General features: G+C 42.4%; 1 protein-coding gene and 1 non-coding gene across 2 annotated transcripts; both read right to left on the bottom strand.

Annotated features, from left to right (window-relative positions):
- Nucleotides 1–2,995: 2,995 nt before the first annotated feature.
- CLVS2 (clavesin 2) lies at nucleotides 2,996–96,410 on the bottom strand. The gene is made up of 5 exons (XM_060238807.1): nucleotides 95,358–96,410; nucleotides 81,646–81,820; nucleotides 12,560–12,670; nucleotides 10,015–10,235; nucleotides 2,996–4,042 (listed from the first exon to the last, which is right to left on the bottom strand). Exons 1-5 carry the CDS (start codon nucleotides 95,744–95,746, stop codon nucleotides 3,955–3,957), a joined length of 984 nt encoding a protein of 327 aa, XP_060094790.1. The 5' UTR covers nucleotides 95,747–96,410; the 3' UTR covers nucleotides 2,996–3,954.
- On the bottom strand, nucleotides 61,071–61,137 carry TRNAL-GAG (transfer RNA leucine (anticodon GAG)). The gene has a single exon. It is a non-coding gene; the product is annotated as a tRNA-Leu (tRNA).
- Nucleotides 96,411–121,896: the final 25,486 nt, after the last annotated feature.

Here is a 121,896-nt window from a genome sequence, read left to right as displayed (position 1 = left end):
AAATTGTAACTCTACAATTTTACAGTACATAATAGGATCCAGTCTTCCACAAACATCCTTATACCATGCAAGAAGTGCCATACAGTGCTGTGCAGGAACCTTATAAAATTGGGGAGATTTGTGTAGAAATTCCAAATATTTGTCTAAACCACCCCTTGTCCACTGAATCAGAGTCCCATCTGACAGCAGACATTATGTGATCTTTTAACTGTCAAAGGAACTAAGGTTTTATTTGTAACAAACACTGCTGTATTATACACGGCTGCTTCCTTCTTATTGAATTCAGTCACAATTAAGCTGCCTAACTGAATGTGCCATTGCACCCTGATCCAGGCCTTTTCATATATTACTTTTTAAAGTGTACACCTGAGATTTTTAAGGTACACACCCTGCTCCAAGCCTTTTCATACATTATGTTTTAAAGTGTAAACTGAAGTTTTTAAAGTACATATTTTTAAACTGTAAAGTGTAAATGTGACAAACATGTATTTGAAAATGTGTGCATTATACAAGGATAGAAGTTAGAATGTTGTGATTGGCTGTGGCTTCCATGCTTGGTGCTGTATTCTAATAGCCCCTCAAAAATACTTTTAAATGATTACTTTGTGTAGCCTTTTTTTAGCCTTTAGAGCAGATCAGCTTTGGTCTTGTCAATTCTAAGCCTTTTTGTTGTTGTTGTTGCTCCCACTCTGTAGGTCTGTATGCTTAATACACATGCTGTTTAGAATCATAGAGTTGGAAGGGAACTCTCGGGTCATCTAGTCCAACCCCCTGCACAATGCAGGAAACTCACAAACACCTCCCCCTCAATTCACAGGATCTTCATTGCTGTCAGATGGCCATCTAGCCTCTGTTTAAAAACCCCCAAGGAAGGAGAGCCCACCACCTCCTGAGGAAGCGTGTTCTATTGAGGAATCGCTCTAACGGTCAGGAAGTTCTTCCTAATGTTTAGATGAAAACTCTTTTGATTTAATTTCAACCCACTGGTTCTAGTCCTACCTTCCGGGGAAAACAATTCCACAGCATCCTGTATATGACAGCCCTTCAAGTACTTGAAGATGGTGATCATATCATCTCTCAGCCTCCTCCTCTCCAGGCTAAACAGCCCCAACTCCTTCAACCTTTCCTCATAGGACTTGGTCTCCTTACCCCTCACCATCTTTGTCGCTCTCCTCTGGACCCATTCCAGCTTGTCTAGATCCTTATTAAAATGTGGTGCCCAAAACTGAACTCAATACTCCAGGTGAGGTCTTACCAGAGCAGAGTAAAGCAATACCATCACATCACGTGATCTGGACATGATACTTCTGTTGATACAGCCCTAAATTGCATTTGCCTTTTTAGCCACCACATCACACTGTTGACTCATGTTCAGCATATGATCCACTAAGACCCCTAGATTCTTTTCGCACATACTACTGCTAAGACAAGTCTCCCCCATCCTATAACCATGCATTGGATTTTTCCTACCTAAATGCAGAACTTTATATTTATCCCTGTTAAAATTCATTTTATTGATTTTAGCCCCGTTTTCCAGCCTGTCAAGGTCATCCTGTATCCTGTTTCTGTCTTCTTTTGTGTTTGCAACCCCTCCCAATTTTGTATTATCTGCAAATTTAATAAGCATTCCCTCTATTCCTTCATCCAAATCATTTATAAAGATGTTGAACAAAATAGGTCCCAGGACAGATCCTTGTCACTCCTCTCCAAGCGGATGAGGAACCATTCACAAGCACTCTTTGGGTGCGATCTGTCAACCAGTTACAGATCCAACTAACAGTAACAGGATCCAAACCACATTTTACCAACTTGTCAACAAGGATAGTATGTGGAACCTTATCAAAAGCCTTACTGAAATCAAGATAAAGTATGTCTACAGCATTCCCCTGATCCAGCAAGATAGTCACTTTCTCAAAAAAAGAGATCAGGTTAGTCTGACATGACTTGTTTTACAAAGGCCTGAATCCATGGAACTGGATCCAAAGGTAACCTTCTACTCATAGGAAAGGGCACCTTTGGATCACAATCATTAATGGGATCCACTTCAATTCTACTACAATTTGGATTGCTTTAATAATGCAACCAAGCATTGCTGCAGCTTGTGAAGAATATAACTGCTTTTGAGAGGGAACATATAAACAAAGCAAACAGGAACACAATTAAATAAGAATCTCTAAATGGTTCACATAAGATGGTCTAGCATACACTACAGCTTTGCATCAATTTAACAGGAGCTAGCAATTAAAAGTAATGATACTAGGCATGCTTATGATGACTGGATAGGTCAATGTCTGACATGCTGAAACAGTACAGGCAGAATGTACTAGAATTCCCTTTTTCAAGAACCATCAGTTGTTGATCTATGAATTATGCAGTGTCAATAGAAACAAACAACTCAACCCATTCCTTAGAACTGGAGACCTCTGAAGCTTTTCTGTGGGATCACAAATTTACCCATGGTCAAGCTGGATTCTAGGCATCTTAAATATCCACTAATTAATTCTAATATATTTCTTCAGAACCCTTAAGAGTTTAGCAGTAATGTTTTGGTTTACTGTCACCTAGAGATTTTCTTTCTTGTCCAAATGGAACATAAAATTCTGATGAAAGAGGTCTAAATTGTTGTTGGGCACATTGTTGTCCTGATGTATGGTGAAAATATACATGCATATCAGCAAACATCAAAGATGAAAATATATTCCCTAAACTATAATTGACCATGTTTGGTCAAAAGTAGGAACAATTTGGTCTTTGAGGTAAAAATGTATTTTTGTTCTAATATGGCACATGTTTCATCTACACAATTACATCACAAAACAAAAAGTGGCATTGACATGATATTGTACAACACCTTACTTATAACAGTTCAGTCTTGTGCAAAGTAAAATGCGTACGTGAAATGTTTCACTGTGTTAACAATGACATTGTCTCAATATACAATCTATAATAAACTCTAAGCACACCAAATAGGCATGATCTGTTTTTTTTTTAAATAATAAATCCTTGATTAAATATACTTATCTACCAATGACACTTTATATGTAGAGACTGGTAAAAATATATAGATATGTATTCAGGCTTCAGTTTTGTAAAGTTTAGGAGTTGAATTTCAACCTGTTGCTAGGATCCCAAAAGCTAAGCAATACCATGTACCCTCCTCTTGAGGAGGCAAGTTCTAAAGCATTCTTACAAGTGGACCCAAATAAAGGATGATCTTCTGAGGTCCATATTATGTTCAGGACACAAATGGTTCTTAAAACCCAGATTTCGTGTGAAAATATTAAAAAAAAATCAGATGCCTTGTAAACCCCAATAACAAAAAAATGGAGCATAGCTCTTTTTCTAAGATTCCTCTTTCTGCCCTTAAAATTCAAATCATATCCTAATATCAGCAATAAACCACAGCATTATCTGTCAAATACAATCTTATAGACAGGAAATAACACACCACTTACAATGAGGTCTACAGGATCCTATATTCCCTTCTTAAATGAGAACTGTAGAAAGAAAACAACATAGTCCATATGAAAGCTATAATATGGCTTTGTATAAAAAGAATGCAATTTACTTAGGTTTGATTTTTTTTTTGTCTGAGTGTTTTTGTCCTTTTACAGTGCATTCAACTGGCATATTTTAGTAGCCACTATCTCTGTTTTCTTGTACTATATCCCTATCATTAATTACAAATGCAGAAAGGAGGAGGAGACTATTTACACACAGGTTGGCACTTACAGAATATATTATTGATATTTTCTTTTTTTCATTTTTTCCACCCTGTTTTCCAGCCGAGGGCACCCATGTTCCAGGCTGACTGGCAAAACCTGCTGCCTCATTACATTATGCTACATTAACATGAAAAATAGGATTCCAGCTGGTACATTCTCTCCCAATGGTTCGCTTGTTGCTGAAAGGCAATACCTTCCACCCCAATTCATGTTCCATGCTCAGACATTGTTAGTCAAGTGAAAGCAAAGGCTGCATGTTTTCTTCCTCATTTTTATCCATGCGCTTTAACACTCCAGGATCCACAACTGACTGAGACCTGAAAAGGCATTTTTTAAAAAACTGCATGAGATGGATTGCATTAACAAAAATCAATGTAGGTTTCAGATTTTTTTTTTAAATAGTGGCCTGTAGCCAAAATATATTCTCTGAGAAAATGATGGATAAATTACTATTAAAAAACCCGCTCATACACAAAATTGGTTAGAACCATTAACTTATAAAAAGTTATTCACACAGCTAAGGAAGATTTCTTATTCCAAGATAACATAATGAGATAAGTCCTACATATATATTAGACAAAAACTTGTTAGATCATTCACAGATCACCTGTTCTGTATGGAACTAATCTCTATTCACCAGAGAGATCAACCTTAGATGATGATGAATAATTAGATTTGTTAATCACCCCATCCTGACTCACACCAAGCTCTGGGTGATATACAACAAATATATCATAAAAACAATATACAGATTTAAAAACTAACACAACAAATTAGACTTAAAGTTTTTCAAAATGTCCCAAATGGTGTCCTATGAGTTTTTTGTTCACATTCTGGACTACCAGGGTATTATACTGGGAAGGAAGAGAAACTTACAAAGTGTCTGGGGCAGAGAGTAGGAAGGTGCAAGCCAATGACAAACTATTGCTACCCTCAGCCAAAGGCCTGGTAGAGCATCTCTGCCTTACAGGCCCTGCGGAATTGCATGAAGTCCTGCAGGGCCCTGATGTCATTTGACAGAGAGTTCCACCAGGTTGGGGCCAGAACTGAAAAGGCCCTGGGCCTGGTGGAAGACAGCTGGATCACCAGTAAGTTGTTATCAGTGAAGTGTAATGCTCTTCCAGGGACATGTTGGAGGAGACAACCCCACAGATATGTTGGTTCCAGACCACTCAAGGCTTTAAAGGTCAAAACCAGAACCTTGAACCTGAGTCAGTACTCCACCAGAAGCCAGTGCAGCTGCTGCAGCACTGGTTGGATATATGTCATCCATGGTGTTACTGTCAGCACTTGCACTGCTGTGTTCTGAACCCACTGGAGTTTCTGGGTCAGTCTCAAGGGAATGCCAGTGTTGAGCCAGTTACAGTAGTCTAATCTGGAGATGACCATGCATGGATTACTGTGTCCAGCTCAGGGCATGACAAAAAAAGAGCCAGTTGCCAAGCTTGGCAAAGATGAACAAATGCTAGTTTGGAAATATCCATGACCTGGGCCTCCACTGAAAGGGAGGTATCCAGAGTCATGCCCAGACTCTTGACAGATGGTGCCAGTATCAGTGGTGCCCCATGAAGGGCCGGAAGCCTGCACTCTAACCTCAGTCCCACCCACCCGCAGCCACAGAACCTCTTTGATGGATTCAGTTTCAGCCTCCTTTTCTTAGCCATCCCACCACAGCCTCTAAACCCTCAGCCAGATTTTGCAGGACAGTGGCTGACTGGCCACTCAACAACAGATGCCATATTGATGACACCCAAGTCTGAAATTCCTTACCAGCTAGGCGAGTGGCTGCATAAAGATGTTAAAGACATCAGGGAGAGGAGTGCCCCCTGGAGAACCCCACATAACAAGGGCACCTAGAGGACACATCCTCGCACTGTGAAAAAAGCCATTGAAGGCTACTCCATGAACTCCCATGTTGATGAGGTGGTGAGTCAAAAGCTTGTAATTAACTGTGTAGAACACTGATGTGAGGTTGAACAACAACAGCAGCACTGACTCGCCTCAATCCAGCTGTCTATAAAGATTGGCCGAGGTCAGACGCACATAAACTGGCGAGATGGGCATGGATGAAAGTCAGATGCATGTCAGATTTTATGCGGTTGTCCAAACATCAGCATCTGGCAATGGTCGTTGGCTCATTCGTGTCCCGAACTGCCACAACTGAGATGTGGACTTTTTTGATAGTACATTAAATCCGGAATAATAATGCTTCTGACGACTCCTGTACGTACTTTCTATGTTTGAACGCTCCATTATAGCCGACTCGTCACAAGCGCACATCCGCTTCCCTACGAGAGCCCACTCCAAATGATATCATTGTGCCAGCAATTGTTGACTCAGCCTTCCAACATTCTAAGGTGAGTAAAATATGTACCCAGCTTGCTGGGGGGGAAAGTGTAATGACCAGGGAAGGCAATGGCAAACCACTTCGTAAAAGGTCTGCCATGAAAACTTTGTGAAAGCAGCATCACCCCAGAGTCGAAAACGACTGGTGCTTGCACAGGGGACCTTTCCTAAATGCGGGGAGAGGCAGATTTTGCTGTCTCCCTGCCAGGGAGGAAGATGACCCACCTTTGCCGTCTCCCCGCCAGGTGGAGAGACAGCAAAGAGTGTTGCCTTGCTCCCCCCCCCCCCATTTAAACACCACGGCGGGATGTTTAAATGGGGGAGGAAGATCCACCACCTTTGCTGTCTCCCCGCCAGGCGGAGAGACAGCAAAGAGAGTTGCCATGCTCCCCCCCATTTAAACACCACGTTGGGGTGTTTAAATGGGGGGGAGGAAGATCACCCACCTTTGCTGTCTCCCCGCCAGGCAGAGAGACAGCAAAGAGAACTCCTGTGCTTCCCCTTCCTTTTTTGGTGTTTAAATGGGGGGGGGCAAGATCACCCACCTTTTCTGGCACTTTTTTTTTTAAAGCCAAGCACGATATCCCATGGTACTGCGCTTGTGTGAGTGTGGAATGCCATCTCAAAAAATGAGGTCCGGCTGAGACCTCTGATCAACCAACGACGGGACCAATGCTGCTTAGAACTGAAGGATGGAGGGATGTCTGATCAGGAAATTCGTTGTAAAAAAGCTGCGGGGTATAATAGCGACGAGTTAGGAATGGATTTAATGGTGAGTGTGACCACGGCCATTGTCTGTCAGGGTGAATAGCACAGTGGAAGCCAAACTGGGATAGATCTAGGGTGGAAGCCAAACTGGGATGGATCTAAAACCAATGTGTCATCCAGGAAACCCTGGAGCTGCTCAGCTACTGCTCTGATACCTTACCCAGAAACAGCAGATTTGAAACTAGGCAGTAATTGGCTGGATCTAAAGGATCCCAATTTTTTTTTTCAAGAGTTGTACAACCACAGCCTCCTTGGATGAAACAATCTGCCCCAGGATGAAACAGGAATCAGTTAAGGACCTCCAGTGTTGCCATGGATCAATAACTTTCTCTCAGCTCACTTCAATCTTTAACATATCCATTTTGGAGACAGAAAAAAAATTGCAGATTGAAATTACATGAAGTGAATTAACCCTGCATACATTAATAGAGTATGATATCAGCACAAATAATTTCATTCACAATTAAATTGCAAAAATATTGGTGTCAATAATAATATGCTAACTTTACTTACACTGACAAATTGTGGAGGTTAATAAAGAGAACCGTTTGTATGGAAAGCCACAGAAACAACAGAGGGAAATTTAGGGTTTATTTCATGACTATTTAGGATTTAAGATTTTACCTACTTCCTAGGGATGTGATTGGGGTTTAGGTACATTGGGACTCTAGGTACACTGGTCCAAGCCACTGTCCACATCATTGCAATCGAAGTTGTTCTACAGGATTAGGTTGTAGGCTTTGTGTGTGTCTGCTGCTAGTATAGCAGGAATTGGAGAATGGATGGAGAGTTAACTGTTTTGGCAGAACTGGCTGGTTTTTTAAATCTTGTATATTGTTTTTATGTGCTTACAGTCTGTTTTTGCTTTCTTAGTTGCCTTGAACCTAAGGGACATAAAGGCGGATATAGACATTTTAAATAAATACACAAATAAAATAAAATTCATGGAGTACTGTTATGACCCTATGAAGACAATTGTGTATGAAGAAAAATAGCAAATGGCAATCTTATTAGGTTAAACAAACCCATCTATATCAATCAGGCTTAAAAAACCACCCTCATCTGAATTCTTAGGGAACTATCTTTAGTTTATTTGCTAGAATAATCTTCATTTGTCAGGACTAGCTATTAGCTGAAATTCTCCATTTATTCAGAAGAAAAGGGCTCCAATTTCATATGAATATGAACAATGAGCTATAAGCTTGCTGGCTGTGGAATATTTTCAACACACCATCTGGCTAACAGTATTCTGGCATTGGCATGACATACTAGTGGAGGTACTGTTGGTCTTTTGAAGCACAGCATTAATGGGTAGCCCAAATGGTGTTCCCCAAAGGCATGAAGCAGAGCAATTTTCAGCTCACACAATATATTTGCTAGCTTTTCTGATAAACTTTATTGATAGTCAAGGTTGTAGGCAAAAGCTTAATTCACTGGAACCCTGAAACAAGTTGTCTGTAGACATTCTATGAACTGTAATTTAAAAATTGATGTTCCCTCTTCTGACATTTCACTGGAAGTGAGAAAAGCAGATGCAAACTATGGATTTTACTATATTCCTGTTCTATGAATCAAGTTTGATAATGGAGCAGTTCCAACCATCTTCCAAGGAATCTTTATCTAAAAAGATTTTGTCCAATCTAAATATCTCTTCCTCCAATGGAAAAGCCACTTATGTTGGAGAAAGGCTTCAAATTTTTCTCAGTGAGGTGCTAGGATACAGGAAAGATTCACTCCAATAACATTATAGGTCATGTCACCTCACTTAAAACATTATTATTGGCTGGAATGTCTTAATTACATTAGAGAGTTGTCATAAACCCAGCCATCAACAGCTGCCATTCAGTCCAGGAGATCCTCTATATTTACTTTCTGCTTTTTTTTAATTTTATTTATATCCTGCCCCCCCCCCCCCCGCCGAAGCAGGCTCAGGGCGGCTAACAGGACATGGTATATACCATGATATTATATAAAACAATTATAAAATACAGTTAATAAATACATTTAAAAAACAGTTACATAAAATTTAAAACTACAATAAATTAAGGTGCTATATTCAATAGGTATATTCCGATGGCTAGATGTCGCTTTCAGGGTTCCTTATAAGCTTGCAGAAAGAGGGTGGTTTTGCAAGCCCTGCGGAACTGATTAAAGTCCTGCAGGGCTCGCACTTCCTCCGGTAGTTGATTCCACCAGTGGGGGGCCATTATAGAGAAGGCCTGCTCCCTCGTTACTTTCAGTTTGGCCTCCTTTGGTCCAGGGATCCTTAAAAGACTTTGGGAGCTAGATCTTAGTGCTCTCTGGGGAACATGTGGAGAGAGGCGGTCCCTAAGGTAGGCGGGTCCTCGGCCATATAGGGCTTTAAAGGTGATAACCAGCACCTTGTAGCGAACTCGGAATATAATTGGAAGCCAGTGCAGTTCCTTCAGCCCAGGCCGCACGTGTTCCCACCGAGGTAGTCCCAGTAGCAGCCTGGTTGCCGCATTCTGCACTAGCTGCAACTTCTGAGTTCGATACAGGGGCAGCCCCATGTAGAGGGCATTACAGTAGTCTAATCTCGAGGTGACCGTTGCACAGATCACTGTTGCTAGGTCGCTACATTCTAGGAAGTGGGCCAACTGTCTCGCCCTTCTAAGATGGAAGAAGGTGGATTTAGCAGTGGCTGCTATCTGTGCCTCCATCGTCAGGGAGGGCTCCAGTAGCACTCCCAAGCTCCTGACCCTGCACACTGGTATCAGTGACGCACCGTCAAAGGCCGGTAGGGAGATCTCCCCTCCAATCCCGCAGCGACCCACGTAAAGGACCTCTGTCTTTGCTGGGTTCAGCTTCAGCCCACTCAGCCTGACCCAATCTGCCACAGCCTGCAATGCCCGGTCCAAATTTATAGGGGTGTCAGCAGTCCGGCCGCCCATCAATAGATAAAGCTGAGTGTCATCAGCGTACTGATGGCAACCCAGCCCATGTCTCCGGGCAATCTGGGCAAGGGGGCGCATAAAGATATTAAACAACATTGGGGAGAGAACTGCCCTCTGAGGCACCCCACAATTAAGTAGGTGTCTCCGGGACATCTCTCCTCCAACCGCCACCCTTTGTCCCCGACCTTCGAGGAAAGCCACTGTAAGGCTAACCCCCGGATTCCTGCGTCGGCGAGGTGGCGGGACTGTAAGTAACTTACCTCTTCATGGATTTGGGAGACAGATCCTTTTCTACTTCTTTTGCTGAAGTATTGTAGGAATCCACACTGTATTCACTGTCGTCATCATATTCATGATCTAGTAGCGTTCTTGCCCATGTTCCCATGTCATAGGGGGGCAGCATCCCGCCAAATTCAGAAGGCAGAATCTCAGGATGGATCAGCTGGTGTAGGCTGTTTAGATTATTCCCGTGGAGAAATATCTGTTAAAAGAAGCCAAAATTTGACAACCCATTGTCTACAGCAAGGCTAGCAGGATGTGCAGCAATAAACTTTTGGGGGGGTTGGGGGGACTGAAGTCCAACTACATGACACCAACACAGGGTCAACATCTTTTTCATGAAAGGTGTTCCATCTGTACTTCACAGTTATTAAATAAATAAGTGCCCAGGAAATCCCCTTCAGTCAGTTGGTACATGAGAGATTAAAAGGACAGACCCTGCCATAGTTATCTGCCAGCACTTTGGTGGATCTTCCTCACCTTCCCCTTTTTCCTGAAGCCTCATGTGACCTCCAAAAAGCCAGATCTGGTGATTAAGGAATGCTTATGAACAAAATGCCATGGCACATAGCAGGCTGCAGTGAGTAAGAGGAATTATGTTGATGTGAAATCACCATGTGCCTTTTGTGCAAGAAGAGAATTTGTTCTGCTCAGTTTAATTCATTAGCATTAGGGGGGCTTGCACTTTGCCAGACTGCCCCTTCTATTGCAGCCTGACCCCCAGCACTGCCTTTTCACTGGTCACAGTGAGATGGCAGGTGAAGAGGAATATAGGGAACAGCCTACCAATTGAACACCTTTGGTTTTCAATTGGTAGGCTCAATTTCCAGATGTGGGATCAAAAGAACTATGTAACAACTTGCACACATCAAAGGAGTTCTCACTTTGTGTTTCTTACACTGTGGCTCACTCCCTTTTTAAAACAGATAGGACTTTCAAAAGGAGATGGCTAGATGGATTCAGAGGAAGGGCTTGCTATTTAAAACAGAAAACTTATTTTAAAAATCCCATCAAATGTACACAGGTTCATGTCTATGTCAAGAGTAATTCCATGGATCCTTGCCTGGGTGAGTGTATAATATCTCTGTATATACATTATGCAGAAAAGCTAGACAAAAGGTGATAATTTGTGGTAGTTTTAGGACTAGTTCCATGATTATTAGAAGTCATACATATTTGACAAAAAATTCACATCTGGATGACTTCCAATATCTCTTTTACTGGAATAAATTTTATACATTCTGAAATATTTTTGGTAGATTTTAAAGACAAAATACAAATAAATCCAGCAAGATGGTTTTTAATTGAATAAAAAGAATTTTAAAAATTATAGTTTCATAAGTGTACTGAAACCTCCCCAGGCTTATTTTCCAGATTAAATTGGGGTGCGGGGGGAAGGAATCAAACCTGAAACTGAGGAACACTACATTGTTTTTGAAGAGATAGGAAAAAATAAAAATAATAGAATGCCTTTGAGAACACAGCTTTTCTTAAGTTTCAGAACTCTAAAACAAAACACTTTGCTGAGTGAGCTCTGTACTGCACAGCACACCACAGACATTACATATCCTTCCTTCACCAAATTCCAGTCATTATAACTACAGCAATGCACGTTAATTCAAGTGCATCTCACAGTTGCTCCTAGACAGAGGATTAATCATGCTCTGATCTAGCAAATGAATGCATGGCTTAAGCACATGTAGCAAAACTTATTTCATTTTTTCCCTTCCAAAACAGCAAGGGAAAGCCCTGAGTAATTGGTTCCATTGACCACTGTGTCCATTTCCCTAGTGTTCAACCAAAATCTACCCACTTCCAACATAAGCTTTTAGACCCAGCCTTGCCCTCAAGAACACCAATGAGCAAGTCTTTTCCCTCTTTTGAGTGACAGTCCTTCAGGTTTCTGATGAATGCTATAATGTCTTACCCTCATTCCTTTCTCCAAGCTAAACATAAAGTTTTCCTAATCTCCCTCACAGGATTTTTCCACACCCATGCCTATCTTCACTGCTATTCTCTGAACTTGTTTGTAGACATTCTTCTTCTTTAGACCAGCATTTCCCCACATATAGGTCAGGTCCCACAAAAGAGTCATGAAGTCTGTGGAAATGGGTTGCAGGTTCTTGTGGGCTTATGCTGGCTCTACCCTTCTCCTTGTTGCCTGATGCCTGGCCAAACTCATGTTGAGGGTACAACCACATGTGACACTGTCCCCAGGTTCACCCCACGGATGTGCTGCCTTTTTCTATTGCTGGAGAAAAGCCATTTAAGAGTACTGAGGGGGCCTGATTCTGGTTGAGATGGAGGGAGAAGCAGCTCTGCCTTCTTGGTTATAAAAATCCTGACCCCTCTCAAATCATTACCAAACCCTCTTTACAAAGGATTGGCATCTTGTACGACAAAAAACCAAACAAACATACTTTGAGGTGTGAATGACTATGTTTCACATAATACTAGAAATATTCTTATTTTTCATCATGATTAATCATTTTTCAAAACCAGAGAAATAAAGTAGAGGAAAAATACCCTTTTCCTTGTCTTTTCCTTTAGAAAAGGTCGTATAACTGTGTAGAGGGCATGGATGTACCACGGCTGATTAACAAAATGAATTCCTCCAAAGCGAGCTGGAAAACTGTCCTAGGAAAGGATATAAAAAACAGAAGCAATTAGTTGAACTGGCTTCTTTCATTCGTTATATTTATAACTTGCTCTCCATCCAAAGAATGCAGGGTTGTGCACATAAAGTTCTCTACTTTATCATCTCATTAACCTGGGATATAGATTTACTTGAGAGATTACAACATGCAATTGTGACTGAGCAATTATTTGAATTCAGGTCTCCTCAATACATGTCTTTGTATCACTGCCATTGTGCCAGTAGACATTTTGCGTGTCAGCAACATTCTCAATGCTAAAAGGCATCCATTTGTTAATTTAAACTAAGAAGGAAAAAACAATAACACACATTTTTAAAGTAATGTGCAACCCACAAAATTTTGGTCCGCCTTCTAGGACAGCAGTATCTAAGGCATCTGATTTCCTGAGGGTGCTTCAAGAATTCTAATATATAGATGGCATTTTTGTGTTCCACACCATGACATTTATTTCCATTTTAGTCTGCAATTTTCCATCATAAGACATTTGCCCCTTCCTTAAGCTTCTATTCACTTTCTTTCTACTTTACATTTCACAACAATTTGTACCATTCCTCTCCTTTATGTTACACATTATTTCCTCCCATTTTTCAAACACCTAAAAAAATCCAAGAAAGGAAAAAGATCAGTTCACTTTGCAGGTTAATATGTACCCTCTATTTATTATGAATGATGTCTAGCCTGTATACAGAAATTTTCCACAAGAAACTTAAGGGGGGGAAGCTGTTCCACTGAGATGCTTTCTGAACTGTTTTTGGCCATTTCTCCATATACAATTACTAAAGAAATATGAAAGAATGAAAATTTAACTGTTGCCATGTTTATCTAAGATTTATATCCCGCCCTTCCCATCAGGTGGCTCAGTGACTTACCTGGCCAGTGGTCTCCCGATATCCTGAGAAACCCAGGGCTTTTTTCTGGGGAAATATGGTGGAATGGAGTTCTGGAACCTCTTAATGGAAACAAAATTCTCAAAAAATGTTTAAAAGTTCACGAGGGGCACCCACATGTTTCTCCTTCATTTCCCTTGAGAGTTCCAACATCTCTTTTTTCCAGAAAAAAAGCCCTGGGGAGACCAGAAGTTATGTTGGCCATTTTCAGGCCTATTTCCAGTTGGGGGGTGACACTCTTGGTTTTGGGGGGGGGGAACTCTATGCTAAATTCAGCTTCAAACCATAGAGTTTTGCCCAAAATCCAGAATGTTGCCACTGGGGGTGAGATTTCCCCCTGACAGCCAGCTGGCCTGCAGCGGGCAAGAGCCTGCAGATGCAGGCATTCCCCTGCTTCCACCAGAGGGATGGCAACCCTAACAAACCAATTTGGGAAGCAATAATTGACTCTACTGCACTAGGGGGCACCTCAGACAATTTGTTAGGAATCTAACAAATAGAATCCTAGAATCTCAGCTTTTGTATCACAATGTAAGTTACTAGTCCTCGTAGCTAGAAAGAAAACCTTGAAATTTTATCTAATCTGCAAACACTGTCCCTTGCTGTCTGCTGCATTCTATCTCTTTGGGTCAATCAACATTTCTCTTTCACTGCCTCAGAAAACCTATCCTCAGAATTTAGACATACTAAGCAAAAGCAGGGTTTCTGCTACTTGTACAGGCCTGCGCTTCTACAGTTTGTACACAGAGACTGTGCAAACAGTGTAATAAATATATCTAGTAAAGGGATAAGGTTTGCTGCTACCCTCCTTCCAAATTATGTCAGATACAACCAATAACAATGGGAGAGGCCACTGCCACCAGTCCAGTGCCAGCCAGTGGCTTCCTCCTTCCTCACTCTTTTCTTTCCCGGTGGGTGGGTGGGCTGAGGTGACATGCCAAGCTTCATTGTGCACATGGCAGTGGAAGAAGCGGAGCATGGCTGGACCTTCCTCCTTCCCTCCAACAGCTTCTCCTCCCTCCCCTGCTGGAGGGAAGGGAGTGCTTGCAGTACAGGGAGAGCATCTGGGGCTCACCTCTCCACATGGGGGACTCCCCCCTCTAGGCAGATCTCCCCATAAACAGTCATTGCCACGCAGGGTTAGTGATTCTGGTGCGTCTTGAGTGTTTGCCATGAACTGGAAAATGGGTGCATTTTGTTGACTTTGAAAACAAAAGAGTGGTTTGGCACTGGCAGCTGGGTGGATGGGCCAGAGCCAGGGTTTGGCAAAGGATGAGAAAGAAAAATAAATAGTTATTCACAGGAGTGTTCAGATGAGGTGGCAGTGGGGTGGTTTTTTGGGGGGGGGGCATAGTGAAGATGGCAGAATACGGGTTAGTTTTTCTCCCACCACTGTGTGGGTCTCAGCCCTAGGGTGATCAATGTACTTTTTCAGCTGAAGTCAGGTGCCTGATTCGCGCTGTTGATTCTGAACATGAAAGAAGGTAACATTTATCTACCTTAATTAATGAGGATTGTGGAGGCTGGAGGTAGGAGCAATCATGTGGCTCTTCTGAAGCAGTTGGGGGAGGAGGATTAGTGTGGGACCCTGTAATGCAGACAAAACCCGCTCTCTGAAAATGTTTGCCCTTTATGTAGGTGCTTTGCTGTGATCCCACCCTGCCCCTGTATAATCCTCTTGTCCATTTCCTCTGCTTCCTACAAATAGGATTTTTAAAAATTATATTTACTAATGATCAAAAGTCATCTTAAATGCAAAACACAGTTGAAAGGGTTTCTTTTGGGTTCTATGGAAATGTGAAAATGGATGAAGCCTATTATCTAGTCTTCATTCCCAACCCAGACAAAGCCTGAATGAACGTGACATCAGGCAATCTATATGTGATGTCAAGGGGTGTGGCCTTATATGCTAATAGGTTCCCACTGTGCTTTTTCTACAAAAAAAGCCCTGAGTATTGGATCTTGGAGTCCACATGTTCCACCAAAAGTGTAATGATGGGCCTTCTCCTTTTCTGCTGACAACTGTGACTTCAAAAACCAGATTCCCCATGATGGCAGGGATTCTGGTAGCATACCTGAACTGTTTCATTCTCTGGGAGGACTCGACAAGTCCATGCTCCAAGAACCATAACATCAATTAATGGCTTTTATATTTATGAAGAAATAATAGTTCAGTAGACTGGCACCTGCATCAAATGTAGAAGACTCCAGGTTTAATCCCTAGCTTCCCAATGTTAAAGGGTCATGGTTTGGAGGTGTTGGGAAATACTTAGCCTCTTACTAAGAATCTAGAGACCTGCACCTAGTCAGAGAAGGCTATACTGACCTCAGTGGACCAATGATTTGACTATATGGCAACTGTATATGTTCATTTAATTAAGATGGTGGCCTAACATATCTTGGGTCAACCAGCTGAGGCTGCTACTCATTCTAGTGCATTAAAATAAGTATTGGGGCTATCCTTAGAGCCTCTCTAGCTCATCCTCATTAGAGATGGCCTGAAGTTCCACAAATCTGGAAAAAAAATGTATTTGGTACCTGTGAACGGGGTGGGGGGAGATTAGAAGCCAAACACATGACTGTTGATGAATCTGGAATGTGCTGCTGAGCACTGAATATCTACTATGTTAGCTAATGTGTCATTTCATGTTGTAAGAATCACAGGTGTTTGGCCATCAGTCTCAGCAAGGCATTATTTATCAAGCACACATGCCTAATTCTGGAATTATGGAAATCTACTTTCTGATGCTACTAGAGCCTGTGAGGTAATTCTTCATCATCAAGCTCTATTTTTGCAGTTACACCATACCAGCCCAGGTAAATATGTCACACATGTAATGTTTATTCAAAACTTTTACAGGCATGCTTGTCTGTCTTTTCTAGGATTGCCAGTCCCCAGGTCTGGGCAGGGGATCCCCCAGTTCTGCAGGCTCCTCCCCACCACCCACCAGCTGGCCCCAACAACCATTATGTGCCTTTCTACCTTGGAAGGCTTAGAAGAAGCTTGGAAATGCCTTGTGTGTTTGGAAGATGTGTGTGCCTTTAAATCTTAGCTAGAGGAAGCTGTATGGGGGCAGAGCTAGCAGGCAGAGCAACATGAGTCTTCCTGGTGAGTATATGAAGCTGTGAGAAAGGAAGGAGCCCATTCCTCCATTTGCTTTGCATTAATTTCAGAAGTCATTCACACAGTAAAATAAATAGTAAAGGGCAGGGCTCATTTCCAAGAGAAACACACAGAAACAATGTTCTGGGAGAGAAGTTACAAATTATTTATTTATTTATTACCTTACAAAGCCACGCACATGGTGAAGTTCTCTGAGTCTCTCTCTTCAGATCTGCTGTTGCAGACTGCTGGAGCTTCACACATTACAGTATCAGCTAGCACATTTGAAATCTGGCCCCACCCCCTCCACCCTATAAGGACAGAGATTGAGTCCACATCTTTGGATGGGGGAGAGGGGACTTCACCTGTATTGCAAGGCAAGGCCCGAGCTCACTTGCTCTGCTTTGCCTTGGTGCACTGGCCTTGGGAGAAGGGCTCCTCCATTGAAAGAGCGGGCATCCACGAAGCGGTGTGGAGGAGGGGGAGGGGTGTGTGTGCCCTCTGCTGACATTGCAAGACAAGCCCCAGGCTGCTTGGTCTGCTCTACCTTGGTGCACTCGCCTTGGGAGGAGAAGAAGTGGGCTGCTCCATAAGAAGCAAGTGCACCAAGGCAGAGCAGAGCAAGCAGTCTGGGGCTTGCCTTGCAAAGAATGGGCATCGGCAGGGGCGGTGTGGTGGAGGGGAAGGGGATGGATGCCTTTCTGCTTACATTGCAAGACAAGCCCCAGGCTGCTTGCTCTGTCTAGGTGCAGTCTCCTGCTGCACCAAAGGAGAGGACAGAGGGCTTCCCCCTCCCCTTTTTGGGAGGAAGTGGACTGCCCTTTCTCTTCAAGAAATAGGTCTCTCTCCCTCCCTAAAAGAGGCAGTCTCCAGGTCTTTCCTGGAGATTTCCCCACAAATCAATTCAGTTCCTTAGAGGAGAAGATGGTGGGCTCCCTCCCCCCCCCCCCCCCCCCGCTTTATAAAGGAAGTGGGCTGCCCTGTCTGTCCAAGAGAGATTATGGGAAGGGCATATAGTGCCCTTCTGTCTATCATAAAGTACCCAGAGCTTACAAGGCAGCTGCTGAAACAATGTGAAATGGTAACACAGAAACAATAGAAGGAGCACGGGGCGGCTTAGAAGGATGAACCAGTAGGAGAAAAAGGCAGACTAAGGAAGCCCAGTCTTGAGACTGGCAAAATAAAATTACAGAAACGAGAACAAAATCAATGTAAGGCCTTTTACTGGATCAATCAAATTAGCGCAAAATAAAATTAACCATAAAAAAAAATTGCGTAAGCCAGAAAGAAGAAGAGGACTGTAGATTTATATGCCGCCCATCTCTCTGAATCAAAGTCTTAGAGAAGCTTACAATCTATCTTCTTCCCCCACAATAGACACCTTGTGAGGTAGGTGGGGCTGAGAGAGCTCTTACAGCAGCTGCGCTTTCAAGGACAACTCCTACAAGAGCTATGGCTGATCCAAGGCCATTCCAGCAGCTGCAAATGGAGAAATGGGGAATCAAACCTGGTTCTCCCAGATAAGAGTCTGCACACTTAAGTGGCAAGTCCCAGTCCGAGAAACCAGCCTTAACTTTCTGGACTCCTAAAAGACTCCCCAAAACAGGGTTGTTTTCAATAGCTGTTGCAAATTTAACAGCCAAATAATCTCTCTGCGATGTAGGTCACAAAAGTGTTGAGTGCAGTGAGAAGCCTCTCTCAGTCCCCCCCCCCCAACCTCTCCTTTCTTTCTCTATCTCCCCTGCCTTTTGTCCCCCATCTTCCCCCCCCCCTCAAAAGTAACTTGACAGGCCATGCATGCTCTCTGGCTGACATACATCCTTTGTGTTCTCAAAGGAATTCCTCCCCCCCCCCTCCACAGGAGGCAGTCAGTAGGTGGCCAAGGCCAAAACCTCCCTCCCTACAAGCTGCCTCGTCTCTCCTTCCTTCATCTTTTCTCTCTCTCTATTCCCACCTCTCTCCCTCTTTCCTCCCATCTGTCTCTCTCCCTCCTCTCCTCTATTTGTCTCAAAATGTGGGAGCTATTGCTTGTCAAATTCATCTCTCTGTAAAGAGTTTGTAATGGTGGCTGCTGAATGAATACAATGGAGCCAGGCTGTTTGTGAAAGGTGAGCTGCTTTTGCTTTTCCAGTGACTGCTTCTGGATCTTGTATGTCAGAATAGGATCTCAGGAACAGACATGGTTCAAAAACTTCAGGAAAGTTTGAAGAGTGAGATGCTTTTTGTAGCTCAGGCAATTTTTCTCCAGATTGCTAACTGGGAAATACCTGGAGATTTTGTGGTGGAGCTTGAGCAGTGAGTGTTGCCTTCTGACACACTTCCAGTGATGTCAGGGGGTGTGCCATATGCAAATAAGTTATGCTAATGAGTTCCTGGAAAGCTTTTTCTATGACATGACCCTGGTAAAGGGTAAACTAGAACCTTTAGTTTCCCAGTACATAAGAACATAAGAGAAGCCATGTTGGATCAGGCCAACGGCCCATCAAGTCCAACACTCTGTGTCACACAGTGGCAACAATTTTTATATACACACATACACTGTGGCTAATAGCCACTGATGGACCTGTGCTCCATATTTTTATCTAAACCCTTCTTGAAGGTGGCTATACTTGTAGCCGCCACCACCTCCTGTGGCAGTGAATTCCACATGTTAATCACCCTTTGGGTGAAGAAGTACTTCCTTTTATCCATTTTAACCTGTCTGCTCAGCAATTTCATTGAATGCCCACGAGTTCTTGTATTGTGAGAAAGGGAGAAAAGTACTTCTTTCTCTACTTTCTCCATCCCATGCATTATCTTGTAAACCTCTATCATGTATTAGTATTAGTCTGAAGAACTTGGTTGAATTACATCAGATGGTTACATTCAACAATTCTCGTGAATAAATTGCCCCAGTGAGATCACAAAAGTGTGGGCTTGCAAAACTGTTTGTCTGCTTTGTGTGTGTGTGTGTGTTCAGTTTCATTTAGTGGAAGTGCAGCTGCTGGGGGACAAGGAAATGATGACTGTATTCAGGGGGACATCTGTTTTTTTATTTATTTATTTTAGGGGATGGGAAAGTCTCCTGGTTCCAACCCCAAAATCCCCAGATATTTTATGAGTTGGACTTGGCAACCATACTCTCTTCACTTTGTTCTAGCTAATCCTCTAAGGGGCCAAAATGAATATGGTCTATTGGTCATAAGATATATCCACCAATTGTATATGTATAACTATTGTCTCTGTATGTACAAAATTCCAAGAGTCTGATATTTGGACAGTTTTAACCTATTTTACCTTTTACTAAGGTAAAGGTAGTCCCCTGTGCAAGCACCTGTCATTTCCGACTGTGGGGTGACGTCACATCACAACGTTTTCATTGCAAACATTTTTACAGGGTGGTTTGCCATTGCCTTCCCCAGTCATCTACACTTTACCCACAGCAAGCAGGGTACTCATTTTACTGACCTCAGAAGGATAGAAGGCTGAATCAACCTTGAGTCAGCTACTTGAACCCAGCTTCTTCCAAGATCGATCTCAGGTCATGAGCAGAGTTTGGATTGCAATACTGCAGTTTACCACTCTGCACCACGGGGCTCTTTTTACTAAGGTATACACCATAATAAATATTTGTATTTCTGGCCCTCAGAAATCACAGCTATATCTTGGGTTGAGTTCCTTCTCTCTTTTTTCTGGTTTTTGTCTAGCTAATTCCACACCATCATTCCCAGTCATGGGATAAAGTGGTCAGCTCTGGGGCTTTATTACTTCTTGGACTCTTCACCTTATTTCATATTCACATTTCTTTCATTCCACTGAAAATATTTCTGCTTGCTTAGCAATGGGTGTTGGGTCAATAAGAGTCCTCCCCCTGTTACTAGAAATGCTGGGGGGCTCCCCTTTTTGATGGGGGAATTAGCAAGAGGTAGACCTAGGTAGAGCCAATTAGAGCAGGGATATTTCCACCAATAATATGAAGGTCCAGTATCAGAAGGAAGACTTCAGAGTTACAATAAATTTAAAATGTTTACTAGAAAAATATGTAGAAAATACAATCATACATACAATCAATACAATACACACAATCAAGAAAATAGAGGTGAGAGAGGGAATTTTAGGGATTGTTGAAGAGGGCAATATTACCTGTTCCAGATGTACAGACATCCGTTTAGCAGGAAAAATATAGACATGCATGACCAGCGTGACATGCCTAAGAGACATGAGTGACATATAGTGCTCATAGTCAGCAGTCCTTTTTACTTTTTATTTCTGTGCCCGCACACCAGCTCCCCCTTTTTCTTGTTGTAATCTCAATGTAATCAGTGTAGTCAGAACAAGTCTAGGCATGTTTCTCTGGCCGTTTGCAGAGAGTGGCTTCGCTTGACCTGTTTTCTGACAAGCAGCTTCCATTTTGGGTCAGGAACTGGGGACCCCACTACTTGTGAGGTGCTCCCAATAAAGGCAGCACCTCCTGGCTACACCACGCTGAAGATCAGTTCTGAGCCCATGACTTCCAGTGGCCTTTGGGAGTTCCTTTTTATGGGTTCTCATCTCCACACTCCTGGTGAGCATGTGTGCCTGTACAGTGCCATCTAGTCACAGCTGACTTATGTTGACCCCAGAAAGGGGCATTCAAGGCAACTGAGAAGCAGAGGTGGTTTGTCATTGAATTCCTCTGCAAAGTTTTCCTTGGTGGTCTCGCTTTCATGGCAGAGTAAGGATTCAGCTGTTGGTTTACCATATACTAACCTGACATTCTAACCATTGTACTGCATTTGCATTTTATGTACCACACAGATAGAAACTATCATTACCAGTGTTACCTCTAAGCTGTGTTAGTGTGAGCTAGCTCACAGTTTTTTAGCCTCTGGTTCACACATTTTTGACTTAGCTCAGAAAAAATGGCCCCAGAGCAAGCTAACACATGTAGCAGCTCACAGCTTTAATGCCAGTAGCTCACGTAGTAGAATTTTTGCTCACAAGACTCCACAGTTTAGAGGGAGCATTGATCATTACCATTGTAAGTGGTTGTTTTCCATGTTACATATTCCATCTGATACATGTATAAGCTTCGTTTAAAAGTAATTAGACCAGCCCCATAGCCAGGATTTGAAGAATTGGGAGACCCTGATTTTTTTCAGGGGGCACATAGTGGCCCCAACCTCCATGGCCTTTTCTCCGGCCACTGCTGAGGAGGAAAGCTGCCAGCTTGCTGCCATATAGCCTCCCCCCTCCCCACAGCTGCCCCAAGGTTATCCCTTTCCATCCCTCTTCCAGCAGCTCTGGTGTGAAGCCACTCAGAGGTTTAGATATGTGCTGCACGGTCTCCTGCCCTTATCTGTAGCATGATCCAGCTAGGCAAGCCCAGCGGGACAAGGGGGGGGGGGGTGGAAGGCACCACCAAGTTGCAACTGACTTCTGGGGCTACAAGACCTCCAATTCGGATTTCTTCCTGTCGGAGGGCGAGCAGAGGCTGCCCAAGCACAGCTCCCACCCTCGCTCAGGTGGCCAGTGAGACCAGGCCAAAAAACCCCTGCAGGCGAACATTACCTGTCCACTGATCCCCAGCCCCGGACTGCAGCCGGGACCTCCACTTGTGTGCACCAGCCTACCTTACTCTGCCCTGTCTGCAATGGAGCCATCCGCCCCCTACCCCCGCAGCCCCACTTGAGGGCCAGAATGGCCTCTTCTTGCAGGCGCCCTCTAGCCCAACGTCAGCCCAACGTGGAGCTTAACTTTCAGTCCTGGGTGCTGAAAGTGCCCCATTGTTTCTGCTTGCTGAGGGGTCAGAGATTTCTTCCAGCCCCTAAGTAAGCAGAAGCAACAGGGAGCTTAACTTTCAGTCCTGGGGGGCTGAAAGTGCCCCATTGTTTCTGCTTGCTGAGGGGTGAGAGATTTCTTCCAGCCCCTAAGCAAGCAGAAGCAACAGGGAGCTTAACTTTCAGTCCTGGGCTCCGAAAGTGCCCTGTTGTTTCTGCTTGCTGAGGGGTCAGAGATTTCTTCCAGCCCCTAAGCAATCAGAAGCAACAGGGAGCTTAACTTTCAGTCCTGGGCGCTGAAAGTGCTCAGTTGTTTCTGCTTGTAATTCCAGGTGATCTCCAGCCCCCACTTCAGGTTGACAGCCCTAGTTCATCTGGAGGAAATGGTGCCTTTGGAGGGTGGAGTACATTGCCTTATACCTTTCTGAGGTCCCTTATTTTTTTCAAAAACCACTCACCCACCCTAGGCTCTGTTCCCCTCCTGCCCCCCCCAAAACCCCCCTCAAGGTTCCCAGAGTGCTCTACAATGGCAGCTAGACCCAGAGCAACTCATAGAGTGCTCTGCTGAAGCAGCTAGGCCCAGTACGGCTCCCACAGAGCTCTGCCATGGCAGCCTCTCCTGGAGTCTGCCACCACCGCAGCCTGGCACAGAAATGCTCCTGGTATCTGCTGCTGTGGTAGGGTTGCCATGTGCACTGAGAAAGTATCTGGGAACTTTGGGGGTGGAGCTGGGAGACTTTGGGGGTGGAGCCAGGAGACTTTCCCATTCCCTAAAGTAAAATATAGCACTATTTAAAATAAATAAAATACAGCACTTCTCCTGAATAGTCTTCATTTCCTTGCCCCCAGCAGCTGCACTTCCACTCTCACAAAGCAGCCAAAATAAACACAGTTAGCACATACACTTTTGTGATCTTACTAGGGTAATTTACTCACCAGAGTTTCTGAATGTAGCCATCTGCTATATTTCAACCAACTTCTTTAGACTAACAGGAAAATAAAGCAGAGCAGTCTTGGGGAGGGGGGAGTTTTCCTCCAAACAAACAGAGAGACTCTGCTTGCTTCTCTTCTTTCTCACATGCTTCACAGACTCATTGGGAAGACTCACATGGCTCTTCCTACTCACCCTCCCCATTCAGCTTTCTGCTTGCTCAGATTTAAAGGCACACAGTCCAAAACACAGACAGTTTGCAGGCTTCTTTTAAACCTGCACAGATTTAAAGGCACATGGTAGCTGTTGGCACAGAACTTCCCCCTGCCAGCCAGCAGGCTGGTGGTGGGAAGGAGCTTGTAAAACTGGGGGATCTTCCACAGGTACCTGAGAGTTGGCAAGCCTATGCTGCGGCAGCCAGGGCCTAAATAGCTGTCTGTGGTAGACCCATCATTTGGTCTTGTCTACAAAATGTTGAGATTGAAAAAATACACCTCATAATTGCTGAGAAAAATGAAACTCTGAAATACGAGAGAGACCATAGAGCAAAATGTTGAAGAATAAATACAGAAGATTAACAAGTGTATTTTGGCTTCAGCTTTCCTGAATAAATTGTGTACACAACTAAAGTACACAGAGGGGCCACTAATGTATCTATTAAATATTGTTACTATGTCAACATTACCCATCCTTGTATATTACGGGTAGTACACATGTACATTTTTTTATTTCTGATTGCAACTGGAGGCCATGCATTTATTTATATATTATACATATTTTCAATCTGGCTTTGACTAAAACAGCTTTGCAGTGCATGCTACAAACCTCCAAGGACTGCACTCCCCTCACTTCCTCAGGAAGCCCGTTCTATAAAGTGGAAGCCACTATTGAAAAGGAATAGACTATACTATACTAGTTGCTCATTTAGCAACTTTAAACAGAGGGATGAACTCAAGATGGCAACCAGAGGACTGTAGTATTACTCAGAGCAGCAAGGAAGATCTGCATATGTTGTTCCATGCATTTAGCCTATGTGCATGTAGGATCCAAAGTCACAACTTTCAAGTTTTCTCAGTGGTTGACTATTTAAATATAACTGCTTTCCCAAGCAGTCAATGGTTAACCAACCATAGGATGCTCTGAATAAAAGATTTGACCTCTTCTAAAATTGCAAGAGGGAGGCCTCTAGAAGCTGGCTCCAAAGGCAAGGTACTGCTATAGAGAAGGCTCTTTCAATTGTCTGCTTGGACTTTACCTCATGAGAAAAATAGATTATCAATAATGCCTGCAAGTTCTATCTCAGCTGGTGATGACAAGGTGTTATATTCTGCCAAGGACTTCCACAAATGGAAGGAGGGGTGACTTTTTGCTAATTCTTTTTTTCAGGGCTTTATTTGTGGAAAAGCCTAGCAGGAACTTATTTGCATATTAGTCATACCCCCTGACATCGCCATTGTTTCACACAGGGCTTTTTAAAGAAAAAGCCCAGCAGGGGACTCATTTGCCTATTAGGCCACACCCCCTGGCACCAAGCCAGCCGGAACTGCATTCCTGTGTGTTCCTGTTAAAAAAAAACCTTTTTAAAATTATAATTTGTTTATTAAAGAGTGAAGTAAAATACAATACTTAGTATACATTATATTACATATACATTACTTAGTAAAGCACAAATAAAGACAATTATCATTAAGTTTCTGTTGAATCAAGGATTGTCACTACAGGGTATCTGTTAATTTTGAACTTATCCATCAAATAATTTTTAAAAAGGAAAAGTGAATGGAGTTCAAGCCAGTTTTAAAATTTCATCAGCTACCTAATGGTAAAGATATAAGATATGTGAACCAATTAAAGGTGTTTTCTGTAAGTTCCTTTCTGGGTCAGCAGAAGCATCTAGCCATAATGACCATTTGGCCATAATGCTAGTAGAGATAACCTGTCTATCTTGTTGTGCAACCCAGTCTGAGGTCTTGTCTAGCAAAAAATAATCCCATACCTTTTGGTACCACTGATGGGGAGATTCTGTGATTTCCAGTTTGAAGCAAGAACATGTTTTGCTGCTGCCAAAAGGGTGGAAATGAGGTCGCTAGTATTTCGAAAAATCCTAGTTCTTGACCATAAATCCAAAAGGATTGAAGTTGGATCTTTAGGGTTATAACGTGTTGTTATGAAGTGAATTTGTGATATGATTTCACTTCAAAATTAACTAACCTTGCTACATGACCACCAACAATAGTAAAAAGAGCCCTTTGCCCTTCATAGTTTCCAGCATGACAGCAACATAAGTGGATTAATATATGAGAATTCTGATGGGGTGAGATGTCATCAAACATTTTACTACCTGTTGTTGAACAGGTAAGGAACACGAGGTATAGCTTGCTAAGGACCAAATCTTATCCCACTGATGAGTAGTAAAATTAATACCCAGATCTTTTTGCCATGCTACTTGATGCAGTGTTAAAGGAGGTTCTGTTTCCAGCATTAAAGCTTTATAAAGTGCCAAGATTAAGCCTTTTAAGCAAAGAGATTTATAGTTCATGCTGCGTTCCAAACTCATAAGAGGTCTATAAAGACTGTTCCATAAATCAGAAGAGTGAAACAAATGGGAAATTTGAAGATATTCAAAACAAGGTGGACTGGATTCACATAATTGTTCCAAATCTACTTTCTCTCTGGGTGTTTCCGCACTTACGTTTTACTGGCGCGAAGACCCTCCTCACGCCGGCGGATCTGCAGTGATTTCGCACTAGAAGCGCCGGCGCAGCCCATTGCGCCGGCTACTTCCGTCGCTAAGCCAGCGCAAACGGAAACCGCCAAGAAGCAGGAAAACGTTTGCGCTGGCTTAGCGACGGAAGTAGCCGGCTCTTTGGGCTGCGCCGGCGCTTCTAGTGCGAAATCACTGCAGATCCGCCGGCGTGAGGAGGGTCTTCGCGCCAGTAAAACGTAAGTGCGAAAACACCCTCTGAGTCATCTGTTAGAGGATATATCTATAAAATACATCAGATTAGCGGAGCACCAGAGAGGGAGTGCCTGAGGTGACAATCCCAGTGGAAACCATGACTACCCAAGAAAGGTAGCCAAAGGAGATGTTGCAGGAGCCATTTTATCTCTAGATCTGTCCCTTATTCAAAAGGTTGTTTCCAGAAAGGGGTGTATATTAGAAGAAGAAGAATTGCAGATTTATACCCCGCCCTTCTCCCTGAATCAGAGACTCAGAGAGGTTTACAATCTCCTATATCTCCATCCCCCACAACAGACACCCTGTGAGGTGGGTGGGGCTGAGAGGGCTCTCACAGCAGCTGCCCTTCAAGGACAACCTCTGCCAGAGCTATGGCTGACCCAAGGCCATTCCAGCAGGTGCAAGTGGAGGAGTGGGGAATCAAACCTGGTTCTCCCAGATAAGAGTCCGCACACTTAACCACTACACCAAACTGGCTCTCGAGAGTCTGTGATTATGAGGTATCCATAATGAATGTTGAAAGGAATGAGAAGTTAGATAGCCTTCTACAATTGTTTTCCAGTCTGTTTAAAAGGAAGAATTGTAATTTTTTTGCTGATTCCCCCTGCTGCTGCAGAGTTAAAAACTCTTCTCTCATGTTGCTCCAGTGGGCATTTTGGGCTGCAGCAAAAGGGGAAGGTCGGAAAGTCATATTCTACTGACAGAAATGCCTTCCATCAGCAGAAATTTCCAGTGGATCCAAGCCAAGGAAATAGCTGGTTCAAACACATCATCTACACAGCCACCAGTAGCTGTGTACGACTGGTTGTCCATGACAACAGCTGGATCAAGAACCAAGCATGCAACACAAAGAGAATTACACCAAAGTGTTCCTTGAAGGGCTCTGCTCACACAAACTCCATTAAATGATTGTCATCTGTGCCACCAGCATACTTACAGGGTGAAGCTGTAATTCCAGAATAAGCACTGTAATCTTTTCACTGAACAGTCAAGAGCCTTTGAGAAAAAAAGCATATTCTTAGCAGCTGCAGGCAGCCACCATCAGCGAGGCCATCTGACAAGCTGAAATACAATAAAAATTGCTCTGCCTTGATGCAAATAGACACCACTTATGATGATGTGCCATTGACAGAGGATGCAGGTGGTGAGGCAGCCTGGAGATTATGTCACAAAAAGTCACTCTCACACCTCCGCACAGACAGAAAGACAAAAGAAGCAAACAGTCAAATACTTCAATGAGTCAATAACAGGTGCAAGTATAGGTCACAGCAGGAGAAAAATGCTGAGCAAAGGCCAGAGTGCAAGTGCTATGCTTAAGGCAATATTGGCAGACGATCTATAATTTAGAGGAATGGGTTTATAGCAATGAACGGTTTCATCCTCATCTCTTCACATGTAAGGAAATGGACTGTTCTACATTAAGATTATGATTATTACTATTAGCCATCCACTGATTTTAGCTTAAATTTAAGACAACACAGTGAGAACTATGTTAGTTTGATATGTCCTGTCTTAAAGGAACAGCAGAAACTGAGAGAGCATGGAAAAGACAACAACCACAGAACAAAGGAACAAAAACCTGTGGCTAATTATGAAATCCAGGACTTTTTAGAGTTCCTGCTGGGCTTTTTCTACAAAAAAAGAAGCCCTGATGAAATCAAATGATTAACCTGTGGAATTCACTGGCACAGGAGGTGGTGGCGGCTACAAGCATAGCCAGCTTCAAGAGGAGGTTAGATAAAAATATGGAGCAGAGGTCCATCAGTGGCTATTAGCCACAGTGTGTGTGTGTATATACATACATACATACATACGCATATATATATATATATAAAATTTTTGGCCACTGTGTGATACAGAGTGTTGGACTGGATGGGCCATTGGCCTAATCCAACATGGCTTCTCTTATGTTCAAATATTGCATTTTTCCAGAGTTGCACTATGAATATTGCTGCTGAATGTTCTAAGCCATCTGAATCCAACGAGGAATTTTGTATGAAACCCAACTTGAAAAATAAGCTGGCTGCCTGTTGTAGGGCTATAGCAAGATAAGCAATATGCCATAGCGGATTATTTGAATCTTCTTTTATGGGAACTACCAATTAAGTCAGCATTGGACAACTGCAGTAATGCCAGAACTGTGAGTCATCTTGGCAGAAAACACAAAACTATTAAAGCCTGAAGAGGACTTTGCTACAAGATATTGGACTCTATATATTGGATATGACTTTTCGTACATGAATGGACTAATAATTTTGGACACTTTATAATTATTATTTATTGCACAAAATGATTAAAAAGGTGTTTGTATATTATATATAATTTGTTCATTTGATTTCATAATTAGTAATGTTTTTTGTTCTTTGGTTGCTATCTTCAAGGAAAGCATCATCCACTGATTTTAACTTAAATTTAAAGCAACACAGTGAGGACTGTGTAAGTCTGAGATGTCCCGTCTTCAAGGAAAATACACCTTTGTTTGAGCAAGTCTCTCCAGCACTGATAGCTCCAATATTCTTAATTTCTAACACTTGTACAGTAATCCTATGCAGAGTTATTCCTGTCTCAATCCACTGGTAGGGTTGCCAGGTCCAATTCAAGAAATATCTGGGGACTTTGGGGGTGGAGCCAGGAGCAAGGTTGTGACAAGCATAATTGAACTCCAAAGGGAGTTCTGACCATCGCATTTAAATGCCTTCCCTCCATTGGAAATAATAAAGGATAGAGGCACCTTCTTTTTGGGGCCATAAAATTGGACTCCCTGTCCAATTTTTTTTAAAACTTGTAGGGTGTTTTGAAGAGAGGTACTGGATGTAATGTTGAAAATTTGGTGCATCTATCTAAAAAAACCAAAAAACAGCACCCCCAGGGCCCCAGATACCCACAGATCAAGTCTCTATTATACCCTATGGGAACTGGTCTCCATAGGAAATAATGGAGTGCCCAGCAGACCTCCCCCTCACCCTACTTTCTGATGACCCTGAAGCAGGGGAGGGGAAGGGCCTCCAAACTGGGGGATCCCCTGCTCCCAACTGGGGATTGGCAACCCTATCCACTCAGTGGCTTTAGAATGGAGTAACTCTCTAGGATTGCACAGTAGGTCTTAAATATGTAATTCCTCTCCACATCCTGTTGAGTCTCCTCCTAGAACAGGAGTGGAGAAACTGTTAGTTAGGAGCCACATGTGGCTCTTTCATACATATTTTGTGGCTCTCGAAGCCCCCACTACCCCTTCGGCAAGCTTGAAAGAGGCATTTCTCTTTAAATCACTTCTCCAAGCCAAGCCAGTTGGTGGCTTGGAGAATGCATTTAAAGTTGAAGTTGCTTTTTTTCCACCTCTCCTCCCCCATCTGTTTTCCTTCCTTCCTTCTTTCAGACACCTGGTGTTTATTCTATGTGGCTCTTATGTTAAGCAAGTTTGGCCATCCTTGAACAAGAGCCTCTCAAGATTGATGACAGTATTTAAGGCACTACACTGGTGATCCTGAAAGGATAACCCTGGGAATCTGAGACTCCAAATCATCCAAAAGAGGACATCCCAACAGAGACACAGATTTTAACAGCAGATTTTGACTGCAGTTATTTTCTATCTGCAGATGCATGTCTTAATTAAAAATGCACAGAGCATTGTCCCACAAGACATAAATTTACAAGTTTACGAGCTTTACATCAGTAAACATTCAAAAAGTTATGCACTATCGATCAGATAGGTTTTAATGGTTATTCTGGAACTGTTATCACCTGCTGTTTAAATACATAATTACAGAGTTCAGTCGCTGTTCCAATTTACTGTCTAAATGCCTGATAAATAATTTAAAAAATGCAGAGCATATAGCACATCACTTATTCAAGAGAAATAACCCCCTATTGTGGAAACGTATTGAAAGCTTTCAGGAATGGGGATGGAAGGCCGTCTGCAAGTACATTTGCACCTTGGCTTTTGAATCGTTGTAATCTATTCCACCAGTAGCTTCAGCAGCAGTGCATTTATTTCTCTACTGTATGTTCTATCTGCTCAGTTTTTAGTCATTTTTGAATCAGATAAGAACAGCATAGATGTGATATATTTTTCTATTGAAATAATCTACTAGTTTTTGAGAGAGTAGAAGCAAACTTTATCCTGGGATAGTCTAGATAGTGATTAATCACTTAATTGTGCTTTAATTTCTTAGAGTACTTTCATCCAAAATCTAATGGCAGTTCTTGAGTTATTGCTTGGTTTTGCAAACATCTGTCACAAATCAGCCACATAGACCACATGTAGTCATGCTACTGTAATGCCCACAAATTTAGATAAGTTTATCAGCAAAAAAAGCTATTGATTGAAGGGTAGAAATGGTCAATTTATAAATGGAAAACGTTAATTTTAGCACTTGCTAAATATATGAAGCTGTCTTTTTCCTTTTATGGCCATTGATCCATCTAGTTCACTACAGCTATCCTGACTGGCAGAACCCTCAAGCAGGGATTTTTAAGGCCATCTATTGAGATGCTAGAGGCTTAACCTGGAAATGACTGCCTGAAAACACATGCTTTACCACTGAACCATAACACCTTCCTTGTTTTTATTATTGTCTTCCATGAAAGCAAGTTACACCAATACTAGGAATAAGACCAGTTGTGGAGAAAAATACAACAGGCTTTAAAGAGGCTCTGGGCAAGTGCCCCCCTTGCTGTCTTTCCACCCACCCAAATGAAGGCATTCACTCCTCTCCCGCAACTCCAAGGGAGCTGATATCTGCCATCTGGACAGCAGTTGTGATTCTGAGTGATCTCCAACCTGCACCTGGAGGCTGACAACAGTGGTTCCACAGGAGGAGATGGCTGGTTTGGAGAGTGGAGTCTATGGTACCTGTCTGAGGTCCCACGCCTCCTCAAACCCACCCTCTCCAGGCTCCACCCCTCAAATTTCCAGGATTTACCAACCTGGAGTTCACAACTGCTAAGTCATACTGGCTGCCATATCAGGGCTACTGCTGAACAGAAGCAATCAGCCAGGTCTAGTTAAGTCATGCCAGCCAGGTAGCATCAAGTCACCCAGAGGGTGCTACCAGGTCTAGAACATAAGAACATAAGAGAAGCCATGTTGGATTAGGCCAATGGCCCATCCAGTTCAACACTCTGTGTCACACAGTGGCCAAATATACACACACACACACATATATATACATACATACCCTGTGGCTAACAGCCACTGATAGACCTCTTCTCCATATTTTTATCCAATCCCCTCTTAAAGCCGGCTATGCTTGTAGCCGCCATCACCTCCTGTGGCAGTGAATTCCACATGTTAATCACCCTTTGGGTGAAAAAGTACTTCCTTTTATCCATTTTAACCTGACTGCTCAGCAATTTCATTGAATGCCCACGAGTTCTTGTATTGTGAGAAAGGGAAAAAAGTACTTTCTCTACTTTCTCCATCCCATGTATAATCTTGTAAACCTCTATCATGTCACCCCGCAGTCGATGTTTCTCCAAGCTAAAGATCCCCAAGCGTTTTAACCTTTCTTCATAAGGAAAGTGTTCCAAACTTTTAATCATTCTAGTTGCCCTTTTCTGCACTTTTTCCAATGCTATAATGCTATAGGGTAGCCAACCTCCAGGTGGAGCCTGAAGATCTCCTGGGATCACAACTGAACTCCAGACAACAGATCTCTCTCCCCATCCTGGAGAAAATAACTGCTTTGGAGGTGGACTGGATGCCACTCTATTCACCTGAAGTCATTCCCTTTACTGACATAATCTGGTTGCCTAGCAACAGCCTCTGGCTAGGGGCAAGGCTGGGGGGAGGAGGGAGAGAGGGAGTGACAGGAAAGAGCCATAGCATGTGAGGAAATGCTCCCAGTGGGGCCAGGCCTTGCCACCTAGTTGCATTATGGCAGTGTGGTTCCTTGGCTATTTCTGAGGCCTTTGGCTCCATGTGCTGGGAGGCCATCTGTGTGGGTTGTTGATAGGATGGCAGATGACTGTTGTGGATGATGCTTTTTGTGAGACCAGTTGACAGAGTGGACACAGAAAAGAATTGGAGATGTGTCTGTCTCTGAAGTAAGACTGCTTTGGTAGGTTGTTCAGCATTTCTGGCCTGCAGTAGGTGGGACAGGGGAGTCAGCCAGTTGGAGGCCAGAGATGCTGAGTGAGCCATGATGGGCCAATTATTTGTTGAGTGCATCAAATGCACTCGTTAGCCAATAGGAAACTTTGGTGCCTTTACATAAAAAAAACTAGACCCCTCTACGGTTGCCAATCCCCAGGTGGGGACAGGGGATCCCCCGGTTTGGAGGTCCTCCCCCCACTTCAGGGTCATCAGAAAGCGGGGAGTGGGGGGATGCCTGCTGGGCATTTCATTATTCCCTATGGAGACCAATTCCCATAGGGTATAATGGAGAATTGATCTGCAAGTACCTGGGGCCCTGAGGGTTCTTTTCTTTTTTTTAAGGTAGATGCACCAAATTTTCAGCATCACATCCAGTACCTCTCTTCAAAATACCCTACCAGGGGGTCCAATTCTATGAGCCCCAAAAGAAGGTGCCCCTATCCTTTATTATTTCCAATGGAGGGAAGGCATTTAAAAGGTGTGCTGTCCCTTTAAATGTGATGGCCAGAACTCCCTTTGGAGTTCAATTATGCTTGTCACAACCTTGCTCCTGGCTCCATTTCAATATCTCCTGGCTCCACCCTCAAAGTCCCCAGGTATTTCTTGAATTGGATCTGGCAACCCTAGTCCTTCCCAAAGCCCCAGATACTCACAGATGGATTCTTCATTATACCCTATGGGAATTGGTCTCCATAGGGTATAATGGAGTGCCCAGTGGACATTTCTTCTCCTGGGTTTCTGATAACCCTGAAGTGGGGGGAGGGGCCTCTTAACCAGCTAATCCCCCACCACCAACTGGGGACTGGCAACCTTACTCACACTGTATGTTTAGTGCAGGAAACAACTTATTAAGCCTAGTGTAGCTTCACTAAACAAAACGCAGTGTGTCTTAGTGTGGTTTTTCCTCTATCAGGCCAAGAAGAAGGCAGAATTGGAAGACAGAGAGGCAAGGATAAGCCTGTTTGTGCTTAACCCAAATTAATAGACCTTGTTGTTCCTATATGGACATGCCAGAACGTGACTGCACAAATCACTTGTATTGCATATCTTGCAGGACGGCCCCTCATAAATGTCAGCAAGTGTTATTTATTGAATTGGCAGGTTGAACTGGACCTCCCACATCCCAAACACTGGCAGTTTAGAACAAAATCAGAATTTTAGGATGGCCTGAAACCTAGAGTAAAAATTGGATTTCAACTATATTTCATGGACCTCATATTCTGATCTTACTTCTATAGGTTTCATAATACCTTACAAACACAATTTGTTCAAGGAATACACTAGTTTCCACTATACCATGATCACTGTGTGGTGTATTTCTATTTTAAAAGCTTTTCCTGTGTTAATGCAGACATACTAGTAAAATGTAGGGGGAAATCTATAGCTGTCAAATAAAATGCAAGTGAGTGAAAGCACATTGAAAAATTTTACTGGCAGAGAAAAACAAAGTTGAATGTCATATATGTACAGGTCACCCACCCCTTTCATCAAATTAAATAGTTTGCAAAAGATGTTCCTTGAAGTGGTATCAAGTTAAGCTGATTGTCAACAGAGGCTGAATATATACTAAAGAAAAATCTTTGTCAGGGTTTTGCAATTCAAAAACAGGGAAGGAAATCTCATTCAGCTCTTAGAGCTTGCGTTTTCCTGTCTGAAATATATAGACAGAGCCATATAAAAACAATATCACTATTTTAAAAGCATTTTTAAAAGGGATGCTAAGAGATTAATATACCTTTATATATGTAAAACACAAAGTTTAAAGCATTCCTGATATTTGAGCTTGAGAGATGAAACATCAGGCTGTGGTCATATTATATACATATATTCCACATAATAATTCTTCTGTTATACTTACATAAAGATTTTCCTCAGTGCTACACAAAGCAGTAAAAATTATTGAGACACTTTATATCATTGAAATGTGAATGGAAGCAAAAGAAAATCCATTATTTCTGCTGAGGGAAAAAGAATTTATTGGGTCTTTCAAAGCCAAGTTTTCTAGTTGGATGGATGAATATCAGGGGAAAGCAATAACATATAGAGGCATTGTCCAAAAACTTGGGATTAAACTAGAGGACAAACACTTAAGAAATTTTATAACCCTTAACTAGGGAGAGCACTTTTTAAAGGCTTCACCTGATCTATGCACATTGCCTGAGGTTTCTACTGTCTCTGCATCTGTGTTCATCTTTTCAGGCACTAACTCTAAATATTCTTTTCTATATGAAACATGGGAATCACCACAGCCCAACAGCCATGTATCGGTCCTGCCTGTTTTATTTATTTATTTAATTCCATTTATAACCCACCCTCCCTGCCAAGGCAGGCTCAGGGCAGCAAACAAGGTCAATAGGCATAAACTAAAACATTAAAACCAATAAAACATTTAAACCATTTTCAGTAGAGTTGCCAACAAGCCTGAAAACAACTACCCGACCACCCCATTTCCAGAAAACAAGGGTGGGACTTGTTTTTTCATCCCATCTGGTTTCCGAGATCTGCAGTACCTCTTTTTTATATATATTGTGATCGTGATTTCTGCAGTGAAACTGAACATAGGGAGGCCCCTGCACACAAAAGCTTGGATTTGACACAGCATTTCCATGGGTGGAAGGATTGCTGCTTGTCAAGACTGGCCTCCCCACTGCAGTCTCACATGCTATTCCTGGTGGACAGGCAATGTGCTGTGCTAGATCTAAAACACATTTTTATATATACATAATGATTGCAGATCTCTATGTGCAGACTGGTCTTTTTTCAAGCAGGAACACACAGGAACACAGTTCTGGTTGGCTTGGTGTCAAGGGGTGTGGCCTAATATACAAGTGAGTTCCTGCTGGGCTTTTTTAAAAAAACAAACAAACAAAAACCCTGTGTGCAGACATTCAGGGATAAAGCCAGAGGGCATGATTCCACCCTTTTCCATGCATGTCCAGTATGTACACATCTAAACAACACAACAAGGCTACTGGTTAAGCAAAGCAAGATGCATTTGTCTAACTGCCTCAAGGAGGTGGAAAGTGCCGCAGCTGACTTATGGGGTTTTCAAGGTAAGAGAGAAACAGAGGTGGCTTGCCACTGCCTGCCTCTGCATAGTAACCTTGAACTTCCTTGGTGGTTTGCTATCCAAGTAGTCATCAGGGCACTGCTGTTTAGCTTCAGAGATCTGAGGAAACTGGACTAGCCAGGGTCATCCACGTCAGGGCAACAGCCTTAACAGCCTGTCTCAATTACAGTACATTGTAGGATGCTGATCCACAGCAATAACTGGGAATAGAAAACTGCCCCAGGCACAAGGATTTTTTTCTGCCACTAGCACATCATTGTAAATCTATTTGAAATGAATTCTCAGTATTTCTTCTCTCTCCCAAACAAATATTTGGACTCAGTTGGAACAGGACTCTTTACATGAACAGACAACCTACAGGAACATGTTGAATGCTGCTACCACTTATAGTTTGAAAACAAATTAAGCCAAGCCTTTATATCATTCATTCAGTTCCTTCAGATTTCACTTGCTTATTTTAGAAACCAATATACCTGAAAGACTAATGTTGCCTCGCAAGCAAAATAGATGCGTGGGAAATAAAAATTGTGCTGCTATTCTGTAACTGCAAAGCTGCTGTGCTGCTAAAAACAAAAAGCTTGCCTGCTGAATTTGTTGGCTATGAAAAAAATGAGTTCTCTTCTAATGGTGCTTTCTACCCCAAAGTGTAAATTAGACAATTTAATGGCTGGATTGTGCTGAATCACTGTTTTGAAGGCATCCACTCACTAATTCACTAATTCAAGCATTAAAGGGAATTGACAACAAAACAAATTAATTAAAATCCTGTGCGTCCCAAAGTACACACCCAGAAAATACTGTCTCCTGGTTGACATTCCATCCAGCCCATCAATGAACTTCTGTAGAATGATAATTGTTTGTGTTGTATGTTTAGGGTTGCCAAGTCCAATTAAAGAAAAATCTGGGGACTTTGGGGGCGGAGCCAGGAGACTTTGGGGTGGAGCCAGGAGACATTGGGGGTGGAGCCAGGAACAAGGATGTGACAAGCATAATTGAACTCCAAAGGAGTTCTGGCCATCACATTTAAAGGGACGGCACACCTTTTCAATGCTTTCCTTCCATAGGAAATAATGAAGGATAGGGGCACCATCTTTTGGGGCTCATAGAATTGGACCCCCTGGTCCAATCTTCTTGAAACTTGGGGGGTATTTTGGGGAGAGGCACTAGATATTATACTAAAAAATTGGTGCCTCTACGTCAAAAAATAGCCCCCCCAGAGCCCCCAATACCCACAGATCAATTCCCTATTATTCCCTATGGGAATCGTTCTCCATAGGGAATAATAGAGTGCCCAGTAGACATTTCCCTTTCCCCCCCACGCTTTCTAAAGCGGGGGAGGGCCTCCAAACCAGGGAATCCCCTGCCCCCTCCCTCTCTCTCACACACAAATACTTACCAGATTGGAGAACTCTACTTGCTGTGAAAACGAAAGGAAAAAAAAGGGAGGGGCTGTTCTCCGAAGCTCTTCCTGCTTCCTGCCCAGCCTTAAAGGAGTCACACATTTTACAAACGGCTCAGGATCTCAACAATATGAAGCCTGCAGGTATGTTCTCCCCCCCCCTCCACCCCCCCACCCCCCACCCCCGCTTCCCGATTTCTGGGGGGCGGGAGATTAGGCTGCGAACCCAGAAGTCCCCCGCCAGAGCGGGGGGGGGGGGGTTGGGAAGCCTATGTATGTTTGCAGGCCCAGGGCTTAGTAAGACAAGGTCTTATGGAAAGACACAAAAACATACCAATAACATTTTGGAATAAACACAGGCCACGGTATTGATTGATTACAAATCAAAGGGGATTGGCAAAATGGGGGGGGGACGTTTACTGGAAATCAAGCGACCTGCCAGCTGATTGATAAATGTCTCACAGCCCACCTGCTGGGGAAAACCTGGGAGTGACAAATACAAGTGGTATCACAAGGGTGACTGCTGCTGAGTGGTACTATTTTTATAATTATTTGACACCTGGGGTGAGTCTGGACCTGAGTTGGGCATACTGCGTGATGGCTCAAACCCTATACGGGAGTCCCCAAAGTGGGAGGTGAACATGTAGGCCCTTCTCCCCTCCCCTAAAGGATCTGCCCAGATGCACAAAACTACCCAGCTGTGATGGATAAAGTATACATCCACAGATACTCAGAAAAAAGGGGAGGGTGGGTATCCAAGAAAAACCATGCTGCCAGAACCACCAAGCAGCCAGTTTAAATAATTCTGGGCAGGCTCTACATCATCCCTGCATACAGCCCATGAAATCTTCCTGTGCTCAACCAGTCCAGTCCCTAGATGACATGGTAGCCTGAGGCTCCTGCCTTTGTTGACCATTAGAGAAAGGGCAGGAAAGCCTTCTCCAGACCCCTCCTAAGGCCGCGGTGCAACCCAGTGCCTTCAGGTAAGCCTTGGCCATGTTTGCATCAAATGTATTCAGATCTTTCAGTCATTCTGTAGAGATGCAGATTTCCAAATAGAGGAAACCTTGCTAAAGTGCCTGTTTTGGAAGTTCAGCCAGGAGGCAATAAAAATACGGACTATGGGTTTGACAGAATGTGGGTAATTCTTACGACAATGTGAAAAAGCGTGCTTCCAATTTTAATTCTGAAAAAAGAACCCTTACATATCAGAAGTTGGGGAAGCACTGATTAATTGGTAGCAGGAAATCCATGTAGTGACTCTACCTTGCTCCTTGATCTCTCAGGCACACCTGAAGGGTTAACAGGGAACCAGGTACAGCGAACTTTGTTCATGCCCATGGAGAAATGTTAATCTCTGTAAATACGATAGTCTAGTCTTTGCTTTCGAGCACGTCCCATGTCTTGACCGAAACAGTTTCGCATTCCTCAGCTATTTCACTCCAGACAATGTCTCGTGACTATTTTGTGTAACTCAATAAAAGGCTAGACAAGAGTCCAGCAAGGTGGCTCCTGCTATGACCTGAAGACTGACTGCTTGACTCGTGGTGCCCGAACAGTGACCACACCCTACTCACTCCGTCTGGAACAGACTTTGGTGCACCTTTTTCATTCCTTCGGGAATCCCCTTCAGGGTAAGTATGGGGGCTTCGCTTTCTCAAAGACAGAAAGCACACGCCAGGGAATTGACCTATTTCCTTAGAAAGTTGAGGCAGGCTAGTTCTGAATCTAAAGTTCAGGGCCTGGTAAAAGAAATCGGGCAGCAATGTCCTTGGTACCTGGAGAGCGGGTCCCTCAGGGTATCTGACTGGCAGAGAATTGGCACAGATCTTCATGCTGAACCACAAGCTCCAGTGGAAATCTTGCAATTGTGGTTCTACTGTTATCATGCTGTTGGTACCTATGGTCCCGGCACTCTTTCCCCCTCTCAACTTAGCACTCAGCCACCTCCCTCCTATTCTAATGTTCAGTTGCATCCTCCTGCTGCCACTCTTCCTGTCCCTCTGGCAGATACTGGATAGAAGGAACAAAAACCTGTGGAAAGTGCCTTTCAAATAAAGGTACAACAGGAACAGGACAAGGGTGCGTTGACAGGGGAAGAGCTGGCTGACTTTTTATCGGTATGCCCAGTAACATATGCACAGAATGCGGACGGGCAACAGGTTGTTAACTATACTGTGTTGCCTTACTCTGTTTTGAGTGAAATTGGAAAGGCTATCAGAGATAGGGGTAACCGATGTGCAGAGTCTTTTAGAAGGACTCTCTAATGTATACACTATGATTTCTCAAGATTGGAAAAATATGATGAGGATGATGTTAACTCCAGGACAGTTTGTAGTATGGGACAGTGAATATCATAATTTGGCTGATGTTCAAGGGCATGGCTCCAATGGGGCTTATACTGCTGAACAACTCTATGGATCCGGACAGTTCAGCAGTATTGAAGCGCAAGCTGTGCTCCTGTTGCAACCCTTGCTATTGTATCAAAATGCGCTTTATGGGCCTTTGCCAAGGTACCTACAGAAGGGTGGCCAGCCCATAGTTTTGCAACTGTCTGTCAAAAGCCACAAGAACCCTATTTAGACCTTATCAACCATCTTCAGGCAGCAATCAGAAGACAGGTTGATAATCCTGATGCAGCAGGAGAATTGATGATGAAATTGGCCAAGGAAAATGCTAATTTGGGTTCAGAAAGAGTCCCGTGGTGCAGAGTGTTAAAGCTGCAGTATTGCACTCTTAAGCTATGCTCACAGCCTGAGTTCAATCCCGGTGGAAGCTGGGTTCAGGTAGCTGCCCCAAGGTTACTCAGCCTTCCATCCTTCTGAGGTTGGTCAAATGAGCACCCAGTTTGCTGGGGGGAAAGTGTAAAAAGACGCACTTTCACTTTGCAACTGCGCTCAGCGCAACAGGCTGAAATTGCTGCTATAAAAATGGCCTTTCAACTCTATTTACAAAGGCCTTTCAACTTAATAGTTAACACCTTATATGCATTTAATTTGATTCAACAACTTCCTGGTGCATATATCACCCCCCAAATTGACTCTAATCTGTTAGCTCAATTCTTAACCTTACAGTCTTTAATTTCTTGCAATACGCCACCCTTTTTTTATTGCTCATATTCGAAGCCATTCTAATCTTCCTGGTGTGATTGCTCAGGGCAATGCATACGCTGATGGCTCTAAAAGGTGTTACCTCTCTATTTACTGATCCCTTTCTCAGTCACAGTTATTTTCACCTAAACACCAAAGCACTTGCCAAACAGTTCTCATTACCTTTTGATCAGGCCAGTGCCCCATCCAGTCCAGCACTCTGTGTCACACAGTGGCCAAAATATATGTTTGTATATACAAATATACACACACACCCATATATATACATACTGTGGCTAAAAGCAACTGATGGACCTCTGCTCCATATTTTTATCCAAACTGGCTATGCTTGTAGCTGCCACCACCTCCTGTGGCAGTGAATTCCACATGTTAATCACCCTTTGGGTGAAGAAGTACTTCCTTTTATCCATTTTAACATGACTGCTCAGCAATTTCATTGAATGCCCACGAGTTCTTGTGTTGTGAGAAAGGGAGAAAAGTACTTCTTTACTTTTGCCATCCCATGCATAATCTTGAAGACCTCTTATCATGTCACCCCACAGTCGATGTTTCTCCAAGCCAAAGAGCCCCAAGTGTTTTAACCTTTCTTCATAGGGAAAGTGTTTCCTAACAAGCTTTGGCAAATGGATATTACCCATATAGCTTCCTTGAAACCCTGGTATTGTGTCCATGTTTGCATAGACATGTACTCTGGATATCTTTGGGCTACTGCCCACCGTGGTGAAGCCACCAAACATGTTGTGGCTCACCTTACTTCTGCCTTTGCGGTAATGGGTCGTCCGCAACTGTTGAAAACTGATAACGCCCCAGCATACAGTTCTTCTGAATTTGTTGATTTTTGTACACAATGGAACATTCAAATCTGGCATGGCATTCCGTATAATTCCACGGGTCAAGCTATTGTGGAACACGCTAATCAGACATTGAAAACCACTCTTCAAAAACAATTAAAAGGAGTGAAAATGAGGGTTCCTATCCAAATGTAGGTTCAGGAACAATTTAGTTTGGTTTTATTAACTTGGGATAGTCTGGTTCCCCTTATTACCTGGGGGCGCAGGCATGCTGCTGAGTTCTCTCTTTCAGGTCCTTTGTGGGTTCTCGCACGCTGTGTTCACCCGGCTAAAGATGGCATGGCATCAGGGTCTCCCAAATCCGATTCCCAATTTCAATCTCAGCCTCAAAAGGGAGATGGTGAAACCCACACACCCAGACGGCTCGTGATATTACATGGGGGGATGTGAAGCGTCTAACTAATCAAGCGCAAAAAACGTTGGAAGAAGCTGGGCGAGAGACATCCCCGGAGAACTTGGTGGGTGCTGTTTTTGCATAGCTATCAATGAACTCCATTACTGTTCTTTGTTGTTCATGTTTATGTATTTTGTCTCCTGTCAAGGCAATTTGTTTTGGAGATCATCTTCAGTTTAATATTTGGGAACGCTTAGCTAACATTAACGTCTGGAAGGAAAACTTTCTCCAGTAGAACACAGCACTTGATCCCAAAAGATTCTACAAACCCTAACATTAACAACGTTTCGCATTTTTGTTTGACACAACACACTGATTTACATATGTTATTAGGAACCTAATTCCCGTTTGTGAGGCTCCAGGAACTGTAGGAAACTATACAGTTCTTGATAAATTTTTAAATGAATCCCAGATCTCTTATGCAACTTTACCCAACTGGGGCATTCCCACCTATAAGCTTCCAGCGGATGCCCTAACTCTATGTACCCCATATGTAGCTTACCATGAAAATCTTACTTGTGCACAGATGGTAAATTGCTCCCAGCATAAGCCATTGCACGGTTGCCTGCAAACAGGTGCCCCCTTGTGGAAATGTAATGCAACAGTTAATGTAACCAGTAATTATGGTCATATTCCCTTACCCCCTAGGTGGTTTTTCTCTTGCGGCCGTTGAACTTTTAGTTATATTCCTGCTAATATATCTCTTTCTGTAAGTTGTTTAAGTCACCTTGATGTGGTGTTGCCTCAAAGATCCTGGCTTATGGAACCCTCTGCCTCACACATTCGCAGGGAAACTGTCCCCTTAGACTCTACCTGTGATTCATCTGATATGGCATTATTATATCAGGCTGAATATGTGGCCCTCGCTGCTTTGCTTGTAGGTGTCCCCGACCTTGCCACCCACAACTCTCGTAACATAAATGCACTTGCTTCTGTAATTGCTAAAGCATTGAACCATACCTCTGCTGCTGACCGCTCTCAATGCAGAACAGCGACAGCTTCGTCATGCTATTTTAGACTATCGAGCTGCAATTGATTATTTGTTGTTGTTACATCATCAAGGCTGTGAAGTTGTACAGCAGATGTGCTGTTTTAATTTGTCTGACAATAGTCATGTTATCGAAAATGAAATATAAGCCCTCAAACAACTGACACAGCAAATCAAGCAAGACGTCCTCCCTTCCTGGTAGAACAGCTTATGGTCCTGGCTTCCCTCAGGAGCCTGGCTCTGAACTCTTTGCGTGTATGGAGTATTAGTTTTGGTCATATTGATTTTATGTTGCTGTTTAATCCAGTGTGTACCCTCCTTATTGCAACAGTGTCTTTCTATTTTTCGCACTGTTCCCACAAATCCTATTTCCTGACAACAATTGCCATATGTATATAAAGCTCTTGCACAGATGGACCATTAGCTTAAAAAACAATAAAGGGTGGGATGTAGTGGCTCTACCTTGCTCCTTGATCTTTCAGGCACACCTGAAGGGTTAATAGGGAATCAGGTACAGTGAACTTTGTTCATGCCCATGGAGAAATGTTAATCTCTGTAAATATGATAGTCTAGTCTCTGCTTCGAGCACGTCCCATGTCTTGACCGAAGCAGTTTCTCATTCCTAGCTATTTCACTTCAGACAATGTCTCGTGACTATTTTGTGTAATGCAATAAAAGGCTGGACAAGAGTCCAGCAAGGTGGCTCCTGCTACGACCTGAAGACTGACTGCTTGACTCGTTCATTGCTACAAATCCATTTTACATTTCCTACTTCTAACTATTCAGGAGCTAGAGAAAATAATTATATTATTATTACCTTACCTTTTGTGAAGCAATAAACATTCTTTTTGGTTTTGAATTTAAAACCGTCTGGTGCCTATTTTTATGCTTCTGACAGGATTTCTGTGATTGTGGCTGAGGGACTGGAGGAAAGCTGACAGGGGGAAAATTCTTAGTGGTCACCCTCTGAAGCTGACCTTGACCAGTTCCTCCCACCTGCCCTGAGTCCATTCATGAGAAGGGCAGGCTAGAAATCAAATAAATCAAATCAGTTATTTCTACAAGCCAAGGTGATTAAACTGTCCTTTTTGTACCATTTTTCTTTTCCTTTTATCACAGGGAAAAACTTACAAGGTAGAGATATATAAAATGACAAGGAAAATTGGAACATATAATATACGATATGTTTTTTTAAAACTAAGTAAATCTATAAACAGAAAATAACTCAAGATGCTGGTCACAATCTTAAAAGCCTGTCATGACTTGACCCATCAGATCTGTGGACAACATCTCTCTCTACATCCAACTGTAATCGCTCTCATCAAGTTTTGACTGGTGCCTTCAAAGACAACAAACATAAACACCAAAAAGCCTACACTGATGAGAAGCTTCTATCCTAAAAATGTCTAACAAAATCTGATAGGAAAGAACTTCAATTCTTTTAATCCATCCAATTCTTTAATGGCCAAGGAAGGGCTACTAAAGATACATTTTATTTTAATAGATCTTATTTTATCTTCATGGTTTATATACATCATTTTTAAAACGCATATATACTACCGCAGGGCCTTTATTTGTAGAAAAAGTCCAACAGGGTATTAGGCTACACCCCAACATCACCATTGTTTCACACAGGGCTTTTTTATTGAAAAAAACCCAGTGTGGACTAATTTGCATGTTAGACCACACCCCTAACACCAAGCCAGCCAGAACTATGTTCCTGTGCATTCCTGCTCAAAAAAAGCCCTGCACTACCAGAACCTTCAGGAATGGTATGGGCTACAAACCTCTGTACAGTTAATATTAAAAAAAGCAGTTGTCCTCCTACAGTCTTGAGCAAAGAGCCAATTTGGTGTAGTAGTAAGAGCAGCAGACTCTAATCTGAAGAACTGGGTTTGATTCCCCACTCCTCCACATGAAGCCAGCTGGGTGACCTTGGGTCAGTCACAGTGCTCTCAGAGCTCTCTCATCTCCACTTACCTCACAGGATATCTGTTGTGAAAGAGGAAGGGAAGGAGATTCCGAGGTAGTGGAGGGTGGAGTATAAAACTAATACTTCTTCTTTATGTCAAGAATGATATTTCTGAGTTTTAGTATGCATTTAGTGTTCATACTTCCCCCCTCCTTCTTCCCTCTTTTCTGAATAAAGATCTCTCTTCAAAGCTCCCCCACCTGTGGACTCTCAAGGATGCAGGATATGCAAGTAATCTTCCTATTGTAAAATAGAAGTACCTCCCCCGAGTTCCCATACATATCAGCAAGTCAGGAATGTGTGGGAACCGAGAGATGTTATAGTATCCAAATGATTAGTTGATAGTATGCTTTGAACCTTCTATGCAAGTCATATCTGTATGTTATGTTTTGAAGTTATCTGAACTTTGTCTTTGAAGTAGCCTTTAAGATGCCATGCTATGTAACATTCTGTATCATTTCCAAGGTATTGTTCCTTGGGCAAGTATTGGATTATCAATTTTAAAAAAAAAACTTAAAACATTAGCACGTTGGTCTTAACGGTGCTTTCTTTGTATTTCTCCCATGGGACGCAGGGAACTGGGCAAAGGAAGCTCTGGCTCTTTCCCTCCCTCCCCAGGGGGCCAGGAGGAGAGGAGCCTCAGCAAATGGAGAAAATTGAGGTTTTGCTCTGTAGCTTCTGTGCGATTGAGTAAGCATTGCAAAGCAAGCTGAGATGCAGAAGGAAGCAGACAAGAGCTAGTTGCTCAGGGGCCTGATAGGTGCCCTCTGGGGGCCTGATTCGGCCCCCGGGCAGCATGTTTGACACCCCTGCCTTAGAGAATCGATACAAGGCGCATAGTCTATTTTTTCAGGCTTAAAATATATTTTCCCCAACACATTTTGTCATCATTTTACAATAAATCTACCTTTTAAAATCCACCCTTTGTCCAAGGAACTCAGAGTGGTGTACCTGAGGTTTTTTCCTGACAACAACCTTGTGAAGTAGGTAAGGCTGAGACAGTGACTGACCCAAGTTCACTATGGCAAAGTGGGGATTTCAAAACTATTCTCTCTAGTCTCACAATAAAACCACACCACTAAATGATTCTGTTTAACAAGTGAGTATATATATTACATACAGACACAAAGGAAAATAAAGCCTCTTGGAACTTTATCTTTAATCCTAATATTTACTGAGCAACTGACATAAAATAGCAAAACAAAACAAATAAGAAACAATTTTTTTCAATATTTTTTCTCTGATTTCCAAAATACATGTAAAAAGGAAAAAATGTACCTATTAGTACTTTTCTTCTGCTATTTAAAAATGCTTTCTCTTCCAGAACAACTCTTCTTCTCAGCTACAGTTGTTAGTGATCTCCCACTTTTACAACTGGCAGAGATCAGCTCCCCTGGAGAAGATGGATGCTTTGAAGGACTCTATGGCACTGCACCCTCCTGAGGCCCCTTCCCCCTCCAAAACCCATCCTCTCTCAGATCCACCCTCAAAGTCTCCAGGTACTATACCCTATGTATGGGGATCGGTCTCCATAGGGAATAATGAAGCATAATTGAGCTCTGAAGGGAGTTCTGGCGATCACATTTAAAGAGACTGCACACCTTTAAATGCCTTCCCTCAACTGGAAATAATGAAGGATAGGGGCACCTTCTTTTGGGGCTCATAGAATTGGATCACCCTGGTCCAATCTTTTTGAATCTTGGTGGGTATTTTGAAGAGAGGTAGTGGATGCTATGCTGCAAATTTGGTGCCTCTATCTCAAAAAACAGCCCCCTCCAGAGCCCCAGATACCCACAGATCAATTTTCCACTATACCCTACGGGGATCGGTCTCCATATGGAATAATGAAGTGCCCAGCAGACATTTTACTCCCCCATTCCTGCTTTCTGATGACCCTAAAGCAGGGGGAGGGCCTCCAAACCGAGGGATCCTCTGCCCCCACCTGGGGATTGAGCAACCTAAACAAAAGTCACACAGAAAATAGAACTGGAGAATAAGCGAACGCTCCATGTATCATACAGTATTCATACATATGCAGTATTCATTTTCCCAGTATACAATACAGTAAAATGATTTTATTGTATTGTATAATGGGAAAATGAATACTGTGTAGTTAAAATAGTGTTTGGAAAATGTGCATGTATAATTAAGGCTATATGGATTTGTGTTCCATATAACAGAGGGGGCCGGATTCCTAAGCAGAGGTTAAAAAAAGGTTGGATGTTGAAATGATATAACTAGTGTATGGCTTGTGATGTAATGTTATGATTTATAGTAGGAGCATGCTGTAGCTGAGATAAGCAATTGAGCGAAACAGGAAGTAAGACCGATATCGCCTGTCGCACTACTGCTGATTCTCATTTGGAATATTGGTGTTGGAAAATTTGCTGAATTTGTATAGTGATTGTTTCCACATGTATAGGAAGCTAATTTGCTCAAAGAATAAATCAAAACAAATGGTGATTTAAAGTGCTTTATTGGATGGTATAACTTTAAGAGAGAAAGTTTACTCAAGAGCCGCTGATACATGGAGCGTTTGCTTAACTGGGGATTGGAAATGCTACACAGACCTAACAACCCTATCTACCTCAAAGAAAATAATCTGCCCCTCTGCATCATTTCCCTCCCACCACTCATCCAAGAGATACTCTAACATTCTGAAATAATTCATTGCAATATCTTTCTGGTTCCATAAGACCACTGAGTTAATGAGAACTGTTTAATGCAGGGGTGTTGAAATAATTTGTTATGAGGGCCGGATCTGACATAAGTGGGACCCTGTTGGGCCAGGCCATGTGTGTATCTATTTAAGAGTAGGTAGCAGAGATATAAACTTTATAAAGGGCACAGACAAACCCAATGATTTTTTAAAAACTTAGAATAAAACATGCTTAAAACATTAGCACAGTCTTAAACGTGCTTTCTTTGTATTTCTCCCATGGGATCCAGGAAACTGGGCAAAGGAAGCTCTGGCTCTTTCGCTCCCTCCCTGGCAGACCAGAAGGGTGAAGAGCCTCAGCCAATGGAAGGAAGAGAAGCTTGGCTCAGTAGCTCTGCTGTGTGATTAAGAGAGCCTGGCAAAGCAAGCTATCCTTCCCCCCCTTCCTCCCCAAGGGAGGAGCCTCAGCCAGTACAAAAGATAGCAAGAGCTGATAGCAGCAAATTAGAGCATGCGTGGATCCATGTTGTAAAGAGTTGAGCTGTGGCCCCATGTAATGTCGGGAGAAAGAGGCTGAGGAAGAACTAACTATTGAAACCGTGAGGAGTCCTTTTAAAAGCAGTTCCTTATTCTCTCCACACTATCATGAGTGGAACACTAAGAAATTAAAAGACTTCACCCACATCTTCATTAAGTTCTATTTTAAGAGGCTATCATTCTTTGTGACTGGAGAGACTTGTGGGAAAAATTTCAAGCATGTTCAGTGTTCCTTAGTTCTGTTTTTGTTTAACTTCACTGAAAACGCATATTTATACATTTTGCATGAATGTTTTATTGCTTCCGGTGGTTATCATATTGCTTATTGGTAGAAAAGATAGAGGCTTTGCTCTGTAACTCCTGTGTGATTGAGCAATTCTGGCAAAGTAAGCTGAGATGCAGAAAGAAGCAAGAGAGACTGAGAAGAAAGCAGATGACAGCCAGTTGCTCAGGGGGCTGATAGGAGCCCTCTGGGGGCCTGATTCGGTCCCTGGGCCGCATGTTTGACATCCCTGGTTTAGTGTTTTCTCCATGTCGTGGAGAAAAAATCTGGGAGAATTTCAAATGTTCTGAGGTTGACTTTCTTCAAGTCCTATGAAAAAAAGGTTGAAGGAACTGGGGATGTTTAGTCTGGAGAGGAGGCAACTGAGAGGTGATATGATCACCATCTTCAAGTACTTGAAGGGCTGTCATATAGAGGATGGAGTGGAATTGTTTTCTGTGGCCCCAGAAGGTAGGACCAGAGCCAATGGGTTGAAATTAAATCAAAAGAGTTTCCGGCTCAATATTAGGAAGAACTTCCTGACCGTTAGAGCAATTCCTCAGTGGAACAGGCTTCCTCGGGAGGTGTGGGCTCTCCTTCCTTGGAGGTTTTTAAACAGAGATTAGATGGCCATCTGACAGCAATGAAGATCCTGTGAATTTAGGGGGAGGTATTAATTGTGCAGAGGGTTGGACTAGATGACCCTGGAGGTTCCGTCCATCTCTATGATTCTAAGAGGTTTGTTTACTACACTGTATTTTTGTTGTACCCTTGTTCTCCTATTGAATTCATCTCTTTTTATCTCTTTCTCCTTTCCTTCACACAGCTTCATGGGAAATGTAATCCTGAGAGTCAGACTCAGGGCTGGTGCTCAGGTTTTTGGTGCCCTTTATTTATTTATTTATTTATTTATTCGAGATTTATATCCCGCCCTTCCCACGAATGGCTCAGCTCAACCCTTGGTGAGCTGCCCACTAGCGCCCCCCCCACCAATTTAAAAAACAGAGGATTGTAGGAGAAATGAACTTGAAACTATTTACATTTTTAATTTGCAGGTTTTTATTTTAAATTTTAATTTTTTAAAAAAATGTGAGATTAAGCAATAAAAATTGTAAGAATACTACTTCACCTTTTAGCTAGAGGTGCTAGGGACAAGGCCTTCACATGACCATTTCTACTTGATCCTTTTAGTTGGAGGTGCCAGTGACAAGACCTTGTGCATGCAAGAAAGATGCTCTACCATTGAGCTATGACGCCCATCTCATGGCTCTGTTAGGAAGGATGAGTACAGCATACAACTTCAACAGAAGCCAGTTTTTAGAAACTGCAATTGGCTCTTCTTCAGCTTTTACAACTGGTTAATTTATCCCTGCCAGACTCTGAGGAGCGCACTGCGCAGGCACCGTCCACTTTTGCATTTCCCAGGTCTATAACAGACCCAGAGAACGCAAACCAGCCAGGCAATGTCTGTGCTCCATGGAGCCGGCTTTCCATTAGGGAAGACAAGCTCCAAGGAGCACACACACTGCGTATGAGGAGAGGGGGTGCCTGGTGGTGACCCCTAGGCCTGGTGGCACCCTCGGCGGCTGCTTACTTGGCCTACTCCCAAGCACCAGCCATGGTCAGACTGTAGAATTCTAAGTAGTCACACTTTTGAAGACAAACTAGGAAAGAGTGTTAAATCACAGATACACAACAAATACTACATTTTTCTGAAAGAAGAAAAAGTGATGAAATGTGGGGTGAAGGCAACACTGCTCCCAGGAATGGAAGAAAACTTGTAGCAGTCTTAGCAGACCGGACACTGGAGGTGATCTGTGCAGGACTTGATGAAGAGGGAGATCTAGGCATCCTTGGGCATGACTCAGGAGTGAGAACAGAAAATAGCAAAGGCCCATTGAACTTTATGCAAGTTTGAGAAATTATAGAAACACTAATTAATAATATATTCAAGTATGGAAGAGCAGCATGTTCTTAAAAGATTTCCTATTAAGTAATTTTTAGTTTAATTAATTAACAGGCTTACTTGAAAATGCTCAGTGATGTGTGAAGGCCAATTAGATATAATAACATAAAAAGGAAAATGAAACAGGGATAGATTTTTAAACACTGGGTGTTTAGTTTTCAAGTGCATTAATAACACAGACAAGAATGTCTCTTTTTTTCCAGTCTCAATGAAAATTAGGGGAACTGTGCAAGATCTTACTCAAAGCACAAACCAGTGGGCTTGCTCCTGTATATGAGGACAAGGATCTGGAGCTGCTCACACTCAGGTTCTAGTCTTCACTGGTCCTGTGGATTATATTCTAGAAGGTTTAGGCATTTGTGTGTGCAGGCACCATCTCAGCTGATTTATGGTGATCCCGTAGTGCAGGGGTGTCAAACTCATTTGTTATGAGGGCCAGATCGGACATAAATGCGACCTTGTTGGGCTGGGCCATGTGTGTCATAAAATGAAATGTCAGGTAGCAAAGATATAAATTTTATAAAGCATACAGACAAACACAAAGATTTTTTTAAAAAAAACTTAAAACTTTATCACTTATTGGTCATAAAGGTGCTTTCTTTGTATCTCTCCTGTGTGATCCAGGGAACTGGGCAAAGGAAGCTCTGGCTCTTTCCTTCCTTCCCCAGGGGACCAGGAGGGGAGGAGCCTCAGCCAATAGAAGGAAGAGAGGCTTGGCTCAATAGCTCTGCTGTGCAATTGAGAAAGCCTGGCAAAGTATATCCCTCCCCCTCTCCTGATATACTATTTCTTTTAATGCTAGTGTTACTCAAACTGGATCCAAAGAAGGGGAAATTAGCTTTAAAAGGGTTCCAGAAAAAGAATATCACAAGACCTTATAAGTCTGTATATATCATGGTAAATCTCAGTAGGGGTACCCCAAAATAAAATTATGAAGAAAAGAGAGTAAGAGAGTGATTATAAACAAAAGCAGATAGCTTTGTTGTATACAAAATTTAAAAAGAGTAAAAGTGTGAAGAATCTATAATAAGCACCTGAGAAATGAATCCCTAAACAATCACACATGCACAAACACACACACACATGAACACACAAACACCAGCAAGAGGGTGCATTTATAAGAGGTGGAAGGGAGAAAATTGGGAAGTTTATGGAAGGGACATACAACCCTACATCCAGGGTTTGAAGTCTGGAGAGGTCCAAGAGCAGCTGCAGCTGAGATCCAAAGAGCAGAGCATCATGGAAGAAAAGGGAGGGAAAAGTCTGCAGATCGTAGCAGGGGTTCTCAGAAGTGAACCAGAGTTCTGACCAGCAGAGATCTGGAGCAGGGATCTGAGGAACAAGTTGCTAGAGCCTGGGGCCTTCTTTTGCAGGCAGAAGATCCCCAGGGCAGTTGGGGTTCAGCCATCCTGGTTTGGGGTTGGATCAAGATAAAACGTTTGAATTTCAGTGGCTGGTTTAAAGATACCTGATGTCCAACTAGGGTTGCCAAGTCCAATTCAAGAAATATCTGGGGACTTTGGGAGTGGAGCCAGGAGACTTTGGGGGTGGAGCCAGGAGACATCGGGGCGGAGCCAGGAACAAGGGTGTGACAAGCATAATTGAACTCCAAGGGAGTTCTGGCCATCACATTTAAAGGAACCGCACACCTTTTAAAATGTCTTCCTTCCATAGGAAATAATGAAGGATAGGGGCACCTTCTTTTGGGGCTCATAGAGTGGGACCCCCTGGTCCAATCGTTTTGAAACTTGGGAGATACTTTGGGGAGAGTCACTAGATACTATACTGAAAATTTGGTGCCTCTACCTCAAAAAACAGCTCCCCCCAGAGCCCCCGAAACCTCCAGATCAATTCCCCATTATACCCTATGAGAATCAATCTCCACATAGAGAATAATGCTCAGCAGACGTGTTCCCCCTCCCCCCATTTCTGGCAACATTGAAGGGGGATTGGCCTTTCTACTCACGAGTTGCTGCCAACTTCTTCAAAGTAACACAGACACACCATCCCAAGAGGAAGCCTTTCAATCAGCGACTAAAGCCTCCTGAGGTAGAAACACACATGGTCCTCCAGGGGTGGAGCTCCCCCCCGCAGACTCCCCGAGGAGATGCCACCCGGCAGCCTGAAAGGATGCAAGGACTACGAGTCCCAGCATGCACCTCGCGAAGGGAGGCTGGACTGGAGCAAATAGCAGGCCGGCGGTGGGCGGGTCTTTGTGACCTGGAGGAAAGGAGAAGCCTGAAGCCAGGCAGGGAAAGAGACACGGCGCCGTTCCACACCCCACCCCCGCTTCCAGATTTTTAGAGCACGGGGGATTAGGCTGCTAATCCAGGGGTCCCCCGGCAGGGCGGGGGGGGGGGGTTGGGAAGCCTATGTCCAACTCTGGTAGGAAGAAGTGGGGAAAATACCTTAAATAGGCTACTGTGAGCCAAATCTGCATAAGCACAAAGACCATGCTTGAGGCAACATGATTAACGCACTTTAATTAGGTTGAAGGGACCCGGATCTGCATGGACAGAAAAGTTTGAGTAAGTTTCCTGAAACAGAGCATAAATTAATCACTTGAGTGTCCTTCTTGATAGAGTAAAAAAAAAAAGATTAGGGGTGCGGGGAGGAACTGGACATTGGTTAATGAAATAGCAACGTACTTGAGCTGGGCTGATATCTCTAGGGTATTGAAGATGTTGGGTGATTTCTCCCGTCTTGAAAAGTCTTTTGCTAATGAAAACAATATACCACTGAGACTGGGAAGATTGTTCTTAATCAGTTTCTAATTGCAGCACACCCTTCCTCTTCTTTCCTGGGATTTTGTCATGTCATGGTAGCTTTCTGAGACTCCCTATGTTTCAGATCCACTTGGCAGTGCTTATTTTAAAAATGAAGTTCAACATAAGAAGTGGCCAGACAGAACAGAAATGTAGAAAATAGTGTTTTGCCACATTAAGCTCTGATCCAGAATTAGCTGGATTTCATGAGACTTTACTGCAGTCTAGGGTTGCCAGCCCCCAAGTCCCAGTGGGGGTTCCTCTGCTTTTGGGGATCCACCCCACTCCCAAACAGGGACATTGTTTTGTAGAACAAATTTTATTATTTTTGCAATATATTGAAAAATATACTTCAATCAAAGCCCAAATATAATCAGCCAATACATTACAAATTTTCCTCCACCCCCACCTCTAATTTATGACCTCCACCAGTATTCAAAATATATAAAAAACATTCTAAAGGTAAAATTCACAGTTATAGAATCTTCACTAAAAGTTACAATTACCTTAACTCAAAGATGATTATTATGCTTTATCCTCAGCTTAATTCTTATTCATCTAATTTACATATTAAATCAAATAACAATAATCACAGTTCTTCTTTTCTCTTTAAAAGTTCAATTATTGTTGTCAAAAACCACTAAATATCTCTTCACTTTCCATTGTAACTCCACATAGTTTTGAAACGTCTCCCAGTCTTCTTTGAATTTCTCCAAATTACAGTCTTTTAAGTTTCTAGTAAGTTTGTCCATTTCACTCCAGTTTAATACTTTTAAGACCCAGTCCCATTTTTCTGGTATTTTGTCTTGCTTCCACATTTGTGCATACAATGTCCTTGCAGCTGAAAGCAAGTACCACAACAATGTCCTGTCTCGCTTCGGAAAGCTTTCCATTTGTAATCTCACCAGAAAGACATCCGGTGCTCTCTTAATATTATATCCCAAGGTTTTCAAAATCTCTTGTTGAATATAAGCCAAAATTGTTTCGCCTTTTCGCAAGTCCACCACATATGGTAGAAAGAACCTTCATGTTTTTTTACATTTCCAACACCTATCTGAAGCTTGATTGTTCATTTTTGCTAGTTTTTTAGGTGCCATGTACCACCTATATAGCATTTTAAAAGTTCTCTTTTATATTATAATACGGCGATATTTTCTTAGAGTCCTTCCATAGGTGTTCCCATATCTCCATTTGTATTTCCTTGTTAAAGTTTATTGCCCATTTAATCATTTGAGGTTTTACCACCTCCTCTTCCGAAGACCATTTCAGTAACAGCTTATAAGTCCTTGGAATCAGTTTTTCATTTTCACCCAACAGCATTTTTTCCATTTCTGTTTGTTCATGTCTTATACCTGTATTCCTGATATCATTCTCTACCAAGCTTTTAATTTGTTGCAATTGAAACCAGCTAAACTTATCCTGCAACTCTTCGCCCAATTTCAATTCTACTTTGCCTCCCTGAATCTTTAGCAGTTGTTTATAAGATATACATTTTTCTTCCTGTGGTCTTATAGACAACTTTATAACTTCTGTTGGCACAATCCAAAGTGGTTTTCTCTCATCACCATATTTACTTTATTTTTTCCAAGTATTCAACAAGTTCCTCCTTATATAATGGTGTGAGAAAAGTCCATCCATCTTCTCCTTCCCATAATACAAGTATGCATGCCAACCAAAAATATTTCCATGGCCTTCTAATGCCAATAATTTTCGGTTAAACAAAGTTATCCAGTCCTTAATTCATACCAAACAAACTGCATCATGGTATAACCTTAAATCAGGTAATTGGAAGCCACCTCTCTCTTTCGCATCCGTCAGAATTTTCATTTTAATTCTTGGTTTTTTGCCCGCCCATACAAATTCTAAAATCTTTCTTTGTCACAGATTAAATTGTTTCTTATCTTTCACTATTGGAATAGTTTGAAAGAAAAACATAATTCTTGGTAGAACATTTTAATTGCAGATATCCTCCCCAGCATGGATAAATTCAATTTATTCCACTTTAACATATCCTCTTCAATTTTATGCCAAAGCTTTTCATAATTATTCTTGTATAAATCAATGTTTCTCATCATAATCTCCACACCTAAATATTTTACTTTTGAGGTAACTTCGCATCCAGTAGCATTTTGTAGCTCTTTCTGTTTGCTTAGTGACAGATTCTTACTAAGGATTTTCGATTTTTCTTTGTTGATATAAAAACCCGCCAGTTCTCCATACTCTGATTTTCTTTAACAACAAAGGTGTCACTTGTAATGGATTTTGATTGATAAACATCACATCATCTGCAAAGGCTCTGAATTTAAAGGAAAAACCTTTCAACTTCAGTCCCTCTTCAATTTGAGTCAACAAGACCTTTAGGGTCATTATAAATAGCAACGGAGATAGAGGGCAACCTTGTCTTGTGCCTTTGCTAATTATCGTTTGTTCTGTTAAGTCAGCATTCACACAATGTTTAGCTTGTTGTTCTGTATATATTGCCTTAATCATCCTTATAAAATCATCTCCTAGTTTCATTTTTTCCATCACTGCAAACATAAAGTCCCAGTTGAGATTATCAAAAGCTTTTTCTGCATCAGCAAAAAATAAAGCCACCTCTTTTTCTGGATGCTTTTCATAGTATTCTACAATGTCTATTACTGTTCTGATATTGTCTCTTATTTGCCTTCTGGGGAGAAAACCTGCTTGTTCCTCTTGAATAGAAATGTTCAAATGCTGTTTGAGTCATTCCAGTAGAATTCTAGCAAAAATTTTATAGTCATTATTCAGTAATGAAATTGGTCTATAATTTTTGACATTTGTAACATCTCTTTCTTCTTTCAGTATCAATGAAATAACTGCTTCTTTCCATGTATATGGCACCTTCCCATCTTGTCTAATACTGTTCATCAATTTTTGAAGTTTAGGTACTAATACTTCTGCCAGAACTTTATAAAATTTTGCTGAAAAGCCATCAGGACCTGGAGCTTTTCCTAATTTCATTGAACAAATTGCTGCTTCTATTTCTACTTTTCAATTGGTTCATTCAAAGTTTTTTCCATATTTTCTTTTAGGGGTTTCACTTTTATTCTTTGCAGGTAAGCTTCTATTTTCTCTTTATTTACTTGTTGACCTTTAAATAATTTAGCGTAGAATTTATAAAATTCCCTTTTAATTCCGGCTTGATCTACAATTTCTTTACCCTCTGAAAAAATTCTATTTATGATTTTTTTTTCTCCCTTTTTTTTTTCAATTGCCAAGACAAGTATTTCCCCAGCTTATTAGCGCCCTCAAATGATTTCTGCTGTAGCCTTTTTAAATTCCACTCCACCTCTTTATTCAATAAGTGTCTCAATTGGTTCTGCAAAATTGTAATCTCCCACAATATTTTCTTTTTCCCCGGTCTTTTTTCCAGTTCATTTTCTTTTTTACCTATTTCTCTTTGTAAGTCCATCAATTGTTTTTCTTTAGCTCTTTTATCTTTATTGTTCAATGTAATTACTATTCCTCTCATAACAGCTTTATACGCGTCCCATACGGTCTGAATTTTAACAGTCTGATTTTCATTCACTTGGAAAAAAGCTTTAGTTTTTCAAGAGATTTCACTATTTCTACTTTTTGCAATAAGACTTCATTTAACCTCCATCTACTCATATTTTTCCTTTCTTTCGCTAACCACATTAATGGATTACGGTCTGCACCTATTTTTGGAAGAATCTCTATTTTGTTAGTGATAAGTCCCAAATCTTTCGTAGACCATACCATATCAATTCTTGAGAAGGAGTTATGCCTTGCTGAAAAAAAAGTATAGTCACGCATATTAGGGTTAAACTTTCTCCATACATCTTCCAGACTTTCTTTCTTTGTTAGTTCAAAAAATGACTTTGGCAGCTTGCCATCTTTATTCTTTTTGTTTCCAGATCTGTCCAAAGAGTTTTTAATAGTTCCATTGAAGTCTCCCATTAACATTACTTGATCATAGGTCACCTGGTCTAATTGTTGCATAATGTCTTTTTTAAAAGCATCTTTCGCTCCATTAGGGGCATATAGTTAAACAGGGACATTGTTGTGCAATGTCCCTGATGCAATGATGTAACCTGGAAGTGATGTCATAACACCAGGGACATCATGCAATGATGCTCTGGTTTGGGGGCAAATCTTATGGTTTTGTAGCAAAAAACCCCATAGAGTTTTGGCCAAAGCTCCCAAAGGAGTTCCAATCTCCTCCTGTTGGCAACCCTACTGTGGTCACAAAAGGAGGGCTGAAGAATACTGCAAAATCACCTGTGGATGCCCCCGTCGTCAAGAATTGCTTGCTGCCATTACTACAATATCTCTACAAAGCTTATTTCTGGAAGGCCTTCTTAAGGTAGGTAGGCCTAGGGCCATATTCTGCTGCTTGCTTGCTTTGTGCATTCCAGTCCTATTCACAAATCATCATGAAGATGATTCTGAGAAGCTGCAGAATCTACAAGCCTTCAGGCCTCCCTCCCTTTCTTTATGGCAGCAAAGGATGCTTATCATCAAGATAGCTAAAGTGATCTTAAGACTTTGGCACAGGAAGTACCTGTTGCTATTGTCTGCTGAATGATTTGTAATTCTGTCCCTCTAGGTCCCTTCATTGAGAGGGTTTTATAATATGACACACAATCTATGCTGTTCTTAATATGTCTTCCCAGGTAGTCATGATACACAGTACAAAAATAGAACACACTGGTAGGATAAATACTTGGTTTCTAAGTGCAGAGAGTCAGGGCTTTTTTTTAACACTCCCCAGGGTGGCTGCAGCCCATACCTCCACCTCAGGCAGTCAAGATGCTCCAGGGTGCTCCTTTTCCAGGCAGCTCACTTCCGGGTCACCTTGATACCGCCTGGAGTTACCCATCTGTAAGCAGTGATAGAAACACTGGCCGTTTTCACACTAGCGTTTACTCCGGTGTAGCACCCCATTTACCTCCGGATCTTTTCCTGGTTTTCGCACCTGTTGCTCCAGCGCTGTGGTTTGCTCCGGTGCTGCAGGGGTTTCATGCCGGAGTATCTTGATCCACCTGCTTCCGGAGTTTTTGAAAACCTCCGGATCCACTCCGGATCCACTCCGCGGAGTTTGCTGTGGGAAATCCATCCACGCCGGATCAACTGCTTTGTGGGCGTCACCCTCTCCCTTTCCGTCCTCCCACCCCATCCACCCCCTCGGCCAATCATCAGCCCTTCACGGCGCTTCCCAAAAGTGCCCGCACGGCCATTTTTTTTTTAACTTCATATTTCTTGCGTAATAGCGATATTATTGCTTTTCCGCTGTTGCGTTATTTCGTTAGTTCGTTAGGTCCCCATTGCAGCTGCAAGCGCCAGCCGGGGAGGAGGAAGAGCGCGGAGGAAATCCCAGCTTCGCCACCCAGGAGGGAGCGAGGCTGGGAAGGGAAGAACCTGCCACACACACACACACTAGTGCTGGGAGGCTTAAATGTAAAAGCTTTCTCCAGTTTGAACAACGTGTAGTGTATCGCCATAACCATTTTGTTATAACGCAACCATTTCATTATGGCGCAACCATTTTGTTAGTTCGTTAGGTCGCCGTTGCAGCTGCAAGCGCCAGCCGGGGAAGGGGCAGAGCGCGGAGGAAATCCCAGCTTCGCCACCCGGGAGGGAGCGAGGCTGGGAAGGGAAGAACCTGCCACACACACACACACTAGTGCTGGGAGGCTTAAATGTAAAAGCTTTCTCCAGTTTGAACAACGTGTAGTGTATCGCCATAACCATTTCGTTATAACGCAACCATTTCATTATGGCGCAACCATTTCGTTAGTTCGTTAGGTCGCCATTGCAGCTGCAAGCGCCAGCCGGGGAAAGGGCAGAGCGCGGAGGAAATCCCAGCTTCGCCACCCGGGAGGGAGCGAGGCTGGGAAGGGAAGAACCTGCCAAACACGCACACACTAGTGCTGGGAGGCTTAAATGTAAAAGCTTTCTCCAGTTTGAACAACGTGTAGTGTGTCGCCATAACCATTTCGTTATAACGCAACCATTTCATTATGGCGCAACCATTTCGTTAGTTCGTTAGGTCGCCGTTGCAGCTGCAAGCGCCAGCCGGGGAAAGGGCAGAGCGCGGAGGAAATCCCAGCTTCACCACCCGGGAGGGAGCGAGGCTGGGAAGGGAAGAACCTGCCAAACACACACACACTAGTGCTGGGAGGCTTAAATGTAAAAGCTTTCTCCAGTTTGAACAACGTGTAGTGTGTCGCCATAACCATTTCGTTATAACGCAACCATTTCATTATAGCGCAACCATTTCGTTAGTTCGTTAGGTCGCCGTTGCAGCTGCAAGCGCCAGCCGGGGAAAGGGCAGAGCGCGGAGGAAATCCCAGCTTCGCCACCCGGGAGGGAGCGAGGCTGGGAAGGGAAGAACCTGCCACACACACACACTAGTGCTGGGAGGCTTAAATGTAAAAGCTTTCTCCAGTTTGAACAACGTGTAGTGTGTTGCCATAACCATTTCATTATGGCGCAACCATTTCGTTATAACGAAATAGCGTTAGTCCACGCAGCCAGCGGAGGCGACTGGGGACACCCAGACGACTCCGCGGAGCGCGCTGAGCACCCGCCTACCATCAGTGGCGGGAAGTTGACATCCAGATTCTCCACTGTGAACGCTTCTGTTAACACATAAAGGGCTGTGGAGGATGCTACAGCTGCAGCCAATCCATAAGCAGAAGCAGCACACGTGACGCTCTTGTTACGTTGTTACGTAGTTACGCAACCAGACTTGCGCTTAAAAAAAAAAAAGATTGACAGGGCATCGAACTCAAGTCGATGCTAGTGCGAAAACGATTTGAGCCGGGGCTTCATGGAAAGCGACTCCACTAAAGAGGCAATGTGCGAAAACGAGAAAAATGATCTGGACATAATTGTGCCGCGGAATAAGGGGAGCAAACGCTAAGTGCGAAAACGACCACTGACTAGACTATGAAAAAATGGAGACTGTTTGGAATCACAATACTATGGCCAAAAGATACCAAAACCTCTTTCCTGGGAGCACAGTGCAAATATTCTAATTGCCACGAACAAAACAAGATCACAGGAAATAATGTATTCTTCAGGCAGATTCATGAATTGGCACACTAAGAATGCACATGATGGCCTGTCTAAATCAAAGTATGTCACATGTAAACAAATCTCCCCATGATGATGAAACTTGGTATTAAATCCAGACTAACATTTCTGTAGTCATAAGGATTTTCACCAGTGCAGCACAACAAAAAACTGTTAGGAACAGGATTTGAGAAGGCATTTTTGGTTGTCACAGGAAGGGAGAGACAAGGGAATAACACTCCATGTGTACAAAATACTTGTACTTATTGAAACACTAGTCTGGATATGTACTCATCTTAATCCTCACTATGCCAATGATCCATCACTTTGATCCAAAGAACTGCACATGGTGTTCCATGTCATGCCAGAATGTTCCAGCTCCCCTTCCCACTGCAGTCCTTTGCAGCCCTGAGAATCAATGGGCCATCCAAAATTCAGCCCTGAGAGTGAGTGGGCCACCCAGAATGGTGTGCAATGTGGCAGTATATTTCTGTGCCCAGCTCTTCTCAAGGAGCCCAAAGCAGTCTAGGAAGTCTCTCATCCAAGTGCTTGGGCTCAGACATGCCCAGCTTCAGGAGTAGAATTGCACAGATATCAGATTACTAATCCTGTGGTCATACTTTACAGCTCTTTCTTTAGTCAACAAAAAGTAATTTTAATGCATAATTTTCTCTATAATGGATAATTGTCCAGGTGCAAACTAATACAAAGAATGCTAATAAGCAGAACTTTACAGAGTGCTAGTATCAGGCCAGTGTGCTTGCTAGGCGCAGCCCTGGGGGGTGCTGAATTCTGCCCCATCTGGAATGGTGGAGGCCACTCTCTCCCTCCCAATTTAAATAGTGTGAGACGGTGCCCAGGAGCAGCTGCTGCCCTTCCTGTGCCTGGGAAAAGTCCCGCCAATCAGCTGATTGGTGGGACTTTAAATTGCCCAGGAGGCCAGTGCATGCTCCTGGGTGCTCTCAAGATCATGGGTAGCACTAGCAGAAGCAGCTGGGCTGGCCTCCCCCTCCATTTAAAGCGTGTGGGAAGGAAAGTGGCTGTTCCTGAGTGCTCTCCCATGTGATTTAATTCACCCAGGAGGGAGGGGGTGGCCCCACCCTCCCAGCCTAGGATGTCAGCAAGCCTGGCACCGGCCCTGGCTAGTATTAAAAGTTGCACATGCTCAGAATCAGCAAAAAAGAAAAAACACAAAAAACTACAATCCTGTTAAGTAAAATTTTATTACTTGTAATGACTAATTTGTTTTTTCATGCATATTTTTGTTTGTTTTACACAGAGCATTGTTTCTTATACAGTTTTGCATGAAAGTAAGCTTTATTATGATCCCTCTTATGCAGAAAGGCACATAGTGGATATATTCTCAGACTAGTGCTACCAGGTTTCCTGCTATGTTAGGAGACCTCCCATTGGCAGACCATTTTCTACTGCGACTCAGAGGGCAGCAAGGGGAAAATAAGCCAAATATCATAGTTGGCACGATACTCTAGGATACTCATATATGAACATATGAAGCTGCCTTATACTGAATCAGACCTTTGGTCCATCAAAGTCAGTATTGTCTTCTCAGACTGGCAGCGGCTCTCCAGGGTCTCAAGCAGAGGTTTTTTCACACCTATTTGCCTGTACCCTTTTTTGGAGATGCCAGGGATTGAACCTGGGACCTTCTGCTTCTCAAGCAGATGCTCTACCATTGAGCCACCGTCCCTCCCAAATTCACTTGGAACTCTATGGTAAAACCAGAGTTTCTGTTGAATCTTGATAATAATAATAATAGTAACTTTTTATTTCTATCCCGCCCTCCCCGCCGGAGCAGGCTCAGGGCGGCTCACAACATAAATTACATTATACATCAGTTTACTTATAAAATCACAGTTAAAACAAATTACAAATTATTAAAATTACAAATTATTAAAATTAACAATAACAGTATGGTGCTAAAACGTCAGATCTTCAATAGAATTCAGTAGTTAAAAGCATTTTCAATGGCACTTCCTGGTTTGTCATTGGTTGAAGGCTATTCTGAAGAGGTGGGTTTTACAGGCCCTACGGAATTGATCTAAGCATCGGAGGGCCCGTACCTCTTCTGGGAGTTGATTCCACAGCAGTGGAGCAGCAGTAGAGAAGGCCCGGTCTCGGGTGGTCTTCAATCTGGCCTCCCTTGGCCCAGGGATATTCAGCTGGTTTTTTCCCACTGACCTCAGCGCTCACTGGGGTTCATATGGGGAGAGATGGTCCCTCAGGTAGGCAGGTCCTTGGCCATATAGGGCTTTAAAGGTAATAACCAGCACCTTGTAACGAACTCGGTATACCACTGGCAGCCAGTGCAGTCCACGTAGCCTCGGCTGTATGTGCTCCCACCTTGGGAGCCCCAACAGTAGCCTAGCCGCCGCGTTCTGCACCAGCTGCAGCCGCCAAGTTCGGCACAAGGGCAGCCCCATGTAGAGGGAGTTGCAGTAATCTAGTCTCGAGGTGACCGTAGCATGGATCACCATTGCTAGGTCACGGCGTTCCAGGAAGGGGACCAACTGCTTCGCCCGTCGAAGATGAAAGAACGCGGACTTGGCAGCGGCCGCTATCTGTGCCTTCTCCTTAGTGCACCATGTCACTCAGCATCCCAGAAATGATATTATACCATCAACACAATACCTCCCATGTCTCTGCCCCCTGAGTTTCCCACTGCATGCCAGCCACCAGCTAACAACTCTATCTCATACTGACTCTATTCATCTAGCTCTGCAGCATCCTGACAGAATTTGAATGTAAAAGATGCTCAGCCTTAGGAAATTTTTATGGGTGCTTCTAGTGGATCCTATGATCATTAATCATTTCATATGGGTATTGGCGACAAAAGCACGCCCTGAAAGTTGGATCAGCAATGGAAGACAAACTTGATCTCCCCAAGGGCATCAGCTAGATCGCCAGAAAAGGGAAAGGTGTCAAATAGAATGTGGTTGTGGCAAGGATATTTAATGGCAGTGAAATGCAAGAAATTGGCATGAGTGCTTCATCAGACTCCATTCCCTTTCCAAACTGATTGCTGAATCAGGGACACAGATCTTTAACAGTTTTGCTAATTTCCTCCTCCCATTTCATCTACAAGAATCTACATGAACTGAGCACTGTCAGCCAAGCTAAGATACTAATTAATACTTTTTCTTATCCCTTGTCTTCATGATGACATTCTTGGTTAAGACGACTTAACTGTGGTTTGTCCATGTAACCATATGGCAGTGTGGGGGAGATGGACTTTGAGCACCAGTCTAAAGAAAAGTTCTGTATCATTCCCAAGTTTCCTTCCAGAATTTTAAACAAAAGCTGGTCCAATAAAGTTTTTATCTCATTTGCCTTGCTTTCCACATTGCTTTAAGCCATCCATCCTGCTCAGTCTTTCTGGTTGCAAAGCTGCACACATAATTGATTTTTCCCCCTTCAGTCTAGTCAAATGTAGCCTACTTTACAAAGAAGATTAATTCTATCCACACAACACATTTGGTCAATCAATGAACAAGCGGTGGATTAATGCAAGGGTTCACAGGGAGCAGTAGGGAGTTCAGCTTTGTGCCATCTACCAAATAAGAACACCCTTCTTCTCCAACATACTTAAAATACTTGGCTACAGCTGCTCCATCACATTCAACTCACTGTGGCCTACACTTTGCTTCTCAGTTCACACATTAGCCTTTTAGTGAGGTTCTAAAAAGGCTTTTGGTGACCACTGGTTCTGGTAGCCATTACAAGAAAGCCCCCATCTAGCTCTTGCCTGGGACTGCACTTTGTCAAGGAGACACCACCACCACCCCTCAGCCACCAGCACTGCTTTGTTTGTTTTTGTGAAAAGAATCCCCCATAAGTGTTCCTTGCGCTTTCTGACATATCTACACTCATCTACTCTAGTAACAAGCATTGGAGGAGTTTCCCTTTGTGTCAGTGTCTCTTAATTAGTGATTCAGTGTCAGTGAGAGGTAGCAGAGATATAACCTTTATAAAGAACACAAACACAATTAAAGATTTTTTAAAAACTTAAAACATTAGCACTTGTTGGTCTTAAAGGTGCTTTCTTTGTATTTCTCCCATGGGATCCAGGGATCTGGGCAAAGGAAGCTCTGCCTCTTTTCTCCCTTCCCCAGGGGACTAGGAGGGGGAGGAGCCTCAGGAAGGAAGAGAGGTTTGGCTCAGTAGCTCTGCTGTGCGATTGAGAGAGCCCAGCAAAGCAATCTCTGCTCCGCCCCTTTCTCCTCAAGGGAGGAGCCTCAGTCAATGGAGAAAACAGAGGTTTTACTCTGTAGCTCCCGTTCAATTGAACAAGCCTTGCAAAGCAAGCTGTTATGCAGAAGGAAGCAAGAGAGAGGGAAAAGGAAGCAGATGACAGCCAGTTGCTTGGAGACCTGATAGGAGACCTCTGGGGGCCTGATTCGGCCCCCAGGCTGCATGTTCGACACCCCTGACCTAGACGCTTGTTCTCTGAAATGCTCTCAGCAGCACCCTCTTGCCATGAAGCAGTTTTAATTTATTTTATTTAGTATTACTCAGGTCTGCATTCCTGGAAAATGCATGTTGGCAACATACTGATTCTCTGTGGCCGTTTTCGCACTCACGTTTTACTGGCGCCACGACCATCCTGACGCCGGCGAATCTGCATGGCTTTCGCACCAGAAGCTCCGGCGCTCCCAGAAGCGCCGGCTACTTCCGTCGCTAAGCCAGCACAAACGGAAATCGCAAAGATGCAGGAAAACGTTTGCGCTGGCTTAGCGACGGAAAGCGCCGGCGCTTCTGGGAGCGCCGGCGCTTCTGTTGCGAAATCCATGCAGATTCGCCGGCGTCAGGAAGGTCGTGGCGCCAGTAAAACGTGAGTGCGAAAACACCCTGTATCAGTATTACTTCCGATTCTATACCAAAAGCAGGATTTTTTTTTTAGCTAATAATGAGCATAAGAAAGCCAGAAAACAGGGACCTGCATCTGATGCTGCGCTTAAAGAATGTAGAAATCTGCAGTCTTATCTGTATACAGTTAATTTAAGAATCACAGTACATACTCGGAATTCAATTGGCATCTGTACAATGTGATAAGAGACAAGGGTGAACCAACTTGAACCAACAAGAGTGAAATCATTTGCACTGGTCTAGAAAAGGAAATCCCTGAAGAATCAAATTCACCCTCATCCCTGATCTCATGCCTACAACCATGGTTTTTGTGATAAGGTTGCCTGGTCAATTCTAGAAAAGGGGAAAAAGGATGAAAGACAACCTAACAACCACACTGGGAGTTCCCACTGTTTTCTGATTAGGATGTCATTGTCTGCTGCTCTCCAGCCACAGGCCAAGCAGTCATTGCAGAGATTCAAGCTGGCTGCTGGCTTTTCCTTTTGTCATCCCAGCCCCCACTCATAGATGCAAGGACAGATGTCTTGGACATCCTGAACTATGGCTCTGGAAGTCTGTCCCTCTCTGCTCTGCAATTAGTGAGGCAACCTCCAAACATGATACTCTCTGCTGCCTTTTGCTTTTCTGTCTAAAACATTTAATTTCCTATTATGAAAACAGTCTGTAAACTGCCATTACATGCAAAGTCATATAAGCCAAAATTCATTCAATTTCATTGTGCAGAAACTACAAATACATAATATGTTTTATGGAACATTTAGGGTTGCCAGCCTCCAGGTGGGACCTGGAGATCTCCCGCTTTTACATCTGATTTCCAGCTGGCAGAGATCAGCTCCCCTGGGGAAAATGGCTGCTTTGAAGGGTAAACCATTTCAAAGAGATATTGTACTATGCTGAGGTTCTTCCTCTCCCCAAACCCCATCCTATCCCAGATCCACCCCTAAAGTCTCCAGGTATTTTCCAACACAGACTTGGCAATCCTATGTCTCTTTTAGGCTGATTCCGCATTTGGCGTTTGCCTCCCTTTCGCTCCGAGGTTGTTCCATGCGGGTGTGATTTCCCGATTCCGCACTAGAGGATTTCTCCTGGATTCAATTCCCAATCTATTCTCTGTGTTCTGATTCTGCGTTACTGCTGCTCCCAGAGTTTCCCCCACAATCGTAGCAATTTCCCCCTCCCTCATACGTTTCCCGTTTTTTTTAACACGCAAGCATGTTCGCGTTACAACACGATCGTCTTTGTTTGCATTACAATGTAATGACAGAGGCATAATACTGGCAAAGTCACGTGTTTTCCTTTCGCCCTGCCATTGGCAGGTTATCTAAGCCCCAGGAAATCTGAGTTGGCAATCCACCATTTTTATCCACACATGCTGAATGTTAAGCACACAGTTTTCCATTAAAAGCTAAAACAAATTACAAACAGATGCATGAAGGTGTGTATGGGGGGAGGAGATTTATGCAGAGGGGTTAAGGGAGAAAGTTTCCCCAACCTATCAAAAATATAAACCTATAAACATAACCAAATTCCCGTTCCCGTTTGAGGCCATATGGGGGGGGATTGATAAAGGTGGCAATCGCGCATCTTTAAAGTAGTTCATGTAACATCACTATTTATTTAGTTGCGTTATAACAATCTTATTTGAAAAAAAAAATTATAATAGTCAGGAGTGATTTTTATCAGAGGGGAGAAGAAAGTAATCACAATGCAATGACACATTATCAAATTCACGTGGAATACCATAAAGAATGGGGGCAGGTGGAAGGGATGTATTCAGTAAAAGAAAATCACGTTACATCGTCATATATTTTTCGTGTTGTAATGCGAAACGTGATTTGTTTAAATAAATTACTTGATATTGGATAAATGTCAAAGGGAGTACAATTAAAGAAGTATGACGAAATAACTGGGCGGAATCATGGGCGTGGAGTTATGTGGGTGTGTTCTACTGATGTGAGAAGTTTGACAGTGCATTGGTGTGAGTTTCGCACATAAATTTCAAGCCCCGAAACTGCATCAAAAATAAACTTCTCGCATTTTGCAGATCCCCTAAATTCGGGGCAACACTGCTTTGGAGGTGGGTCAAACTGCCGCCCTGGGTCAAGATATACAGAAATCAACATCTGCCCTGGGGGAAACACAGCGCCGGAGCCGGAGCAAAGGCTAATGCGGAATCAGCCTTAGTCTCATCTAAGTATTTCATCTAATCTAGCCCAGTGACAAGCTCTTGATATACATTTTATCTGGCTTATACAGAAAGCAATTGTCAAAACAGAACGATAAATTAAATTATAAACCTACCAAAGAGTATAAAATCATTTTTTTTTCTTTTTCAGCCAGGAATCTGGATTTCAATCAGATTCACTGAGTGACTTCCATAACTGAACATACAAGGCCACAGACTGACAACATCCTGAAGAAAGAGTGCTCAGCATGGACATGGATGAACTCCAAAGATGCCCTGGTGCATATTGCTCAATTAATACTGTGAGTAGTATGAGCATGCATCACTACTGCCATGATTTGTACTTAGTATGTTAATTGGCTATTAGATCATTTTTTTATTTGCATTTGCTTTTTATCATAGGTAATTCCCCTAAAAAAATCAGATTTAAATAGGCTTCCCAATCCCCAGGTCCCAGCGGGGGATCCCCCATTTTTACAGGCTTCTTCCCGCCCCCAGCCAACTAACCGGCGGGGGAAACCCCGCCCCCCACAATCACCATGTAGTTTTAGAGCTCCTGCAGGTCTGTTTTTAAAATATGTTCCTTTAAGGCTGAGCAGGAAACAGGAAGGGCTTCAGAGAACAGCCCCTCCCTTTGTTTTGCTTTCATTTTCAGATCAAGTAAAGTTCTGCAGGAACAAGACCCAGTAAGTATTTGTGTGTGAGAGAGAGGGAGGGGCAGGGGATTCCCTGGTTTGGAGGCCCTCCCCCCGCTTTAGAAAGCATGTGGGGGGAGGGAAATGTCTACTGGGCACTCTAGTATTCCCTATGGAGAACAATTCCCATAGGGAATAATGGGGAATTGATCCGTGGGTATTGGGGGCTTGGGGGGGCTATGTTTTGAGGTAGAGGCACCAAATTTTTCGTATAGCATCTAGTGCCTCTCCCCAAAATACCCCCCAAGTTTCAAAACGATTGGACCAGGGGGTCTATGAGCCCCAAAAGATGGTGCCCCTATCCTTCATTATCTCCTATGGAAGAAAGGCATTTAAAAAGGTGTGCTGTCCCTTTAAATGTGAAGGCCAGAACTCCCTTGGAGTTCAGTTATGCTTGTCACATCCTTGTTCCTGGCTCCACCCCCAAAGTCCCCAGATATTTCTTGAATTGGATTTGGCAATCCTAGATTTAAATTATGAAGAACCTGGATTTTTTTTCTTTTAAAAAGTACTTTCAGCCCACTGTCCTGTTTTGAAAGATAAATCTGAAAACACAAAACCAGGACACGGTATATCTGATTTTATAATGTGGTTTAGTGACTAGTATTGGCTTGAATGTGGCAAATCCAGGTTCAAATCCCTGAACAGTTATGGGAAATTGCTATCTTTCAGATTAACTTATTTGTACATTCAGAGACTTATTTATTTTAATGTTTGTTGCAGTTCAGATTAAGTCAGGAGTGCTAGGGGAATGAGTGAGATGTCTTATTGGGTGGGTGCCTGTACTTTCTGTGCTTTGTACCAAGTATTGCTGAGTCCAGCTTTGAACAAAGTGCTTTGCGTTTGACTGTCTGCCAGTTCTCATAGTCTTGAGAACTACATAAGAACATAAGAGAAGCCATGTTGGATCAGGCCAATGGCCCACCCAGTCCAACACTCTGTGTCACACAGTGGCCAATATATGTGTGTGCGTATATATATAAATACACACACACACACACACATATATATATATATATATATATATATATATATATATATATATATATATACACACACACTCTCTCGGCTTGGCTTCGCGAACGAAGATTTAAGAAGGGTGCAGTAGTCCACGTCTGCTGCAGGCTTGCTGGTGGCTGACAAGTCCTCAAGACCAGCTATGCGTGCGTTCTCAAAGGAAGAGACAGCCTGGTGGATGGTGTGCCTCCATGCTTTGCGATCTGAGGCTAGGTCAGACCACTGGTGATGGTTGATGCGACAGGTGCCAAGGGATTTCTTCAAGGAGTCCTTGTACCTCTTCTTTGGTGCCCCTCTATTTCGATGGCCAGTGGAGAGTTCGCCATACAGGGCAATCTTGGGAAGGCGGTGGTTTTCCATCCTAGAAATATGCCCTGCCCAGCGCAGCTGCGTCTTCAGCAGCAGTGCCTCGATGCTGGTAACCTCCGCCCGCTTGAGGACTTCAGTGTTGGTCACAAAGTCACTCCAGTGGATGTTGAGGATGGTGCGAAGGCAGCGCTGATGAAAGCGCTCAAGGAGTCGCAGGTGATGACGGTATAAAACCCATGATTCGGAGCCGTAGATGAGGGTTGTCATCACAATCGCTTTGTAAACATTGATCTTTGTGCCTTTTTTCAGATGCTTGTTGCTCCACACTCTTTTGTGCAGTCGGCCAAATGCACGGTTTGCCTTTGCCAGCCTGTTGTCAATCTCCTTGTCGATCTTGGCATCTGAGGAGATGATGCACCCCAGGTAGCTGAACTGCTGGACTGTCTTCAGAACTGATTCACCCACAGTGATGCAGGGAGGGTGATAATCTTCCTGGGGTGCAGGCTGGTGGAGAACTTCTGTCTTCGTCAGACTAACTTCTAGGCCAAATAGCTTGGCAGCCTCTGCAAAGCAGGACGTCATATGCTGCAGAGCTGATACCGAGTGGGAGACGAGTGCAGCATCATCAGCAAACAGTAGCTCTCGGATGAGTTTTTCCATTGTCTTGGAGTGGGCCTTTAGTCGCCTCAGGTTGAACAGGCTGCCATCGGTGCGATAACGGATGTAGACACCATCATCATCATCTAGATCTACTGCGGCTCTTTGAAGCATCATGCTAAAGAAGATCGTAAAGAGAGTTGGCGCGAGAACGCAGCCTTGCTTTACACCTGTGCCTATTGGGAAGGGCTCCGAGAGGTCATTACAGTGTCTGACTTGGCCTCGCTGGTCTTCGTGTAGCTGGATGATCATGCTGAGGAACCTTGGGGGACATCCTAAACGTTCCAAGATTTGCCACAGGCCTTTCCTGCTAACATATATATATATATATATATATATATATATATATATATATATATATATATATATATATATATATATATGTTAGCAGTGTATATATAGCAGTGTATGTGTGTATATATATATACACACATACACACACACATACATACATACTGTGGCTAATAGCCACTGATGGACCTCTGCTCCATATTTTTATCCAGTCCCTACATGCTCCAAGCCACTGCACTCAGGCAGAGGTAATCCAAAATTGCTTTTATGTGGTAGCGCCCCCTGCAGTGGCATAAGAGGAAAATTTTATTGCTGCTTTCTAGATTGCTTGACATCACTGCATGGCAAGTCATCATATCTCCAATGGGCGGTCCTAGAGAATATTGATGCTCATACTGAGAAACTGTCATGACTGGGTTGAATGGCGTGAAAAGAAGTATTGCAAGCCAGCACATGACATATTACCATTTCAAAGAGATATGATGTCAGCTGCTCTGAATCCTTTATTGGGATAGGGCACGATATGAACTTATCTAAAATAAATAAATCTTTGGCAGTCTCTCTTTCAGGCTAAGAATTCAATAACTGAACCTGACCCAACTCTAAAAGCCATTTTAATTAGAAATTTAAAAACAAACCAGAGCCAAGCTAAAGCAATAAATAAGGAAAGTTAATGGGCTATAGTATGCAGAAGACATGAACCCCAAAATAGTATCTGCATGATGGTGTATTTTCCTCTTTCACCCTGTCTTTTTAATTCAGAGACTATAGTGCAATCCAGAGCAGAGCCTCATGTGAAGGTCAGAATTTTAAAGGCTGTTTAAGAAGCAGCAGTGTGCTGTGTAGCTCGACCCAAGTGGCCTCTACCCCAGAGAGGGATTCTGCTGACTGACTGAACCCACAGCCTTCTAAACGGAGGTCTTGCATGTAAGACCTCAGGGACACAAGACAAAAAAAAAAACTATTCACAGGAGGTAACACAAGACTTTTGCTAAATATATTACGTTTCAACATTTCAAATGTTAACCTTTAGGTGCACAGAGCAGTTAACAGCCAAACTTTTACTCTTGTGGTAAAAAGTCAAAGTGGCTTTCTCTTAATCTTAGACCGTTTTCGCACACAGCTTACCTCGCAGTCACAATCCTGTTCCCTCCGCAGCATCTGGTCGGATTTCCCACCATCTGCGCCGAAGTTACAGGAAGTGCCGCAGCTTTTGCGTAGCAAACGTAAACCGCTAAAACCCCGTTTACGTTTGCTACGCTAAAGCCACAGCACTTCCTGTAACTCCGGCGCAGATGGCGGGAAAGCTGACAGATGCTGCGGAGGGAACAGGATTGTGACTGCGAGGTAAACTGTGTGCGAAAACGGGATTAGAATTTTTCACAGTGTGTGCGTGAGTTTCTCCCTAAACTACAAATTGTTAGCAAGTTTCTATCAGAAACGCGGCCCTGGGACAACTTCAGTCTCATGCCACTCATGTCAAAGAATTTACTACGCTACCCTGCTTTTCTTCAAACGTTTGACTCTAAAGCTGCGATCACACATACTAAATAATGTACTTTCAATCCGCTTCCAATGCACTTTCCAACTGAATTTTACTGTGTGAACTGGCAAAATCCAGTTGGAAGGTGCATTATTTAGTGTGTGTGATTGCAGCCTCAGGCTTGGTTCTCTCTCATGTGACACTGTGGAGATGCAAGTCTATCTTCACACATTCACTGGTTTAGCCTGCTTATACATAAGGCAGGTGATTCTGAGACAGAATCTCTCCCCCCACCCCTCATTCTCTCACTTTCTGAAGGTCAGATCCTATCTGACCTGAACTGAGAATGTGAAAGCTTTTTCTCTCACTTCCCTCTCCCATCAGGCTTCCTCAGCCATTCCCTTATTAGATTTTAGCTGCTCAAATACCAAACAGTCATGCAAGGGATGGTGACCGACAGAAAGGGGCAGGACTTCTGCCCATCTGTCCCATCTTAGAAGGCTCAGGGTTGCACTCAGGTCCAGTCAAACCTCCAAAGCATCATATTTCTGGAAAGCAGTTCTCAAAAGCAGTTCTCAAAAGCAAATTGTAATAAGATTTCAAGTAGAACAAAGTTTAAGTCCAATGGCACGTTTAATACCAACAAAGTTTTATTCTGGGTATAAGCTTTTGTGTGAAGCACAGTTCTTCAGATACAAACAATGGAACAGAATCTCTTCAAGTCCTACTTACAGGAAAAGAGAGGGTGGGGGCAGCTGTTAGGAAGGGCCAAGATACATAAGTCAAGCTGAAATAGGATCAGGTGGCTGGTAAGATCTATGAATGGCAGCAAATTAGCATGTAAATGCAAGAGCTAACAAAGAGATGTGAGTACAAAGCTAGAGTCCAGCAGCACCTGCAAGACAAACCAAGCTCAGCCCTGGGCACATACAACAACAACAACAAATTTTATTTGTATCCCGCCCTCCCCGCCGGAGCAGGCTCAGGGCGGCTAACAACATGGTTCAGGATTGAATTATACAAATGGATAAAATTACATTAAACATTATAAGCATTTAATTAAAATCTGGTTAAGTTTTAAAATTAAATTAATTAATTTTTAAAAGTGCTAGTGCTATGTAAATATGTTTACTTTTTCTGATGGCGGTTTCCTTCGCAATTTCCATTTTCATCAGGGAAAGCCAGTCTGAAAAGGAAGGTCTTGCAGGCCCTGCGGAACTGTTCTAGGTCCCGCAGGGCCCGTATTTCCTCTGGAAGTTGGTTCTATAGGCTCGGGGCTATAGAGGAGAAGGCCCGGTTACGGGTGCTTTGCAGCTTCACCTCTCTCGGTCCGGGGATAGTCAGCAGGTTTTTCCCGGCTGACCTCAGTGCTCTCTGGGGTTCATATGAGGAGAGACGGTCCCTAAGGTAGACAGGTCCTCGACCATATAGGGCTTTAAAGGTAATGACCAGCACTTTGTAACGAACCCGGTATGTAACTGGCAGCCAGTGCAGTTTGCGCAGCCCAGGCTGTATGTGCTCCCATTTAGGGAGTCCCAGCAACAGTCTAGCCGCTGCGTTCTGCACCAGCTGCAGCTTCCGGGTTCGGTACAGAGGCAGCCCCATGTAGAGGGCATTACAGTAATCCAGTCTCGAGGTGACCGTTGCATGAAGCACCATTGCCAGATCTTGGCGCTCTAGGAAGGGAGCCAACTGCTTTGCCCGCCTTAGATGGAAAAAGGCTGACCCTGCAGTGGCTGCAATCTGGGCCTCCATTGATAATGCAGGCTCCAGTAAAACTCCCAGGCTCTTAACCTGGTGCGCCGCTTTCAACGGCGCCCCGTCGAAGACCGGGAGAGGTATTTCCCCTCCCCGAGCGCCCCGACCCAGACAAAGGACTTCTGTCTTCGCTGGATTCAGTTTCAGCCCGCTCTTCCTCAACCAGGTTGCCAAATCCTGCAGGGCCCGGTCTAAATTCTCTGGGACGCAGTCAGGCCGGCCGTCCATTAGCAGATAGAGTTGGGTGTCATCTGCATATTGATGGCACCCAAGTCCATGTCTCCTGGCAATCTGGGCAAGGGGGTGCATATAGATATTAAATAGCATTGGTGAGAGAACTGCCCCCTGAGGCACTCCACAATCCAGTGTGCGCCTCTGGGACAGCTCGCCCCCAATTGCTACCCTTTGTCCCCGATCCTCGAGGAAGGAGGCAAGCCATTGTAAGGCAGACCCCCTCACCCCTACATCGGCGAGGCGGCGGGTCAGTAGCCGATGGTCAACCGTGTCAAACGCAGCCGACAGGTCCAACAACATCAGCACCGCCACACCGCCCCGATCCAGATGCAAGAACAGAGATTCAGCATGTGCACACTTTTTCACATACTGTACATCAGAACAGATTTCCTCAAATATTACCTGCAGGGGCAGAGGCAGTTGTCAGGAAGAGCTAATTGGAGTTAAGACGCATAAGTGTCTGACCAATAAATACAGATGAGATTGGAATAACAATATGGTAGGACATGTAAATAGCAGCAAATTGGCATACAGATAATAAAGGGGTTAACAACAGATGTGAGATTCAAGTATGAGTCAGGTGGCCCCTTTAAGACCAACAAAGTTTCATTTCTGGGGATAAGTAAGAACTCAGTGACTTAGCATATACAGTGAGATAAGATGCCTGTATCTCTGTTAAGCCCTGGGGGTTAACAGAGACCAGATTCAGCAATCTCCCATTCTAGTCTGTTTCTGAAACTCTGTTGCAATAAGCTACTTTGAGTTCTCCCACTGAGTGCCCTGGGAGGTTTCTCAGTTTTGTAATTCTTTATGTCCGTTTTGTGTTCATTCATCCTCTGGTGTAGGGTTTAACCTGTTTGCCCAATGTAGAAAACTGAAGGGCACAGTTGGTACTGACCTAGCATATCCCCATGCCAAGTCAGCACCATTCCCCCCCTAGCCTAGAACATTCCTAGGTTACCAGTCCCCAGTTAGGGGCAAAGGTTCCCTTGGTCTGGAGGCCCTCCACCTGCTTCAGGGTTATCAGAAGGTGTGGGGGGGTGTTGAATGTCTGCTGTGTACTCTATTATACACTATGGAGTCTGGCCCCCAGAGGGTATAATGGAGAATTAATTAATGGGTATCTGGGGCTCGGGGGGGCTGTTGTTGTTGTTGTTTTTGAGGTAGAGGTACCAAATGTTCAATATAGCATCTGGTGTCTCTCCTCAAAAAAACTCAAGTTTCAAATAGATTGGATCAATGAGCCTCAAAAGAAGGTGCCCCATCCTCCATTGTTTCCAATGGAGGGAAGGCATTTCAAAGGAGCGCTGTCCCTTTAAATGTGATAGCCAGAACTCCATTCAGAGTTCAATCATGCTTGTCATAAGCCTGTTCCTAGCTCCACCACCAAAGTGTTCTGGCTCCACTCCCAAAGTCCCCAGATATTTCCTGCATTGGACCTGGCAACCCTGCACGTTCCAGCTGTAGTCGTGAATCTCCCTTTAAAATAAGCTATAACCAAACTTGTGTGTACCATACTTTTCTACATAGCAATTTCCAGCCCTAATAAAATCCTTCCTTTTTCAAATGTGTCACAGGACAATCTGGTTTCTAGACTGCCTTTATCTTAATTCACAAGTCCACTACACCATTCGACAATGCGCAGCTGACAGTATAAACTGGCTCTTCAGCCAGCAATGTATTTGAGGTGTTTTATCTATGATTGCTGTTTCAGATGTGCAAATCCTCACTTGATATTGCTGTCATCGCCGCATATGTGAATTCGCAGTCACACTTAAATCTTCAGTCAAAACATTTCAAGTCCAGGTAGGCTTCCTTGGTGGGAAGTTACTATCAGAAAGAGTACACAAGTAATCTATTTCAGTTAACAGTGGCCAAATACATATAATTGAATCAAATACTCTTATTGCAGTGTTCATCTAGAACAGATTAGTAAACTTGATGCAGGCAAACTACCGACTGGGAAAAATGCATTCACCATCACTACAAATATTTACATTGTTCGAATATAAATTGCTGCTTTTTTGTACCATTTTCTTTTTTCGTTGCTCAGCCTCATTGGACCACATAATTAGCAATCCACATGCTTTGTTTATGCATGCCTGTGACAGGGCTGCCAACAATCTGGAGAAAAAAATGTATTGCCCCCAATAGATGCTTAATGTGTGGAAATGGGCAGCTGAAGCTTTTGATGGCACACAGGTAAATGGCATCACCTGGTAAGTAACACCAGCACCTTGAAGTGGATCCAGAATTCTATCAACAGCCAGTGCAATTGATGCAGCACTGACCAAATGTGGGAAAAATACCCCTAATTCCAGAACATCATAGTCACCCGCTTGGTTGCCAGGGTGCCTGGTGACTCAACTCACACACATCTGCCAGGAGGACGTGGGTTTTGTCTACTAAACTGGAAGGGACTTATGAGTACTAACAGCCACAAAGTTGCAGCAGCACTCCGTGTCTCTGGAGAAGTGCTAACCAGGAGAACAGATGGTTTCCAGTCGCTTCGTGTGATCCCCATCTCGGCCATAGCAGTGGAAGAAGGTGCGCCGCCAGGAACTGTCCAGGCAAGCGGTTTCCAGCCTCAACCATAGAATTCATCTTGGGAGGCTACCACCAGCAACAGCTATTTTCCTGCAGTGCCAGACTCCATAACAGTGAAGCGGGAGTCTCACGTACTCAACAGATGTCATCTATGCATAAAGCCATCAAGTTTATCTCAGGCGTGGACCCTGTCAGACCGCCTAAGCCTTTGTCCAACAGAACTCAAGACAAAGACTGGTGCCATAGAAGATCGAAGAGGAGGAAGAACATCTTCACCCAGAGCCAAGTTTCTTTGTATAGACCGGGTGTTACCTAGGTAGCAATTTGGCCATCTATTGTCACCTTTTTAGATAAGTTTGGTAGACTTAAGTACCCCCCACCTTAATAATTTTTCCCATTCTTTCCCTTAATGGTCACCCTGGAGCCTCCCCCTTGGCCCATTGTTACCTGGAAGTCCAATCAGGTAACTAAGGCCAAGTCTGCTCATTGGCTAGCTATGAGCATCCAATCAATCAACTGGCTATTGGCTACTGCATAAGTCCAGCCCTTATGGTCATTGCAGAGTCTCCCCTTTTTCTGAGGTCATGTACCAGCTAACCACTGTCATCCACCCCTGTACCTCCCATCCTTAAGGGCTCAAGGTAGTCCTTATAACCTGTGATCCAGCTCCACACAGGTGTGCATCAAGCAGTACCCCAGTTCCGCTGTCTATATACATCCCCGATTCCTGAACAGTTAAGGGTCCCCTCCCCCTAGTCCTCGTTTGTCGCCATTGGAGCCTTCCTTGAAGACTACGATCGGTAATTATCACCCTGTTTGTCCATCCTTGTGTTGTTTCTGCAGCTCTCTCTATTTTTCTTAGGACTGTATGTATGTTTTATGAGTTTATTATCTTGTATGTGTGCCTATATTTTTCTACAATAAATTTTAATTGTTTTTACTTAATTAGTGTCCTTGGCAATTTTAAGCAATATTTCTGGATGTGTATCCTGTATACATAGATTCAAGATCCTTTTTAAGCCAGGTCAATTCCCCAACCTCGTTTTGAGGGCATTTTGGCTTACACAAATGTGCACCCACAGAGACACTGAAGTCAGCACACAGTCAGCAAAACTGTTGCCCTCCTCCCCTGGTTCTGGTATTGTTTATATGTTTTGTATTGAATTATTTCATAGTTTTAAATGTTGTTTTTAATTGTTCAAATGTTTTAAAGATTTTATGTGCTTCACTAGGGACATGGCAATCAGTGGGGGATAGTGGGACTTAGCAGAAGTGGGAGGGAGGCTATGTTGCTTGCAATGTAGTGACATCACTTCCAACCTGTTCCACAGGTGACAACATCACTTTGTGACATCACAGTGATGCTCTGGATTTTGGGCAAAAACTCCATGGTAAAAATGGCTTCTACTGTGTTATTTTTGCCCAGATACTAGAGCATCACCGTGACATTGCCAATGTGATGATGTCACTTCCCATACATGCTAGCACTGACACTGGCAAGTCAAAGATGATGTAGTCTGGTAAGTCCTCCTGCTCCTGGTAAGTCCCCCCATCAGCCAGCTGATCAATGGCAGGGGGTGGGACCTTGCAGTGGGGAGTCCCCTGCCTCCAGCAGGGAGCTGACAACCATAGCTCCATCTTGGGGATCCTGATCAGGTGGAAAGGCATTATAAAAATATTTCAAATAAATAAAATATCTGTGACAGTGAGATCCCCAGCAAAAACTGCATGAGTTGCCACAGATGATAAAATTAACTGGTGGTATGTTACAAATATGACAAAGGCCAGTGAAGGTAAAGAAAACAGCATCTAAAAGAACAGTATTAAAACAGCATTATTATGTCTAAATTTTCCAATAATGGAAGATGCTTTCAACATTCACAAAAACAAATGAAAACTAGGCAAATGGTTTTGCCACAACCGGAAAATAAATATATTTTCTCAAAATTAATTGGTTTTATCTAACACACTTTTGTCAAAGTTTATACCTTCTGCAGCCATGACTATATAATGAGAAAGGGGACAGTTTAACATGAGAAAATAACCTTAGATCAAAACTACTAAAAAAAAATCCAGCAAACACTGCAGAAGTTGACTATGGTATCAGAACACATAAAAGTTCACTGAGATAGTTATTGGTGTGCTTTATAAAAGTCATAAAAGCATTTCAGTACTTAAAATGTAAGGAAATTAATGCATTGCCTTGCACAAAAGCAAACCAGCTTGTATAGTAAGTGACACAAAAACTTCAACATTTGGATATAAAAAATTAAGCTTCCCCTCAGGTAAGCATTTACTTTAATGAAGACAGTTTTTCATTTATTAAAGCACTTAGGCACCATGATACAAAAGATTTAATAATACAAGAAAAGCACTTTAGCCTGTAGATCACGTTAATCAAGTCAGTAGTAAACGGCTAAGGAAAAAAACCCTTCACATTAACTACCATTAAACATTAAGATGTCAGCCTTCTCTCAGAGGTAGCTACAGCATAGAATCACACAGCCATTTACTTGATGGTGGCCTCCTAACAATTCACCTTCTACTGATTCTAACCTCACAGTGAGCTGCTCTTTCAAAATCTCAGGAATTAGAGGGTAACATTCAACATATTGCATGTTCTAAAATCAGCAATGTGAGTTTTCTGGAAACCGGAGGGTTCAAAAACTTTCTTTAAAATCATCTGAAGTCCTAAGCAGAGGGCAAACTGACTTGGCTTGTTTATTTTAACATATATTTATTTTAAACTAGCTGAAACCGATGCTGGTGCTATGGCATTTTATTGCCGTGAATCCAGTTGTAATACCAACAAAGTGAATTTTGATTTTTTTTTTGGTGGTGGGGGGGAGATTTTCTGTTTTGTTGGTGTCCACAGAACATACTCAGCCTTACATCTCTGTCTGAAGCTATGTTTACAATAGCCCTGTTTAAGTTACCGTGATTGTATATACATCCTACCTGTATATGAGTGCATCTGTTTATTTAAAAAAAGCCAATGTGCATTCACTTTTCAAATAAAACAGGGGACCAGAACCTGGATAAATGTCGTGATTCAATCACATGCATTGAATATAACATGAAAACTCTATGCAGATTTTTTTTAAAAAAAAAAAACAGTATACACTATATTTGGATACCTGTAGCTACTGTAACACGTGAATTGGACTAATGGGAAAACAGGATTGCAGAAAGAGTTAAGCTGTCCTGCTTTCCCAGCACTGTTCTGATCCATTTCATACATACCCACTCTAAGGAATCATTATTCCTTGTGGTGAGTTTCACACCTCTCCAATATGTTGTGAAGCAGAACTCAACATCTGAGAAGGAGTCATAACACATGACAAGCCCAAGGTGGCTGCTGGCAGGGCAGAGTTGCCAATTCCGGTTTGGGAAATTCCTGGAGATTTGTGGCTAGAGCCTGGGGAGGGAAGGGACCTCAGCAAGCTATAGTGCCATAGAGCCCATCCCCCAAAGCAGCCATTCTCTCTCTAAGGGAACTGTTCATAGATCAGTTGTAACTCCGGCAGACTTCCAGGCCCACACTGGAAATTGGCAACCCTATGGCAGAGTGAGGAAAACCCCATTCTATTTCTCATTTTATCAGTGAGGTAGAACCCCTCACCATAAAGACAGCAATTTCCATAGTGAAATAACATCTAACCTGGCCCAGTGATTATTATGTCCTGTGGTGGCCACATAAAAACTCACTGTTTTCATTTATCCAGATACTTTATCTATCATGCTTTAGTGAAAGAAGATGAGTTTGAGAAGGAAAAGTTGGTAAAGACCAAATCCCCATTCCCTGTCAATACCTGTCTATCCACATTGTCTCTCTTCCATATCACACAAGCCAACTGTCTTAATCTAACCCGCAATGCACTACAGCCAGCCAGAGATGAGACAGAAGGGAGTCTGCAGATCCAGTTGCTCCAAATGACTGACATGCGAGCTGAATTATGTATGGAGAATGGACATATGAGGGCAGTTTTGGTAGAAATAGCCCAGCAGAAACTCATTTGAATATTAGGCCATACCCCCTGATGTCACCATTTGTCACACAGGGATTTTTTATGGGAAAAGCCCAGCAGGAGCTCATTTGCATATTAGGCCACACTGCGTTCCTGCTATTAAAAAACAACCACCCTAGACATATGAAATAACTACAAAATTAATTATACAGACTGCTGCAGCCTGTGGCAGATACCCTATGATTATTTACTGGGATCTTAGAATATCCAGATTTAATCCACATTTAGTGTCATCACTTTGCCAAAACAACAATTTACACATAACTTCTATTCCTGCTGCCATGCTCATTTAGTAAAGAAGTCCATCTCTCCCTTATAAGAACTTTGTCAAACTTCACAAAGTGAATTTTCTGTAAAGTTGTAAGGAATTAGACACAAGCATTTAGAACTGGAACTCTATACAGTTCTAGAGTCAAGTAATGAGGCTAGTATATATGACAGCTTTAACATACATTCTTTAACACATTAACAGTAAACAAAATTGAGCTTTCCTTTAGAAATAGAAATATTAAGCAACTGAAGCTTAGCCACCTTTTCTTTAAATTAAACAAAACAAAAGGGCATTCTGCACTAATTGACAACTTTCTATCTATAATATTACCATGTTATTTCCAGCATTCCTTAACTATGTATTATTCTTTTGTAAGCTTCCAGGAAAGTTAGGGTTGCTCCATCCAGGTCACATACACAATCACACATCATTTTGACTCAAAAGCTCCCTTGTGTTCAATAAACACCAAGCTACTTTTGATTTTTTCTCTCTCAGTGCAAAGGAACAGTGTATTTATTTATTCAGAAAAAAATGCCACCTCTCCAGGAACCTGCCTAAAGTGACTTAAAAATAATAAAAACAAAAAATATTAAAATCCAGCCCAGCATAACAACAAAGACCATAAAACAGATACCTGACATCTTAAAATAACAGTTTCCAGACTAAAATATTGTTAAAAAACCAGCCTCTTAATTAAAAGCCTGGGTGGAAAAAATCCTAAACAAAGCTACACAGCTCTACTGAACTTCTGTTCTTGCTACCATGATAATTTAGCAAAGAGGTCTATCTCTCCTTTATAAGAACTTCATCAAAAATCATAAAGTGATTTTTCTGTGAAGTGGTAAGGAATTAGACACAAGCATTTACAATTCAGTATAACTCTGCTTGGGGCGTTTATGGGTGTAACTCTGTTTAGGATTGCACTATAAGCCTTCTCAGTCCTTTGCAAAGCTCCTCTTTTGTGCTTCTCTCTATCTTCCTTATATACACCTCTAAAGAACTGAAATAAAACCCTGCTTTTAAACCACCACTGAATTATTCCATTACCCTTATTAACTATTGCTTTGTACCACCACAAAAGGGACATCATGGAGGGACCATACACTACAGCACATACAGCAATTTCTATAACCCAGTTAGGGTTTCTGGTCCGGCCAGGGAATTCCCAGGTCTTTGAAGCTCCACTCCACTGGACCCCAGCTGGCCAGTGAGGAAACCCCACCCCTAAACAGGGGTGTTGTTGTGCAACATCCCTGACAGGATGACATCATTCAGAAGTTACATCATTATGTCACCAATGTCACATGATGATGCTCTGGGTTTTGGACAAACTCTACCGTTTTGTAGCAAAAAAGCCCAAAGGTTTTGTCCAAAAACTAAAACGGCGCGCACCACATCAGCGACATGATGTCACTTCTGAGTGATGTCATCATGCTGTTTATACTTTGCACACATGGTAGAACAGGATCCCCCTGCCAGCAGTGAAGTAGGGCTTGGCAACCCTAAACCCAGTGCTGTCTCTTTTTAAAAGATTTTGCTCCAAGACCTCAATGATAATGTTGAATTCACAGACTGAAGCAACCAAAAAGCCTAAGAGCACTGTAGGTTCAACCTTTCACAGATGTAAGATAAACAGTCCAACCATGTGTTCAACTGACATTTCCTTAATTCAGTCACAAATAGGAAAATGGCACAGAGCGACATATCAGAATATCATTTGAATCAACATCCCCTTCCTTTGCATGTTCTGCATACCCTGATTTGTAGAATGGAACCAGCAGAAGCAAAGTGCTAGCTGTTCAGACAAAAAAAAAAAGATAGCCAGATGAAAAATACTTTAGAAGAATTTTACCTGAAGGCCTTCTATGGCTAATCGAAGCATACTTGGTGTCAGTTTAGAAGCCTGCTTGAAAGTGAAATTGCTCCAGTCAATAATTAAAACAAATCCATTCACTTGAAGCTCTGGATCCTCGATCATGGCTTCTAATGAAAGAAGTATGGCACGTAATATATCCACCAATGTATATCTGTCAACATATAAGAAAGGGATTGGGTTAAGCTAACCAAAAATGTTCGGATGCTAGAAGAAACATGTTTTTTTGCTATCAACTGCCCAAACATGGCTGCTTTCACACAAGCTAGATGTACTTTCAACTTTAAGAGTTATTTGCAAGTGTATTTTCCTTTTTCGCACAGGAAAATCTAGCTGCGAATGATCGCTACAGTGCATTATCCAATGTGAATGAAAGCAACCTGTGAGAAATGGATGAGATAAATTATGCAACATTGGTTTTACCACACAGGGAACTAGGTCACATCCAAATGTTGCAGGAATATACAGAAATATTTACAAGCAGAGTGACTGCATAGTGTCTACACCAGAAAAACATAACAGACAGACTGAAGATGACCTCATACTTGACAATAATAAAGTGGCCATCTTATGGCAAATGTGTCTATGCAGGACACTGCTATTTCTGCCCCCACCACTGCTTTTGTGGGTGTTGTTTTTCTTTCCATAAAATGAACAAAGAACATAAGAGAAGCCATGTTGGATCAGGGTAATGGCTCATCCACTCCAACACTCTGTCACACAGTAGCCAAACCCCAGGTGCCATCAGGAGGTCCATTAGTGGGGCCACAACACCAGAAGCCCTCCCATTGTTCTATGAGGCCTTCACTATCAATTATAGTTGAGCATGCTAGTTATGCCCCATGGCACAGAGTGGTAAATCTGCAGTACTGCAATTGGAGCCCTCTGCTCATGACCTGAGTTCGATCCCGGCAGAAGCTGGTTCAGGTAGCTGACTCCAGGTTAACTCAGCCTTCCACCCTTCCAAGGTTGATCAAATGAGTACCCAGCTTGCTGGGGGGATAGTATAGATGACTGGGGAAGGCAATGGCAAACTACCCCGTAAAAAGTCTGCCATGAAAACGTTGTGAAAGCAACGTCACCCCAGAGTCGAAAACGACCGGTGCTTGCACAGGGGACTACCTTTTACCTTTTTAAATGCTAGTTATAATCCTTTCAAAGTGTGCTAATGCAAGTTTCCAAAACAATAAGACCACATAGCTAATGACTGTGAGAATTAGCCTTCTATAGTAGTCAACAGGGCTTTTTTTGAGCAGGAATGCACAGGAACGCAGTTCCAGCTGGCTTGGTGTTAAGGGTGTGTGACCTAATGAGACCCTACTGGGCTTTTTTTCACACACAAAAAAAAAACCCTGGTAGTCAACCCAAATATGAAATTCTGTCTGAGTCACTATAGTACTGTTTTGAAGAATGGCAATGATTTCCCTGATCTTCCATGATTGAGCTATCACAAAATAGGTTTTATTACCTATCAAGAGATAGCAGCAACACTGGCTACAGTCCCACATGGTTAAACTGCCTAAGGCCTTTTAAAATCATGGAACTCCAGCATCCTGTTTATGAGATTGCAGTACAGGTCGTTAGAAAGTCCTGTCTATTTAAAATGACCTGTTAAAGGAGTGATGACAAACTCATTTGTTATGAGGGCCGAATCTGACATAAATGAGACCTTGTTGACTTCCCTTATGTTCTTATGCTTCAAAGATTAGTACTCTTGCAATATTTTGTTCATTAACAGTCTCTGATAACTGACACTTCTTGCACTAAATTATTGCATCAAAATCTGGAGACGTCTGTGCTGTACCAATCTTGAGTATGCTATTCAGATGCTGTTCAGGTGTGCATTTGTAAGTTGCGAACCTACTTTTGGTTTACTGACATTCATTACAGAAATCTAATGCTTTGAGCCTGAGACCCAGAGGAAAATAGTAAATGGCTGAGTATTGCAAGCTTTCATACACAAGTTGCTTCATGTTCTGGTCAGCCAATGGAGAAAACAGAAGTTTTGCTCTGTAGCTTGATTGAGCAAGTCTGGCAAAGGAAGCTGTGATCAATATTCCCTCTAAGCTGCAGAATCTTGTGAGCAAAAAATTCTACTTTGTGAGCTACTGACATTAAAGTTGTGAGCTACTGAATAAATTAGTGTGCTCCAGGGTCATCCTTCCTGAGCTAAGACAAGAAAATGTGTGAGTTGGAGGCTAAAAATCTGTGAGCTAGCTCACACTAACTCAGCTTAGAGGGAACACTGGCTGTGATGCAGAAGGAAGCAAGAAAGGGAGAAGGAAGCAGACAAATGTGAGTTGTTTGCAAGCCTCACAGGAGTCCTCTGCAGGCCTGATCCAGCCCATAGGCTGCATGTTTGTCACCCCTGCATTAAAAAAATTGAAAATCTATTAGGCACTATGCAATCCCTGTGGGATACCTTTTTTTTTTTAACGTAGTGTTCTTCCAGGCTTAAAAAAAAAGTAAAGGTAGTCCCCTGCGTAAGCACCAGTCGTTTCCGACTCTGGGGTGATGTTGCATCACAATGTTTTCATGGCAGACTTTTTACGGGGTGGTTTGCCATTGCCTTCCCCCATCATCTACACTTTTCCCCAAGCAAGCTGGTACTCATTTTACCGACCTTAGAAGGATAGAAGGTGGAGTGAACCTTGAGCTGCCTATATGAACCCAGTTTCCGCCGAGATTGAACTCAGGTTGTAAACAGAGAGCTCAAACTGCAGTACTGTAGCTTTACCACTCTGCACCACAGGGCTGCCTTCTTCCAGGCTTATATAACACTAATAAGCAAGCTGCATTTTGCAGAAGTACAGAAAATTTAAAACAGCATTCCAAAATATATTTTAGCTCAATACTGAAATTCTGGAAGCTTTACACCCATTAAGAGTTGAAATTGCAGGTTTTACAAATTGAAGCTTTTGTTTTCAAAGTGTCAGCATCAAAGCCTCTGTCAAATGAATTATGATTAAAAACTCTGCATTAAAGTCTTCGAACAGCAAGGAACTATTTGCATAAAAGCTCATCACAAATTCACTCTAGACCTGCAGTATCCAATATTTCACCTCATCATTATTGTTATTCATGTTGGCAGCACAGCAGGGGAGATCACCATAAACCTGAAGTACACTGTCACAACTGGAACATTAACTTACAACACATGCTCCATTGTGAAGCACACTTTGAGAACTCAAAATACATGCATTAAGGAGAACAGAACTGATGTTTTGGCATCAATTTTAAATTAGTTGAAATTTCCCATTTCTATTTTGTTTAAAGTGTTCTTTTGAAAATTTGCTCTGAAAAACCTAAATCCTGTTGAATTCTTTGAATTGCAGGTAGCTGTGTTAGTCTGTCAAAACAAAATAAAACAAAAATCTAGCTCAGGTGTGGTCAAACTGCAGCTCTCCCTCCCTCCTCCCACACCCATCTATTTTCTTTACACCCTTTCCATCTTTCTTTCTTTCTCTTTATCCCCTCCCTTCCCCTCTAAAGTTAAATGTGCTCTCCAAGTCCCACCCCACTTTCACATGGACTGACTGACTTGGCTCAGAGAAGGCATTTGTCTCTTTAAATCCCTCCTCCAAGCCAAGCCGGCTGGCATGGGGGCTGGGAGAGGGACTTGGCAAACACATTTAAACTTAAATGTGCTTTCCACTTCTCCCTCCCTTCCCCATCTATTTGCTTTCTTTCCACCATTGTCTCTCTCTTTCCCTCTTCCTTTCTCTCTCTCCATGGGAATCTTCTTCCCCATCAGTGTTTCTCTTTCTTTCCTCCTCCCTCCCCCCATCTATTTGCTTTCTTTTCATCTTTCTTTTCACTTTTCTCTATCTATTTCTTCCTCCCTCCCTCTCTCTCTCTCTCTTCCTTCCCTCCCATCTATTTGCCATCTCTTCCATTCGTTCTCTCTTATTTCCAGCTGAGGGAGCTACAGAAAGCTTGCCAAAATATATCATTTTCAAGAAAAAATTCAGGAAACAAATAGTTCTAGTTATCTAGTTGTTCAGTTTATTACCATAAAAGATCAATTTAGAAATGAAATAAGTAAGGTGTTGTGCCAGCAGCTCACAGCTGCTTTTATTCTATATGGTTCTTACATTAAGCAAGTTTGGCCACCCCTGATCTAGTGGCACTGTAAAGAATGACATGACAAAGGAGAAAGAAAACCCAACCTGAAAATCAAGTTAAGAACCAAAAGGTTGAGCAACTTGAAAATAAGCACTATTTATTACACAGTGCACAGAATCTTAGGATTAAAAATGACATTAGGGTTGCCAGGTTGAATCTTCTCTCTAGCGGGGGTGGGGGTGAGGGGATCTGAGGGACGTTCAAGGAGGGGACGGGAACTTCCCAACACCAGCATCTGGGAAGCCAAAGCAGCATATGCCTGAACTGCAAGAGGTGAATTTCCTGCTTGGAGTTCAGGCATCAACAACAAAAAGGAGAGTCACAGACAAGGGGCAAAGCAACAATATAACATTGTGATTGATCAAAAAATGGCACTAATATAATTAAACAAAGCTCTTATAATAGCTTATAAATAAACTTATACAAAGGAGCAACAAGGAATTTCAACTTGCAACTCTCAGTACATTGCCAAAGTCTATAAGCTTTTCACTAGAGTCCACAACAATGGTCCACTTCCAAACTTGACAGTTCCAAGGTGCTTGTGGAAAAAAATGCTTATGATATTTACATCTCCAAGCTTGAAAGACAGAAAGTACTTGTAGTGCTCACGTTGGAGGAAGTTTCAGGAAATTCCTCACCCTTTATGGAAAGTGGATACGTGAGCACTACAAGAGGGCCACGTGCTCCTGCCAATCATCTGAAGGGCCCTTTAAATCTTGCCAGAGGGGAAGGAGAGGGGTCGCCACCACTGACACTGTTGAGGGTACCAGATCACAGTATACATCAACAAGATGAGGTTGCATGCCCAATAACAGAGAATTTTGACCACTGAGGGCAGACTTCAGTGGTCAAAATTATACTAACACAAACACACACATAAAGCTGTAACTATATCAATATATTAAAAAATATTTTTTTCAAGCCAGACTGGTTGTATATGAGTCACTTAAAAAGTGAAGCTCCAAATAATGGTTATAAATCATTTCTGCATAAATTGAGGAGCCCTCACTCATCAGAGATGGTAATAAAGGTCCATCATTCTGTCCTGTGCCATAGTTAAATGACCAGTGTGTGTTCACATGCAAGCCAGAGACCAAGGTATACCTCATATTGAAATAAATGTTGTTAGTCTGCCAAGTGCCACGTCACTACTTTCTTCAAAGGCAATACCAATTAACAATATACCAATACAGTGATGTTACATATTTTCCTTCTTAACCCAGCAACATTCATAGGGTGATTTGCTGAAAAACTTCATTATGAAAGCGTACACCCAATTTTTTCAAAAGCAAATCCAACATTTTTTCTTACATTTCAGATTTCTAACATTTGTTTCAGATTTACAATCACATTCCCTTCCTATTACCAAGTCTTGCTGGATCTCCATGTCAGCTTGCGGATATAGCTAAAGTACCACCAATTTATAAAATATCATACATCTATTAAAAATTTCATATATTCTGCATACATTATTATAATCTCCTGATATGAACCTGTGTGTCATATCCACACCTCACAACAGCCATCCCCCTTCTCTCTTGAGAACAAAATCGCTATGGCCTGGGCCTTTTCCACTGCTATCCTGATGCGAAGGAACAGCCTCCCAAAATGTGGGAGGTGGATGCTTTTCCTCAGAGCCTTCTGGAGAAGTTGTAGAAGGAAATTATTTAAGAGAGCTTACAGAGCACATTAAAGGTTACAGATCTGGGCTCTGACATATGTACCAACCTAAGCAGTTGTACCCTTCTTACCCCATTGACTTCAATGAACTTAGATAGGTGCAACTCCACTTAGGACTGCATTGTCATTTATATGTTTGACCAATTTTAACAGATGACCATTTTAATAATCTATTTATGATTGTTGTCTGTTTTGGGTCCTGATGGAGGAGGAAGAGAAAGAAGGCAAAGAAGAGGAGTTGGGTTTATACCCCACCTTTCACTACCTGAAGGAGTCTTTCCTTCCTCTTCCCACAACAGACATCCTGTGAGGTAGGTTGGGCTGAGAGAGCTCAGAGAGCTGTGACTGACCTAAGGTCACCCCACTGATTTTATGTGGAGGACTGGGGAACCAAACCTGATTCTCCAGATTAGAATTCACCATTCTTAACCACTTCACCAAACTGACTCTCAGATGAGGTATATAAATATGATTAGACAGATGATAGATTTTTCCATTCCATTCCATCACTCTACCCATTCTCCCTAACAATTTATAATGTAGCATAAATGTGTGTTATACATAAAGCAATCGCTTATTTAATTAAAACCAGAAAATGATCAATCTCTACAGCCCAATTTATAATATAACAAATTTTGTAAGAAATTTTCATAATGCTAGAACAAATAAAACCATATTACCCTTGTGTTACCAATTAATATTTTAATTAAGTTGAAAAGTAGGCCAATATCTTAATTTCTTCAATATTCCTGGGTGATATTTTTATCTCCAGCTCTATAACAGTGAAAAACTAATGAAATTATTATCGGTATTGGAATTATCATAGGCTTGCTAGTTCCCAGGTCCCAGCGGGGGATCCCTCAGTTTTGCAAGCTCCTCCCCACTGCCAGCCAGCTGGCCGGCAGGGGGAAGCCACCATGTGTCTTTAAATCTCAGCAGGCTTAGAAAGAAGCTTGCAAAGAACTACTTGTGTTTTGAAAAATGTGTGTGCCTTTAAATAAGGTTCTTAATAACTCTTTACTATCCATACAAATGATTTCTGAAAGGAATGCCGAACAAACAGAGGAACTGTGCTGACTTTCTCTCCCACACACTCACCCCACCCCTAGGACAAAGCTGGAGGGGGGTGGAGTGAGTGTGTGGGAGAGGAAGCCAGCACAGTTCCTCTGTTTGTTTGGCATTCCTTTCAGAAATCATTTGTATGGATAGTAAAGAGTTATTAAGAACCTTATTATTTGTATGGAGAGTAAACATTTAACCAGAACCTATACTGCTCTGTTCAGTAGTTCCATTTTCCTGTGAGTGTCTGAAGGTTCGTTGAAATACAGGAAACTGCTACATCCAGCAGCTCCTGTGACTAAATTGACCCAGTGAGATCACAAAAGCGTGGGGTTGCAAACTGCTCATTTTGGCTGCTTTGTGAGTGTGTGTTCACTTTAATTTAGTGGAAGTGCAGCTGCTAGAGGAACCCTTTGAAAGAAAAGAGGAGGAAATGAAGACTGTATTCAAGGGAACTGTACTGCTGTATTTTTATTTGTTTGTTTGTTTTAGGAAATAGGAAAGTCTCTAGCTCCACCCCCAAAGTCTTCCAGCTCACTCCCAAAGTCCCCACATATTTCCTCAGTTGGACCTGGCAACCCTACATTATCATCACCATCACTGTCTATTGATGTTTCATAACTGATTGCTTTAACAATTACAGATTTTGATACAAGCTGACCATTAATTAGTGGCAAGCGAAGTTTCTACAAAACATAATGTGTGAATACGGCATTGTTGAAGACTACTCAGGTTTTATTTCTCATTTCTAGGAATCTCAAAGAAGGTTACAATCACATTCCCTTTTTCTCCCAACAACAGACACCTTGTGAGGTAATAGGGTTGGCAAGTCCAATTAAAGAAAAATTTGGGGACTTTGGAGGCGGAGCCAGGAGACTTTGGGGGTGGAGCCAGGAACAAGGATGTGACAAGCATAATTGAACTCCAAGGGAGTTCTGGCCATCACATTTAAAGAGACAGCACGCCTTTTTAAATGCCTTTCTTCCATAGGAAATAATTAAGGATAGGGGCACCATTTTTGGGGCTCATAGAATTGGACCCTCTGGTCCAATAGTTTTGAAACTTGGGGTGTATTTTGGGGAGAGGCACTAGATGCTATACTAAAAATCTGGTGCCTCTACCTCAAAAAATAGCTCCCCCTAGAGCCCCCAATACCCACAGATCAATTCCCTATTATTCCCTATGGGAATCGTTCTCCATAGGGAATAATAGAGTGCCTAGTAGACATTTCCCTCCCCCTCCACGCTTTCTAAAGGGGGGGGAGGGCCTCCATACCAGGGAATCCCCCCTCCCTGCCCCCTCCCTCTCTCTCACAAATACTTACTTGGTCTTCTTCCAGCAGAACTTTGCTTGCTGTGAAAACGAAAGCAAGGCTGCACAGGAAAAGAAAGGGAGGGGCCGTTCTCCATGGAAACTGTTACTGACCCTTTCACATGAAGCCCTTCCTGTTTCCTGTGCAGCATTAAAGGGGCACACATTTTAATAACGGATCAGAAGCTCTACAACAACATGATGTCTACAGGTATGTTCTCTCCCCCCCGCCCCCCCCCCCGCTTCCAGATTTTTTGAGAGCGGGGGAGGAGGCTGCAAATTCGGAGGTCCCCTGCCAGGGCGGGGGGGGGGGTTGGGAAGCCTATGAGGTAGGCAGGGCTGAGAAAGCTCTGAAAGAACTGAGTGACTGGCCTAAGGTCACCCAGCTGGTTGCATGTGGAAGAGTGGGGAATTAAACCCAGTTCTCCAGATCAGAGTCCATGATCCTAACCACTACCTCATGCTGGTTCTCTGTACATAATAATGTCAGGATCTGTGCACAATAGTTTAGCAAAGGGATGCAACAAAGAAAGGCTGTCTATGTTTCCATTTTGATACATGCCATTTTGACCACAGGATCTCTGGATTTAGGGTATTAAGTAAATTTAAGATTTTAATATCCTAAATCTCTAAGGCACTGAAATTTAAAATGACATGTATTGAAATGGAAGCATGGCTGGCTTCCCGTTGATGCTTTTCCTCTGTCAATGACTTTCATGTGGTTCAAACTAAGGAGTATTTAGTTTGCCTCATGTGACATTACATGTGGCGAAGTGGTTCCCAATGTGATTTCCATAGACAAAACCCTGGAGGATCCATAAGAGAAAACCACATGCTTCCAGTATAGGTACCTTCTTCCTTTATCCACCATCACTATCCTTTAGTTTTCTCAGAGGAAACATAGAAGATACCCAGAAAAAGCCTTAATCATAGGAACATGTACCATTTTTGCATTGATATGCTAGAAAAAATAAAACCTGTTTTATATCCAGCTGATTTCAATCAAACTTCATTTTTATGAGCTCTCATGGGTCACATTTATGTACTCAGTGGTGTATAACTAATTTCTACAGACAGTCTAGGATTCATAATTAATTTAACTGTGCCTAGTGCCGCCTCCTTATGTATGCTAAAAAACCCAGAAACAAACACCTTGCCTTCTTCCATTTCAAAAAATGGTGTTTTTTTAATAGATAGATATCCTTACACTACAGGAAAGTATTATAGCCCATGAAGGCAGCAAGCAATGTTCATTCATGTTGATTCCAATTCTCAATACAGATTTAAAGGGAAAGTCACAGACTGAATTGCTTAAATAACTTTAAACCGGTGTAGTGTAACCTGCATAGTACCAATTACATTTTTATTTCACCATTTATCCAAAAAATTCAGGACAGTATGTATTCCTCTCCTCCCTCTCATGTACCCTCATAACAATCTGTGATGTAAATTAGGTTGAGAGGCGACTAGCCTAAGGTTAGCCAGTGATATCTGAGACAAGGTGGTGATTTGAACTCAGGTCTCCACAGCCTAACCACACAGAAACTTAGTTACACTTCCTTGGGGCTGCACCAATGTAAATAGTGCACTTCAGACCAACTAAAATTTATTCGAAAATTGAATGGATGGATTTTGCTTCATCTTCAGGACTATGTATTTTATTATTCTAAACAAGTGCAGAATAGCCACAGAATTGGTATAACATACCAGATTCACTTCTTAGCATACTTAACACTGACAGTGTAATCCTAAACAGAGCTGAACACTTGTAAACCCAGTGGGTTTAAACCCATTTCATCCAAGGGTGTAACTCAATACAGGATTGCAGTTAGGATTAAACTGGCTGTTGGCTTTTTCCAGCAAGAATGGCTGGAGATATCTGTTCTCTAGGCATCTAACATGACACACATCCACTTGAAACGTACTGCAGTCTACACTATGAGGATGGATTTGTGGCTATTGATCCATGAAAGGTCTTGAGCAAATAGTTCAAATTTAAGGTTCATGTGATTTATCTTCTGCCATGCTTCAGCCTTCCTATAGGGGCTGAAGTTTCCGACTCTGGAGTGTAAAAGTTTCCGACTCTGGAGTGACATTGCATCATGACGTTTCACGGCAGACTTTTTACTGGGTGGTTTGCCATTGCCTCCCCCAGTCATCTACACTTTCCCCCCCCAGCAAGCTGAGTACTCATTTTACCGACCTCAGAAGAACGGAAGGCTGAGTCAACCTTGAGCCGGCTACCTGAACCCAGCTTCTGCCGGGATCGAACTCAGGGATCGAACTCAGTAGAGAGTTTTGACTGCAATACTGCAGTTTTACCACTCTGCGCCACAGGACTCTGTCCCTTATTGTACCTGACCACAAAAACTGTTGGGACATTTGCTGTGTATGCGCTCTACCAAAGTGGATCCTTCCCCACTTTGACCTTGCAAACAGAGTCTTCTTATATTTTGTTATTTATGTGTCTCTTTTTTGATCCTATCCATGTAAGACTTCCCAAGAATCCTGTGCCTTCCCCGAACCCCAGCACTGAGTTCCAATGATGGAAGAAGCATCATCTCTAAATTTCAGGCTATCATGAAGTTGTTAGTCTCATGAACTCGTAGCTATTTTCATGCTAGTTATCAAATATATTTCCTCCCAGTCAACAGGAGTTTAATGTTTAGCACAAGGACAAGTATTTTTTCACACACTCAATTTTTAATTTCTTTAATTGGGCTTAATACTAATTGGAGTTATGTAAATTACAAGCAAATAGCACAGGGAGTAAATTGTATATACCATGGCTCTCGTTTATTTTAGAATCATCGCCTTCTCTCCGTACCTTATGAACTTGCTGACAATTACGCATGCATATTGAATTTAGAGACAGGCAATGCACCATTACCTTAATTAAGAAAAGATATAAAAAGCTGAGTGATGGAGCACAAGCATTTGGGTTTACCTGATTCTGCAAGAAAAAAGTATAATACTCCAGGCTGCAGTTAGTATACTGGTAATTCTGCAAGATGCTGAGCACTCAAGCTTGTCTTTAGGGGAACAACCAAATGTTCACTTCAAAATTTAAGAGAGTCAGTTGGCTTTTCCTAATGTACGTTCAATTCCAGCAGGTCATGTATTCCTGTCATGTCAGCCTAAACTAGTCCCTTGCCTGTCCCCAGATGCCCATGAGACAAGGAACAGCATGGTTCATGCAATCTGCACACTACGGAGACTCAGTTGAGCTCTCCCTGCAGGATCTTAGTAAATTATAGACATTTCTTTTTGGCAGAATATTCAATTTCTTGCTGTGAGATAGGCTCTGCTTCTACTCTTGTTTATAATTTAACTGTATTTTTATTGCATTGGTGTATATTGAGCTTTACTCTGGAAAAGCACCTATTTTAATAATAAATACATTAGTAGAAGCCATCATTTCAAACTGTGAGATAAAGCTTTCTTTTCAAGTGGAGTGAACCACATGTTCAGGACACATTGAGTCATAGACTAATATTTTGCTACAATACTTAAACAGCATACATCACTTTACCCACTATCTTCAGCTGAACCAAGAAAGGTCCTTTTCAGATGTTATTTCTGTGGTAACATTTTGCCCTATTGTGCACTTTTGCCCTACTGTGATGGGTTCCCATGTTGCATTTTTAACATCTGAAGTTCTGCTTCATTAAGGCATTTCCCACACCCATCTCAATGCACCTCAATGAAGGCAGAAAACTATGCTGAGAAGTATGCATGTGACTTGGACAGTCCATGGGATGTGGGCCCACAGGTGTTGTTGATACAATGTAGGAGGTGACCAAAGGGATGCGCCAACCAAACAAAAGAAACATCTGAGCTGGTCTAAAGTCATGACGTGGATTTGTAGATTGAATTTCCCATGCATTCCCTTGAGCTGGTGACGCAACAACAGAGTAAGTCCTGACCTGTGGAAACACATACAGCTACTTTCTCTAGCCCACTGTGTAATCTTAGGCACAGCAACATCCTAAACAGAGTTGCATCCTTGATGCTCTGGAATCAATGGACTCTGGAATCAAAACTGCTGAGAAATCATTGGGTACATTCACACTACAATAAATAATTCATTTTGCAACTGGATTCTTGCTATTCTTACACAGTAAAAATTCAGTTGCAAAATGCATTATTTACTGTAGTGTGAGTGCACACACTGTCACAGTTAGTGCCCATACTTCTCCTTCCTTTTAGGATCTTGGTTTAGGATCATACCAATGACTTAGTATTAATGTTGGGACACTGAAATTTCATTGATGCAAGAAATCTTTTAGCCCCTTTAAACACATATAGTTTTCCTATTTAATCTCTTCTGAAGACTGCTGCTCTCTAACTATTAAAAAAGAATACATCATACCCTAAAACCTTTATCTTGGTGTTAAGAGCTGGAACATAACAACTCACTGGGAAGTGTGGGTGACAACCAAATTAGTTCTACCAAAACTCACAATCTGTTTCACACTGTTTGTGCCATGAATGTTTAAGAACAAAGCTCCATATGATAAATGTTAGTATAAATGGACAATATCTGAGCACCTACAAAGGCATTGTTGTGCTGCCCAGTAAACCAGACTTTAATGTAGACCTTCCAGTGTGTGTTGGTATCTAACACTGTCAGTAGAATTGAGGGAAAAACATAATTGTGGACAGTACAAGTTAACAGTCTGTTATACTCAGGTCTCAGATTCAGTGAGAGCTCAGCTCCTGAACAATGTTCCTTCTAAGCTGCAGAGTCTTGTGAGCAAAAATTCTACTTTGTGAGCTACTGGCATTAAAGTTGTGAAGCTACCGCATAAATTAATGTGCTCTGGGGTTATCCTTCCTGAGCTAAGACAAAAATGTGTGAGCTGGAGGCTAAAAATCTGTGAGCTAGCTCACACTAACTCAGCTTAGAGGGAACACTGCTTCTGAACCTTTCTAAGAGTTCCACCTCTTCCTTCTGAGAGTTCCACCTCCTTGTAGAAGATGGAGATATTGGATTTATATCCCGCCCCCCACTTAACCACTACACCAAACTGGTTCTCCATTGAATAGTAGGTGCAGCTGCATAACAATCCCTGGATGAGCTCCACCAACTATTTTTCTCCAAAATGACCGCTGCTTATACTGATTGTTCCATGCCGTATTATTTTATGATCCAAGCAGGCCAGGTGAAGTTACAAATCAGTGTATGTTCATTTTCTCTACTACTGAGATATAAATTTGGAAAGAACTTCAAGAACATCTGCCTAATCCTCCACTAGGAGACACCTAGACTGAATTAGACTAGATATGACAACAGAACTACAATTTTCCACACGCAGAAGTGAGAAACAAAGAGAGTACCCCATGCCGGCATTTAGGGAATGGAATTCTATCGTCATAACTTCATCATCAAGACACAGCACTTCAAATACTTACTTAGGATGTGAAACATACAGATTGCAGTGCTGTGGTAAATCTGCATGTGAATCTCTACCCCAGCTTCCCACAACATGTTAGAACCTAAACTCTGCCTTTACCTGCTTTGGTCCCAGTTGGCAGCAAAGAGGACCAGGATCTTCCTGCCATAATGGTCAAGGTTGGCCAGTCCTCCTGGAAATCCATCCTTCAGTGCCTGCTTGATGCCTGGGTCAGTGGCTTTGAAGCTCTTGAACATATCCAGGTTTTGCTGCCGATACTCAAAATACTGGGCCAGCAAACGAAATGCTTCAAAATGCTGGAACTTTCTGGCTCGAAGGAAGCGAAGAATGAAGGCATCATCTGTGCGGAGGAAACCAATGTCTGGCCGGGTAATCACCATGTCCCGTACCTCCTGGATGTCCTGATGCAGAGTGTCCGGGTTCTCATTTAGTTCCAGCCGGGCTTTCTCCAGGGTCTCTGGGGACAGACCTGCCTGCAAATGAGTCATTGTGCCAGTCTGTCCAATGTTGCTTCCCCCACTTATCTCAGAAGGAAGAAAGAATATAAACCCCAAATGTATCACAATCTCTGGTGTGCTGATCCTTTTTTCTAAAAGGGGGGGCCTTCCCTTTTCAGAATTCAGTGACTTTAATGTTCCTTTACCTTATAGCATAAATCTCTCCAATAAAATCACCTAATGTCTTTTGATTTCAAGAACTCACTCAATTTTTGTTTGCACCTTCCTTGACAAATCTTCACTTGGATCCATGTACAGTGACCCCACTAAGCTTCTCCTTCATTTCCCCCACCACAAGTTGTTCCCACTTCCAGCACCCATCAATGGCTCAAAGCTGCAGTAAAACTAGAGCCAGGGTATAAATGCACCTAACAGCTATCCTTCTGCTGCAATTGTCTTGTTAACTGAAAGAAGTAAATGCTCTGCAGGGCCCTAAATAGGTGGTATTCTTATAATCCCTTCAAGCAATGGGATTCACACGTGCCCCCAAGATACTGCCCTGTGAAGTAGGCATTTCAACTGGGCAATTAAATGCCCTGATCAGCAGGTGCCATGAAGCCCCATAATGGCAGGCAGCAAGGCCAAGCAGCCAAACTGAGACTCTCCCTTAGATTGGAGAGAACATTGATAGGTATTGGATTTAACTTGGATTTTAATACCCACCCCCCCTCTATGATAAACCCTACTGCAATGGCTAGATAAAAGATAGGGATCAGTAAATGAAAGGATAGCTCAAAGCTCCCAAAAGGGATTTTAAAGAGACTTATGCATTTTAAAGTCAATGCACGCCAAGGTTCAAGAAGCATACAGCTGGGGGTGGGGGGGTTCTGGGGTGGGGGGTGTCTTGTTTTTCGCCTTTCCTTTAAGTCCACTGAGCTTGGGGTGGATTGCCCCTCTTCCTCTCCTACACGCACAGTGATCTCATCTAGTACCAGCAAGATTGTCGTACGTCCCTCCCGTTGGTTCTCCGGTCCTCTCCCACCTGCTTCTTTCCCCCGCTCAAAGAAAAGCGTGGATTCAACCGTTTTGCAGACACCCACACCAGCAATCCACCAAAAGAAAAAGCATTCGGGGGGTGGGGGAGAAACAGCCAAGTAAATCCTACCAGCCGAGCAGGCAAAACATACACAAGGCAATGCGGCACCTTCCGGCATCCATCAGCTACAGCAACTCCTTCTGCTGGGAGGCGACAAGGCAGAAGCGGGCAGAAGGAAGCAAGCTAGCCAAGGACATGCCCATGTGGGCTCCAGGGGGCTTCGATCCCCACCTCGTACCCCGCCGCGCTCCTTTCCCCGTGGCCGGTGCCGTCCGACCGCGGACAGGGTGTGGAGCAGGCGGCGGGTCTCTTCCGAGTGGAAGATGGAGCTGGGCGGCTGCCGGCAGCCGAGCTGAGCCTCCGCCGCCGCCTTTGTGTTCTTGCACGAGCAGCCGATGACTTCTGCTGCTGTTGCTCTGCCTTGTGTTCGATGCGCTGCTTCTAGCAGGTTTACGTCAATCAAGCCTCCCTGGGCGGCAGCCGCCGCTGCAACTTACTCCAGATCAAATCCCCCGCCCCCACGCATATTGTTATTACCCAGCACGAGCTTTCCTCTCTCTCTCCCCCCTGATTTGGAGGGGGGGCGGAGAGCCGAAGGAAGGGCGCGGGAGGGGAACAGGAGGAACGATCTCCCCAGAATAGCCCACCCCTCATCTCTTTGCTTCCCTCTGCACCTGCTTCCATCCCTTCGTGATCCAACAGCAGAACAGTGGAATAATGATTTACCATGAAGCAGTCGATAAAAGCCCTCCAAAACTCGCAGCGGCCCTTCCCCTCCCTTGGGGGCCGCCTGCCTTCCTGCGCGTTTTGTTGTGTGAGCAAGTCCCCAAACTGCCCTCGGAACGAGTCGCTGTTGGTTTTCATGGGTGCTGGACACCTAGCAAAAGAGGCTACCAGTTTGGGACAGGAAAGGCAAACCCGGCCATTAGCTTGGAGCTTAGCTCTCACTTCAGCACGTCACTGTGAGGCCTCATGTCAGTCAGTACTGGAGTCCTTCAAGGGAAACGGGGAAGGGAAAAAAGGAGGCCTATATATGTCTGAAGAAAAATTGAATGAATAAAATAACTCCCAGGAAAATGTAATAGACAAGATGAAGATATTGGATTTCTATCCCGCCCTCCACTCTGAAGAGTCTCAGAGCGGCTCACAATCTCCTTTACCTTCCTCCCCCACAACAGACACCCTGTGAGGTGGGTGGGGCTAAGAGAGCTCTTACAGCAGCTGCCCTTTCAAGGACAACCTCTGCCAGGGCTATGGCTAACCCAAGGCCATTCCAGCAGGTGCAAGTGGAGGAGTGGGGAATCAAACCCGGTTCTCCCAGATAAGAGTCCACACACTTAACCACTACACCAAACTGCCTCTCCACATGAATAAATGAATCCTAAAAAGAATGGGCTCACGGCTGATGAAGGGGCTCTTCTCTCCATTCCAAACTGGCACACACCAATTTAAGAATGAAGCTAGTACACTGTCATATTAAGCACATTATGTCATCAAGTCTTCAGAGTCATGACCATCAAAACAAATGAAAGGTAAGGATCAGTGGTATTGGTGCTTTTTAAACAACCCATTACGACTCCACGTGTGTTAAACAGAGAACCCTCGAATCAAAAGCAGGCAGTAACTTTGCCTGACTATAATGCTATTAAGTACTTAAGAGCAAGGCTGGTTCTCATTTGCACCTATGTAGTTGTATGAGGCAAAATAATTCACCTGCTTTCCTCCTCTCTATACATAATGGGAATAATCCTGAACAAGGGCAAACTTAATCCTTACCCCTGAGTGTAACTTTACTTTCTCTTGTGTAAATGGATGTGTCTGCCTTTCACATCATAGCAGAGTCAAAGTCTGCCCATCCCTGACCTTCTCCTAAGACTCTGGAGAGCTGCTGCTAGTCTGAATACACAATACTCACTTTGACGGATGAATGGTCTGATTCAGTATAAAGGTAGCTTCATGTGTGTTCATGTGATATGTCCTGGTCTTCACTGAGAGGAATGCCACAACAGATCACAATACATCCTGAACTGTAATGGACACAGCCTACTCCAGATGCTTTTTTTTTTTGGTAGTATGCAGACCTTCTGTCCCACTAATTATAACATAATTAATTAATCCATAAATATAGAGAAGTTATTCCACTGTAGTGTTTACTTTGGTGACATAGTGAAGGGGGGGGGGGGGCGGGACTGTGTAGCTGCTTGAGTGGATTATAGTCACATACTACTGTGGACAAAAAACCAGCACCCTTACTATGCATTTTCAAGGTGTTGCCAAAGGACAATGGCCAAAAAGCCAAAGTCACCATTCTCATAATCCAGTTGTCATTAAAAAAAAATCAATTGCTACCAGACAAGGTCCTGGATCTCTGTGGTAGATAATGATGTTTTGACTTATTACCAGAGTAACAAGGTTGTCCAGCTAATCTTTATAAGATGTTTAATACATTTTGCAGCCTGGATGCACACATTTGTTCTGTTCCAAAGAAACTTGTCTCCAGTAAATATCCGTATGTATTCCCAAATGTCATGAGATTCTTGTGACCTTTACCTGTACATTTACAGTGAGATATATCATATATTGCTTTCTGTCATTGCTTATTTCTGATGACCAAGATGTTAAACCATTTTGAGATATTTAGCCCCACCCTTTGCACTGTGAAGCCATGAATATGGAGTTTTAGCATTTGATGTCAATGAATTATAAAGGTAAAGTTTAATTCTCCTCTAAGCAAGATGATGAACCCCTTTTGGGTATATATTATATGTCATTATAAAAGAATTACATAGAATAAGTTATTGAGAAGTCAGACAATAAGACAAACTACAGCACAGAAGCATAAATGCTCCCTAATGTGCCAGTTCTGCCTAACTGGCAAGACAATCTCCTTTTACCAGCAAGCATACAAGTATTTCCCAGCATGAATTGTTATTTTGCAAGGGCATTTCTGCAGGAGAAACACAATTTTGAGAATTCAGGATCTGATGTCCCCGGCCAATTCTTTTATATGGTCAAATACTGTTGTTTTGTTATTCTGACCATTAAGAGCTTGTTGGTTGTGTGTGCTGACATTCTGCCTAGTCTGGATTGAGACAGTTTTTCTGGCAGTGTTTTCATTAAGGATTTATAGCATTTACTAAATACATTGAAACACTTTGCTCATAGCTGTCCTTCCAAGACATACTGCAATTGATACTTTGTTTCATAGGTTTCTAATTCAATTCCGTTTTGGAGTGAGAGTCAATTATTCCTGCAGATTTTTTAAAAACTGCTTAAACCTAGCATTCTTAAAATCAACTGCTAGAATTTAGAGATTTAGGAATAGAATTTCAGTTTTGTCACATTTTGTGCAGCAAGTTTATAAGGGAAAACAGAATGGTTTCCAATTGGCAAAGGTATCAGACAAAGATATATTTTATCTATCTGTTCATTCTATATGGATTTGATTTAGTTGAAAGTGGACTGAAAATTGCTGGAAGTAAAATTAACAGACTGAGATATGCAGATGACACCACATTACTGGCAGAAAATAATGAAACTTGAAACAATTACCTGTGAAGGCTAAAGGAGAAAGTGCCAAGGCAGGATTACAGCTGAACATCAAGAAGACAAAATTAACCACTACTGAAAAATCACACAAGTTTAAGGTTCACAGTGAAGAAACTGAAATTGTTAAAGATTTTCAACTCCATGGCTCAGTCATCAACCAAAAGGAAGACTGCAACAAAGAAATAAAGAGATTGAGACTTGAAAGAACTAGAAAATATTTTTTTTACTAGAAAAGATTCTGAAGTGTGAGGTAGTGTTGCTGGCAACCAAGATCAAATTAAATCATGCTATGGTATTCCCCATTACTATATACTGTTGTGAAAGTGGAAAATGAAGAAAGCTGATGGGAAGAAAATTGATTCCTTTGAAATGTGGTGTTAGAGGAGAGTTTTACAGATACCATGGACAGCCAAAAAGACAAATAAGTGGGTTCTAAATAAAATCAAGCCTGAATTCTTCTTTGAAACTAAGATGGATAAAATGACTGGTAACTTCCATTTCAATATATCTGAAAAAGTGTGCATGCTCACAAAAGCTTATACTTTGAATAAACCTTGGTTTGTCTTAAAGGTGCCACTGGACTTGAACTTTGTTCTGAGCAAGTTTGTTAGTGATAGGACATTTTGGAGGTCATTAATTCATAGGATCACCATAAATTGGAATCAACAGCACATAACACTCACAAATCAGTGACTGTGATCACATCCCATGGCTGTGAATTTCATACACTGTGTATTGAATGTAGAATGCTGTCATTTTATCTGACCTGAATCTACTGCCAATCAATTTCACTGGGAGATCTTGAATTCTACTAGTAATATGAGAGGTGGAAAAAAGTGCCCTATTTATTTTCTTTATACCATGAATAAATTTCTGTCATGTTCTCTTCCTTTTGTCATCTTTTTATACTGAAAAACTACAGATTCTTTAGCCTTTATCCACAGTGCAAGTGTTCCAACCCCTTCATTATTTTTGGTTAACTGTGTCTCTGCTTTTTCCATCTCTACAGTATCACTTTTTCAGATGAAACCTATAACAACTGTGCACACTATTCCAAACATTTACAAAGGCATTACAATACTGGCTGTCTTATATTCAGTCTCTTTTCTAATAAATTCTGCAGTGAAAATTTCCTTTTTTCTATTGCCTCTCATTGGACTGATCTTTTCATTGACCTGTCTTCCATGATGCCCAAACTGCTTTCTTGTGCAGTTAGCCCTGACCTGGATAGCCCAGGCTAGCCCTATCTCATCAGATCTCAGAAGTGCTAAGCAGGGTAGGCCCTGGCTATTATTTAGATGGGAGACCTCCGAAGAATACCAGCATTCCCTCTAAGCTGAGTTGCTGTAAACTAGTTCATAGTTTTTCACCTCCAGCTCACACATTTTTTGTATTAGCTCAGAAAAATGGCCTCAGAGAAAACTAATTTATGCAGCAGACAAATTGCTCGCTTACAACTTTAGTTCCAGTAGCTCACAAAGTAGAATTTTTGCTCACAAGACTCCACAGCTTATCAGGAGCACTGGTCATGACGAAAAGGCAGGCAATGGCAAACTACCTCTGAATGGCTCATGCCTTTGGAGTCACCATAAATTGGCTGTGACTTGACAGCATTTTCCACAGTCATCAGCACTTGTTCAGACCACATTATAAATGTGAAGCTGATTTTTGTTTTTCCTGAAGTGCATCATCACTCTACACTTAATTGCACTAAACCTCATTTTCCATTTTGTTACCATTCATCAGTTTGGAGAAAGGGGTGGGGGGTGCTTCATTTCCTCTTCTTCATGTTCTTCACCCTGTGACCCCATACATTCCCTCAGAGAATGAGAATGAGATGATCCTAGGTTTAAGGCTGAGAAAATGAGCAGCCTACAGATGCAGCATGAGGATCTCCTTGAATTACAGTTTATCTCCAGACTACAGAGATCAGTTTCCCTGGAGAAAATGGATGCTTTGGAGGGTGGCCTCTATGGCTGTGGGAAACTGACTCGTTGAAAAGAGGGCCTCACCAGGGATTTAGTGTAACTGGTGATATGATGACACTACTCCGGATGTGAACAGAACTGACATTACTACGTCCCTAGCAATACTCTTGCATTAGGCCAAACCTCTATAGTGGAGCTGACATAAATGGGACTTCGTGGGGCTGGGCCATGTGTCTAATAAAATGTAATGTCAAGTAACAGATATATAAATTTTTATGAAGATACAGGAAAACACTTTGTGGGGCAGGGCCATATGTATCATAAAATGTAATGCCAAGTAGCAGATATATTAATTATTGTATTAATTTTAGCACCAAAACTGTTGTTTTAAAATTGTATTGATAATCTTAAACTGTTTTAACTACTTAATTGATAATAGATTACTGTAACTGTTTTACTATCTTATTGTTGATGTTGAAATGTAGTTAGCTGCCCTGAATCTGCCTCGGCGGGGAGGGCGGGATATAAATGCAATAAATAAATAAATAATATAAATTTTATAAAGACACAGAAAAACATAGATATTATTTTTTACTTAAAATACAAACATGCTTAAAACTCTTGCAATGTTTTATTTAAAATGGAAAGGCAGAGGAACAGTGGGATTTGACAATGCAATTTAAAAAAATAAAACATCAAGAAGAAGCACAAGGATCTAAACTAAAAATATAAACCAAAAATATAAAATACTATTGGTTTAGGAAAACATGAAATAGCTAGGCATTGCAAACTTCTCCCCCTACCCCCAGGTTTACTCAGACTGTCAGCGATGGCTCTTCAGCAGCGGTCATTTTGTAGAAAAATAGGTGGTGGATCTCATCCAGGTATTATTATACAGCTGAACCTACTATTCAATGGACAAGGTGGGAAGGAGGAGGTGGAAGTCTCAGAAAGGTTCAGGAGCTGTGCTCCTGTGAGCTCCCGCTGAATCTGAGGCCTGCTCTTCAGTGTAAAATTTGGCTGTGGGTTCCCAGGTTAGAGTACTCACTAGGCACCAGTTCTAAGGTCCATTCAGCAGAGACATGCTGTCTTAAAGCATCAACCCTTTGTTTTTAAGGTCACACAACTCCATCATGGAACAGCTTCTAACTGGCCATATAAACGCTGAAAAGTGAAACTGAGCTCCACTCCATTAAAATACATTGCAGCACAAACAAAGCTGCATGGAAAACATGGAATGGATTTTCCATTAGTCTATCTGGGCACAAAGACCTTAATGGAAAGTCCATTCCACATTTTCTTTGCAAACCCAGAATTGTTTCCTGCTTCAGTCTGCAAAGACAAGGAAGAAGGAGCTGGGAACTTTGGCAGCCTTGGCGCTTCATAGACTGAGGACAGGAAGGGGGATAAAAGAGTCCCGTGGGCCTGATTAAACTCCTGGGCAGGCTGGTTCTGGCCCGTGGGCTGGACATTTGACACTTCTGTGCTATTTCATGTCCAGCACAACTATTTAGAGTGGCTCAACAGCTGACCCTTCCCCCTGCCTCCAAGTCTACTGAGATTGGCAATGGCTGTTCAGCGTAATATCCACCCTGGGCTGTGAGTTCCTAGGTTAGAGTGCTCACTGGGCACCAGTTCTATGATCCATTCAGCAGAGACATGCTGGCTCAAACCATCAAACCTTTATTTGCAAGGTCACACAACTCCAACATGGAACAGCTTCTAACTGGCCATATAAACACTGAAAAGTGAAACTGAGCTCTATTAAAATACATTGCAGCACAGACAAAGCTGCACGGAAAACATGGAATGGATTTTCCACTGTCTTAATCGAAAGTCTAGTCTACATTTTCTTTGCAGTTTTGCAAGACCAGAATTGCTTCCTGCTTCAGCCTGCAAAGGAAGAAGGGGCTAGGAACTTTGGCAACCTTGGAGCTTCAAAGGGTGAGGACGGGAGGGGAGAGAAAAGAGCCCAATGGGCCTGATTAAAGCCCTGGGTGGGTCAGTGCCAGACATTTGACATCCCTGCTCTATGGATTTTTATCAATCTCCTCCAAGCTCAGCAACTGTCTCCTTTCTTGTCATGCCCTGGCCTAGCCACAGTAATCCATACAACTGTCACCTGCAGACTTGTATTTAAACAATTTTATTGATAACATATGGTAACAATTTCTGTTAATAACTTCTTTTCATCTATCCTATATGCTTCTTTCTAATCACTCCTCCCTCCGTTACTTGACCCCCGCCAGTGTTATTTACTCAAAATACTAACATTAAAAGGTACCCTTAATTACTAAAAACTAAAATTAATATTCTTCTTTCTTCTAAAGTTTAATCATTATCAAAAATTATCCAAAGTCCTTTTACTTTTCACCCGTCTTCTACATAACTTCTACATTTTTTCCACTCCCTTTTAAAACCTGCTAAATCATAGTCTCTTAAAGTTCTTGTTAATTTGTCCATCTCACTCGATTTCATAACTTTTACAATCCAATCCCATTTTTCTGGTATTTTTTCTTGCTTCCATAACTGCGCATATAGTGTCCTAGCAGCTGAAAGCAAGTACCAAATTATAGTTCTGTCTTCTTTTGGAAATTTTTCCATTTGTAATCCCAACAGAAAAGTCCATTTGTAATCCCAACAGAAAAGTCTCTGCTGCTTTCTTGAATTCATATCCCAAGATCCTAGAAATTTCTTGTTGGATCATCTGCCAATACTTTTTCACTCTTTCACAAGTCCACCACATATGGTAGAAAGAACCTTCATGTTTTTCACATTTCCAACATCTGTCTGGCATCTTGTTATTCATCTTTGCCAATTTTTTAGGAGTCATATACCATCTATACATCATTTTAAAACAGTTCTCTTTAATACTCTGGCATGTTGAAAGTTTCATAGAGTTCTTCCATAAATATTCCCATGTATCCATCTGTATTTCTTTATTTACATTTATTGCCCATTTAATCATTTGAGATTTCACTACTTCATCTTCTGTAGACCATTTTAAAAGTAACTTATAAGTTTTTGAAATTAATTTTTCATTATCTCCAAGCAGAACTTTTTCCATTTCTGTTTGCTCTCGTCTTATTCCTTCAGTTTTAATATCATTTTCCACCAAACTCTTTATTTGTTGCATTTGAAACCAATCCTATTTGTTATTCAACTCCACAGCAGTTTTCAATTCTATTTTGCCACTTTGTATTTTTAATAGTTGATTGTATGACGGCCATTTTTCCTCACCTGTCTTAGCTGTTATTTTTATCACTTCTGCTGGCACTATCCATAATGGTTTTCTTTCATCACCATATTTCTTATATTTCATGCAGGTATTCAACAAATTATTTCTTATATAATGATGAGAGAAAAAACTATCTATCTTTTTCTTCCCATAATACATATAAGCGTGCCAGCCGAATTTATTTCCGTGACCTTCCAACACTAAAAGTTTTTTATTCAACAGCATCACCCAATCTTTTATCCACACTAAACAAACTGCTTCATGATATAATCTTAAATCTGGTAATTTGGAATCCTCCTCTTTCTTTAGCATTTATTAAAACTTTCATTTTAATCCTTGGTTTCTTCCCAGCCCATACAAATTCCGAGATCTTCCTTTGCCATTTATTAAATTGTTTACTGTCTTTCACAATCAGAATAGTTTGAAACAAATACATTATTCTCAGCAAAATATTCATCTTAATTGCAGCTATTCTTCCAAGCAATGACAAGTTAAGCTTATTCCATTTTATCATATCTTCATCCATTTTACGCCATAGTTTTTTATAGTTATTTTTGAACAGGTCTTCATTGTTATTTCCACAGCCAAATATTTTACTTTAGAGGTAACTTCACATCCTGTTAGTCTCTGCAACTCCTTTTGTTTATTTACTTGCATATTTTTACATAAAAATTTTGATTTTTCTTTATTAACATAAAATCCCACCAGTTCTCCATATTCTTGTATTTTAGCTAACAACAAAGGTGTTACTTGTGTACGATTTTCATTTATTAGCATTATATCATCTGCAAATGCTCTATATTTGTAAATAAATCCTTTAATTCTCAACCCTTCTATTTCTTTATCATCCTGTATTTGCATCAATAAAATTTCAAGAGTCATTATAAACAACAAAGGTGAAAGCAGACAACCTTGTCTTGTACCTTTGCTGATTATCATTTCATCTGTAAGATCTGCATTTATACATTACCTTGCACGTTGTTCAGTATATATTGCCTTTATTATTCTTTTAAAGTTTTCCCCCAACTCTATTTTCTCCATTACTGCAAACATAAAGTCCCAGTTCAAATTGTCAAAAGCTTTCTCTACATCTGCAAAGAATAATGCAACTTCCTTCTCTGGATGTCTTTCATAATATTCTACAATATTTACAACAGTTCTAATATTGTCTCTTATTTGCCTTTTAGGGAGAAATCCTGCTTGGTCTTCCTTTATGAAATTTATCAAATATCAAATATCGTTCTGCCAAAATTCTTGTATGTATCTTATAGTCATTAGTTAGTAATGAAATTGGTCTATAGTTCTTTACATTCGTGACATCTCTATCTTCCTTAGGAATCAAAGAAATTACAGCTTCCTTCCATGTATTTGGTATTTTCCCTTTTATTCTTATCATATTCATCAATTTTTGAAGTTTCAGTACTAATTCTTCTTTAAATTTTTTTAAAAATTTCCAATTTTCATTGCATTAATCGCTGCTTCAATTTCTATTTTTTCAATTGGATCATTCATTTTTTTTTCATTTATTCAGTTAAGGGTGCTATTTTAATCTTTTGCAAATACGTTTCCATCCTTTCCTTCTTTTCTTTAACACCTTTAAATAATTTAGCATAGTACTTGAAAAATTCTCTCTTTATTCCTTCTTGATCTACCATCTCTCTTCCATCAACCACAATTAATAATTTTACTTCCTCTCTTTTTCTTCAGTTGCCAGGCCAAATACTTTCCGGGTTTATTCACTCCCTCAAAGGACTTCTGTTGTAATTTTTTCAAATTCCATTCCAATTCCTTATTTAACAAAGGTCTCATTTGTGCTTGTAGTATTGTAATCTCCCTTATAATTTTCTTTTTCCCTGGCCTTTTTCTCAGTTTCCTTTTTTTTCCTTTATTTCATTTTGAATGTCCAACATCTGTTTTTCTTTTCCTTTTTTGTACTTATTGTTTAATGTAATCAATATTCCTCTCATTACGGCTTTATAAACATCCCACACCATCTGAAATTCTATATCATTTTTATCATTTATTTGGAAGAAAACTTTAGTTTCATTTTCTAGAGATGTCACTAATTCTTTATTTTGTAGTAAATCTTCATTTAATCTCCATCTTCTTACTTTTTTAGACAATTTTGTAATCCATAATATTGGGTTATGATCTGCACCTATCTTTGGTAAGATCTCTATTTTCTTAGTTATAAGGCCTAGGTCCTTTGTACCCCATAACATGTCAATTCTGAAAAAAGTATTATGTCTTGCTGAAAAAAATGTATAATCTCGTACTTCAGGATTAAATTTTCTCCATGTTTTCCAAGTTTTCTTGTTTAACCAGTTCAAAGAAGGATTTTGGCAATTTTCCTTCTTTATTGTTATTTTTCCCCCCAGATCTATCCAATGTATTCTGAATTGTTTCATTAAAGTCTCCCGTAATCATGACCTGGTCTATGTCACTTCATCAAGTTGTTTTATAATGTCTTTTAAAAAAATCTTTTGCACCATTTAGTGCATACAGTCCCAATAATAAGGTTTTTTCGCATTTATTATTACTTCTACTGCCACAAATCTTCCATCTTTATCTTTAAATACTATTTTTGGATCCAATTCTTGTTTAATATAAAAAATCACACCCCTTTTCTTCTCTTCGGCCAATGAAAAAAAATCCTGTCCCAATTGTTTATTCCACAAAAAATTATAATCCTTTTGTTTAATATGAACTTCTTGTAAGCAAATTATATTACAGTTTTGTTTTTTAATCCAATGAAATATTGCCTTTCTTTTTTGTGGTGAATTTAGTCCATTTACATTCCTAAATAATAATTTATAATCCATCATGGTGCAAATTCTTTATTCTCTTCATAAAATTTACGCAGCTCCTATGTATTTGTAATTGTAATCCTTCTTCCTTGTAGCTCAAAGCTCAAACCGTCAGGTATTATCCAGCTATACCTCATTCCATTGTCACGTAGTTTTTCTGTTAATTTCTTATATGTTCCCCTGTCATTTATCACTTGTCTTGGCAATTCTTTCATTATTTTTACTCTGCTTTCTCCCACTATCAATGTCTTTTCAAAATTTTTAGTCAAGATTTTCCCCACCATTTCTTTTGTCATATATCTTATAACCATATTTCTTGGTAAGTTATTTTTCTTGGCATATGATGAATTCACTCTATACTTATAATCATACATATTCTAGTCCCTTCAGGATCTTCCTCCAAGAAATCAGCAATTATTTTTATTACATGTTCTTTTAAGTCTGTCCCTTCTTCAGGTACTCCTCTCAGACGTATTTGTGTCTCCATCAATTTACAGTCATGGATTGTTATTTTTTCTTGCATTTTTAATAAGGTGGAATCCTGGAGTTTAACTTTCCCTTCTACCTCCTGCACTTTTTTTGACACCACCACTGTTTCCTTTCTAAGCTCTTTCATTTCTTTTTTAAAGTCCTCAATATTTTTTAAAGTTTTTTGCAAGCATTTATCATCTTTTCCACCCCTTTCATCATTCTAGCTTCCATTGCTTCCAACTGATCTTGCATCTTCTCTAATGAGGCAGCCCTTGCACGGGTTACCTTTGACTCTGACATTAAAAAAACAGCGAAAAATTTGATATCACCAAATTAAATTTCAACGATCAGGTTTAATAGATTAGAAATTGCCCTTTCAAATGAGCCTAATTTCGCCGTCCTCCGACCTTCCCAGGCTCAGTTATTATTATTTTTTTAAAATTTAGCCTCCCAGTAATGGCCGCCGATGTTTTTCTATGGTAATACAATCCTAGAGTAGGTCCACTTCCTCAATAGTTACTTCCTGCTTTGCTTGCCCCAAGTTACATTCTCACTGGTAATGAAGTCTCACGATACTTGATGTATTTCCTGTGTTGACTGTAGAAACTGCAGATCTCTGACGGTGGTGCTTTCACTCCACAACCAAAGGTAGACAAAACAATAAATTTCTTTCCAATTTTTAACACTGTCCTTAATTTTACAAAGTCCAAAATTCACCCCTTCTCCTCTTCTTCTTTCAAGCTTTCAAACTTTCTCTTTCCCACCTTCTAATATTATTTTGTTTGCTTTAAAATAGTCCTGGAATGTTAGATAACAATCAGTACCTTTTTCTAAGGTTATCCAGATCAACACTGGTCTCGTACAGCATCAGATGTTTAGCAGTCTCAAAGAAGATTAGGATCTTGTCAAGCTTATGTCAAATAAATGACTATGTAAGTTTCTGCAGATGATGAATATGCAACTCTTCTCCGGGGATCCCTCAAAGCCTCAAAGGAGCTCCCCCCGGGACTCCCTTTTAGCCAAGGTAAATCACCTCAAAGTTTCCTGTGCATATCTTGGACTAATCTCTCACTGAGAAAAGTAGGCAAAAGGCAAAAATTTGCCCTTTACTACCCCGAACAGAAGCTCCAGTCTGCCCCCCTTAGAGAGGCAGGTCAGCTCAGCATTATCCAAATCCTGGAAGTCAACTGTCACCTCCAGACTTGATTACTGTAATTCACTGTACGCTGGCCTGCCCTTGAGACTTATCCAGAAATTCTAGCTGATCCAGAATGCAGTGATGCTAGCCCTAATGGGAACAGTCAACTTGTGTTGCTCCAGCTATGCTGGCTCCTGGTGGAGCACCGAGTCAGATTCAAAGTTTTGGTATTGACCATTGAGGCTTTGAGTGGTCTGGGGCCAAAGTATCTGTGGACCATCTCCTCTGGTATGTCCTCAGGAGAGCTTTGTGCTCTACAGATAACTTACTGATGAACCCTGGCCCTAAGGACGTCTGACTGTCCTCAGCCAGAGCCTTTTCAGTCCTGGCCCTTACCTGATGGAATTATCTGCCAAATACCACCAAGGCCCTATGGGATCTTATACAATTCTGCAGGGCCTGTAAGGCAAAGATGTTCCACCAGGCTTTTGGTTGAGGGCGACAACAGGTTTTTTTCATCGGCTGGCACTCTCCTTCCCCTTCTGTATATTTTGTTGGTAAGAACATAAGAGAAGCCATGTTGGATCAGGCCAGTGGCCCATCCAGTCCAACACTTTGTGTCACACAGCGGCAAAAAACCCCCAAGGTGCCATCAGGAGGTCCATCAATGGGACCAGGACACAAGAAGTCCTCATACTGTTGCCCCTCTCAAGCACTAAGAATACAGAGCATCACTTGCCCCAGACAGAGAGCTCCAACAACAATCTGTGGCTGATAGCCACTGATGGACCTCTGCTCCATGTTTATCCAATCCCCTCTTGAAGCTGGCTATGCCTGCTTTGCATTCAAATAAGGTTGCCAACTCCAACTTGGGAAATTCTGAAGTTCTGGAGGTGGGGTTGGGGAAGGAAGGAAACTCAGTGAGGTATAATATAGAATCCACCTTCAGAAGTTGCCATTTTCTCCAGTAATTCCAGGTCTCTAGGATCCATCTGAAGGTTCAACAAAACAAAAGCCACATGGACAAAAGGTTGAAAGCATTAGGTCTCACAATGCCAAGACCATGGCCACTGTGACTGGCATCCTCAGCAACTGTGACTGGCATCCTCAGATGTGTAACCCAGAAAACTGGAGTTCTCTCTGGGTCAAATTGAGAAGTTGGTAGGCAGGTAATTTATATCTACTTAGGCAGGTGGGGTAGGACTGAGCCATTATCTTGTGAGAGCTTCCTGCGCTGTGACATGCTAATGGAGGAGCTTACCTGAGGGGTTCTTTTGTATATGGATTGGCTATTGAAATTCTAATCTTATCTGTAGTGCTGTTGTAAGTTGTAGGGCAATTTGTGTTTTTTCAGGACTGGAAGCCATGCCCTATTCATTTTTAAACTTTTTTCCTTCCTGTTGAAATTGTGTTTATGTTTCTGGATTTGAAGGCTTCTCTGTGTAATCTAACATGGTAATTGGATGTGTTCTCCAGCATTACAGTGTCTTGGAATAAGATACTGTGTCCTGTTTAAATTAGGCTATGTTCAGCCATTGCTGCTTTTCAGGTTGGCTAAGTCTGCAGTGTGTCTTTCATGTTCTTTTATTCTTGTCTGGATGATACATTGTGTGGTCCCAAACTTGTCCACAACTGCAGGGTATGCGGTATACTCTTGCAGAAGTGAGGGGGTCTCTTCTGTCTTTTGCAGAAAGGAGATTGTAAACTGCTCTGAGACTCCTTCAGGTAGTGAGGGGTGGGGTATAAATCCAATCTCTTCTTCCTCCTCCTCTTCTCTGGAAGCTGCACAATATGTTTGAAAGAACTGAATGTGGCTCCCGAGCTGCAGTTTGGCCCCCCCTGTCTGAGACTCTGTAGAACAGGGGTGTCAAACTCAGATCAGATATAAATAGGACTTTGTGGGGCCGGGCCACATGTATCATAAAATGTAATGCCAGGTAGAGGAGATATAAACTTTATAAAGGACACAGGCAAACATGAATATTTTTTAAACTTAAAATACAAACATACTTAAAACACTTGTGATATTTTGCTTAAAATGGAGAGGTGGGGGAATAGTGGGATTTGGCAATGCAATTTCTAAAATAAAACATAAAGAAAAAGAACAAGGATCACAGCAGAGACTAAAAATATAAACTAAAAATATAAAATGCTCTCAGCCTAGGAAAATGCGAAATGGCTGAGCATTGCAAGCTTCCCCCCCACCCCGGTCTACTCAGAGTGGCAGTTCTCAGGTCCATTCAGCAGAGACAAGCTGGCCCAAAGCATCAACACTTTATTTGCAAGGAGGCAATTCCAGCAAGCAACAGCCAGGACCGGATCTACATGTTTTTTGAGGGGGGGCAAAATTAAAGACGTTGTTTAAGTAACGTCTGAAATCATATTGCATGTGTAAATCTATGGGACTCCCAACATTGTTCCAAGTAATGTATACTTTCTGTTTTGCAGGACTCTGAGATAGAAGCTCAATATCTACTTTTGTTAGCAATCCGTTCCTCATAACTTTTTTTTCTGAGAGAACAATATTGTTTACATTTTTTATCCCTTCATTTGCCTTTTTAGCCTCTGGGTTACCCTTGATCCAATTCCAGTTCTCTGTAACAGCAGATTTAACATTCCATTCAATTTCTGGAAGTTCATATACAATACTATGCTCATATAGCACTTCAATTTTAGTTAAGCTGTAGTTTTGTAATATGAGACAGGAAATTTGAACATTTTTAACATACTTTGTTATGGTAAAGGCACATCTTTCTGTATTGGAAGGAAACTGTATTCATCTGTGCATTCAGGAATTTATTATAGGGCCTTGTACGATGACCTGATCACTCACTTGCTATGTCCTCTTTCACTGCTCATGACTGGGTTGCACCAGATCATAAGGAGCTGCCCCAGTCTTCAGTCAGCACAACTGTGCCAATCATTGAAAAGTAATAAGGAGATAACAAGAATTCTAATGCATGTTTAGAGTGGCCATTTTTAAACATCCTATAATGTCTGAACCTAGGGCCAGCCCTATACTGTCTGGCACCCTAGGCAAGGCTAACTTCTGGCACCCCCCCTGCACTGATAACATCACCAAGTCACATGGGGGGCACCCAATTCAGTGAACCCACAAGGTCAGCGCCCTAGGCAATCACCTAGTTTGCCTAGTGGCAGGGCCAGCCCTGTCTGAACCTCATTCTCAGTCCTGTTAAGCATTGCCACACCTTGGATTCAGCGGGAGCTCACAGGAGCACAGCTCTTGAACCTTTCTGAGAGTTCCACCTCCTCCTTCCTACCTTGTCCATTGAATAGTAGGTGCGGCTGCATAACAATCCCTGGATGAGCTCCACCACCTATTTTTCTACAAAATGACCCCTGAGCATTGCTATAGTTTTTTTCAGTGCAAACATCTCTTATTCTGTGGTAGCTGAAGTGGCTTCTTAAGTTGTCCAAGGCCTTAAATAGAAGGACTGTGGTTTAAATAGGTTGTGAAATGCAGCCTTGTGACCTTGTTGGAGGTTCTCAATTTCCTGGAATCTGTTTCCCTATCTCTAAAACATGTCCAGCAATATTTAATTAACTTCCTTGAGCAGAAATGTTAAGATTAATTAGTTAACATCTGCATACCACTTTGAAGTTCCAAAATGCTATATAATTAGAGGACATTGTTATCTGGATGTATTTAAATTAAGCAATTTTAAAAGTACCGATTATTCTCTTACATGTTTAGAGCATTAAATTGGGAGGGGGAACATCAAGCTATCAAGGATGGAACTAGAAATAAAATAGTGGTGATGGGCTAGGAGACTCAGGTTTGAGTCCCATTCTTCCATGGAAGTTCACTGGATAATCTTGAACTCGACATTGTAAGTTTCTTTGGATCCCCACTGAGGAACAAAATGGGGTATAAATATTTAAATAAATGAGAACAAGATTAACAACTGCAATTGAAACAGTTTCTAATGAGATCTTTTGGCTGGTGTCTGTTTTGTACACTTTTTGTAGGCTTATGGATAGCTGCTGTTAGAAAGAAAACTGTGGGGCCACCAAGGGGCGGGGGAATGGGACTAGGGGGACAAAATTTCTGGGGCTTAAGGCAGCTGAAGGGTCCCAATGGCTAGTGTCAAAAGCCTTTTTTCAGAATGTGCCCAGTTATACAGAGCACAGTAAACTGTGGTAGCTCTGGTTTTTTGCTTTTTCTTTCTGCAAAGTTTACCACAAGGAGGCAATGCTTGCATTTTCTGCCAACCAAGCCAGCACTGGTGCAAGGCAGAACCAGCAAACACTGTTCATCGCTGCTATTGTCATTGCTAGGCTGCAGCCCCCTTACAAGGTTATATTGTTTCCAGCAGTCTGTTTCCCTCTCCCTTTCCTAGTATCCACCTCCAGTTTTATCTGCTCATCTAGATTTTCCTTATTAATGTGTTTTAGAAAATAAAACAACCTTTCCTCTTTTCTTAGTTTCTCTTTTTCTTTTCCACCCTTTTCACCTTCTTTCATTTTACTTTCTTCAATACATGATATGCCTTAATTTGTCTCTCCCTCATCTAATCCCCACCTTTGTTAGTCTTAGTCTCAACTCCTTCTCATCCATGCTTGACAAATTAGAATGTACTTAATAATGGTACGGCAGCAAACCTGTTAATATTATGAACAGAACAGAAGTGAGGAGGGGGAGTTAATATTTCAACATGATCTATCAAACTACCTCTCGCAGGAACTGTAAATTCGATGCTGGGTGGTAGCTTCATAAATCATTGGTATCTTGAGATGGTTCCTTTAAGAGTGGTCTAACCACTGCCTCTTTTAAGCTCCCTGGAAAGAACCCTAAACTCAGGGATAGATTTATAATGTCTACCAGGGGAGCCCACATTCCATCACTGCTAGCTTTTAACAGCCATGATGGGCATGGGGTAGCCTTCACAGCATCTAGGATCCTATTCACTTCAATTCATGAGAGCAGGCTAGATTGGTCCAACAGTGACCAGAAGATGGCCAAGGGGTTCAAATTTTTAATTACATTTTAAACACTGAATAGGCAGTGAATTGTTGTATTGGTGGTTCTTCTAATATCCCTTTGTAAATGCTGCTTTGCAGGTATAGACATTGTTTCATGTTATATGACAAATGATCCAATCTTTTTAAGAAAATATGTCAGCAAAATCAATCCCAATGGTCCCAGTCCTTCTCATATAGTAATCAATTCGTCCCAGCTTCTGTGCTTGGTAAAGGCAGAAGGGTACACTGCAATAGTTTGCTTACTGATATACTTTGTTTTTGTTGTTGTTCAGTCACACAGCTGAGTCCAACTCTTTGTGATCCCATGGACAAAGTCATGCCAGGCCCTCCTATCTTCCACCATCCTCCCAAGTCTGCTCAAATTCATATTTGTTACATCAGTAATGCTATCCAGCCATCTGATGTACTTACTAAACATTTATTGTGATATGAGGTTTTTGTGAATTCCAGCCAGATGTGTTCTATATTACCACACATATGTATGTGTGTACAAATATAAAATTACAAAATTAGACACACAGTTTGGATCAGGGTCATATGAGAGGGGGAATCTTTGTCTGGAGGCCCATGGTGGCTTTCAGTGGCCCTGAAACACTGGGAAAGTTGGTCCAGTTTTTATGCTGTTAATCTTCTTTTCTCATATGAAAATTTTCTACGCCAAATTTAAAAAACCAAAGTGTTCAGAATAAAATTATAATTATAGTAAAGCAGATTTTTACACACTTTCTGTATATAATCCCATTGCCCTATCCCTTTTCTTGATTTCTTTACTGATTATTGTTTTACTGCTGAGACGTTAGCATTGGATTTTTATGTTATTATTGCAGTTCTTGTTTTAAACTAATTATATTGTTTATTTGTGTTGTTTAGCCATCCTGGGCAAGATGTTTTAGAGAGCCAGGATTTAGGGAATTCAAAATAAGTGATAAAGCCTGAATGACATATAGTGCAATTCAGAACATTTTAACATCTCTAAAAATGTCAGAGATCATCAGATACACACCTAACAGGAAAGGCTCACATGTACATGTCATATTTTGTCTGCTTTGATGGTTTATAATGTGCTGTCTGTCCCTCAGAATGCCTTAGAAGAATCTGCTTGTCTGTCACCTTCCTAAGGCACAGCTGTTTGGTTGTTACAATCTGTGGCATTACAAACATCTTCTTTATCTTCTGCCACTGTAGAGCTCTTTTCCCTTCAATTTATTATTTATGATTAAAATATTTTTAGCCTGCTGCTCTCCCCCTCTCTGAGTGGTCCCTTTGCAACTATCAACAATATCACTGGAGAAATATACTTATGGAGATCCCACAGGGTTTTCAAGAAATGCAACAAAGAGACAAGGTTTGCTGTGGCCTGCCTCTGTGTAGCAACAATGGACTTCCCTGGTGATCTCCCATCCAAGTACTAACCAAGTCTGACCCTGTATAGCTTCTGAGATCTGATGAGATTGGGCTAGCTGGGGCCATCCAGGTAAAGGGAGTAACCAGGTACTAAGGCATAGTGGTAGCTAAAAACCTTCAGTCAGAAAGCAGATAAAAAGTCAGGCAGTATAAGGTGGTAGTCCTCAGGCCTGTAGTCTGACAGGGTAGAGAAATAGTACACCGACTTCCACAGCAACAACTTACCAAGACAATTAATGCAGTGGACCCTTAATCTTTATATAAGACACTGTAATTGTTTCTTTGTCACTAAATTTTGTCCACCAAGGGGATTTTAGCATATGCAGTCTGCACTCAAATATGTTAAACACAAGTCCTGTGTGATTGAGCCTGGCAGTTCCTCAAGTAGACCCAGTTCCTAAAGTAGACAAAATAGCAAAACAATCGGAAATAAATATTTTCCTTACCATTTCTCACTCCTTTCCTAGGAAGATGCTCTGGACTTAGGTTTGAGCCCTTGACTGTGGGACCATATCCAGATCTGTACCATGACCACTATATTCTGTTTTAGGCATATGACAAACCAATGGGACTCCTACATAAGTTTGGAAAACAGCCTGAGTTTTGGACTATTGGAGAACAATGGTACTTTGCTGAGCAGGACACCAAAATAATCTGTGTAACCAAAATAATATCAAGCATGGATGCTGCACCCAATACTAACAGCGCAGTTCTTGGTGGGATGGGGTGAAAGTGCACAAGGAGCCAACTAGCCACTATGCCAGTGTATATCAGAGATAACATCAGTGTACTTTGGAAATATAGTGGTGCAGTGTCCCAGTGCTGTTGCATTGGGGCCAAATACTGATCTGGTGCCACCATGGTCACCTGCCAGAGTGCTGCTTATGCAGTCCCCTGCACCAATGTGGGAGCACACAGGCCTGATGATGTGGTGGGAGTTATTCTGCTCCCTAAACTGCTCCAGCCTGCGATTGCCCCACAAAGTTGGTGAAAAATTATGCCAACAAAACCCACAGTATAGCTCATAGTCATCTGGGGAAAACATGTCTTCCTCCCCACGCAAGAGATACCATGCCTCTGGTATTTCAAGAACCAAAGAAGGCTGATGAGAAATGTGTACAACAACCACTGGCCTCTGGCCAAACTCCTGCCACGGCCAATGGTGGCGTTACCAAGTCCCCATAGAGTTTCTCCTTCCAAATTGCTAGAGCATCTGGGAAAACCATAGAGTTTTCCCGGAAACGCCTAGAGCGGCCGGCGCGTGGCGGCACTGGTGCGATGATATCACTTCCGGGTGACATCATTGCTCTGGTGATGTCAGGGGAGGTTCCCCCCACCGGTCCAATGTGGGCTGGTGGGTTGCGAACCTCCAGGGCAGGAGAACTCCCACCTGACCCAGGGGCTTGGCAGCCCTAGCCAGTGGTGGCACCTGGAGGCCAGCATAAAGCCCAGTTCATGTCAGGTGGGCCAGATGTTAGACTTCATTCATTCATTCATTCATTCATTCAGAATACTGTTACGCCATTTTTGCACCTAATCAGGGCCCACAAGGCGGTCAACATAAAAAACATTTAAACATTTAAACAATTAAAACACAGTTATAATATAAACTTCAATTAAAAACACATAAACAAACACTAGCAGGGCTAATAACAGTTATTGGGATTATGACAGGTGAAACAAAAAAATTTACCTGCTGGCAAAAGACACAAATAGAGGGAGACAGTTGAATCTCCCTGGGGAGGTAGTTCCAAAGTTTTTTTGTGCCTCAACAGAGAAGGCCCTTTCTTAGGTTGCCACCCATCTAGCTTCAGGTGGCAGGGGCAACTGAAGCAGGGCCTCCAGAACTTGAGTGAGTGGGTTGTGCAGCACACACAATCCTGCACTGTGGTGGTGGCTGACTATTCAGGAACACAATTCATGGGCCAGGCTCTAGATGGGGCCTGGAGATCTCCCACTTTTCTAACTATCTCTAGTTGGAGAGATCAGCTCCCCTGGAGAAAATGGCTGCTTTGAAGGGTGTACTCTCTGGCATTGTATCATGCTGAGACCCCTCCCCTCCCAAAACCCCACCCTCTCCAGGATCCATCCCCAAAGTCTCCAGATATTTTCCAACACAGACCTGACAATCCTATGACATAGAGGTGGGGGAAGCACTGCAAAGAGTCAACAGACTCCAGTGGACCTGCTTCCGCCATAGGAGGGTGTCCCTTTACAGATGGTGGGGGAGGGGCTGCCTGGTGCCACATGTTGTGGTGGTTGGCCATGGTGTCAACTTGTGTCCTGGACAGGCCACAGAAGTTGCCTCACACTTGCCTTTCCCCCTACAGGTGACTTGCTGAGCAGGGAGACTGGTGCTGGGTTACTGAGTGCCAAATCTGGAGAGGAGGACTGAGCCAGATGTTCAGGGATCCTGGACCTGACTGAGAACCCAGGGCAAGAGGACATCAGAGTGCAGGGTGACTCCTTTGATGGGCCCTCAGTGGGCTGTGCCCCGCTACCCATACTGAAGTGGTGAGCCAGGAGCAACTAGAGGTCAGTGATGGAGCAGCTGCCTACACTGTAGTGCCTGCAGGGCTGGATGGGAACAAAGGGTGGGCTTGCATGTGGTACAGGTTGGCCTCACTGATTGATGTATTGGTCTCTTATCCCCCTCCCCGCCAGCCTCCTTTGCCATGACCTTCTCAGTCGGTATCATGAAACAGCTTTGTGCTTGTTCCCCTTCAAGTTGGGCCATGGAGCCCAAGATGGTTGTCCTCTGGACCTTGGGGGAACATGGACTCCCTGGGACAAGCAGTTGTGGACCAGGCTTTGCAGTGGGCCAAGTTCATGTCTTCAGACAGGATGGGGTGGGGGCTGCTAAGGGTGGGGGAGGTTGCCAATGTCACAGTGTGCGCTGGCATGGCCCTGGATGGTGTGGCCAGTGTAGCCCACGTGGAGCTGAAGATTCAGCATCTCTGCCAGGCCCCTAGGCTGAACCCAGTGCAATGTATCCCCCAATCCATGTGGGTAGCTGTCAAAAGGGAGCAGCTGGAGATCCAAAGTTCCAAAGTCAGCTGTGTTTGGTGGGCCCCACAGCAGCTTCAGGACACCTGAAATGTCTGGTGGCTGTTGCTGGGAGCATAGATGGGCAGCAGGTATGCAACAAGGCCTGCATGTGGACCTGTCAGTGGTGATCCATGGCCTTAATTTAGCCCCCACACCCATGGCCCCCTTTCCACTTCACTGGCAGTGGAAGAGGGTGTTGCCTGGGGTGTATCTCAGGGCCTGTCTTGACACTTCAGCCATGGTGGTAAGAGGCACTTCCTTTAGAGACCTTCAGGCATGCATGGACAGGCCCATGTTCCTTTTGCTCTCCCTGTGCTGTTTCTCTGGGAGCCTGCTTCTGGTGTGCAGCAGATGGGGGGGGGGGGCTTCCCCCTTTTTTGTGTCACTACTCCTGTTCTATATGCTGGGGACTTTGTGCCTTTAAGGGAATGAGATGCGTAAAGTGGGCATGACCTGGCAGTACACAGGCCCATCCCTCCTTGACCCTCGGCTTCTGTATGCCCAGGGACAGCTCCCTGTGGCATCTACCTCATGGTTGGCTGGTTTGCTTCTGCTAGGGTTGCCAAACCAGTTGGGGGCAGAGGATCCCTCAGTTTGGAGGCCCTCCCCCCCACTTCAGGGTCATCAGAAAGCGGGGGAGAGGGAAATGTCTGCTGGGCACTCCCATAAGGTATAATGGAGAATTGATCTGTGGGTATCAGGGGCTCTATGGGGAGGCCTGTTTTTTGAGGTAAATGCACCAAATTTTTAGCACAGCATAGCATCTGGTGCCTTTCCTCAAAACACCCCCCAAGTTACAATTCTATGAGCACCCAAAGGAGGTGCCTTATCCTTTGTTATTCCAAATGGATGGAAGGCATTTAAAAGCTGGGCAGTATCTTTAAATTTAATGGCCAGAACAGCCTTTGGAGTTCAATCATGCTTGTCACACCCTTGCTCCCAGCTTCAAGCTCAAAATCTCCTGGCTCCAACCCCAAAGTCCCCAGCTATTTCTTGCGTTGGATCTGGCAACCCTACTCCTGTCTGTCATGGCTGTGCTTTTGTGCCCCTATGACATCCTCTGGACACTATAGTGCTGTTGTTGGGATGCCAGCATGTTGCAGCCCCTGTGGCCCTGCTGCCAGGGTGTTTGCTTGGTACCTGGTGTGTGCAGGTTTCCATTAGGAAATATACCAGTGGACTCACTTGTGCTAATGACTGGCCATCTCCACTTCAGCCATTCTCAGAACTGTGCTATACAACATCTACAGTAAGATGCACAATATCCCAGCACCCTCGCAGACTTTTGCAACATGTAAGCTCAAAGGAAAGGGAATAATTTTTCTCTGGGATTATACTAGGCCATCAAATGGATGTCTGAGTTTATCACATTTCTTGCAGGCTCAAAGTTTTGCCCTCCAATCTATAGCCCCAGATGGTGCATTATAGTAGTGCATAATCCGCAAGGCTCCTAATTCCAGCTCCACACCACGAAGCAAAATGCTGCCCATCAACAATTTATTGTGACCTATAAAGCACTTGACAATTTTCATTTTGCTGTCTTAGGCAGGCTGCAAAAAATCGTATCAAGCTGCCAGTGGACCATCATGCATATTTGGTGAGCTGGGTTTGGCTCTGTGGTCAGAAATAAGACAGCCTAATGTAGATTTTTATGATGCCACATAGTTATTCATTGCCTATTCTCAAGGTGGTTTCCTTCATGTTGCATCCCTCCCATTTTTCCCAATTCATCCCTCCTTGGTCAAAGACAATATTCTACACACTTATTTGGGGGCTGCATCTATTCCCTGCTGTGCCCTGCGAAGATCTTACAAGGGAGATGCACACTGAAATAACAAGAAGATTAATGTATGCTACAAGGTGGCAGTGTAGATAAGCCAAACATTTCAGAATGAAAAGGCATCAGTAAATTTGCTTAATCCATCAGACTGCGAGTATTCCACTTTATGCCAGGGTTCTATGGAGATGTTACAATAATGCCATCAGGGTCATTTCTACTGACAAAGCTACAACCATATATGTGATTGACAAATACCTGCTGTTTGTCAATCACACCACTAGTACAAAGGGCCATTATAACTAAAGGTTAGCTGCATAGTTTGCTGATTCAATATATTTATATTCAGCTCTTCTACATAAACCAAGCCTAATAGTTAATATCCCTATTCTAATAGTTAATATTCCTAGAAAAGATAAAAGTAATATTTAATAATGCATTGCAAGGTATCAAATCAAGATCAGATTATAGGTAATGCTGTGTCTTGCATTCAGACTCAAAATTACAACACGGTGGACGCTACGGAGGTGACCAGTGGAAGTCCACTGATCCCCGGATGTAGCTCCGCAAATACGCTCCGCCAATCAAGATCTGTGGCGGGAAGTTTAACTGGCCAGGATTGGACCTGGCCAGATGGAGGGTTGTTCCGAGGTATGTATATAATTGGGACCCGGCCTGCGTTGCCTTGCCTTGTGATGTACTCGCTAATAAAGCATGTTGCCTTCAACACGTCTCGTCACT

Source organism: Heteronotia binoei, chromosome 1, assembly GCF_032191835.1.
Source record: "Heteronotia binoei isolate CCM8104 ecotype False Entrance Well chromosome 1, APGP_CSIRO_Hbin_v1, whole genome shotgun sequence".
Lineage (NCBI taxonomy): Eukaryota > Metazoa > Chordata > Lepidosauria > Squamata > Gekkonidae > Heteronotia > Heteronotia binoei.
The sequence above is the reverse complement of the archived record's forward strand: the minus strand, read 5'-3'. Positions and strand labels throughout refer to the sequence as shown.

Bases quoted from the DNA above. Each gene is read 5' to 3' on its own strand.
- CLVS2 (XM_060238807.1), bottom strand. From the start codon at position 95,746: ATGACTCATTTGCAGGCAGGTCTGTCCCCAGAGACCCTGGAGAAAGCC. The intron at 81,821-95,357 runs GTAAAGGCAGAG...ATATGTTGACAG, and splicing joins GCCAACTGGGACCAAAGCAG to ATATACATTGGTGGATATAT. The intron at 4,043-10,014 runs GTAAGTTACTTA...ATGCCTTTTCAG, and splicing joins TCTCCCAAATCCATGAAGAG to GTCTCAGTCAGTTGTGGATC.